General features: G+C 51.2%; 4 protein-coding genes, 1 long non-coding RNA gene, 2 other non-coding genes and 2 pseudogenes across 24 annotated transcripts; 5 read left to right on the top strand and 4 right to left on the bottom strand.

Annotated features, from left to right (window-relative positions):
- Nucleotides 1-9,948: 9,948 nt before the first annotated feature.
- Nucleotides 9,949-13,299, bottom strand: LOC140700331 (uncharacterized). Its single transcript, XR_012078751.1, has 2 exons — nucleotides 12,452-13,299; nucleotides 9,949-10,572 (listed from the first exon to the last, which is right to left on the bottom strand). It is a non-coding gene; the product is annotated as an uncharacterized lncRNA (long non-coding RNA).
- On the top strand, nucleotides 12,110-31,951 carry RABL2B (RAB, member of RAS oncogene family like 2B). 14 transcript variants are annotated; one of them, XM_031673584.2, is made up of 9 exons: nucleotides 12,110-12,210; nucleotides 15,177-15,339; nucleotides 25,308-25,349; nucleotides 26,488-26,567; nucleotides 27,234-27,313; nucleotides 28,538-28,649; nucleotides 28,994-29,091; nucleotides 29,486-29,569; nucleotides 29,729-31,951. In XM_031673584.2, the coding sequence occupies exons 2-9, from the start codon at nucleotides 15,233-15,235 to the stop codon at nucleotides 29,819-29,821; spliced, it is 696 nt and encodes a 231-aa protein (XP_031529444.1). In that variant the 5' UTR covers nucleotides 12,110-12,210; nucleotides 15,177-15,232; the 3' UTR covers nucleotides 29,822-31,951. The 14 variants fall into 14 exon arrangements, with proteins under 14 accessions (XP_031529444.1, XP_072829921.1, XP_072829919.1 ...); XM_072973820.1 differs by having other exon boundaries at nucleotides 12,124-12,210; nucleotides 15,181-15,339; XM_072973818.1 differs by lacking the exon at nucleotides 12,110-12,210 and adding an exon at nucleotides 12,289-12,425.
- TRNAA-UGC (transfer RNA alanine (anticodon UGC)) lies at nucleotides 23,180-23,252 on the top strand. The gene has a single exon. It is a non-coding gene; the product is annotated as a tRNA-Ala (tRNA).
- Nucleotides 31,952-33,449: 1,498 nt separating the features above from the next.
- On the top strand, nucleotides 33,450-33,524 carry TRNAP-AGG (transfer RNA proline (anticodon AGG)). The gene has a single exon. It is a non-coding gene; the product is annotated as a tRNA-Pro (tRNA).
- Nucleotides 33,525-38,274: 4,750 nt separating this feature from the next.
- LOC140699998 (riboflavin kinase pseudogene) lies at nucleotides 38,275-38,720 on the bottom strand (annotated as a pseudogene).
- A 4,141-nt stretch (nucleotides 38,721-42,861) lies between these two features.
- Nucleotides 42,862-45,479, top strand: LOC102529878 (glucose 1,6-bisphosphate synthase-like; annotated as a pseudogene).
- A 5,864-nt stretch (nucleotides 45,480-51,343) lies between these two features.
- On the bottom strand, nucleotides 51,344-54,918 carry ACR (acrosin). The gene is made up of 5 exons (XM_006212553.3): nucleotides 54,809-54,918; nucleotides 53,635-53,841; nucleotides 53,118-53,401; nucleotides 52,480-52,625; nucleotides 51,344-51,947 (listed from the first exon to the last, which is right to left on the bottom strand). The coding sequence occupies exons 1-5, from the start codon at nucleotides 54,874-54,876 to the stop codon at nucleotides 51,426-51,428; spliced, it is 1,227 nt and encodes a 408-aa protein (XP_006212615.2). The 5' UTR covers nucleotides 54,877-54,918; the 3' UTR covers nucleotides 51,344-51,425.
- Nucleotides 54,919-59,971: 5,053 nt separating this feature from the next.
- On the bottom strand, nucleotides 59,972-108,965 carry SHANK3 (SH3 and multiple ankyrin repeat domains 3). Its single transcript, XM_072973814.1, has 21 exons — nucleotides 108,678-108,965; nucleotides 108,130-108,333; nucleotides 107,204-107,275; nucleotides 105,171-105,279; nucleotides 104,944-105,095; nucleotides 104,682-104,849; nucleotides 104,467-104,583; nucleotides 104,012-104,089; nucleotides 103,005-103,071; nucleotides 97,313-97,586; nucleotides 94,099-94,301; nucleotides 92,882-92,995; nucleotides 87,760-87,835; nucleotides 87,417-87,499; nucleotides 86,825-86,949; nucleotides 86,593-86,725; nucleotides 85,574-85,654; nucleotides 78,025-78,155; nucleotides 77,273-77,357; nucleotides 70,644-72,903; nucleotides 59,972-62,505 (listed from the first exon to the last, which is right to left on the bottom strand). The coding sequence occupies exons 1-21, from the start codon at nucleotides 108,963-108,965 to the stop codon at nucleotides 61,914-61,916; spliced, it is 5,412 nt and encodes a 1,803-aa protein (XP_072829915.1). The 3' UTR covers nucleotides 59,972-61,913.
- A 15,359-nt stretch (nucleotides 108,966-124,324) lies between these two features.
- ARSA (arylsulfatase A) lies at nucleotides 124,325-127,518 on the top strand. Of its 5 annotated transcripts, none has more exons than XM_072973809.1 (9): nucleotides 124,325-124,471; nucleotides 124,771-125,008; nucleotides 125,215-125,455; nucleotides 125,535-125,753; nucleotides 125,825-125,994; nucleotides 126,312-126,436; nucleotides 126,529-126,656; nucleotides 126,901-127,003; nucleotides 127,081-127,518. In XM_072973809.1, exons 2-9 carry the CDS (start codon nucleotides 124,791-124,793, stop codon nucleotides 127,398-127,400), a joined length of 1,524 nt encoding a protein of 507 aa, XP_072829910.1. In that variant the 5' UTR covers nucleotides 124,325-124,471; nucleotides 124,771-124,790; the 3' UTR covers nucleotides 127,401-127,518. The 5 variants fall into 5 exon arrangements, with proteins under 5 accessions (XP_072829910.1, XP_072829913.1, XP_072829914.1 ...); XM_072973810.1 differs by having other exon boundaries at nucleotides 124,344-124,579; XM_072973811.1 differs by having other exon boundaries at nucleotides 124,344-124,628.
- The last annotated feature ends 7,172 nt before the right edge of the window (nucleotides 127,519-134,690 follow it).

Genomic DNA, 134,690 nt, shown 5'->3' with positions numbered 1-134,690 from the left:
TAAAATGATTATGAATCAATAAAAAATGTAAAAAAATAAATTAATTCATTAAATTAAATTTAAAAAAAAGACCTTTATCTCCAAAAAATTAAAAATTAAAAAATAAAGAAGTTTGGCAAAGTTTAAAAAAGAAAAAAGAAAGATAAATGTACCTGTTGAAAGGAAGTTGTGTAAATGTCACATGTATCTGTGCATGAGTGTGTGCGTACATTCATGTGTCTGCCAGCTGTGTCTGTAACTCCGCCTCTGAGTCTGTCTGTGTCTACCCACCCGTCCGTCTGTCCCTCCATCTCATCCCTAGCACCCCCAGAGTCCTCCACTTTCAAATCAGGGACATGTGCTTCCCGATTACACCTCTTCCACTCTGTTCAAATCTCTGAGTATAGTGTTGCTACCACACAGCACTCAGGGGTGCAGAGAGAATAAAACCACCGGAGGTGACGTGACCTTCCACTCCTCTGCCCTCATGTCTGCTGCCCCGCTAAGTCCCTGGGCCCCCTGAGGCCAGTGTGTCTTCCTCTGGGCGGTGCCGCCTGCTTCCTCCCAGTGACCAGACGCTGCCCCGGGTCTGTGCTGGCTAAATGAAGGTTCCTCTCCTCTCAGGGGCACCTGGTGAGAATCCGCAGTGAAGCTCCCCGGCCCCCCTCTTACCCTGGAGGGAAGGCAGGAGCAGCCTGAGGCTCTGGGGCCAGCCCTCCCTGACGCAGTCACTGGGGACCCCTGACAGGTTGCTCTGTTGCTGGTGGACGGTCTGGGCTGATCTAACCCTCTGAGAGTGAGCAGGACGTGTGGTTAGAGTCGACGCCCAGGCTTTTCCACACAGCCGCCAATGAGGAAGGCGGATCCTGACCTTTGGTGGAACTCCCGCGTTGACCTTTGTGAAAATACCACTAACGAGGCCAGAGTCCATGGAGCCCACGTCACAGTCCTGCTGATTTTGAAGACGTCGGATCTCAGTAGACAGCTGGCCGTTTCCTGGACGGGTGTGGGGTGGGTCTCGTCACCCACCTCGGGGGACTCATCCTTCCCAAGGTCTGCACCTCACTCACTTATCTAAGCTCAGTTCCCCCCGACCTCCCTGCAGGCGCGTTTCTCTGGAAAACAGCTGAGGGTGAATTAGTAAGTAAGACTCCCAGTGTCAGGACTCAGGGTGTCCTGCCTGCGAAAGGGCTGTGAGGACGAGGGTGCCGTTTTTCTCACACGGACTCTTCCAGTCTTGCTGCGGGGCTTGAGGCACGGGCTCATCAGTTTTAAATGAATGAACTTGGATGACGTAGTTGGATGAAGTTAATGGGGCTGGTGTGGGCCCAGGACATCACGTACTTGTAACCAGAGGCTGGGATTAACCCAGCTCCATGTCCCCAAGACCCTCAAAGCCAAGAGGAGCCCAGGCTGAGGGAGGTGCACCTTCGCCCACCGGGCCTGAGGCTCACTGTGCAGCACAGGGCGGGGCCGAGCCACGTCCCCATCCACCAGACACGTTCCCCAGCTCCCCCTCACCCCGGTTCACATGCACTTCAGCTACAGCAGGTGGCCCTGTGGTCTCTGCTGACCCACAATCTCCCCGTTCACTGAACCACGTGCCACCCAGCGGGGAGGGGCTCCGAGACCCCTCAGCCTCCTTAGCCCTCAGGCAGCCCAGAGTCTTGCTGGGAGTTGGCCTTATTTGCCTTAATTTAAACTAATAGATTTTTTAAATTCAGCTTTAGATTTATAGAAAAACTGAGTGAAAACAGAGATCCCACATACCCCTGACCCCTCCCCAACTTCCCTGATTACTAACATCTTTGTGCTGGATGTTTGTTGTAGCCAAAGCCTCAGGGTTCAGTCCTGGGGTTGTACATCCTGTGGGTTTGGACAAATGTAGGATGACATGTGTCCAGCGTGACAGTGTCTCACAGAGTGGTTTCGCTGCCCTGAAATCCTCTGAGCTCCCCTCCTCACCCGTCCCCCAACCCCGGGCCACCCCTGATCTTCTACTGTCTCCGTCGTTCTGCCTTTTCCAGAATGTCGTGGAGCTGGAGTCATACAGTGTGTAGCCTTTTCAGATCGGCTTCTGCCACTTAGTGTCATGCAGTTAAGGCTCCCCAGGTCTTTTCATGGCTGGATGGCTCACTTTTTCTGGCACTGAGTAACGTTCCACTGGATGCACCACAGTTAATTTATCCACCACCTACTGAAGGGCGTCTTGGTTGCTTCCAAGTTCTGACAGTTATGAACGAGGCTGCTGTAAACTTCCATGTGCAGCTTTTGTGTGGACATGAGTTTTCGGCTCCTTTGGGTAGCTACTAAGGAGCACCGCTGCTGGGCCATGTGGCAGGAGCACGTTTAGTTTTGTGGAAAACCATCAAGCTGTCTCCAAAGCGGCCAGGGCCTCCTGCACTCCCACCAGCAATGATGAGAGCTCCTGCTGCTCGCATCCTCACCAGAATCCAGTGTTGTCCATGTTCTGGGTTTTGGCCCTCCTTGTTGTCCTGATTCGCATTTCCCTGACAACCTAGGTGTGGAGCGGCTTTTCCTGTGCTCAGTTACCAGATAAATATCTTCTCTGCTGAGGTGTCTGCTTAGATCTTTTGCCCACTTTTAATCAGGCTGTTCTCTCGGTGTTGAACTGAGAGCACTCGCCTTTCAGTATTCAGTTTCTTGTGTATTTTGGATTCCATCCCTTTACCAGGTGCGTGTTTTGCACAGATCTGCTCCTAGTCTGTGGTTGTCTCTTTCTTCTCCTTCTGTTTAGTACTATTTTGAAAGCTGAGCAAATTTAAAGGTCAGATAGGAAAGGTTCCAAGTCCAGATTCCACAGTAAGGATGGCAAGCCCAGAGGAGTCATTCCTTGTGTCCTGCAGACAGAGGGGAAGGAGTGAAAGAGCTTTGTCCTGTGCCCTGCTTTGGGGGAGGTCCTCTGTATCTGAAGGATGTTTTGTGCTGAAGTCCTGATGATACAGCCAACTTCAGAGTTAATCGTGGTGGTGGCCACGGAAATGTCTGGGGCTGGAGCCACCTTCTCCCTGTTCAACCCAGAAGTGAGTGAGCTTTGGGCTTGACCTCCAGCTCCAGGGCCAAGACACACAAACCTCTCCATCTCTGTCACTCCCCGAGCCCCCGTGCCAACTGCACCATTGTGCTGTGATGCTCCCCTGCTCCTCCCCATGTGGCCTCATGGTTGTGACACCTTCTACTTCACCTGTGATGGTTTCACACATGTTCAACAGCGCCCCCAATAGGGCACGCCGCAGGGTTTACAGGTCCATCCCGTGGTTTCCCGCCACCTGGGCCGCAGTAGCAGGATTTGGGGAGTAACTCTGGATGGATGTTGGAGGCGGTGCTGCTCAGAGAGAGGCCACAGATGCACGCTTCCCATGCTGCGTTGAATAGCTCCCAGAAGCTCCCTCTAATTGCCAGTCTTTAATTTGTGGACAACTCGGGTAGCACTTGGAGAATAAACTGATGGGAACCTTGGGCCAACAGTCCCTCCGGTCACCTCTGCTCACCCACAGATGCACCAGAGGGGCAGCTTCGTGTCCCTTTCAGGGGCCGTCCCCAGAACGCTCCTTGCTTCATGGATGGAGCAAACCAAGCAGGTTGGAGTGGGGTGTGGGCACGCTAATTATGCACCACTGTCTTACTAAACACTTCACAATTTTTTTTAATGTAAATGACCCTAAACAGCTGAGAGCAATGAAGGAAGTAGCTGAGGCTGGAGGGCGCCATGGATGCTGTGGGCTCAGCTCCCCGTAGGTCACACCTCCTGTGGTGCCCAGTCCTGCAGCCTCGTGGAAGGACCCTGACGAGGAAGCAGGGCTGCAGAGAAGAGAATTCTAAGGCTGGGAGTGAGCAGCATTGAGAACGTTCCTGGCATTAAGGAAACCCACAGAAAAACTCCAGAGAACTTACAAAGGGCACTGGATGCCGCCTCGGTGAGAGGCCAGTTCCTCAGGCAAGGGCTGCAGGACCTGGAGCTCAGGAGACCCCAGGCCTCGAGAGGGCAGGGCTCCCCCTGCCAGGTTTACAAGGCAAGTGGTCGGAGGGCTCCTGGGTTAGCAGCGCCTCTCAGAGTTTGCTCTTCTGGGTGGAGAGACTACTTACTAGTGCTGTTTACACACGAGATCCAACAAAAAATGAGGAGACGCAGGAGTGTGAGCGAGAGGGGAAGGCGGGAAAGTCAGGAAAGTTTCTAAAATGAGTTGTGGGTGGAGGGGCACGTACCCCAGCGTGGGCTGGGGGCTGAGACCCCCCCTCCCCCACAGAACTAGGGTGGGTGGAGGCCTGAGAGGCTCAGGGCTGTGGTCCTGACGTGTTCTCAAGTTGCTGTCCACTTGTTATCACAGGCATTCCCCCTCCTTTGCAACTCAAATTCACCTCAAAAAATATTTTTTAAAATGCTTCTCCACAAACACCAGAAGTTGCTTTTAAACATTGTACGCATCTCACCCACTCAGGAAATAATTCACTGGCATTTATATAAAAATGATAAACTAAAATTTAAAATATTTGCTGGTATGATCCTGTTCCTTTAGTAACTATCTGAATTATGTAACAAGTAGCCAAAATAAAATAAAAATATTGCTTGTTTCTGTTAACTAGGTAAGCAAAAACTTTAGAGTTTTTGACAGTTTTAAGAGAAAAGAAGGAAAAAGTAAAATTACAACAGACAACTATTTTTATGTGCTGTAATTATTATCTTTTCAGCAAACACAAATGTTCAGACACACAAGCCGCCTACAATGTGCACTCAGTTTTGTGAGTTAGATCAAAGTTGTATAATAGTTTAGGCTGATAAAACACTAATGATGTGCATTTCTGGAACTTTAAATTCCAAAAGTGATCATTTCAGAACCTGCTATTAGCGAAGTAACCAACTTTGCTAGCTTAGATTAAAGCATTTGCAGCTTAGATTAAAACAATTTGCAGCAATCATAACACACCATTCACGTGCAGGCTTTCACTCATTTTAAAGGGTGTTGAGTTCCTCAACCAGAAGGTGGAACTAAACACTCAGTACACAAATTTCAAAGGCAGCAACTCTGCCCCTTAACCTTGGTTTCCAGGGCACCGCGAGGCCGGCAGTGGTCGGAGCCAGGAGGGCCCTCCCCTCTCTGGGCAGATGCCGCACTGAATCTCCCGGACTCTGCTCACAGCACAGCTGGGAAAATGTGTGTGTCTGAGAATAGATTTCAACTATTGAAATAAGAAAGTGCTTACTTTCAACTCAATTTTCTATGATAAAAAAAATTTCCCCTGAAATGACCTCTATTTTAATTGCTTGATGAGATAAAAATGTAAATATCACAAATGTCTACTGGAGACTCTTCGTAGCTCTGCAGCATTAAGCCTAACAATTTCAACAGCAAAGTTCTTAATTTTAACAACCCTTTATAGTGCCTGACTGCACTTGACATAATCCCAGATTTTCTTTTGCACAATATCCTAAATTTAAAAGCTTCCCGTGGTCTGTGTCACCCCCTTTTCAGGTGGCTAGGGCACCAGGAGGAACCCCTTTTTCTTCCCATACAAAATGAGCGCTGAGCCGATTGCTACTCCACACTGTATTTAGTGGGGCAATAAGGATTTCAGTTAAGTCCACTAAAATCCACTTTACATTGGCATTATATTTTAAATTATTTGTGATAAGAAAAGATGGGTTATATAAACCCATCTTCCCTCCCCCCAAAGAGATGAGGTAACTTCTCTTCGAGATGTCCTTCACTGTATCAGGAAAACATCTTTTCTGAAAACTCCTGTGGTTGATTCAAATGGACTTGTCCATCTCTGATTTGCGCTGGAAATAGAGGAAAACAGCTTCTTCCTTCTCCCTGAGCGCGCTGTAAGCACTTGATAAATGTCAGCAGGTGTCCATGGCTGGGCGTCTGGAGCACTGGTCCCCGGGATGCTTTTGTGCAGACTCCTATCAGACTGGTTGACTCCAGGACCCACGTCACTATCCAGAGAGTATGAGTCTATTCAAGGCAGAAGGTCAGCAAAGTTCAGGGCTGAGTGTACACCTGGGAGATGCCTTCTCACACCTGAGGAGCCAGAGGGCTCACGCCCACATCCTGCCTTCTTGTCTTGACATGACGTGTGTCCCAGTCCTGTTGGTAACAGTGGGTGGTGTTTCACAAAATGCATGCAGGAGGTGGGTTACTTCCCTCTTGGGTGTGAAAATCCAGCTCGGCAGCCCAAGGGCTTGCTGGACAGATGGTCCTGCCTGGACTTTCCTCCGTAACTGTTCCCAAGGGTTTCCCACCTGGGGGCTCAGGGGAGAAAGCGAATCCTTCTACAGCTGTGCAGGCCAGATTATCTCCCTCATTAGAGGACCCAGCAACAGAGCCATTGTGGTTTGGAAGCAAGAATTGGTGCAATCCAAATTTTAAATAGGAAATGCTGAAATAAAAATTGAGAGGGACAAACTGCTGAGTAGAAATCTAAGCAGTTGTGTCCTGATGTCAGGGGGACATCCAGTCACATGATTTTCACCAGAGCATACACAGGGCAGGCGCTTCTGGGCAGACTACCTCCTGTATATTGTACCTGCCTGTCTGGGTGTGTATGAATTTCTCACATTGAGAATAGTAATTTGTGGCATCCAGGACAGCAGAACATGCACTGTTCATATTGTCAGAATTTCCAGCTCTTCACCAGGCCCCTCACTAGTCAGGGCCTCTGAGGCCTCAGCCCTCACCTGTTTGTTGGCTGTGGGAACCTCAGCACCTCAGACCCTGGGACGGCCTCCTGGTGGGTCCTGCTGGGGAGGCAGGACCCTGTGTCTCCCAGCGGTGCCCTAGGACCAGGGTCCTTCCCTCTGTGTCTCAGACGAGAACCATGAACTGCCGTGGATACCCCACAGCATCCACATGGCCCCCCAGCCGCTGGCCCTGCCACTGCACGTGGCAGCCAATGCGGTAGATGGAAATGCTTTGGTCCCCAGAGGACTGACCCTGACCCTGACCCTGATCCTTAACCCTTACCCTAACCCTAACGCTGATGGGATTCGTTCTCCGTGGGGACATGGGCAGGGCCTGCAGTGGTTCTGTTTTCCACTTGAGCCCCTTGGACAAAGCCAGGGCAGAACTGGGCTCAGGGTCTCCTGGTGGTGTTTCAAACTCTGACACAGCAGCTTTACCAAGGAATAGAATTAAGTTGACTACCTGCCGGCCACTCCTCTCCAGCTCTGAGTTGCTTCCATCAGGACTGCAGTCCCCTGCATGGAATCTGCTGTAACCCACCTGCCCCCACCCAGTCTCTCCCCTTCCTCTCTGGACCCCTCTCCCAGGCCAGATTCATCTCTCCAACCGCTGCATCCTTGCGTCCCCTTTCACCTTGGCTAACAGGCCCCTCACAGGACTGTGATCCTGCCGCTCCCCACACCCCAGGAGGCAGCCCCACCTTCCCTGGTTGCTGAGCTCAAACACCTGGGGCCTCCCAGTGCCCACCCATGTGAACCCCATGGGCTGCTGGGTTCCTGGCCAGGTGAGCACCATATCCTGGGAGGGGCCTGAGAACACACATCCTCACTTTGCTGCTGGCAGAGTTGTTTAGCTACTCGCCCCGGGCAGTGCTGGAATGAGATGAGAACCAAGAGATGTTCCATGTTTCTGAGCCCCACCCAGGCCTATCAAGACTTACCAGGTCAGTAGGTGGGTGCTGGCTTCTGTGCTGTGTGAGGATGGCCCCACAGGTACCTCCTGTTTCTTCTACCTGACACAGCAGAGGCCTCCCCAAAGCAGAGCAGGCAGCCTGCCTTGGGCAGGTGGGAGCTCCTGGTGACTCTGCAGGGGACACGGGAGGGAGGGACCAGGCAGGAGGGGAGCAGGGACACAGGCAGAGCCATGAGGCTCGGGGCACGAGGGGGTCTTTCTGGGCCTGAGTTGGGAGTTCACAAGAAGGCGGTGAGTGTGACTCCAGAAAGCTGCCCTCGTAAACAAGGCTGAACCCACTTCAGGGTGACAAGCCTCCTGGGTGACCCTAAAAACAGGATTGTAAGATGAATCTTGTTAAAGGAAGGTTTTGTAATGAGTTCCACTGAAGAGAAGGTTTTGCAAGGCGAGTCCTCCTAAGAGGAGGCTCTGTGAGCTGGTCCCTCAGAGGGGGGATGTGGAACCTGCTGGGGGCCACCATGGGCAGGTGGTGAGCACAGACTCCACTCTGTGGATCCACATCTGTGCTTCTGGGCAGTCACTTGGCTCCTCGGAGCCTCAGCTTCCCGGTCTGCTCATGGGGGGACGGCAGTGTGGATTGACTAGCACTTTGCTCAGAACAGGGTAGAAAGGGATCTGGTAGAAACTTTGCAGAACGAGCTTTAGGGGAATCACAGGCTCTGTTTTCCGCAGGTCTTAGTTTAGGGTCAGGAGGGCAAATCCAAGTGGACTTGATCCTCGGGATGGGCTCATTTTAATGGGTCCTCCTATTTCCTGGATCTCAGAGGAGGAGGCTCCAATGAGCAGTGGCAGGTTCATCCCACACCTGGAAGCATCCAGACCTCAAGGCTCAGTGGCCCCCAGGAGGTGGGCAGGACAGACCAGCCTCTTCCTCGGTTTCCTCCTTCTCAGGACGTGCAGGGTCCAGGTTGTTGTCAGGGAGAATGACAGCTGGAGGGAGGTGGATATCCTCTGTGGGAAGCAGCTTGTGTACATGGACATTCACACCAGGAATGTGGGTCAGTGGGACATGGATACTGGGGGGGTGCAGACGGTGGGCCTGAGTAAGCAGGATGGGGCCGGAGGGGTCCCTGTGGTGGGGTGGGGTGAGCTTCACCTATGTTGGGCCTTGGGCTCCTCTAGCCTTCCCTCTCCTGGTCACTGAGAGGAGGAGCTGAGTGATGCTGGAGTGACCACTCTCATCCCCAGTCCCTACCATTGCTGGCATGGAAAGTGTCATGTCCTGGGACCTGCAGGGGTCCTCAGGACAGACCACTTAGTGACGGTTCTTGGCTTCGCACAGGAAAGAATTCAAGAGCGAGCCTTAGTAGAGGGAAAGCAAGCTTATTTAGAGAGTCAGGCATAAGCAGAAAGTGGACTACTCAGGAAGTGAGAGCAGCCCCAGGGCACGGGGTTCATAAGTTTTTAATGGGTTAAGTAATTTCCCAGGCTAACAAGTGGGAGGAATAGTCTTGCTATTTGGGGGATGGGTGGGGATTTCCCAGGTATTGGGCCACTGCCCACTTTCTGGCCTTTTATGGTCCACCTCAGAATTGTCACGGTGTAAGTGGAGCGATTTTTAGTATTACAATGAAGGTGTAATGAGATAAATGTCACTGTGACACCCCCGATTCCTGGCAGGAACCAAGGACGGAAGGGACAAAGGTTATGTCCAAAGTCAAGAGGCAGGGATGGGGCTGACCCAGGTGAGCCATTCCAGAGTTTGGACCAACACTTCTGGGACCCACAGGCAGGCTGATCAGAGACAAGAGAAGGAGGATGAGAATAAGGCTAGGGGCTGCCACGGGGCTGCAGGAACCACATGGGAAGGATGTCCACCATGAGGTCAGGGCTCAGATGCGGGGACATCCACTGTGGGGTCAGGGCTCAGATGGAGGGGGCCAGGGCTTAGATGTGGGGACGTCCACAGTAGGGTAGGGGCCCAGATAGGGTCAGTGGGTCAGCGAGGAGTGATGCAGGTTTCCCTGAGTCTCCACCTCTGGGCCCTCTGCCTCACGTGTACCCCCTACCTTTACCTGGGTCCCCTGTGCTCAGTGTGATGGTTTGTTAGGAGGGGGGCAGGTTGTGTGTTTGTCCAGATCCCCAAAAAGAACATCTAATGTAATGAGGTTACACTGTTCCCCTGGGGTTGCTCTGTCAGAATGGGGTGTACAGGTTGTCACTTCTGTTTGAAGTGACAGTTACTCTCATTCCCTAGTGGAAAATGGCTCGGCAGGAACAAAGCCCTGACACCTGCTGCAACGTGGAGGAACCCTGAGGATATGATGCTCAGGAGAGAAGACAGACACCAATGTCACATTTCCTTGGTTCCATTTACATGAAATGTACACAGCAGGCAAATCTATGGGGACAAAAGTAATCTGGTGTTTTCAGGGGAAAGGGAGGGGATATGGGGAGTGAGTGGTTAGTGGGATGGGGTCTCCTTTAGGGGATGAGGATGTGCTGGAACCAGAGAGAGGTGGTGCTTGCAGGCACTGTGAGTATGATAAACACTACTGAATTGTTCCCTTGAAAACAAAACAATATTTAACAATAAAAAAATCTATGCCAAGATTTTTTAGAAAAGCCTCCCACTCTCCATGCTTAGGAAATTGATGTGGTTGTTGCATTGGATGATGTCGGGGTCTTTATCTCTGAGACAGATCAGCTGCTCTGTAGGAGGTATTGCTCCGACTGTCTGGGCCACAAGCATATGTGGGACCTGGTCCCTGTGCCCTTATAGCAGGAATGACACAGAGGTAGCTTTCATCCCCATGTGTGAGGGTGTGAGGGGCAGCAGGATAAGGGCCTGGATGCTGGGAACAGGGAGAGAAAGAACTTCTGGCCTCGGTACAGCTGGGCGGGCTGCATGGAGGAGGCAGCCTCTGAGCTGGACTGGAGGAAGGAGGTGGAGGGCAGAATCAGGCAGGGGAAGCAGCTGCAGGAAAGAGACACTGCATTAGTCCCCCGCAGCTGCTGTTACAGCTTCCACAAAAGTCTGGTAGGTCACAAGTCCCACGTAGTCTCTCTGGACTGGTGCAGGTGTGGGCAGGGTGGTTCCTTCCGGGGGCTCCAGGGGAGGGTCCCTGTCCTGTCTTTCCAGTTACTGGAGCCCTGCATCCTTGGCTCGGGACTCTTCCTCCCAGCAATGGTGAGGGAGTCCTTCCCACAGAGTCACTGACACCCATCCTGCCCCTCATCCACATTTACAGCCCTGTGATTGCACCACCACCTGGGTGATGAGGAAACTTCCCCTGCTCCACACTCAGCTGCTCTGCAACCTAATTCCCCTCTTTCAGGGAGCCTGATGAAGTCCCAGGCTCCAGGATTTGACAACTTTGGGCCATGATTCTGCCCCCTGAAGGCAGGCGGGTGAAGGACAGGAGGAAACCTCACCTGGGGGAAGGTGAGCATTGGCCAGGAGTGAGGGTTTAGCCTTCAGGCAGTGTGGGGAGCAGGGGAGGAGGAAGTCAAGGCCCCCTTTTACAGGCTCCACCTGGGGCCCTGGGCTGTGGAGGGTGCAGAGAGGAGAGCTTGGGGCCAGGGGAGGGAGAGCAGGGGCGGGGCAGGAAATATGAAGGGTAGGAGGTGGAGGGAGGGAGGGAAAGAGGAGTCAGATGGATGCTGTTGGGCAGCTGAGTGGACATCCCCATAAGAGGACAGCAGCCCAAAGTCCATGTGCAGCGGTGACTGAGGGACAAGGGTACAGTCAAGAGTGAGAGGCCCCCGAGAGAATTCACCCCAGTCAGCCCTCTGAGCCACCCCAGCGTTTGTCCACTCTGTTCCATTGGCCTCCAGCCAGCATGAGGGGTGCAGATGTGCAAGACACTCCCTGAGAGGATGACAGATGTGAGGAACCCACCCTCCTGGGCTGTGGTCACCTCAGGGTCCAGGTGTGGATTTGCCCTGGGGATCCACTTGTAGCCCCTGAGACCACACACTCTGGTTGGCGCCTGGCAAGGGCCACTCAGGGTAGAAGGGCCAGCACTTCAATGGAGGACCTGGTCGTTTGTTGACCAACATGCTCAGAAATCACAGGCATGGACATCTCAGGGATGATGCTCTGGCACTGGGGTCCAGTGACTGCAGTGATGGACAGTGACCAGAGCCCAGTCAGGCAGTCTGGTCATCCTCACACCGCTGTCCTCCGATCCTTGGCCCTGTGGTCACATCCAGGATGTCCTCATCCTCTGACCCCTGGGCCCCGTGGTGACACCCAGGACAACCTGTGTCCTCACCTCTGACCACTAGATGCCATGGTCACAGTCTGGATACTCTCACGTTCTCTGTGAGGGTCAGGTCCCTTCAGACTGTTGGCTGTGAGGCTGCGTGGCCCCCAACGGGGCAGTGCTGTCCCCACAGTGGGGTCCCCTCTGGAGCTAGAGGGTTGCAGCCATTTCTGGGGTTGGGGCAGGTCAGCTCTGGGAGGCGCTCCTCCCACTCCCTTCCCCTCCCCCGGCCCCACAGGAGTGGGCGTGGCCTCCGATCCCCGAGAAGCCCCAGCCGCTCCCGCGGGAGAGGCGGGAGAGGCTGCGGGAGCTGCTGCTGGAAACTCTGCCGAACTCCGCTGTCCGCGGTGAGTGCGTGTCTGTGTGAACTCACAGTCGCGTGGGCAGACGCGACAGGCGTGTTCCCGAGGTGGGGTGGGGGTCGAGCGTGGTCCGCGCCCTCTTCCCTCAGGCGCCGGCCCCTCCTTCCTCCCCGGGACCCGGGGGCTGGGGGGCCGGCGAGAGGGCCCGGCGCTGCCCCGGAGAAGCGTCCGCTCACAGGCTCCGGTGTCCCCGCGCAGAGGTGGGAGCCCTGCCAGGTCAGCTTACGGGGCAGTGACACGTCCGCTGTCGCCTGTGCCCCTTCCCACGAAGCCCGTGGGAGTCGGGGAGGAAGGTGCTGCCCGAGGCCTCCTGTCCTGTTCTGACGCTGCGGCCGGGTCTTTGGGGCGGGTTTGGGCGGGGTGGAGCCTGGCTGTCCTCTGGCCCTCGCTGCGCGTTCCGGGCGCCGCGGGAGCGTTAGGAGGCCCTCGCGAAGCGGGGCGCGGGAGTGCCGCGGCGTTGCCTTGGTTAGCGCCGCTCACGGGAGCTCAGCCCTCTTTCCGTCACACGCTTTCCCTGCTCCTTGCGCGTTTTCTTCGGAGGACATGCTTGTAATTGTGTTGGTACAACTATTTGATTTACACGTGTCTGTCCCACCGGAAGGTCAGCTCCAAGAAGGCAGCTCTGTTTTGCTCTCCACAGCCCACGGCTGCCCTCTCAATTCCTTCCTGAATAAGTCACTGAATGCCCCGGAGCCAGCGTTCCCCTGCTGGCCTGCGTGGAAGGGAGACTAAGTTCGCTGACAAATCTGGCCCACTCCCGGCTGGCTCCATCCTTGGATAACAACAAACGAGTTATTCAAAAAAAAAATGTTCAAATCGCCCACTGCAGAATTACAAAACTTTAGCAGTCGCCGGGTCATATGCCTCCCACACGCGAGGCCCCGCCCCTCCATCACCCCCAAGAAGCCCCCGCACGTGGGCACCGACACGTGCGGACTCCTCACTCCTGAGGCTCAGCCCCACGCCTGCCCCCCAGCACCCGCGCATGGGAGGCCCCAGGCCGCTTCCCCAGACCCCCGCTGCCCAGCCACGCCCGGGGCCGACGGCCGCTTGAACCCCGGCTGAGTCCCCGGGCCCAAGGCCACCGCAGACTCCCGGCTGTTGGCAGCCCCAGGCCAGCCGGATCCCGATGCTCACTCGCAGGCGCCACTCTCGCCCGGCACTGCACTAGCCAGCCAGCGCCCGGCGGGGTCCTTCAGGCCTTGGGCCGGGCAGCCCTTCCGGGGTCCTTGCGCGGTTGCGTAGCAGCTGCGAGGACGCTGGCAGAGCCGGAACCGATTGAGGCGCGGCGGTACCCCGCTTCATTCGCGGGGTCCTCGCGGGGCGCGGGATCCGGGGTTGGCTGGCCGTGGGCAGGCCGACCTGCGGCTCCCGTGGTCTCCAGCCTCCTTCCCGGGAGCGCCCGAGAAGGCGTGTGGGAGACGTCAGTCTCGCATGTGGGACCCGCCCTCCAAAGCCTCGGGGGGCGGAGAACGGGACGGTAGGCTCGCGCGGCGGTGCGGGGGCGAGGGCAGCCTAGGCTGGCTGCGGAGGTGAGGTGTTCCCAGACCTGTTCGGTGCCCCAAACTACTTAAGTGGGAAAGAGCTTACCCACTGGGTCGCGAGGACCTCGACAGCCATTGGAGGTCTTCGAGAATGGATTTGGCTGCGTTTGGCTTTCGAACGATCGCTCCAGCCGCAGGGTGGAGGTGGAAGGGGCAGCCCCTCACTATGCTAACCAAGCATCTGCCACTTCCCAGTCACTGCTCCGCAGTCACTGGTTTTGAAGCTGAGGGTATCTCGGTAAAGGAGGCTGAGTCCCTACCTGAGCAGAGGCAATAGCATTGCAGTCAGGGAAATTCGGGGGTCCTGTTGGTATTTTCCACCCTTGTGGACACATCAGTCATAGCTCTTGCCACAGTAGACTCTGCCGTCGTGTTTGGGATCCTATGAGCCAGGTGCAAGCTCTGCCTGTGGTGGGTGCTCAGTAAGTGCGGTACTGCTGCTGCCTTGTCATTGCATCGGTTCCGTGCCTAGTTAGCTTGGAGTGTGGACTGTGGCACATTCTCAGTAGTGTTTGTAAAGTTACATTTGTGCCTGAGGATAGTGGAATACAGCTAGAGATTATGTTACGCCTAGATGTTGGCATTGGGTGGCTAATGATGTCTTGTACAGGCGAGGAATGTGAGGAATGACTTTGGGGTAGGCAGGGCTTCAGTTTTGTGTTTTCACATGTTATTTAGGCCTGTGTAGAATAGTGTGCTAGTCAGAATCTGCTAGGCAGTTGCATACCTGAGTCTGGCACTGAGGAAGGCGATCTAGGTGGAGATACAGATTTGGCATCATCAGCATTTAGGAGATTATTGACACTAGTAGAGGTTGAAATAACCCCAGAGAAGAGGGTCTGGGGAATGCCTGGGTTTAGAGAGAAAAAGGCAGCTACTGATTGAAGTAGGATGGAAAATGAAGTGGAGATTAGAGGCATGAGGTAGAAGATCAGGAACACAGGTTAGGCATCTTTGGCTGTGTGATCTGTCATTCAGTAATGAGAATTCAGGCTTACAGAGCCCTGTCTGTTTGTCAGACAATGTCTCACATCAGTCATGTGATGGGCACTGGTTTTTGTCCCTGTTTCACAAATGAGAAAACGTATGTGTATAAAACTTGTAAAGCTTCAACATGGCTTTAGAATACTGTGTCTCCAGGTGGGGCTGGGAGTTGTGGTCCTGAGCATAGCTGCAGTAAAGAGATGACATGGTGTAAAGCATCCTATGAAGATCTTGGTGGAGACAAGATCACAGCCCCATGGTTCAGCAAGTGCTAGCCAGCTTGGTGGTGAATAGTGAAGGATATAAGTGTGTCCTTGGGCCCCTCTCATGAGCTCATTGTCTCCTCTGTCCAGGAAAAGGAAGTAGATTCAGTTGAGGAGACTTCTCATCTCTTTAACAACAGCCTCTTCTTGATCTTCCCAGACAGTGACGAGACCCCCCCTCCCGTGAGCTGATCCCCTTTCTACAGCCAGGACCCAATGGCCGGGGACAAAGCCAAACCCTATGAGCTGGACCAGGAGAAATACGATGCTGATGACAATGTGAAAATCATCTGCCTGGGGGACAGCGCTGTGGGCAAGTCCAAGTATGTTGGGAGATCAGGAAGAAAAGCCAGGCTCAGAGTGGGTCTGGATTATTAGAAAAATCCTCCAGAGGCACAGAGGCACAGAGGAGCATGGCTTCTATGGGAGTGGTGAAAGAGTAGTCTTGGCTGGAGCCCAGGTCTGCATGGGGGAAACAAGGGGGCATCACACAGCAGCTCTGTGTGTGTGAGTGGCAGGGGTGGGGGTAGGGGGAGACAAGTGATAGGACTGAGGAAATTGAGCTTTTTCTATGAGTCCTGGCAGAAGGTGTGGGACAGGTCACTTTAGAGACTACTGAAGCAGTCCTGGTGAGGAGGTGAGACCTGGGGTATTCCTGTGTGTGGTGTGTGGTGTGTGGGCTAAGAGATTGCAAAGTGGGAACAGTGGGAATGCAGAGAAACAAGTGAGAAGTATGACCAGCACAGGCAGTAACAGGTTGAAGAAAGTGCTGAAGATGCTTTGTTGGCAGAACTCACTGAACTGGGAAGACTGGATAGAAATGACGGCTAATTAGCTTAAAGCATGGCTCATTCTTTTAATTGACATCAGTGCCTATGTGCACAGGTGTGGAACTCCCCCCTAGAGACTTGAAGGGAGGTTCTGCAGTGCTGGCTGCTGGTCTCCACAAGTTGTGATCCTGTTTCTCACTGTGTTGGACTACTGGGGGCACACATCCATTTCTGCCTTTACAGGATGGGGTTATACTGACCTGATGCCTGGTTTAGTCTTATCTCCCAGGTGCCCCAGTTCCACCTTGTTTTCTACTTTTTTCTTTTATTAACATATCCTTAGACTCAGGTAGCTGTGAAAATTCTCTAGGGGCTTTGTTAGTTTTTATGCCATCTTCATGAACTCACCTTCACTCTCTCTGCCGTACCCTGTGTGCACACACTGCAGCTCTAGTTGAGTATTTTATAGTTGCTTTGTCCATCCTCAACAACATGCCTACACAGTACACGTGAGGTCGAGTGTTTTCCTCTGGGGAGATTATACAGTAAATAACACGCTTTGTCCCCACCCAAGTTTAGAACCAACAGAGAAGGGACTGGCAGGCAGGCGGAGAGCAATAAAGGTGCTGCAGAATGTGGCTGGCCTGCTGCCCCAGAGCCACCCAGCCCCCAAATTCAACGCCAGTCTCTTATAAGCCTCACTTAAAACAGCAACAAAAAGTAAGAATCCAAGTAGTCAACAGGACCTCAAAAATTACCACAGCATTGGCCTCTACAACCACAACATTTAGAAAAGAAGCCAGTCCCTGGCACCTAACAGTGTCTCAGGCAAGGACCTGTCCCAGAAGCAAAGACCATAATGAAAACACAGTGTATCTGAGGGAAGGTGGGCAAGTGAGAAAATCTTGGTTCAGTTTCACTGGAACTTAAGAATCCTGTGCCAGTTTTCAGTATCTCCAACTTGTGAATCCAAACTCATTTGGGAGAAAACTATTGAGAAGGTACCAACACCTGTATTCATCACACCTGGAGGGCATCTGCCCAGCCTCAGCTCTGGATAGTGGTTTGGAGGCAATGCTGCTGCCTTGCACAATTTAGAAATTTGTAGTAGTGGCAGCCCCAATCACCAGGCCTTCTTAGAATAGGTGGGGGGTGCCTTTCATTCTCAAGCAGCACATTCATGCTTCCTGTGTCCGTTTCTTCTTTGGGCCTGTGTTTCTGGCTCCTCAAGCCTCCATCGACAATGGGCTTTAGTGATGCAGCCGCTCCGTGCTTGCGAGCAGTGCCCTCAGACCTCCTGAGGGGGCTTTTCCTCCATTCCTGCATGTGCCACCTCTACAGCTGCCAGATGTCCTCCCCCCCAACACGTGGCCTGTTGAGCTTATGATCCGGTCGTCCTGCCTGGATCCCTTTAACGGACGTTCACTCAACAAGCACGAGCGCTCCCAGGGTCAGACCCTGTTCTAGGTGATAGTTGAGGGCCCCTCACTCTGTTCCCACTTACAGCCAGGCCACCTGGAGACGTAGCCAGTATGCCATGCTTCTTCTTCCCGTTTTCTGTACCACTGAGTATTGCTGGCCCAATTCTGAGAGGTAACCGTGCTCTTACTGTGGCTTCTCTCTGCAGCTCCAGAAGCCATCTTCCCCCTGGGGAGCCGCTCCGGGCTCTTCCAGGCTTTACCTTCCTCCTTCTTACAGATTTCTTTGGATCCCAGGTGTTCTTTCTGCTTGATAACAAGATAAGGCCTTCTCTAGTCCCTTTTAAGAGTAATTGGATTCAGATGCTTTGCCCTTTTTCTTTGATAGCTGTCTATCTTGGCCTTTACGATGTCATTTTCCCCTTCATAACTGTCCATCATTGTACAAAGAGGGCAAAGGCACACACCCTGCTAAGCCCACGTAGTGTAAGTAAAAACAAGTCAACTAGGGGAAGTTTTATGAGCAGAAAATACACAGCACTCCCCGTGTCCCAGGTTCTTGCTGTCCCCTAGGGCAGGAGCAGGTGCTCTGGACGCCTCACAGGAGGGGCCTCCAGAGAGGGATGTGGTGCCGTAATCCTCTAAATACTTGGGGAAGGAAGGGTAGGGACCCTTCTTTGTGACCCTGTAGCAGCTGGAGCTTTCTGGGGCTTCCAGGGGGTACACCTGCTCTTCTTTTGAATTCAGGCCTGCAAAGCTGGCTTTTGCTCACCTCCTGAAAGTTGAGAGAGAATGAGCCTCCGGGGTTCGTTTGTCTCTCTTCAGGCCTGTCTTCCAGAGGCCAGCCTTTCCTTAAGAAAACCCCTCTCTGCCTTTGTTTTCACTCGCTTGCTGCTCCTGCTCTGATGAGACATGTTTCTCAATCTCTGCTCTTCCTTTTTCTGAGCATATGATTTCTTAAGACAGTGTTGCAAGCACAGGTCTTTTTCATTGCCCTCTTAACCTCTGTGGCTATAGTAGTTTCATTGTGTGATTTTCTACTTCCATCTAAAAAGGTGGTCTATTTTCTTTTTATAATATGGATGGTATTTCTTTTCAGTTTTTAGTTATGAATGAATTCTACCGCCCTTTACAAGAGAAGCTGCAGTTTAAATCTCAGACATGTAAAATCATGGCTAGAGTGTATTAAGTTGTCAGACAGACAGATAAGACGTGACCCTTAAAAATATATGGGGGAAAAGTGCAGTTGTACTGTAGAGTGGTTAGCGCAGGCCTATTTGTAAAGGTGATATTTAAGCAAAGACTTGAAGAAGGCAAGGGAGGAGGCCTTACAGTTATCCTGGGAAGGAGCATTTCAAGAAGAGTAAATGGCTAGTGGCTGAGACAGAGGGAGCAACAGAAAGAGAATAGGAGAGAAGAGAAGAGGGGAAGCAGCAGAGTCAGTGGTAGGGCTAGAGGGCTCAGGAGGCTTTGATCTGAAGGAAATGGGAAACCATTGGAAGGTTCGAAGGAGTGACCAAGTCTGACTAATATCTTTTTTTTTCCCCTAAGCATTTTATTTGTTTGTTTTTTTGCTGGGGAGGGGTGATAATTAGGTTTACTTATTTAGTTAGTTTTTAGAGGAGGTACTAGTGATTGAACCTAGGACCTTGTGCATGCTAAGCATGCCACTCTACCACTTGAGCTATATCCTCTCCCCTGACTGATATCTTAACTGAATCAGAATAGACACTCCTCTCAGTAATCAATGGATCAAGCAGGGAAGAAAGTAGTAAAGTAATAAAACATTGAACCAACACAATCATCAATTTAATCATTCATATAGATAGATAAATATTATGTTTAAGAGTTTCTGTAGCGACTTTTAATTTTACGTTTCACTGGTGGCTAATTATGTTGAGTACCTTTTCACTTATTGGTGCTTATTGGCTATTTGGATTCCCTCTTGTAAAATGCCTTTTTAGGTCTGTTGCCCATTTTTATTGGATTGTTTGTCTTTTTATTATTGACTCGAAGGAGTGTCTTCATACATTCTGGACCTTTATTTGGCTTTTCACTCTATTGATGTATTTTGATGAGCAGAAGCACTTAATGTTAATCAAATCAATGTTTCAAATTTTTTTAAATAGAAAATTGTGTCAAGCTTTCTTGAGATGTAATATATAACATTGTTAAGGTGCACAACATGGTGATGTGATATATGTATATATTGTGAAATGATTACCACTATAAGTTTAGTTAACACATTTATCACTTCACACAGTTACCCTTTTAGGTGTGTGGTGAGAACATTGAAAATTTAATCGTTTAGCAACTTTCAAGTATATAATATAATATTGTTAACTATAGTCACCATGCTGTGCATTGCATTTTCAGAACTTACTCATAACTGGAAGTTTGTACCTTTTGACTCCCTTCTTTATTGGGTTTTTGTTTTTGTGTTATAGGAGTTCTTTATATTTAATGCATATTAAACTTTTATCAGATATATGATTTGTAAATATTTTATTCTATTCTGTGGGTTATCTTTGTGCTCTCTTGGTAGTGTCCTTTCTTGTACAAGTTGTTGATTTGGGTGAAGTCCAGTTTATCTGTTTTTCCCCTTTATTGCCTATGCTTTTGGTGTTATTTAAGAAAACGCTGCCAAATCTAAGGCCGTGAACATTTGCACATATGTTTTCTTCTAACAGTTTTATAGTTTTAGCTCTTAAGTTTAGGCCTTGGATCCATTTTGAATTAACTTTTCTCTATGATGTGAGGTAGGGTTCATCTTTATTCTTTGGCATATGGATATCCAGTTTTCCCAGCAACATTTGTTTAAGAGACTATTCTTTTCCCACTGAATGGTCTTGGCACCAGTTCAAAAATCAATTGACCGACCATATATGTGAGAGTTTATTTATGGGTTCTCAGTTCGTCTATATGTCCATATTTATGCCAATACTGCACAGTTCTCGTTATTGTAGCTTTGTATTAAGTTTTGTACTTGAGAAATTATGAATCTCTCAACTTTGCTATTCCTTCACAGTATTGTTTTGGCTACTTGTGATACCTTTAAATTCCACATGAATTTGGGGGTGTATTTTTTTAGTTCTGCAAATACTGTCATTGGGATTTTGACAGGGAGTGCATTGAATCAGTAGTTTGCTTTGGGTAGTGTTATCTACTGAACAACATTAAGTCTTCAAGTCCGTGAACACTGATGTCTTTCCATTTATTTATGTCTTCCTTTAATTTCTTTCAGCAGTGTTTTGTGGTTTCAGTATGTAAGTCTTACGTCTCCTTGACTAGATTTCCTTTTCATATTGTTCACTGCTAGTGTATAGAAATACAGTTGATTTGTTTGTGTATCTTTTATATCCCGCAACTCTGCTGAATTTGTTTATTGCACTAATAGTTTTTTGTGGATTCTTTAGAGTCTTCTACATATAAGACCCTGCTATCTTGGAACAGATGTAAGTTTACTTTCACCTTTCCAATTTGGATGCCTTTTATTTCCTTTTCTTGTCTAGGTGCTTGTGTTGGGAGCCTCCAATAGGTGGTGTATTCAGTTAAGAATATGCAGATTATGACTACTGAATGAGGAGGCACAAGCCACCCACACAGGGATAACAGATAGCTCCCTCAGCATCTGAGCTCCCACCTTGGGAAAACCCTGGGATTGTTTCAATTGAAGGCACAGTTTCAGTACATCCATGCAAAGGAAGTAAAGTCACAAGATTTATTACTTACAGATCCCATAGACAGGTGGGCAGTGAGTCAGGAGAAGGGCAGTCTTCTGTCCCAGGTCACGAATGAGCAAGAGATTTGAGAGCAGGGTAGTAAGCACCTGTTACTTACAAGGTGGTTGGGGCAGAGGTCGCTAACTTTTCTTGGCCTCAACTCTACATGTTTATTTTTAAAGGTGCCCTGGGAAAAGCAAGGCAGGAACTTGTGGGAATCCTAAACTTAGGTCCTTATCTAAAGATCCAGACTCTAGGTGTGAGCAGGGTTGTCAAACTGTAAAATGCCTAGGCAGCAACTCAGAATAACTATGTCATCATCACAGTGCTCTGGCTAGAACTTCCAGTACAGTGTTGAGTGGAAGTGGTGAAAGCAGGCAGCCTTCTTGTATTTCTGTGAAAGCGTTCATTCTTTCACAATTGAGTATGATGTTAACTGGGTTTTTCATATATGGCCTTTATCTTATTGAAGTAATTACCTTCTGTTCCTAATTTATTGAGTGTTTTTGTCATGCAGTGGTGTTGGTTTTTGTGAAATGCTTTTTCTGCCTTTACTGAGACGAATATGTAGGATTTTTCCTTCATTCTGTTCATATGATATGTTTGATTAGTGTTCTGAAGTTGAACCACTCATATTCTGAGAATAGATCTCCCTTGGTCATGTATAATAATCCTCTTAATATGATTTAGTTTGCTAGTGGGTTTTTTGAGGATTTTTACAACTAAATCCATAAGGGATAAGGGATATTGGCCTGTAGTTTTCTTTTCTAGCACTGTCATTGTCTGGCTTTGGAATCAGGGTAATGCTGCCCTCGTAAAAAGAATTATGAAGTGTTCCCTCCTCTTCAGTTTTTGGAAGAGTTTAAGAAGGATTGGTGTTCATTAAATGGTTGATAGAATTCACCAGTGAAAATATCCAGTCCCAGGCTTTTCCTTATTGGAGGTTTTTGAATACTGATATAATCTCCTTACTTGGTATAGGTCTACTCAGATTTTCTGTTTTGTCTTAAATTTGCTTGGTAGTTTTATGTTTCTAGGAATTTGTGCATTTCACCTAAAATTTATAACAACCTATTTGGATACAGATACAGTTATTGTAGTATACAAACACTCTGCTCCCGTGTCCCTGTGTCCCTCCCCTTTATATTATCTTGTCACAAGTTACATCTTTATACATTCAGTGCTCATTAACATAGATTAATCATTATAGTCTTACATAATTGTCTTTTAAGTCATATAGCAAAAAAGAGGAGTTACAAACCAAAAGTACAAGAATACTGGTTTTTTATGTTTACCTGTGTACCTACCTTTGCTGAAGATCTTTATGTCTTCATCCGGCTTCAAGTTACTGTCTCGTGTCCTTTCATTTCAACCTAAAGGACTCGCATTACCATTTCTTACAGGACAGATCTACTGGTAGGTCTACATCAGCTTGTGCGTATCTGGGAATGTCTTACTTTCTCCTTCATTCTTGAAGGATAGTTTGCTGAACATAGAATTCTTTGTTGACAGGTTTTATTTCCAGGTCTTTATATATGTCATTCCACTGCCTTCTGATCTCAGTGATGTCTGATGAGATTTATGTTGTCTCACAGGCTCCTTAGGCACTGGTCATTCTTACTCATTTTTCTCTCCTTCTCAGACCGGATAATTTCTGCTGCCTTCAAGTTTGCTGATCCTTTCCTCTTCCTGCTCAAATATTTTGTTGACTCTCTAGTGAGTTTTTTATTTAAAGTATTGTACTTTTCAGCTCTAGAATATCTGTTTGGTTTCTTTTCATAATTTCTATCTTTTATTAACACTCTCATTCTGTTTACATATTGTTTTCTGAATTCCTTTAGGTCTTTGTCCATGATTTCCTTTAGCTTTTTGAGCATATTTAAGATAATTAATTTGACGTCTGTGACTAGTAATTCCAAGATCTGGGTTTCTTCATTGATTGTTTCTGTCAGCTTCTTTTTATCACGTGAATGGGCTATACCTTCCTGTTTCTTCATATGCTTTGTAATTTTCTGGTTGAGAATTAGAATTCTGAGTATTTTAACGTGATCACTTTGGAATTCAGACATTCCCACTCCTCCAGGGTGGCTAATTTCAGCTTGTCCAGTGCTGGAGTGTCCATTTGTAACTCTTTCTAACTATTTTTGCAAAGCGTGTATTCCTTGTTGTGTGTGGTCACTGACATTTCTGTTCCATTATCTGTGGTCAGACAGTGATCTGACAAAGGTTTCCTTTAATATTCAGCTCCAGGGGGGAGGGTATAGCTCAGTGGTAGAGCACGTGCTTTGCATGCACAAGGTCCTGGGTTCAACCCCCAGTACCTCTATTATAAATAAATAAATAAAAATCTAATCCCCCCTCCAATTTTTTTAAGTGTTCGGCTCCAAAAAAAGGGAAAGAAAAAAAAGAGGTATTCCTATCCCTTTAAATTCCCAATAGATGCCATCAGGGGAAGCCTCTGAAGCCTGAGAGAGCTGAGGCCTGTTCCTCGGGGATCTACCCAACTGATCAAAACATGCAGGCCTGACTTTCCAAGGACAGTATCTCTGCTGCTCAGCCAGACGCTTGGAAACAGGGCACCATACAGCTGCCGTGGGCTGAGGAGCAGGCGGTGGCGCACGTTGTTCTGCACTGGGTCAGCCCTCCCCTTTCATCCAGCACTCTCCTGGTTGTGTGCGGTCAGGTTCTAGAGGCCTGAAATAGTTGATTCTGATAGTTTTTTCTAGTTTACTCATTGTTTCAGTTAAGGGAGTGATCCTTAGAACTTCCTACTCCACCGTTTTGTGTAATGTCCTCAAGGTTCATTTTTCCCTACACAGATATCCAGTTGTTTCCACAACATTAATTTATAAAACAATCCTTTACCTCGCTGAATTGCAGTAATGCTCTTGTTTCAAATCCAGTGACCATACATGTGGCGGTGTATATTTTAAGAGCGTGTTTGTCTATCTTCACTCACTAGAGTGGAAACTGAATGAAGACACGGATTTTCAATCTGTTTTGTTCAGTGTTATCTCATGGTGCTTAGCACAGTATCTGGCAAATAACAATCACTCAGTAAATTAAAAAAAAATTGTACTAAATGTATTTGTCCATTCTTCTATTGAAGAACATTTATGAAATTATCATTTTTATATTAGACACAATACTGCGGTGAATATTTTTGTTCTTCTTATCCTGGGCACACATCCTGTTAGATTTGGGGTGAAATTGCCAAGTTTTAGGATTAACTCAAAGTCTGAGATAATCCAATTGCTCTTCAAAATAGTTATATCACATTTGCACTCCTACCAGGACACTACAAGAGTTTCTGTCACTCCACAAAATCTCCAACATCTGGTGTCATATGACTTTTTCAATTTTGCTAATCTAAAGGGTGTGTGTGCTACTTCATTTTATTTTAATTCGCATTAAAATAATTAATTTACATTGAAATCATTAAGTGAACGTATTAAGCATCTTTTCATATGTTTGTTAGCCATTCATCCGTGGATTGCCTGTTCATATTCTTAGTACACAGGTTGTTATTCATGTATCAGAGCTGTTCATAATTTCTGTGTGTTAACTCTTTGTCCATAACTGGTATTGCACATATCTTCTCCTAGTATGTGTTTTTTTTTTCTTCTCATTTTGAAATAACGTATTTACAGGAAGTTGAAAAGAGAGCACAGAGAGTACCTGTGTGCCCTTCACCTAGTTTCCCCAAAGGTTACACCTCACATAACTGCAGTACAATGTCAAAGTCAGGAAACTGACATTAGTTCAATGCATGTCTATGATGCTGTGTCATTTTGTCATGCGTGTAGGTTGTATAAGCATCACTGGAAGCAAGATACACAACTGTTCCATCACTGCAGAGGTCTTGGTCATGCCACCCATTTAGAGTCACACCCACTCCACTTCACCCCTACCATGCCTGACCCCTGTCACCGCTCATACGCTCCATCTCCATAATTGTGTCATCTTGGCGGTGTTCTACAGCATGTGACCTTTTTCACTGAGCGTTAACACCCTTAAGATCCATGCAAATTGTTGGGTATATCATAGTTTGTTCCTTTTGATTGCTGAGTGGTTCATGGTATAGAGGTACCGTAGTTTGTTTACTCCCTAAAAGGAGCAAGCTGAGGCCCCTACCTGCAGGGAAAGTGTCTGTAGGTGCTGGGTCGGTGTTGCAGCTGAAGGGTGTCAGGAACCTAAGGAGAGTCAGGAAGAGGGTGGGTGGCGGTCCTTGGGCATTGTCCTTGAAAGGGAGCTGTGTAGCTGTGACAGGAGTGGGAGGGACGAAGCCACAGCTGGCTTTCAAGTTTCATCTGTTGGGTGGTGCAGAGGGACAAGGAGCGTTGGGGGATGCACCTGACCACCTTGCACGTTCTCCTTACAGACTTATGGAGAGATTTCTCATGGATGGATTGTATCCTTCAAGGTTTGAAGTGCTCCTTGTTCCTGTGGCCCTTCCCACCCTCATGTCAGCTCACCCTCACTGCTCACCTCTTTGCTCCAGGGGACCAGGGAGGAGGGATAAGTGAGTGAATGCATTCATTCATACTGGTTTCTCACCAGCTGACCCACATGGCATCACATGTAATTGATGCTGAATATTTTGAAACTTACATTTGGATTTGCTTTACATTATTAGGAAGGCAGGAGAGTGGCTGATAGCACCTAGTCAAACGCCTCAACTCAAACCCCACCACTTCCTTCTTAGCAGCTCTGGCTTTGGACAAGTCCCTAACCCTAACATCTCTGATTTCAAAGCTTGGGCTCTGTAATATTTAGAAATTCTCTGGTGTGAATCAACTTTGTAAAATAGGAACTGCCAGCCCCACCCTCTTTCCATGAATTGTCACGTGTGCAGGTTTGGAATGAGACCTTCCCTGGCAACTGGGGTGGTTTTTAAAAGCTTCCCAAGTGAACCCACCGAGAACCATGGGGGAGAAGAGCCCTGGAGCCTTCTGCTCCATGCCCTGAGCCCCAAACCCCCAAAGCAGAGTCTAAATATATCTTCCTTCACCTTCTGCCAGGCTCTCCTTTGCACCCACCCACCTGCGTCATCCCAGCTCTGATGATTAAACCATGCGGCATCTTGCAGCTTCAGAAAGTGTTGTTGTTAGCGTTTCATACGCAGGCAAACTCCAGTGTGTAAACGCTTGTCAGCTGTCTGGCTTATGGAGGCTTTCCTCCCTGGAACTGTCATGTTGCTTCCTGTGGCTGGGTTTCCTCTCTGGCCTGCACGGGCCCCATCGTAAGGAGCTGGGGCATCCGCAGTTGCGTTTGCCAACTACGTGATGCTTGTAAAATTCCATCCCATGTTTTCCCTCGGACTTGAATGGCCAGGACGCAATCCCAGCCTCTCCCACCCCTCACCTTTCCATGGTGCTTGTATTGGGTGTGTTTGAAGCTGATCCTTTGTCTGCCATATTTATTCGGTTTAAAGTGTAAATAACCCTTTATAAAAAAGAAGAAAGAGGGCCTGTTCCATCACACCAACAACTCGCTCCCCCCAACTCAGCACCTTTCTTACCTCTCTTTTTATTCATCTTTGCTTCTTAACCTAAGTGCAGTCAGCCACAGCAGCTGTCCACATACGCTCTAACCCTGTACAAGCACACGGCCACAGTAGACGGCAAGACTATCCTTGTGGGTGAGCAGCCCAATGCTGAGCCGCACCGACGCTCAAGAGGGAGGAGAAGGGGGTGGGGAGAGAGTCAAGCAGGGGGAAATGAGGCCTCAGACGTGGACGAGGGGTGGTAGGCGCAGCGTGGAAAGCCAGGGGAGGGTGGGGAACAGGACACAGGGGCTCAGCTTCTGTGTTCTGACCTGGCGCTCTAATTCAGCCAGCGTGAAAGCATAGCAGATGCAGTCTGAATATTGTCTTCCACAAGGGGTTTGACCTTCAGTTGGGTCACAACCTTCCCCTTGGCCAGGCCACACATCCAGCCTGACTGCATCCACCATCTGTGATCATCACACATGGGAATTTGGCCTGGTTTTGACTTTGGAGGGTCCTGCATCTTGTGGGTGGGGGGAAGGAGGGCACTTACCTTCTCCCTCTTAGGACTTTCTGTCTGTATTCCTCTTCCTCACAGCCCAGGCCCTGTGCCTCCTTCTCACCCATCTCCATGGACACAGGCATACACACACCTCTCGTGGCATGACACGTATGCGAGCTGTGTGGTCTCCATTCCTCCCTGTGCTCCCCACGTGGGCCTGTGTTTCTGAACACAGGGCTACACAGAGATGTTCAGAGTGTTGGGGCTCTCTGCCCACCTGCCCTCATCATGCAGTCAGAGCTGTGTTCATATTGCAGACTTTTGGGACACAGCAGGCCAAGAGCGGTTCCAGAGCATGCACGCTTCCTACTACCACAAGGCCCACGCCTGCATCATGGTATGAAACCACCTGGGAGGCAGAGGCTCTGGGCAAGTCTGGCCTGAGGGGCAAAGGGACAGAGGGCCAAGCAGGACTGAGCCCTTCTCACTGGGGTGGGTGCTGAAGTGAAGGGTTGGGGTAGGCTTTGGGCTGCATGAACTCCCCAGAGGTTCCAAGTGAGAACATGCCAGGGTGAGCTGCTCTTCTGGGGGAGGTGGGGAGGTGGGGAGTTGTATGGAGCCACCATTCCAGTGGGGAGGAGCAAGTTCAGGGCTTCAACATTGGGGATAACATCTCAGAACCTAGTGGAGCCTGCCTGCTCAGATAAGCTCCTGAGGCCTCCCTTGGCCACTGTTCTCTAGGGCAGATGCTGGGGCTGAATGGCCCTGTGGTTCCCAGGGAACAGCTGCTGCCGGGGCCCACTGACATGCAGGGCAAACCCCTGGCTCTGGGCGTGGCTGCTCCCAGGAAAGACTGGGTTGTTCAGAAGTAAGATCTGCCACTCCAGCAGGTTACAAGGTTGTCTGTCTCAGTCCACTGTTGTACTGGGGCAGTTTGGGCCTGTGAGTCTATTCTGGAGGATGGCTTGGAAGCAGGAAGCTGGCCTGTGAGGGGCTCCTGTGAGGGGCTTGAGGATCCCTGGAGCAGCTTGAAGCATCTTAGTTAGGCTTTCTGGCTTCCCTGCCCTTAGAGCTAGTTGTAGGGCTCCTGCTTCTTACTGATATTTTTAAATAGGCAAAAACTATAAATTATAAAAAGTTAATAAAACTGTGGTAAGCTACAAAATAGTAAAATACAAAAGTTACTTTTAAAAAAGTTTAAAATATGAAATTAAAGATTAAAACTAAAAGTAAACCAAAATAAGAGGAAATTCTAGAAACATTTAAAATTATTATGAAGGAGTTTTTAAACAAAGTTTAAGCAATAATAAGATTAGACTAAGAGAAAAACAAAAAGCTTACAATTTGTAACAGATTTACTGGTGAATAAAATGATACAATTTGGTTAAAATAGGTAAGTAAGATTAGGTGATAATGTAAACATCCTAGAGCAGTTCCCTGAGAAGGGTGGGCAAGGCACAGCCTTTGTGGTCAGAGGGGCTGCAGCCCAGAGCAGGTGCGCGTTCCGAGTTCCCAAGCCTGTGGCACACACCCACGCTCACAGCTTGTGTGTCTATCACCTGGGGGTGGTATGCAGAGACCTCGATGCACCTGAGCTATCTTCTTCCTCTGCTCATTGCAGGTGTTTGATGTGCAGAGGAAAATCACCTACAAGAACCTGAGCACCTGGTATACAGAGCTTCGAGAGTTCAGGCCAGAGATCCCGTGCATTGTGGTGGCAAATAAAATCGATGGTGAGGCCATCCCTGCATCTGGGTGCCAGCAGTTCATGAGGGGACCCACCATCACATGTTTCCTCTTCATTTCCTGGGGCAATGAACCTTCAGTGATCCATTCTCCTTCCCAAGATAAAGCCCTTGGTTGCTTGCCATCACTCCCTTCCCAGGAAAGATCCAACTGAGCTAACCTGCCCTTTGATCAAGACACAGATCCCTGCTGAATGACCTCTTTCTAAGATATGTCCCTTGATTGTCCCTGCTCATCCCACTTCCTAGATAGGGACCTCCAGTGACCCACCCTGCAAAATTCTCTCCCTTTCCCTTGGTAGACAGGCCAATGTGCTCCCTTCTCTCTGCAGCAGACATAAAGGTGACCCAAAAAAGCTTCAATTTTGCCAAGAAGTTCTCCCTGCCCCTGTACTTCGTCTCAGCTGCTGATGGTACCAACGTTGTAAAGGTAATGGTAGACTGCAAGGACAGGCTGGTAAGGCTGGGGAAGTGCTGGTACTGAAGTTTCAGGGAAGGAATAAAAAGGTCTGGCCACAGGGATGGTGACAGGCCGGGCATGTTGCGCGGGTCACGGTGACCATGTGGCAGCAGGAAGGGGCATTGTGAGCATTGCCAGTAGAGGAGGTGGTGGGTTGGGCTTGGTGAAGAAATTGTGCATTGACCGTGCATGCGGTAGGGATGATGGGGGAAGGTGAGTTGAGGGGTGACCTTGCTGATTTTAGGGTGGACTATCCTGTGGACTTAATGACGGGGATAGGGGCAGTGGATACAGGGCAGGCAGAGTCCAGGCACTGGCATCCACACCCCTATTTTCCTTCCCACCACCTCCACCTTACCTCCAGCTCTTCAATGATGCAATTCGACTAGCTGTGTCTTACAAACAGAACTCCCGGGACTTCATGGACGAGGTCTTGCAGGAACTTGAGGTAGGTCAGGCCCAAATAGAGAAAACGGCTCCTCTTCAGAGGGGTGCAGAACATAACCCAACAGAGTGGCTTTGCAGACAACACATGCTCATGTGGGTGCTGCCCCTAGAGGTGTCAGAGCTGCAGATGGGCAGATGCAAGGGCAGGCCTCACCTGCAGCCTTGTTCACAGAACTTTGACTTGGAGCAGAAGGAGGAAGATGTGCCGGACCAAGAGCAGCATGGCAGCAATGAGAGTCCGTCTCCCTCCTGAGTCACAGGAGGAGGGCTCTCTCCATGGCCAGGGGGTGTTTGTTCAGAATACCCCTCCCTTCAGCAGTCTTTCAGCTCTCAACTGAGAAACTCCTCCAGGCCATCCCCTGTTACACCCCCTAAAACCACCCATCCCATTTGCCTCCCCAGCTTCCATGACCCCTGGTACCTGACCCTTCCACAGTTGAACCCCACCATTGCCAAGCACAGAGATGGGGTCAGCTTGGGTAAGAGACCCACAGCACAGCATGAGGCAGAATTAGGACGGACCAGTATCATAACCTCCCCCCAGGTTCTGTGGGACAGTGCGGAGAGTCAGGAACGTTCTGTGCGTGTATCTTAAATGAAGGGGCACTGTCGGTAGTGCTTTCCCTCCCAGAACTGACCGTGGCCCTGTTCATTGCATTTCCCCAAGGGAACGGTTTCTGATTCCTGACTACTGTTTTCCTCTTTAATCTTCCAAATAAACCAACCAGTGTAAGGAAATAGTTTTGTCCAGAAACCTGTTCATTCCACACGTTTTTCAGCAGCTCTTCTAGGTATGGCTGGGACATTGGTGAACAGCAAGGCCAAGATCACAGGCCCAAGTTTGCTGTGAAAATCAGGTGACAGCAGGTGACAGGTCTGGCCACACTTAGTGACACACCAGTGTCACTATTGTAAACCTCAAGGGTCAATGCAGCCGCACCTCAGGCCATACCCATTTGCATCGTAAGAGATTGACTTTAAGAAAGCTTCCTTTAATACCCCAATTTCAGCATATGAGGCTTTTTTTTTTTTTTTTTTTTGAGGACTAGTGTGACACTGTACTCCTTGGGTGGCAACGGCTGCCAGGAACTGCCTGCTGCCTTTTCCGTTTTCTACAGGACTTGTGGTTCACTAGGGTGTTTTTATGATCATCTTGTGTATCATTTTCCTTACCTTTATTTATTTTTTATTTTTACTTTTTATTTACAGTAAAGGTTGAATTACATAAACATTGAGTAGTGTACATGCTCTGTGGGTGTGGATTTTTTAGCACAAAGTCACAAGAGGACTTTGCAGATCATCAGCCACATTCATGAAGGGAGACTGCCTTGATCTGTCACGCGAGGGTGACCAGATTGACTCTCGACTGACTGTGACAGAGACCATTTCAGTGGAATTTAGTGTTTTTAAAAGAATGGGTGTTTGTTTAGGAGTCAAGAAGACATATTTTTACCCTTGAAATTACTGATGCTTACAATTTTAACTTCAGAGGTTTAACCTGACCAGGAAATTTCAGGAATGTGTTGCCCTGATTAGGTGGGCTTTTAAATACAACAACCACAACAGCTACAAAAACCTTCAGTTATTATAAATGCCTAATAAGCATTTTTTAAATATAATGACTTTATTGAGATACAATTCAAATACCATAAAATTCACGATCAGTATTGCTTTTATGTAATCATTTTGCATCAGGTTCCCTAGAAGCAGACCCTGAGAAGGCAGTTCTTACTCACATGACTTACTGGGGCAGTTCTGTCACTGCTGGGGGCCAGCGTCACTCTCTCTTCCCACTTCCTGGGGAAGCTCGGGAAGACAGACTGCCCCACAGAATTGGTCCCACTTTGAGACCAAGGAGGCTTTCATGCCAGTTAGCCAAGTGTGAGGAGGAGGAGGTGGAAGGGATGGGCAAAGTGGCTCCCGTTTTCGCAAGGGCAGTTCTCTGAGGAAAGGGCACCTATGAGTTTTATCCATCGACACTTAAAGCAGCTAGGGGGTGAGTTCTCAGGCAGGGTGCCAGCCCAACAGCCACGGCCTCCACCTTTTCATGCTCAGATCCACCTGCTTCTTAAAGTTCATTTCATCCTGACATACAGGAACACCACCCAAATCTTGTTTAATAATGTATTGAGGTGAAACTTACATAACATAAAATTAACCGTTTTACAGTTCACAATGCAGTGCCATTTAGTACAGTTACGCGGTTGTGCAGCAGTCACCTCTGAAACATGTCCGTCACTCTTAAGTAAAACCCCTCATGAAGCAGTTTCTCTCCAACACCTGCTCCCCTTGCCCCTTGTAAACAATAATCTATAATCCGTCTCTATGGATTTATCTATTCTGGACGCTTCATATCAATGGAATAAAACAATATGCGACCTTTTGTGTCTGCCTTTCATTTAGCACATTTTCAAGATTCATCCCTATGTCATGCACTTCATTCTTTCTGTGCTGAGTAGCGTTCCATTGTGTGTGTACACTGTGTTTGTTTATCCCTGCATCCATGGATGAATATTTGTCTCCACCTTTTAGCTGCTGGGAATAGTGGTGCTGTGACGTGCTTGTAGATGTGCTTTTATGAGCACCTGTTTTCAGCTCTCTGGGGTGTCTTGTTCTGCTCAGCCTGCTGTAACGAAATAGCACTGACTGGGTAGCTTACAACAGATACTGATTTCTCACAGTCTTGGAGGCTGGGAAATCTCAGATCAAGGTGCTGGCAAGGTAGGTTTCATTCTGAAGCCTCTTCTCTTTGCCTGTAGGCAGCTGCCCTTCCTGTGCTCATATAACCGCTTCTTTGTATTTATTGGAGCAGAGAGACCAAGATTGCTTTCTCTTTGTCTTAAAAGATCACACGTCTTATGACCCCCATCTTGACATCATAATTAGAGCCTGACCCTGATGACCTCTTTTAACCTATTTAATTACTTCCTAAAACCCTGTCTCCAAATGCAATCACATGAGGGTTAGGGCTTCAACAGGAGTTTGGGGGCAACATAGGTAAGTCTATAGCACAGTGTGTCTCTAGGAGTGGGATTACAAGATCATTTTATGTTTAAACTTTTGAGGAATTGCCAATCGGTTTTCCAAAGTGGAACCACCATTCTACAGTCCTGCAAGTAATGTACAAATGTTCTAATTTCCCCACATCCTTGCTTTAACTTGTTATTTTCTATTTTTAGAGACAAATTTAGCCACCCTAGTGGTTATAAAGTGCTACCTCACTGTGGTTTTGAGATACATTTCCCTGATGATTAATGCTGAGCACCTCTTCACTTGTATATTTATTTGGAGAAATAACTATGCAAGTACTTTGCATATTTTTTAATTGAGTTATCTTTTTGTTGTTGAGTTATGAGTTATATATTCTGGATATTAAATCCTCATTTATGATTTACAAATATTTTTCCCATTCTAGGTTGTATTTACACTTACTTGATGTCTTTAATGCAAATTTTGATAAAATCCAGTTTATCTTTTTTTCTTTTGTTACTTGTGCTCTTGTGTCATATCTAGGAATCCATTGCCAAATCCAAGATCATGAAGATTTATCCTTACGACTTTTCTAAGACTTTTGTGGTTTTAGCTCTTATATGTAAGTCACTGGTCCATTTTGAGTTAATTTTTGTATATGGTGTAAGGTTGGGGTCCAGCTTCATACACCTGCATATAGATACCCAGTCGTCCCAGCACTACTTGTCAAAGAGACTATTCTTTTTTTTTTTTTGGACAGAGGTACTGTGGATTGAACCTAGGACTTCATGGATGCGAAGCATGTGCTCTACCACTGAGCTGTACCCTTCCCCACCCCCCACCACCCCAAAGAGACTATTTTCTCTTTGAATAGTCTTGCTGCTCTTGTCAAAAATCAGTTGATCATGAGTGGAGGGTATATAGCTCAGTGGCAGAACATGTGCTTAGGATGCATGAGGTCCTGGGTTCAATCCCCAGTATCTCCATTAAAATAAATAAATAACCTAATCCCCCCCCTCAAAAAAATTTTTTTTTAAATTTATAATCAGTTGGTCAAAAATTCTATGAGTTTATTTCTGGACACTTAGTTCTACTCCTTTGGTCTAGATGGCCATCCTTATGCCAGTACCACACTGTTTTAATTATTGTAGCTTGGTAATACAGTTTTAAACTTGGTTTGTGTGAGTCCTTCAACTTTGTTCTTTTTAAAGACTGTTTTGACATCTTAATATTGTTTTCCGTACATGAACACTGGATGTCTTTTCATTCATTTATATCTTTATCTTCTTTTTCTATCTTATGTTTGTAATTTTCATGTACAAATCTTTCACTTCTTGGTTAAGTTTATTTCTAAATATTTTTGGACACTATTCACTTTTTTATTTGTCCATTGCTGATTATAGAAACTGCTGATTTTTGCCTGTTGGTCTTGTACTCTGAAACTTTCCTGAATTCATTTATTAACTCCCTAGCAGTTTTTCTGTGGATACTTTGGGGTTTTCTGTAAATAGAATCACGTCACATGCATATTGAAAAAGTTTTACTTCTTCCTTTCCAATTTGGATGCCTTTTATTTCCTTCTCTTGACTAGAAATCCTGGTACTATGTTGAACTAAGTAGTAAAAGCAGGCATCGTTGTCTTTTTCCTGATCTTAGTGAGAAAGTTTTCACTTTTTCACCATTGATTATGACGTTAACTATGGATATTTTGTATGGCCTTTACCATGCTGTAGAAGTTCCCTTCTATCCCTAACTTTCTGAGTGCTTTCATTATGAAAGCCTGCTGGATTTTACCAAATGCTTTTGCTGCATTAATTGAGATGACTGTGTGGTTTTTCCTCTTCATTCTATCAGTGTAGTGAGTTGCACTGATGGATTTTCATATTGATCCACCCTTGCATTCTTGTGATAAATCCCAGTTGTTTATGGTGTATAATCTTTTTTAATATGCTGTGATTTTGTTAAGGGTTTTTGTATCTATAGCCATAAGGGGTATTGTGTGTATTTGTGGTAATTTTCTTTATTTGTGATGTAGCTTTGGTATCAAGGTAATGCTGCCCTCAGAATGACTTAAGAAGTATTCTCTCCTCTTCCATTTTTCAGAATAGTTTGGGAAGGAGTGTTAATTCTTATTTAAATGTTTGGTAGAATTTACCAGTGAAATCATCTGGCACCACACTTTTCTTTTTTTGGTGGGGGGAGGTAATTAGGTTTATTATTTTATTTGTAGAGGAGGTACTGGGGATTGAACCCAGGACCTCAGGCATGCTAAGCATGCGCTCTACACCTTGAGCTATACCCTCCCCCTACACTTTTCTTTCTTAGAGGACTTTTTTTTTTTTAACTGATTTGATCTCTTTGCTTTTTATAGATCTGTTCAAACTTTCAGTTTCTTCTATTTCTTCTTGAATCCATTTTGGTAATTTGTGCTTTTCTAGGGATTTGTCCATTTTATCTAGGTTATATAATCTAAGGGGGCATGTGTTTGTTTATAGTGTTTTCTTATTTGTATATAATCAGTAGTAACGTCCCAACTCTCATTTTTTATTTTGCTATTTGCATCTTCTCCCTTTTTCCTTTCCCATTATAGCTAAAGTTTGTCAATTTTGTTGACCTATTCAAAGAACCAATCTTTGTTTTTATTAATTCTCTCTATTGTGCTTCTATTCTCTATTTCATTTATCTCTCATTTTCAGTACTTTCCCTTTTTCTGCTAGCTTTGGTTTACTTTGCTCTTTTTATAATTTCTTAAAGTGTTAAGTTAGATTACTGGTTTGAGATCTTTTTTTCTTTTTTAATATAGACATCTATTGCTATAAATTTCCCTCCAAGAACTGCCTTTGGTGCATCCTGTAAGTTTTGATATGTTGGGTTCTCATTTTTATTCATCTCTTAGTATTTTCTATTTCCCTTGTGATTTATTCTTTGATTAATTTATTTAACAGCATTTGTTTAATTTCCACATGTTGGCAAATTTTCCAGTTTTCTTTTTGCTATTGATTTCTGGCTTTACCCATTGTGGTCAGAGAAGATTATGTTGTGTGATTTCAGTGTTTTTAAATTTATTGAGAATTGTTTGTAGTTTAACATATGGTCTGTCCTAGACAGTGTTCTCTGTGTGTCTGAGAGGAATGTGTATTCTGCTGTTGTTGGGTAGAGTGTTGTGTGTATGTCTGTTACATCTAGTTGACTAACTATATTGTTGAAGTCCTGTATGTCCTTATTGATCTTCTGTCTAGATGTGATCGCCATTATTGAAAGTGCAATATTGACATCTCCAAATAATACTGTTGCACTGTTTCTCCCTTCAATTGGGTTAATGTTTGCTTCAAATATCTTGGGGTTTCATTGTCTGGTGTGTATATATATGAATATATACACATATATACATGTTTTGGGAGCATATATGTTTATAACTACGTTTATATTTATTGTTTATGGTTATGACTTTATCCTGATGAATTGACTCTTTTTTCCAGTGTCTAATGTCCTTGTCTCTAATGACAGTTTTGATTTACAGTCTATTTTGTCTGATATTAGTATAGTCACTGCCTCTCTGTTGGTTACTATTTATATGGAATATCTTTTTCCATCCTTTCACTTTAAACCTATTTGTGTCATGAATCTAAATTGAATCTCTTGTAGGTAGCATATAGTTGGATCATGTCTTTTAATCCATTCAGCCAATCTCTGCCTTTTAATTCGTGAGATTAATCCATTTACATATATAAAGTAATTACTAATAAGGAAAGCCTTACTTCAGCCATTTAGTATTTGTTTTCTGTATGTCAGTTTTTTTCACTAAGCCAAGATTTATTTCAAACACTAAAAATATTTAGGCTAAATCAAAATGGTCCTACTTTAACTAACTTCTTAGAATAGTTTAACACTTAACATTTTTAAAAATATAAACATAATTACCAAACCCCTAACAGCAAGCTATAAGATTTACAAAAGCATTGGCTATTTCAGAAAGTAAGGTGACAATAAAATATCAAAGAACTTTCTTATACTTACTGAGAACATAATCAGCAGCAAGCTATTCAAACAAAACAAAACACAAATTTGTTTTTACACTTTGCATGTGTATTTTAAACTTTGCTTCATAAAGTCACTGATAATTGAGGCATCTTTCTTTCAAGTATAGGGATTTCTAAATATTTTTATAAAGAAGTGAAAACCAGAAACTGGTTTGTTTGCTACAAATTCATACAGCAAAAAGCAAAACACAGTCCAAATGAGTTTATGTTCCCCTGCTTCTCCAACGTCAGCTTTAGATTTTTTCCTATATACTTCGTAAATACTTTTTTATAATCATCCCATTATGTAAATTAGGGAAAGTGGTTTATAATGTTGTCATCTTTAAAATTATCTTTTATATACTTCTCTCCCCCAAGACCCCCACCAAATAGTTTGCTAAGGCACACAGTGATGCAAAGTACCATTTCGAGAGCCCAAAGCAAAAAGACGCAAGTAGTCAAAAGTCGTATAGCTAGTTAGAGGAAAACTGTGTACGTATGAGTATCATTTAGCTAAGACTTTATGCCTCTCCCCCAAGGTACAAGCATTCTGTGAGCTATTATTACATTACAGTGCATACACAACTACAACAGTTTATATTTGCTCTGAAACATATAATCACATTAAAATAAATAGCTTTCTAAGTATTTTATAGTTTAATTGGCTCTTAAATACTTTCTTAGGGGAAACTATTTTGTGTTCTTTAAGAAACTGGATAGATAAATGAACTGCTATGTGTCCATTTAAATCTTGAGGGAACCAAAAGATGAAGATTTTTCTGTCAAAAAATGCAATACAGTTATGCATGCTAATCACTGTTCATATAGTGAAAGGATGGAATGATATAAACAGATTCAATCTGTTGTAAGGTATCCTAAGTGGAAAAAAACTGACACAGTTTAAAGAAAACATAAGCAAAGTCAAGAAAAGTGTTGAAGAACAAGAATATCTACTCTTAAAAAAGGAGTGAGAAATGTTACCCAACACGAAAATGAGACCTATAGATATGAAAAACATTCATTTTACTTTGTCTCAAAGTCAAACCAAAAATGGTTGGAGGGGGAGAATCTAGACTATTTAGAATTGAGGCAAATCTATCCAGAAATGGAACATGATGCAATAATTTGACCTCATGAAGGAAATGACTAATTAAAATGAAAATTTCACAAGTCTTTATGTCAATAATAAAATATGTTTAAGGCAAAATGTATCAAAAATACAAAGTCTGGATTTTTCCCCTTGGGTTTATAATAAACTTCAAACCTTTATTCAATGATTTTACTTTTATAAGCCTTTCTGTCTAGCAGCGCAGTCTGTACAAGTGCATACATACTGGCTTCTTTACCATGAGAATTATAATTCTCATCTCAGATTAGTGCCTTGCCTTCTCACCCATACTTACATTTTATTTCTCTCATAAGACCCATTTAAGACCTTTCTAGTGGTATATTTTAGAAAGCTTTGAAAGAGATATTAATTAACATAATACCTAAACAATTTGGATTTTTCACGATGGAGTCTTTTTAGTACTGTCGCATGATGTATTTAGCTTAACAGTTGAAGGATGATATATGGTAACTACATTATACTGTTTAAACTAAGTCACAGCTTTAGGAAAATGTTTGCTTTTAAAAATATAACCAAGGTGAGATTGCATAATTTTGAGCAGTAAAATACTAGCAAACAATGAATGAATAAATAAGGTGATTTTTTTCATCAGGTGCCATTCATTAGTTTGCTTTAAGGAGACTGGAAGACATTATCTTCATTGAGTTTCAAATCTAGTTGTCTCTTAACTTACTCAGTATCTCCCTGAATTGCTGAAATAAGTGAATCTAAAGAAGCAAATTTCTTTTCCCATCTGAGATAGCCAGAGCTGAACACGTTGAGGATTTCCCCACACAAGTCTACTCTGAAGGTATGCCTAATGTCAGTTTCCATGGGCGTTTCCACATTCTTGTAGTATGGGTTCTATCCCACACTCACCACCATCTAATGGACATCTGCACTTCCAACACTGGTCCAATCATAAATGTCAGAAGACACATAAACTGGAAGGTTACTGCTTGTGCAGAGTTAACTGTGGAGATGCCTATCTACTTGGAGCTGCCACCGAAGCCCCACACAACTTGAACACGGCAGAAATGTGCCAAGCACCTCATGACGCCTCCCACTCAAGGCTTGGGCTGTGGTCCAGTCCCAATTCAGAATAACTTGTGGGTGACCAGCCACATGTGTGGGCACACAACTGAGCCAGCAGTGCCAATAACAAGCCAGTCTTATACTTTTCTGTCCCTCTTTTTCACCATTCCTGCATTCTTTTGGATTTAGTTGATTTTTTAATAGAGTAACTTTTTTCACTTTTGTTTAAGCATAAACAACGTAGCTTATCATTTTAACCACTTTTTAAGTGTACAATTCAGTGGCATTAAGAGCACGCATATGTAACCATCGCCACTGTCAATTCCAGAACATCTTCGTGATCCCAAACAGAAACTCCAACCATGAAGCAGTAGCTCCCCATTCTGCCCTCCCCTGGGCACTAGTAACCTTTATTCTACATTTGGTCTCTATGAAGTTCCTATTCCAGATAACTCATATAAGTGGAATAATATAGTATTTGTAACTAACAATATGCTTCTAAATAATCCATGGGTCAAATATGATATCAAAAGGGAAATTAGGATTTTGAACCAAATAGAAATGAAAATGCAACATATAAAAATGTGTGGGATGTCACTAAAGAAATATTTAGGGAGAAATTTAGTGTTAAATATCTATAATAGAACAGAAGAAAGATTTCAAATCAATGACCTCAGCTTCCACCTTAAGAAATTAGAAAAAGAAAAATAAATTAAACCCAAGTAAGTAGAAGAAAGGAACAAATAAAGATCAGAGAAGAAATCAATGAAATTAAAAAAAAAAGACTGAAATCAAAAGCTTCTTTGAGAAGATAAATAAAGCCGGGTTATTCTCTAAACAGACTAATCAAGGATTAAAAAAAAAGATTAAAATTACCAATATCAGGAATTAGGAAAATGTTAGAAGTATTTGCTGTGCTTGTGATAACATCATTACAAACACAGCAGATAGGCAATCATTAGGATAACAAAGGAATACTATGAACAACTTTATGCCTGTAAATTTGACTAATTAGATGAAATGGATAAATTCTTTGAAAGGTAAAGCTTCCCAAAGCTCATTCAAGAAGACAGATGACCTATTAAAGACATTGAATTCTCAATTACCTACCTCTCACAAAATGAACTCCAGGCCCAGTTAGCTTCACTGGTAAATTCTATCAAACATTCAAGGAAAAAATAATACCAATTTTACACAAACTCTTCTAGAAAACTGGAGCATAGGACATACTCCACAAATTATTTTATGTGGCCAGAATTCTCTTGATAGCAAGATTAACACAACGATATTACATGGAAAGGAAACTGTGCTTCATGAACACAAATGCACTTCCTAAAGATGTTAGCAAAATAAATCCAGCATATGTGAAAAATATAAAACTTTATAATCATAGTGGAATTTATTCCATGAAAGCAATGTCAGTTAAACATTCAAAAATTATTCTTATTCAATATAAACAAAAAGGGGAAGAATCAAATGAACTCTGATACCAAATTAAAGTTGGAGGGAGTGGGGGATAGTTCAGTTGTTAGACTGCATGCTGAGCTTGCATGAAGTTCTTGGTTCAGTTTCCAGCACCTCCATTTGTGAAAAAAGGGAAGGGAAGGGAAGGAAGGAAGAAAGAAAGAAATGCAAATGGATAGGTACAGAAACAATAATAGATATGCATGTATACATAGGTTAAGATATATACCTGGCTTCATCTTACCTCACTTAGAGGGCCTAAAGACAGTGACATCCCAGTAGCAATGAGCAAGCCCAGGGTCCAGATTTTGGTTTCTAAATACCCTATTCTCCAATAAAAGGAATTAGGTCACCTTGAAGAAATGGCCAATTCCAGGACTGAGGCAAGGAAAATACAAATGAGCCTGGAGCACCTTGTAGTATTAGAAAGTAAGATGTATTCAAAACATTAACTGATGGGGCCGCACGAAAGGGTGCGAACATTAAAGGGCTCCGGATGACTAAAGAGAGAATAATATGAGCAACAAATTAAATAATGTGATACTGGATTGTAATCCAGATTATGAACTAAATAAATGTGGGCTACACTACTAGAATAAGTAAAGAGGGGAGAAGAGATGAATCTCCCCTACAGAAGAATTCCTGATAATATAGTTAGGTACTGCACCCTGTGGGAGCTGACACTTCACCACCACAACCACAGAGGGTGGGCTAGACTGAGCATTTCACTTCCGAAGAATAGAGTATGAAAAGGAAATAGTGAAGAAACCAGGAACATAATACCAAGCGATCAAGGTTCATATCACTGTTGTCCTGTAATGTCGTGGACCCCCTAATAGGATGTGATGAGGACACTTCATCTCTGTGTGATTCTTTCCAAAAACTCATAATCCAACAAAATCATGAGGAAAATTAACAGACAATTCAAATCGAAGGACATTCTACAAAATATCTGACCCACATTCCTCAAAACTGTCAAGGTCAGAAAAAAGCAAAAAAGCATTAAGTAACTGTCACCAAACAGAAGAGACAAAAATCTGACAAATAGAAGCAATGAGGTTCTGGGTTAGATTTTGCAACAGAAAAAGAAAAGTAATGGGAAACTGGTGAAATCCAAATAAAGTCTGAAGTTTGGCTAATAGCAACGTGCCAACGTTGACACCTTGATTTTGATATACGTACCATAGTAATGCACAATGTTAACAATGCAGGAAACTGAAACTGGGTGAGGGGCATGTGGGTCCCTTATACTACTCTGCAACTTTTCTGTAAATCTAAAATTACTCTGAAATAAAAGGGTTGTTTTTCTTTTTTAAGAGAAAGGAGTATAATTCACCAGATTAACGAAGACAGAAAAACTATAGGACCATCTCAATAGACACAGAAAAAGCTTCTGCCAAAATACGACATTTTCTCTTTATATTAAAAATAAATAAGTAAAAACCTCTTAACAAAGTAGATATGAAAGGGAACATCTTCAGCCTAATAAAGAATATCTGTGAAAAACATTATACTTAACAGTTAACTTCACTGTTCACATCATGCTTAATGGTGAAAGGCTTAATTGTTTAATTATATGCCCCTAAGATCAGGGCCAGGACAAGAAAGTCCTCTCTCACTACCTGCATTCACTGTGCTGAAGGTTCTGGCCAGTGAAGTAAGACAAAGAAATAAACGCATTTGGACTGGAAAAATAGATAAAACTTTTTATTCACAGATGATTTGCTTTTCTGTGTAGAAACCCAATAGAAGCTACAACAAGACTGCTAGAATTAATAAGTGAGTTCCACAAGGTTTCAGGATACATAATTAACACAGAGAAAATTATATTTCTATATGCTAACAATGAACAATTGAATTTTTTTTTTAATTTTAAATAAAAGTACCATTTACAATAGTATCAAAACATGCAAAAGACCTACACACTCAAAACTATAAAACGTTGTTGGAAATTAAACAAGTTCTAAGTTTTATTGGAGAGGTATACTGTGTTTATAGTTCAGAGGAATCAGTATTGTTAGGATGTCATATCTCCTCAGAGTAATCTACAGATTCAACATAGTCACAATAAAAACTCTAGCAGGAATTTTTTTAAAAGAAATTAACAAGCTGATTCTAAAATTCATACGGAAATGCTAAGAACCTAGAAAAGCCAAAACAGCTTTGAAAAAGAAAAATGAAGTTGGAAGATGTACATTACCTAGTTTCAAGACTTATTGTAAAGCTACATATAGTAAGACAATGTGGTATCTATGCCAATATAGACAAATAGATCAAAAGAACAACACAGAGCTCAAAGGTAGAGCCATACGTATATGAACAACTGATTTGCTTCAGCAGCACAAAGACAATTTAGTGGAGAAGGAAGAGTCTTTTCAACATACGGTGCTAAAACAATCGACTATCCATATACAAAAAATGAACTTCAATCCATAGCTCATACCATATACAAAAATGAGCTCAAGATTGATCATAGACCTAAATGTAAAACTTAAAACTCTACAACTTCTCCAGGAAAACATACAAGAAAACACTTGCGGCCTTGGGTTAAGGATTTCTTAATTGGTGTCATTTCTTAGCTATGACACTAAAAGCATGATGTATAATAGAACACACTGATTAACTTTACTTCAAAATTGAAAGCTTCTGTACTTCAAAAGACACTACAGAATTAAAAGACAAGTCTCTGACTGGTAGAAAATGTTTACAGAGCATATACCTGATGAAGGACTTATGTTTAACAAACAAAAAGAACTCTCAAAACTCTATAAAAGAAACAAACAAACAAAAATTTAAGAGGCAAAAGATTTGAACAGACCACCAAAGAAGATGTATGGATGATAATCAGCACATGGCAGGGTGATTAACATCATAGCCACTAGGGAAATGTAAACTAAAACCACTCCATTTCCAGCTGGTAAACGTGTCCTGGAGAGTGGTGGGCCCAGAGAGGGCAGGGAAGCTCCATGACCCACTCCCCGGCACACCTTGCCCTGTTCATCAATTCCCTTTGGCTGTTCTTTAGTTGTATCCTTTCTAATAAGCCGGTAAGCAATCCCAAAATGAAAGAGCAATGTGAAAATCTGTTACTGAATGGGACAATGGAAGAGTTTCTTTGTTGCTGAATGACTTTTAGAACTGCAGGACTTGGTTCTGCCCTGGTGGAGGGATTTTGCTTTATTACCTTGCTTATTACACAATCAACACAGAGGATCCACAGATACCTAGAGAGATGTTTCTCAGACTTCACACAGAGAAACTTTATCTTGAGTGCGATGGCTCAGGTCAAGTAACTAGCAGCCGCAGCAGCCAGAGACTTGTTGGCTAAAGATGTTCTTGTGCACATTTTTTCAAGATAAGTTCCTACACCTTTTCTGTCATATGCAGTCCAGGAACTCAAAATAGTTGCAGGGGTGATAATTACTGCCTCTCACAACTGCAAGGAAGACACCAGACACGGTTTGGGAAACTGGTGTTTAGGCCACATCTCCTCATGACAAAGAAAGTCTGAAACGTATAGAAGACTGTGTGGAACCCTGGCATGGTTCCTGGAATGATAATTTGGTGGATGCTGACCTACTGGAGGAGAAACGTGGAAGAACTGGGAAAGACCTGTTTTCACGGGGAATCAAACCCCAAGACCACCTTGAAATTTGTGTATATTTCTTTTCACGGGGTCATGACTGTGTGAGATTGGCTTTTCAGGTGTTTGGGTTTTAAGCCTCCAATTCCATTACCAGAACAGAAAGATCTTGATCCAGACTTTTCTGCCAATACATGCCCAAATATGAAGAAGGACCTTTCTTCTTCTGAAAAGTGCTGGAACTTTCTCTGAGACTGGCCGAGAAAGAAAATGTTCAGGTTGTGCAAGTCACAGATCCTGGTGCAGACCAATGGCAATGGCAGGACTGCAGGAGGATGGTCAACGCAAAGTTTCCACTGGGAATGAACTGGCAGCTTTGTTTGGTAGGGTGGATATTTAATTGTTGGAAGAAAAAATAAATCAAGAAATGCTGATGTGAGTAATGTTTATATGTTAGCCCTCACAGTCTCTTCCAAAATGTTGAGTCCAACTGCATGTAAAGAAGGATTTTAGTTTGAAGAAACATTACCAGATTTTAAATGGATTGGAGTAGAATAAAAGACCTGGAAAATGTAGAAGAAGTCATCTTTGCACTTAAAGAGTCCCTTGGTTTTCTGTGTGGAACTTCGCCTTTGAATAAAGATGGGGTGAGCACAGCCACTGTTGTTGCTGAGATGATGTCTTAACTAGAAACCATGGACAGAGCACTGGGCCAGCAACTGATTGAGGCTGGATTATCATCTTTCAAAAGCTTCATATTTCTTGTGTTATGATCCAACTACCAACAAAAATATATTTGAAAGGCTTCACAACTTTGATTCTCCTAAAGAATACCCAAATTTTTGTGAGATCACTGTTACATTGCATACACGGGACATTATCTCTGAAGAGGACAGCAGACAATCGAATGAGGCATCAGTGCGGCCTGTGAGCTAAAGATAACCCAAAGATTATATTTACTTTTTAAAACTGGCTGTGTTGCTGCTCCTCAGACAAGTGGGACAGAACCAAAGATAGAGCTCTGTACAGAGATGTGCACATCACCTGACCAGAGTGACACTGCCTTACAGGAAGAATCGAAAGGCACTCACCAAAGCACTTGCTGATGAAAAAGTCATCATAGTTTGCCCAAGAAAGAAATGGGAAACTCTGTTCAAGCCAACCTGAGGATTATAGCCTGGGAGATAGACCTTCAGAAAGCTCTGAGGACTGTTGCACCTGTTAGAGTTCAAAGAACAGTTATATATACTCTTTTGAGACAAAGGGTGATATATCAAATAATATATTGACAGCTTACACAGCCCAGTTCTGTGTATATAAAGCCAGTAGTGGGCCGTCAAGACTCCTTACAAGGCTAAGAAGGAAGGTTCTCTCCTAAGGAGGTCTGGTTAACACAGATGCACGGTGCACGCAAAAGGAGAAGGACGAGGCCCAAACAGGCAGAGAAAAATTGTATGTTTAATTTTTTCCTGTCTTGCCATGAAATACGAATTTTACGTCATCACTCTGATTAAAAATTTTCTTAAGTCAAGTAGGAGTGGACTGACCCGGTGCCTATGAAGGCGTTCGTTCACCTGACCTCCTTGCTCTCACGGGCACAGGGAACAGAGCCACCAAGAAAGCGACCAGTGGACTTGCGGTGGCGCTGTCTCCACCTCATCTGCCAAGTGTCTTTAGTCCCTTCCTTGTCTTGTATTTTGGTTAGCTGACTAAGCAAACTGTATAAATTTGAAATGAAATGGTCTGGGGGAAATTATTCAAAATTTTCGTAATCTCAAACAAAAGTCATTACACTCAAAGTATCATAGCAACATGTTATTCTTCCTTTAACAAAAACATAGCAATACAAAAGTGAGTTTTCTAATTAAAATATGATTAAGCTTAGTTCCAGAGTCTTGTAGTTGTGTATAGCACATTTTTTAAAGGCATGTGTCATGTATTTAATTGTAGAGTTAGTTAAGGGAATTAACCCGTTAAATTGGCAAGAACACGACACTATTCCCAGATCACAGTGGAAGCATGTTGTTATGTCACCAGTATTTACTTCCAAATTAGAAAATTTGAAATAGGGCATTTAGCATTTCAATGTGTAGTTTCAGCACCTCTCTTAAAGATGCTCTTAGTGCAGCATACATTTATGGTATGCATGAAAAATCCTAGCATGTACTGAACATTAAACAGTAGGCAACACTCCCAGTGGCTTTGTTCTTGTCGAATTTCTGGATACCTTCTCAGTGTCTGGTGCTCCTGCACTGGGTGGGATTTAATCAGCTGATGTTTAGACTGGAGAAGATTTTCCTGCTGTGTAGGTACTTCCCTCTACATCAAATGGGTTTGCTGGTTTACGGGGAAAAAAATCTGAACTGAAAAAGGCGCTCTGAATTATATTTTTGTAAGTAGATTTATTATGCTGTTATTAAGATATAAAACAAACAGATTTGGGGTGTTATGAAACACTAAAATTCCAGTTTATTCTAACATCTTGCTGACCTCTACAGAATTTCTGATCGTATGAGAACCGTATATTAGTTTTAATGTGGAAAAAAATCTTGGAAGGTCATTTTTGCTAGACTCTGTGGTCTTCCGAATAATAACTTAGTAGAGAAGTGCTGTTTAATCTTTTTAAAGTGTATTCTGCCCTGTGTTTCACAAAGCACTGAAACGCACGTGGTGTAGTGAAGAGGCAGCGATCTCAAGGCCTTGAATGTGACCACCCCAAGCAGACTGCCTGTGGGGGAGGGCAGCGGCACTAGAGAGCTTATTTTCTACAATAATAATGATAATAACACAAAGTTTGAACTGATTAGAATGCTCATAAATCATGGTTCTGTTTGTTGCAGGTAACATTTGGCTGAATGCGTATAATCTAAATATAACTTTCTAGTCATTGTGTCTCCACTATCGCCAATTTGTTCCTCCCTTACTTTCCGACAGCTGGGTCTTGTGTGACTTAGACAGTGGACAGCCAGCTAAATGCAGAGCACCACTGTTTGGAATGCATTTGTTTTCAAAGGCTTTGCACTGGAGAAATATGTAGGGGTTTTTTTTGTTTGTTTGTTTTACTTGTTTTTAAGGATGTAGATCGTCATTTAGGAAATAGCCTTTATTTTTCCAAATGGTATGATCAATACTCTACATATGAAAAGTATGTGTATTTGGCTTGAGTATCTGTGTTCTGGTGCCTGAAGAACAAAGGGGAGCTGAATGGTGTGACAGCCCATTCATGGTCACTAATCCATGTCCTCAGTGTCATTCTACATGAAGAAAACAGTTTTATCTGAGTGCTTTAATATAATGCAATATTTACTATTTAACATCTTAATGAAGGTAAAAAGTTATTGAAGCTTGGATTCTTATCTCAAAAATTTAAAAATCAAAAAATCAAAAACAGAATCTCACAAACATTCCCGAAGTATGTAGACTGAGGAATCACTTGGTTCCAGCCAAGCTCTGAGCCTGAGTGATGCTTAGCAAGAGCTTGGCGGAGCCCCACACCTGGCTGACAAGAAAGCGCGGCGATCACCCGAACCAGCCAGAAGAGACTCCAGTGCTACTAGCCAGTAAGTTTCAGCCTTGGACTCCATGTTGTTTATCTTTTCCACGAGGAATGATATCATGGAAATGAATGAATGCTTCTTGAGCATGCAGATCAAAACTCAAATTTTCTAGAGTTTGGGGAAAAGGGAAAAACAAGTGGGGCAAGGCCAAAGCACACACTGGAAACTAAAAGTACAGACAAGCAACAGAAGGTCAGTGAGGCCTCACAGGAAACGCTTCCTGCGAAGGACAAACCTACCTGCCCTCCAAAAGTAGGGAGTAAACTGACTGTGGCCAAGTTGCTGACTTGTGTTTATTTGTTATTATGATGAGCAGGAAGTGAGTCAGCTGTTTTTCTTTATTAGCAATAATTTAACAGAAGCCTAGTTCTGTGAGAACTAGGAGGTGGGAAAAAGCATCCCTTTTACTAACTCAGCTCCTGCTAGTGTGCTGTCTTAGGGCCCCGTGGGCACGCAGGAGCTGCAGCAGCAGAAATAAGAAGGAATAAAATACAGATTGTAAAATAAGACCTCTGAGAAAAAGTTTAAAAAATTGACATCCTTTTACTCTGAGGAGGAAAAAGCTGTTGACGTGGTTTATTAAGTTTTAAGTTATTGGGACTTTGATTAAAGGATTCAAAGTAAGAAGTAATGTGATTAGTTGTTCTCCATCTCCTGTGAGGACAGAACAAGAGGGAATAAGGATCTGTTTAGTCATTGTTTTAAAAGGCAGTGTGAAACGTTTGAGATTAAGAACTTCTTAGGCAAGAATTGTCATGAAGTCTTCTATTTGAAATCTTTTTTCTTAAGAAAATAAAGAATTTAAATATTAAGGGAAACACTAAATGGCTTTTTAAGGTTCCATGCAACACTTTAAAGACTCATGTTAAGAAAGATATCATAAAGAGTACTGAGTGTAACATTTGAGTTTTGCTCCGTATCTAGAAGAATTTAGTTCACAAAATAGCTTTTGTCTATTTTGTGTAATAGATGCATGAGTGTGATGATCAAAGACCTGCTTGGATGTTATTTCTAATTTAACCTGCAAATTAATTGAGACCTGAACACAATTTTGTTCACCTTGAAGAATGTATAGCATTATAAAACATCTGAGAATTTTGTTTTAAAGTACTGTTATTTGGATGTAGTGGCATTGTTATGGAAATGACAGGCCAGCCAAGAAACAAGCACCACTGGGTGGGGGGGAGGCGGTTGGAGTACTCAGATTTATTAGGCGGGCTCAGAGGGGCTTCTGCTCCAAGGCTCTGAGCACCTCCAAAATGTGTGCATGAGGTTTTATAGGGTTAATTGCAAGCTTGGGGTATTCAGCCAATAGGCACGGAACAGCTTTAGCAGCATCATTATCACAAAAGCAGAGGCAGGGAGGTAGCAAACTGACATTCCAAGGCCAGATATGTCTCTCTGAAAATCCAGCTGGCTAACAAAAAAAAAAAAAAAAAATGAGCAGAGAATCAGCAAACCAGCACTTATTAACTTAGGTTTACGAGTTAGCCCAGCAGAACTCAGATCAGTGATCTGACTGACACTTGTTACACTTGGATTTACCAGTAGGCCCAGCCTGGCTTTTCCTTCACAACATCAGCAAACAGGTTCCAAGAGACTGAAAATTGTGGAGTATTTTATATAGGAAATAGCCCTCCTTTTTCTTAAGCAGGTTGCTTCTGGAATTAGTGCAGCAGAGGCATGAGCTGCAGTTCAGTGGAGAAGTTGTTCTATGAACTGCTGTTGGTATTTCTTTCTGCTTTCCACTGATGTCTGTGATGCTTGAAAAATCCAAAGTCTGCTCAGATACATTTATTTCATGCTTCTTTCTTTCTGCCTACCTCTTTTCCCCTAGGTGTCCTTCCGCATTTTGTTACTATCAAGTTACTGCCCTGTTACACCGCCGATAAGAAATCTGAAATGTGTTCTTTCAGAATGCTGTAAACTTAGTCATAACTACATTTGTTTATGGAAAAAACTCCACAAGTGAAATATTACCACACACCTACCAGAATGACTAAAAGTAGACTGACCATGCCAGGTGCTGGTGAGGGACTAGAGGCCTGGAACTCTCATACACTGTGGGTGGGAGTGTGAAAAGTTTCAACCATTTTGAAAAACACTTTGGCAGCTTTTAAAAATACTAAACGTACACCTATCATATGACCCAGCCATTCCACAATAGTTATTCGGCTAAGAGATATGAATGCATATATCCATACAAAGCCTTGTATATGAATGCTCATAGCTGCTTTATTTGTAACATAACCAAACATCAACAGTGAATAGAAAAATAGTGGTATAGCCGTATGATGAAATACTCAGCAATAAAAATAAACTAACTGCTGAACACACTTCCATATAGATGAATCTCAAAATGATTATGCTCAGTGAAGGAAGCTAGACTTAAAAAAAAAAGTACTTGATGTGTGATTCCTTTAATTTAAAATTTTTAAAAATGCAAACTTCATGGTGAGAGAAAGCAGATCAGAGGTTGCCTTGGGCGGAGGGGCGGGGACTACAAAGTGCCACAAGGAGCTTTTGGGAGTGGTGGGTATGTTCACCATGTTGATTGCACTGAGGGTTTGGGGATGTGCCCTCCTATACAAGCCAGCCATTCTGCTTCTGCAGTCCAATGCTCTACCACTGAGCTATACCCCCTCTTCCACTTCTGAATACTTACCCCATAAGAACATGTCCCTACAAAGGCTCATCTGTAGTGACCAGAGCAGGTTACTGATGATTCTTTGCCAGGAATGCAGTTTCTGCAGAAAACCCCAACAAGCTAACTTCTATTTCTTGATGAGTTTTCTACACAGTGAAAATTAACTACCTGTATCTTTTTCCACTTCCATTTAAAATTTACAGCGATATTCATTGGAATCAGTTTTTCCTTGCAAATATGATAAGATTTTGCACAATTAAACCTCCACCCCGTAAGTCTCATTACTGTGTATCTGATATTCCTGACACCATGCTCTTGTCAGAGTTTTACCGTGTGCAGGTTTAGCCTCTGTTAAATGATTTTCTGTTATCTTTCCTAGCAATATGATTCATATGAATTCTTTTCTTGAATATTTAACATTTGCCTACTGATCCCACAAGGAAAGAGTGAGCCTGTCCCTCAGATGCCTGGAGGCACTCTGGCCTTAGTCCGACCTACAGCTTTTCCCTTCCCGCCCTGTGCCTCCTGCCCCAGTGTGACAGGACCTGTGAGCCATCTTCAGGGTTAGAGCATCCACGCGACATGAAGGCAGACCAGAGCGTCTCGCTTCACTTGTAAACTGCTGCATGCGTAATTTTTCAGTGAAAACTAGAACACTTGTGAGATTGGTAAGGCCCGAAGAGTCTGATTAGAACCAGTCGGCTTAGACTTGGGGAAATGGACACATCCAGGGAAAGCAGCTTTGGGAAACTAGACATCCCCTCCTGGGAAGGAAATGGGACCCACGGCTCATAACTGTCCCTGCTGTCTGTGTGTGCTAATACGGAGACATCTGTGTGCTAAATGAAAAAATGCCGTCACAGAGCAACACGAGTCGTGAAGAAATGAGGGGCTAGATTTTGAACCTGCTTGTGCGTGGGAAGCTTGCAGAAGGCGCACAAGAGCCCACCGCTGCCTCTGCAGGCTCCACATAGTCTATGGCCTCCCAGTGGACCAGTCCTTGAGCAGAGGCCCTGTCTCTCCAGGAAGGAGACCCAAGTGTCAGCCCCAGACTACAGGCCCAGAGCAAAATGTTCCACCTCAAGGAGAAAAGAAACACACTAAGGACAGATCCCGCTCGTGGGCCTGTCTCTTCCTGCTACCAGGAGAATGTGGCCTCCAGGAGACTTGGACTTACGCCCCTTCATTTCCAGGCAGCTCCCCTCACAGGAGCTGTGAGGCCCATTGGTTTAGTGCAGAGACACTAATTATGACACAGCCCCAGATCACCACAAAAACCACAACTGACATTAATTCCAACTTGTTGGAGGGTGCATGGAGGGAGGGCAGACTGTGGGGGAAGGTTTGGATTGAGCTGGGGAGGGTAGACAGGGAGAAGTCAGAAAGCATCTCTTTACGTGTATATACTCATTTATTGCATCTTTTCTTCCCCAGGCTTGAGGGGTCCGCTAGGTCCATTGGGAATGGTGTCAGATCAGGAGGAGGCAGGCAGTTCTGGGAGGTCTGTGATCTCCATTTCAGAATAACCCTTTTCATTAAGAAAAGTCTTCTCCTTCAAGACTTCTATGAGTTGCTGTAGTCGCTTGGCAAAAGAAAGTGCTTGGGGAGGTTTAGTGGGAGGCTGGGGTCGGGGTGGGGGTGGCAGTGAGGGTGGCCGTGGGGGTCGGTACACGGCTGGAGGTTGGGGCTGGGGTTGCTTGAAGGGAGGTGGTCGAGGAAGCTGTTGGAAGTACCAGGGTGGGTGACCAGAAACCTGAGCAGAAGCAGGTCTAGCTGGAGGTGCCTGGGAAGTAGGAGGGGGCGGAGTGCCTGGCTGAACCATGTACAAGGCGCTGGAACCAATCTTGGACGCGATCCAGTTCAGGTAGGCCCAGGTGGACGTGTAGACTCCAGGGCGCTTGGCTCGAGCGCAGCCTACCCCCCAGCTTGTGACTCCCACGACCACATAGGCGCCTCCCGTGTTGTCTCTGCACAAGAGAGGCCCGCCGCTGTCCCCCTGCCCAGAAGGAAACAGAAGTCACTCTCGGCCCAAGCCACTTCCCCTGCCCAGAAGGGCCACAGAGTCTAGGAGGACACTTGCTGGAGCCGTGTGGCTTCCTGCTGCCATGAACACAGTGGTGGTGCTGAAGTCTTAGCTGGTACCAGCAGCTTCAGTTGGGATGTGAGGAGTGTGTGGCCTGTCATGGGTTTCCTTGCAGTGAGGAAGGGAGATGAGCAAACCTGTGTGTCCATACGTGGGGCTTTACATGCTTACATGAGTGTGTGTGTGCAGTGGACCTGGCTGTTTTGCTTTCCGGTGAAGAGAGACAAACATTCTCTTCAGGGGCAGTGTTTGCGGCATGTGATCTCTGTGTTAGGGTGCGATACAGTTCTGAGTGTGGTGCCTGATTCTTCGTCGGGGCAGCTGGTGGGTGTCACTTCCCATCCTCAGTGTGACTGTAGATGCTGGAAGGTGGGACCAGGGAAATTTGCTCAGGGATCCAAAAAAGAGTCGTCCGCAGTGGCCTGGGCACACGGAGGAAAGTTACCTGGCAGGTGTCAATCTTGCCTTCAGGGTACCCCGCGCACACATTGGTCGAATGAACGCGCCCATTGTACCACTGGGTCGAGTTACACAAGTCAAGGTCGATGAGGTTCACACGGGCCTCCTGCAGTATAGGTGATGTCCTGGCGGCTACAGCCAGGCGATTGAGAGGTCAGTGATCATGGAAGACGTGTTCTGGTAAAGCCCTGCCTTCCTCTCTCCACTGAACCCCTACCATCCACTAACGCTCTGCTTAAACATGAGATCCATGAAAGTCAACGCCCCCGGCCTCTCCTTAGAATGCTCCTGGAGGGAAGGACATGCACGGCTGGAAGAGCAGAGGGGGGAGATGGGAGTTGGAGTGGAGGAGTGCTAGCAGGTGCATGGGGAGAGGAAACAGGAGAAGGAAGAGTGGAAGGATGCGCACGGTGAACAGAGGGCAGACGGAGGCTGGGTGGGTGCGGCTGAAGAGTCACGTTAACGTGGATGGGGGCTTTAGAAGACCAGCTGCGATGTGAGGAAACTCCAGTCAGCACTGTGATGGGGACTGAGAGGGGCTGGGCCAGGAGTGACCCCTTCGCCTCAGAGACCACCAAGCGGAGGATCAGCAGTTCTCCCCCGGGAGCCCTGGCCCCTACTCACCGTTCTCTTTTAGGTATCCCCAGCCAGTCACCCAGCACATCTGGGGAACTCTGGGTGGGCCTGCCCTAAACTGGGGCAGGCAGCCTGGTCCGATGAACGGTCCACATGGAACAGGGGGGGTGATCTTTATGAGAGCGATGTCATTTTCCTCTGAGCCAGGGGAGTATTTCTCATGAATGATGATCCTCTCAGCAGATCTCTCCTGCAGGGGCGGCTTCACGGGCTTGTTGTTTCCCCACACAATTTCCTTTGCTCCAAAGATCAGTCTCCAGTCAGCAACTTTCCTGTGAGCGCAGAGGCCAGCCAGGTCACTCTCACTGTGGCCTGGCTGGACAGGAACCTCTGATGAATGGGACCCGCAGACCCCCCCCACCGGTCCCACCCCAGCAAGGTCTGGCTCAACCACTCGGTCTTCTTGTCCACAGCCCCAGGGACACTCTGCACAGAGACCTCTGGAGAACGTCCCTTTCTGAGAAGAGCCTTTCTGAAGACTCCCCTCCGCGTGTCCCCCACGTACCTTTTGTTCCTGAAGCAGTGCGCCGCAGTAAGCACCCAGTGGGAGCTCAGCAAGGTGCCCCCGCACCTGTGGTACCTTCGGCTGTCGACATATGAGAAGGCCTGGAGGCTGACCATCCAGGGCCAGGACCCGAGTGCCGCAGGACGCCCTCCGATGATGCGCATGCCCCCTTGCGGGCTCTGCCTGAATCGTAACCCACAGGGGCCGCTGAGGGGAGACCAGGGGCACAGCTCAAGCCAAGAAAGGCACAGCTTGTCCTGGCACCTCCACAGCAGGGCCACAGTGGGGATGGGGCTGGCAGAGGTAGGGAAGAGCTGGGGGGCCTTGGGTCAGCCTCATGGGGTGGTGCCATGCGGGTTTGATGAGACAAGAAGCCACAGCCTCCAGGGAATGATTCTGAGGGGTGAGATTTCTGGGGTCTCGTGAGTGTGATTACAAGGTGGGCAGAGCTGGGGCCATAGGCAGCTAGTACAGGTAAGGGCCTAGACGTATGGGAGATCCTTGGGCAGAGGGGAGGCCAAAGGTGGGAGTGGACGGAGGTTATCTTGGGTGGGACACTCAGGGACAAGCCCCGGGGTCTTGGGGCTGCAGGGCTGGGGTGGACAGTGATGGAAGGAGAGCAGCCATAGGCAGATAAAGCGACCCCAGGGGAGGGGGCACACTGGGAGCAGTGGTGATCCAGAGGAGGGCGGTCTGGGTGCTGTGCTGCTGGTGAGAGACCACAGTCGTCTGGGAGTCATGGGGTACCTGGGGGCTCTGGGAGTCTACACCTGGCGTGGAGGTCCTGGAGGTATCGCATGACGACACCTGGGGCATTCTGGGTCAGCTGCAGGGTGGGGCACCTTATTATCTGCCGGAGGGCCGGGGCTCCTGAGAATCGAGACTTGATACCATGAGGCCATGCAGGCAGTCACTGGGCGGGGAAGAGGTGCGGGTCTCTGTGCTGCGGGAGCCCGGGGTCTGCCTCAGGAGGAAACGGGGCGTCTGGGGCCCGGGGGGCTCTGGGCTGATGATGTTGGAAGCAGGGAGGGTCTGACTTGGGGGTGTGGGTCACAGGCGCTGTGAAATGTGAGGGAACGCTTAGGCCCCACTGTGGCTTCCACCCTGGCCCTGCGCTGAGGGAGTCTGCTACTCAGAAGACACCCCACCCCACAGAGGTGTCCCTGATACTTACTCACAGGTGTTGTTGTCTGTGGCGACCACAGACGCAGCCAAGACCAGCAGAACGGCAGTTGGCAGCATCTCTACCAGACTCCTGCCCCAGCCTGGCCTAGAAGCCCAGTGACCTCACAGAGCCCCATGGCCTCCTGACCAATCAGCAAAGTGACCTCCCAACCCCCACCTTCCAGCAATCACATCAGTTAGGGCCCCGTTAGTTCAACCAGTTCACGCTGAAGTGACTTCTCAACTTCCTGCATAGGCGCCCACAACCCGTGCGGCCAGACGGGCTCTCCTGCAGTCCCCTCCCTCTGTCCCAAGGCCAGGACCTTCAATGCCAGCTACCTTCCAAGGTCCCACATCATCTGAGGTTCCAGCTTTGTGCAGGTCAGGGTCTGGCCCTCACACAAGCTGTAACTACAGTCTCATTCCAGTTTACAGACTGAGGGGCAGCTCAGCCCCTCGGCAGCAAGATGGTGCAATAAGTCAGCAGTTAAAGGGAGTCAAGCTATCCAAGTGGATAGACCCTTAACACTGTGAGGGACAAACTGTCCTTCCTTCTTCCAAGTGTGTGCTGTCTGCATCCTTTCCAAGGAGCCATTTTGAACCTCCCTAACTTAGGACTACGAAGTCCACCCTCTGTCCACTGCTGAGTATCACGAGGTCTCACATCTTCCACCAGAAGGTCCCGGGTCTCCTCTCTGGGACCTACGTGCAGCAGGGTGGTGTCTCCTGTACCTGAGTGTCGGGAATTCTCGGCACAGTTCTGTGAGTATCATAAAGTACTGTTTCTTCTGACTGGCAGGAGACAGCATCTCACCGCCCAGAGTAGATAAATGCTCACCGCACATACCTGGACGTTAAAACGCTGGACCTCCCCTGCAAGAGTGTGAGGAGGTCGCACCCCCACCTGCTGGGGGCTCATCTTAGCTCCTGTACATGAGGGGGAGGTCTCGGCTTACCCATGGGGGTGTCCTGAGCCCACCTACAGGAGTGTCACGGGTCCCCCTCCCACCAGAGTGTTAGGACACCTCCTGTCCTCCCTCCGGGTGTCACGAGTTTTCAGGTTGCCACATGGCCTTGCTCCCTCTCCCTGAGCATCTTCTCTAAGTGTCTGTCCTGTTCTCTCAGCCCATGTAACTTTCAGGAGGTCCCTTCCCCCTCAGCTGAATATCCAGTAGGTCTCGTACACCTCACCTGGTTATCAGGGAGCTAGCATCTCCTCTCCCTGAATGTGAGCGATGTCTCTTTCCTTCTGTCTCAGGGCCAAAGGCCTCATCTCCACCACCTGAGTGTCACTTTGTCCCATCTTTTCTACCTGAGAACCAAGAGGTTTCATATCCTTCACCTGAGTGCCAAGAGGTTGCACCTTGCCTGTGTGAGCACTCTGAGGTTTCAACCACCGCGCTGGAGTGTCAGGAATTCTTATATCCCCCACCCACTGCCATGGAGTCTCCCATCCCCTGCTTGAGCGTACCCTGGTCTCCCTACCTGCACGCCATGTACGTCCATCTTCTCTACCTGAGTGTCGTGAGGTGTCCTCTACTCTACATAAGTGTCCCAGCTCCTTGACTGTTGAAGGTTTTCTCCTTCCTGGGTGTCTTGAGGTCTCACCGTCCCCAGCTGAGAGTTGTGAAATCTCATCTCTTCCTCTGACTGCAAGGCAGTCTTACATGTCCTGAGTGTCTCCACGGTATCCCTCCCACCAGCGTGTCAGGAGGTCTTGTCTCTACCTGACGGGCCTCACATCTCCTGCTCTGTGTCTGGAGGCTCCACCTCTTCTCTCCAAGTGACTGGGGGCCTCCTCTCCCCGACATCAGTGAAGGCGTGCCTCCTCTCCCGCAGCTGAGCGTCATGAGGCCGCATCTTCCCCGAGTGTCTGAAGTTTCCGTCTCCTCCACCTGTTGGTCAGGACGTCTCATTTCCTCTCCAGTGTCCAGAGACCTCCTCTCGTAACTGACTGTCAGGAAGCTCTCTTTTTCTCTGCATGACGGCCCCCAAGTCTACTCTCAGCGCAGGTCTGAAGGGCCTTCCCTATTACTGAGCCAGGACATCTCGCCTTTATTCACCAGGGAGTGACAAGGCCTCACGCCCCCAGGGAGCGGCAGGATGATCTCACCTCCTTACTTGAGTCCAGTGCTCATTAGTGCCCTTCCTGCCAAACAGGAGGGCTTGTTTCCCTTGTGTTATTGCAGTCAGACCTCAAGAATATCAACTATTTGAGTGTCACGAGAGTCTTACCTCTGCTACTGCGTGTTAGGAGGCCCCTCTCTCCTCCACCTGACAGCAAGGAGGACCCGCCCCCCCATGTCAGTTTCAGGGCTCTGGGGTACTTTTATCTGCTAGGGTCTCTCATTTCCCACACCTCAGTGTCACAGGGCTTGTTTCTTCTATTTGAGTTTCTGGAGGATTCTTCCCCCCACTTAAACGTCCAAGGTGTGTGTACGTGTCCCTCTCTCTCTTTTACTTTCATCTCAGGTGGCCTCACCTCCTCTGAGGGTCACAGGGTCCTATTTCACCAACCTGAGGCCTTGTTTATTTCAACTGAGTGTCAGATTGTGCCTGATAAAGTAACCAAAAAAGACTCTGGAGATATAGTTCGAGAAATGACAGCAAGAATTCCAGAAGTGATATTAAAGTTTTGTTAAAGGAAAGATTATTCAAGTGTTTTTATGGGACTTCGATGGGCATAAAGTTGATATGGTATTTAGGTCCTTGAGAACCGTGTAATAGAATGATGTAACCATTTATTTTAAATATTTATATGTTTAGTTTTCTGGAAATCACAACCTTCGTAAGTAATTAAACATAGGATGAAGACGTTAGACATAAACTTCAAAATGAAAAGTGGTACCTAGCTTTTCAAAACACTTATGGGTTCTGCAAGAGCAAAGGTCAAAGACTCACGGTGCCTAGATTGTAGAAGACAATTACTGTTTGACTCTGCACAGTAGCACCCACTTCTGACTGTAGAAGGGATGACAGTACCTGCTCCCAGACACAGTCACGGGTTGAAGCTTAGGCACAAGACCAGCAGGTTCAATTTTGTCACCAAACCTAGTGGAAGCAACAAACACCTCAACTAAGAGTGACTTTGTTTGCCTTCTCCATGCTGTTCCCAAGCGCAAAGGAGGGAGTTGGGAAGGTACAGGACAGTTAGGGTTCCAGGGCCAGAGGAGGGGGTCTCAGTGGCTGCTGGGGGCTTGGCTCAGGCCAAGGTGGGGCTCCCAGTATAGGGAGCAGGACCGTGGGCCCCTCTCCTTCTCCAAATGAGACTCCTCCTCCCTGTTCTCTAGTCCACTCCTTCCCTCCCCCTGCTCCTGCTGACTTCTGGATCCCCCACCTATTCACCTGAGCAGGCCAACCCCAACTCCATCCCTAAGCCCTGCCCGCTCCCACCTGTCTGTCTCTCACTTCTCCCCTTCCTGCTCATTCCCACCCGGCCCTGCTGTTCTCGGGCATAGCTCTCTGCAGGGCAGAAACCTCGTTGTCCATCCAGCCTTAATGACCAGGCCCCACCCCAGAGTCTCCCACAAGACCGTGGGCACAGCTGGTGGTAAGGGAGAGCTGGAGCCACAGCCTTTGCTCCAGGTTCCAGAGAGAGGATTGTTGAGTTGCTTAGGGCCCCCTAGAGGGTAAAGCTGGAACACTGTGTGGTCATGGTGAGGCCAGAACGGGGAAGGGAGTCCCTAGCCGCATGTGAGGAAGTGTCTGCCCTGGGGTATCTGGAGGCTCATCCCACTCAGTCCCTCAGCCATCTCTCCACTGTCTCTGGTGGGCATCTCTGGCCCACCTTGAGTGTTCCAGTCATCTTCTGAGACATGGGGGTGGCTTCTGACTTGGGGTGGGGATATGGTCTTCTTCCCCAGATCCCTGGGGGCCGAGATGGCACTTCCACGGACAGCTGGCCCCCTGCCCGTGCTCTTCCTCTCCTCCGTTGAAAAGCTGGACTTGCCCCAAGCTCCAGACCCAGTCCCAGGGAGACCCAGGATTCCACGTGCAGCTCAGAGGGGCCAACCCCCAAGTTGCCACCATGCTCCACCTTTGCCCCCACACTTGGATCCTCCTCATTCCTCGACTTCCTTCTTGGTCTCTCCTGTATGACGACCACAGATTCTAACTTGAAAATACAACAACAAAAAAAATATATGTTGAAAATTTGAAATTGTGGGCTTTCTGCACAGGCGGCAAGCCTCTCTGAAGGTCCCACTGCCAGGCACTCACCATCCCAGCCTCACAAGGGCCTTTGCCTTCCTTAGCAGGCCATCCAAGCCTTCATCTGCTCCTCAGAGCTCCTCTGGGCAAAGACACCTGAATCCATCCCTCTTCTGCCCACAAGGCTTCATTCCATCAACGATTCTTACTCTCTTACACTTTCCTGGAGGCATTGCCCAGCCCCACCCTGACCCGGTGATGACCTGAATCGAGGTCTACATCTGTCATGTGTCACATCACACTCCACCCTGGCCCAGCATGGCAGGCTCTGCACCCACTGCCCCTCCCCAAGCCCCACTGGTCTGAGGTCACATCCCTGCAGCCCTGGCCCTCTCTCAGTCCTGGGCCCTGCAGTCTCCACACTCCCATGGCTCCCTCTGGGTCTCCTTTGCTCGTTCATGGGAAAGTGTCCATCCACTCGCCTCACTGTTCCTCCTCCTTTCACTCACTGAGGTGCTCTGCCTTTCCTATGAGCCAGCCACCCTCTACCAGGTACCACACAGGACTTGCCACATCATTGCTGGTGGAAGCTGGCTCGGAGGGAGAAGGCCTAAACATGGGCAGACACTGTGGGGGCAGAACAGCAGGGACAGACGTGAAAGGGTTCAAAGACAGGAGCAGCAGAATTTAGAAGTATCTGGACACTGGTGGAGAAGGTGACGGGGCCATGGAGGACAGCCGGACTTCTAGCTCAGGAAGGGTCACTCACTGAGCTGTTGAGTAGAGAGAAAAGCTTCCAGCTCAGGAAGTACAGACTCAAGTGCAGCAGGACTCGGAGATGCAGAAAGAAGTCAGACACACGGGCGTGGAGGTCAGCAAAGAGACTGAGTCGGAGACGGGGCACTGAGGTCAGCACCGCACCGCTGAGGGCTCACTCAAGGCTGGGGAGGCTCGTGAGACCTGGCCAAGGGGCGGCAGAGTTTGTGCTCCCGGTACCTCCCCGAGCAGGCAACTGAGACGTGACTTCATTTCTTATAAATTTATTACATAATAATATTATAATAATTATCAATAATAATAATATAAGAAACATAGATCTCTGTGGGGTGTATCACAACGTCAGGGTCAGGAGGCCTCAGGACTGGAGCAGGGGTGAAATCCCCCAGATGGAACTCCATACAAAAGGAGGGGTGAAGCGGAACTGACCCTGTAAAGTTAAAAACCCAAATTGAACGGAACCAAAAACCCACAGGTGAGTGTGAGACAAGTGTGTATGTAGCAGTCTGTTACAGTGACTGCTGCTGTGTGTGACCTGGTCTGTTGGTGGAAGGGTTACTGGGTGTGACTCTGCCCAGGGAATGGGGCCGGTGGGCTGGGGTGGGGCAGGTGGGCACAGACCGGTGTGCCAGGCCCCTGGGCTGTGAAAACTTCTGTTTTCTGGATTTTTTTTCTTTTTATTAAAAAAAGCTAGAAATATAAACAGAAACTTGTGAGTGATGTGGATGGAGCTTAGTCCAGACTCCAAAACCTAGGTTTAAAAACGTCCCAGGGCCCCCTACCCCACAGGTCATTGCTGAGTGTGAGGAGTCACAGTAAAGGGGGCTAGGGTGCCCTCTGGGGTCTTTGCCTCTCCCCCAGGGCTTGCGGTGGCCTGACTCTAGGGGGCCCCTATGATCCCCTCAGAAGCCCGATGGGGGGGCACTACCTCCAAGGGCCCTTGGTGGCCTCCCCAAGCAGCAGGGCTTCACCAAGAAGGCCTGCTCAGGTTAGGCGAGGCTCCGGAAGGACAGGCTGGGCAAACAGCAGGTCCCAGAGTACGAGACGACCTCTGACTTTCTTTGGAAGTGGAAACGGGGCGCTTTCACAGGCACACACCCATGCACGCACCCTGTGCACGCTTCTGAAGCCCCTACACTAGTCCAGAGCGGCCCCTTGGGACCACTCTCTAGTCAGGCACACACGGGGCTCCGACACACTCAGTCGCACCCCGAGTTTCACACACTCGCACATGTGCGCACACACGCAGGGTGGAACTGGAGACTTCAGGGTCTGAGACGGGGAGGCCCCTCTGCTGTAGTTGCCCAACAGAGTGGGGAGGAGGCGAGACACCTTCTGGGGAGGGACCCTGTGAGGGAGATAGCTGGAGGCGGGTGCTAGGGTCCTGCCCCCCCACCCCACCCCCCACAGCCCAGGGCAATGGTCTCCCAGGCCATCTGACCTTGCTAGGGCCCAACAGGACTGGCTGCCCGCCGCCCCTCCTCCGTGCAGCACCTGAAGGGTCGGTGGGGCACGCTGTACCTCAGCGAGGGGAGGGTGCCCAGCTGGGGCCCCAGGGCGGGTTACTAGGACCCTGGCCAACCCCAGACCAGCTGGAGCGTCCCCCGCCCCACGTGGGGTGGCAGTGGCAGTTGAGGGGCCAGAGATGGAAGACTGGGCAGCCGCAGCGGAACCAGTGGGGGCTGGAGGGGAGGGAAAGGGAAGCTATTAAGGACAGAGATATTTGTTCCTTTTCTCGTTCCAAATATAGAGTGGATTAAAATATGCAAAACAGAGGGGCTCCTTGGCCCCTAACCGAGAACCCCAATGTCTCCCCCCTCCCCCCGAGTCACCAAGGTGTATCCTGACCTCGCATGCTGGACTAGGTTCCCCCCTCTGGGAAAGTAGCCACCAGGAGCTGTGCGGGAGATGATCAGGCCGGAGCACCCTGCCCCCAACCCCCTCCCGCTCCAGCCTCCCTGGCCCACGCCCTTCCTGACCGAGTGCTGGGTGGGGCTCGCCGGCCTAGGAGGGCACTAAGCAATGTACAGGGCAAGTCTCCGAGCAACAGCAAACAGGACGATTCATGCAACATTCCTGGCCCGGGCGCCTTTGGGGTAGGTAGGGGGCGAGCCGAGCCCGCGGCCCGGGGGTAGAAGTGGGGGGCCCTGCCCGCAGGGCGCGGCCGGGAAGTGGGTGAGGGTGGGGCGTCAGCTGCCGTCCAGCTGCCTGAGCGCGCGCTCGATGTTCATGCGGTGGCCCACGCGCGTGACGCCCAGCTCCACGAAGTCGTCCTTGGTGAGCGCCGGCAGATGCGCGCCCTCAATCTCGTGGTCCTCGAATCGGTCGCGGTGCTCGCCCAAGTGGATGCTCTCCAGCCAGTCGCCCACGTCGAACTTGCTCCAGAGTTGCAGGGGCTTTTGCTGGAAGGGCCGGCGCGGGCCGGGGGCCCCGGGGCCGGGGCCAGGCGCTGGCGAGGGCAGCGGCGAAGGCGAGGGCGAGCGGCTGCGCGCGCTCACGCTGCGCACCACAAAGCGCACCTCCTTCGGCTCGTGCGGGATGGAGAGGCTGGACGACTTGAGGATGGTGGGAGGCGTGAGGCCGAAGGGCCGCCCCGCGCCCCCCGCGCCCGCCCCCAGCCCCTCCACCCGCTCCAGCGACGCGGGCTTCACTGGGCTCGGGGCGCGCCGCGCCACCGGGTAGCGGCCGCCGGGCCTCACCGGGTAGGAGGCCCCGCCGCCCGGGCCCCCTGGGCTGCGCTGCGCTGAGATGGAGCTCAGCTCACCGAGGCTGCTGAAGAGCCTGCGGAGGGAGAGGGGGTCAAGGCCAGGTGAGGGGCATCAGGCGAGGTGGGGGCAGGCAGAGGGGAGCAGGGCCAGTGGCCAGGAGGACGCTGGGACGGTGAGGGTAGCCTTTGGACTAGAGGAAGAAAGAAGGGTAGGATCCTATGGCTACCCCGGCCTGGCCCCTAGACTCAGAGCCAGTGCCTTGCTGGGGGAGGGGGCCCCCTAGACTGAATGGAATGTAAGTAGGAAAACGGGTGGCCCCCTCCACCCCATGGGGGCTCCAAGAGGGAAGGCAGCCTCTGGGGCAAAGGGTCGGCTGCCTCATCTCTGACAGCCTCGGACACCGGCTCTGGGCACTGTTCCATCCACCTGTACCCTGGAGGGTACAACTCCTGCGATGCCCTCACAACTCCCCACATAAAGCTCTGTTCTCATGAGAGGACCCAGAGAGACCTGGGCTGGTGCAGGACTGGCTGAGTCGTGATAAAGACTGGCAGCAGCACAAGACTGAACAAGTTGTGAGGTCTGGGACAGACACCAGGCAGTGTTCACACCCACACAGAGCAGTGGCACGTGCAGGACAGGCGTGAGGCAGCAGCACACCCATGACACTAGGCCTCCCTACACAGGACAGCACACAACTGCAGTAGCACCCACACATGTTACATGCATGCAGCAGCTGTGGCAAGAGTGGCAGTGGCCTGCTGATGACAGTGATACAGCAGCACATGTGCGCACACGCACACACACCCACGGGCGGTTCCTCACTTCCCAACATCACCTGATAGGACCCCAGGCCTTCAGCCCCTCCCCAGCACAGCCACAGTTGGGAGGCCTACCTGGGGACCTCCTTCGGAGAAAACCCACTCCCATGTGGCACCCCACCCCCACCCCATTTCTTTCCCTATCCCCTGTTGTGGTCAAAGGGAGCCTCAGGAGGCTGTCAGTGGCGCCAAAGCCCCACGAAGCCAGGCAGAGCAGAGATCCAGGCGGGCAGGTGCAGCACATGGACAGTGAGAGGCATGGGATGGGCATGCTCACTTACACAGCCGGCGCTCGGGACCACCGCGCAGCTAGACAGAGCAGCCACATGCAGATGGGCAGGAGAGAGCAATGAGAGAGAGTGTTAGCGGCCCAGGCCCTCAAAGCAGGCACATGGCCCACAGTCACGGCCACAGTAAGGGCAGCCAGGTGCAGGGATCCCCTTGCCAGATACCCAGGAAGGGAAGAACTCAGAGGCAGTGGGCCCAGTTGCAATGGGAGGGAACAAATCTGGAGCTGCTGGGGGAGGGGCAGTGCAGGCCAGACCTGGGCAGGCCCGGTGGGCTCCCGGTGTGCCTGTGATCTGTTCTCTGGTTTGTGAAGCGCAGACCCCGGTGGACCCCATTCACAAGCTTTACTCGGAACACTGTGTGGCAAGTGCACAGCAGACACCTGGCACCTGGTGATGCTTTGTGTCCCCTTATGTTACTGCTGTCTGATGGGCCTCTCTCTGGCTGTCATCTCACCTCCCTCTCCCTGCCCCTGCCTCATCTGGGCTCAGGACCCCTCCCCTGGGTTCCCCCACCCACCTCTGTGCTATCCTGACTGGTGCCTGTCCCACATGGCACGGGGCATCCTGAGCCTCCTTCCTCCCCTGAAAGTAGGTTTTGTTTTTTTCCTCTCTCACCTGTGCAAGGTCGGCCTCTCCCCGGAGATCCAGCTCTGTCCCTCCTACACGACCTGGTTTCCATTGCCTTCCACTGGCTCCCTATCCTCAGCCTCTGTCCCTACTGCCAATCCCAACTGCTCCCAAGGCTGTGTCTGCCCTGGCCTCTTGAACAGGCCAGACCATGTTTCTCCCACCCCTGCAGAAAGGGGCATCAGGACACCTGGGTTGGTGGGCTCAAGGAACAGGCACCAATCATCAGAAGAAACCCTCCCTGCTCCCACCACATCTGGCGTCCATTGTACCACCGGGGCTTCAGGGCAAAATGGGGCAGCAGCAGAGGGGTGGGAGAGGATGCCAAAGGGGTGGTGGGTGCCCAGGTGGTAGTGACTGCTAGGAAGAGGGAGAGGGGGCAATGCTGGGGAAGTCGCCAAGGGAATGGTGCTTGTGGGACTAGGCCCAGTATAGCGCTCCCCCTGCAGGGCCCTCATGCAATGACCCTGGCCTGGGGACCTGCATCACAGGACGGAGTCTTGCTTGGCCCTGCCCCAAGGGTCTCCTGGAGCAGGGACTGGAGCCCCCCTGCCCAGCCCAGGGTGAACTGGAAACCCAGAAATGAGGGCAGGCTGGCTCCAGAAGCACCCAGGGAGACCCTTCCAAGGGGTAATGCTGGGTGTGGGGAGGTGGGCACCCGCCAGAGGCAAGGGCTGGTGCCAGGAGAGGCTGAGTGAGGGACTGAAGGGCCATGGTCCACTGGGCTGGGAGTGCAGGAGAAGGGGCCAGTCACACTCCCAGCACTGCCCAAAGCACACTGGAGATGGCAGGCAGCCTCGAAGACCTAATGATGGCTGTGCCCTACCACGGCCCCAGGGCACAGCAGGGAGTGGCCAGGGGTGCCCATGGCCCAGGTATCTGCTCCTCCTCCCCTTCCTCTTGGGGAACAGGGAACTATCCACATCGTACCCAGGCCAGGAACCCCAGCAGTGTCCATGGTCAAGATCCACGTTTCCACACCACCTCTGCACACCCATCACTGTCCGTCACTGTTCTCAGCTGTCTGACTACCTCCCCAGCCAGGCTCCAACCATGGTGTGGCCACGTCACAACAACTGGCAGCCTCCCAAAGGGCCTCTGGGCCACCCACCCTCTAACACATGGTACCTCACCAGGCACCATCACCCTTGAACGCCTTTGCAGCCTTTTTCCAGATGGCTCAGCAAGGCTCCACGGCCCCCGGCACCTTTTCCACCAATGTCTGAATCTTGCTTCCTCGTGGGCCCTCAGCCAGCAAGGTTAGGAGCCCCTCGCCCCACCCACTGTGGTTGCCAAGGCCGCCAGCAGGACCCCCTTTTTGGCCTGTCCATCTGCTTCCCTTCCTTCCTGGATGGGGTCCCCTTAGTTTGCACTTTCTCCCAGGCCATGTCCCTTTGTTGTGATAGATGTGCCCACAAATGCCCTCTGTGAGGCCCAGCCAGTCTCTCCTGAGCTCCAGACTTCTATTGGGGTCTCCAAACATGTTCTCCCTCCCTGAGTCCTTCCCACACTGGGGCCTGGGAGCCACCATCAGCTGCTCCATCTTTTCATCCCCACAGCTGACAAGTCACCCCCTCGCAGCACTAATCCAGGCCCCCTCCTCATCCCCTGGCTTTCTCTAGATGTAGACCTTTCATGTCACTTCCTAATTGTTCTCCTAGACTCTTGGGACCGAGCTCAAAGCCAGGAACACAACAGGCACTGAAAAAATGTCATGAAACAAAAGTAAGGTGACGTGTCTCTCTCAGACTTCACTGCCTGTCAGCTCATTGGTACCAAGAGGCAAGAAAAAGCCCACTCCGGCCCCAGCCGCTGCCTTGAACCTCCTGCCGCTGTGCTCACATGGGGCAGGTCAAGGCCTGTGGCCTTTTGCGATTTGGGAGCCTGACTACGGAAACAGTCGCCAACCAGAGCACAAACTGACGTGGGCTTGTCTGTGTCCTGGTGCCTTCTCTTTGGTCTTGGTGTCCTATTCCAGCCCTCCAACTTCTCACTGCCCACACCAGCTCATGGCTCCGATCTTGATGCACTCCAAGTGCCTCCATGTCGTCCCTCCTCTGGGACCCCTTCCTGCTTCCCCAGCAGAGTTCAGAGCTCCTGAAGCTCTGACCACATCTCCTGTGAACACACCTCACATGTCCTCAACCCTGAGTGACCTGTAAGGACAGAGCACACCCTGGCCCCTGCGCCCCTGCACTGGCCGGCACACAACAGGCGTCAGTCCGGTCTCAGAAGAACAAGCCTAGCTGGCCTGAAGCACCTGCAGTCACGCAGGGCTCCTTCCAGATCCGTCAGACATACCAGCAGCAAGAGGCTCACAGGAGGACCCCAGGGCAGGGTTTCTCCACCATCAGAAGAAAGTGTGTCTTCTGTGAGACTCTCATTAGTGATCTACTAAAGAAGCCGTCTGAGACCACGGCACACTGGCCATCAAAGGTTTTGAGAAGTACTGCAGGGGTGGAACCTCTTTAACTTTGTGTTTCCAAAGCTATTTCACCAGGAAATATTTTCCGTAAGATCAGATGTGAGGGTCAGATAGGTATAAAACCGGGAGCCACAGCAAAACTGAGTATTGCCATGGGGCTCACAGAGCCGCGGTCCTCGGACCACATGTGGGACTCAGATCCAACCATGGAGTCTGGAAGACAAAGGGAGCTCAGAGACAGTGGTGGGGCTCTGTTGACCAGGCTAGACTCAAAGCTAAAGGGATAGAGTAGATGGATGGTCTGAGATCAATGTTCCAAAAAGCCAAAGGCCACGGGCCTTCCAGAGACACACGCTGGGGTGCTTCCACCCAGAAATCAAAGATGGCCCTGGGGCATTTCTGCAAGTTACCAAGCTTCAAGCCCACGACATTAAGGGGTAAGCTCCCCCAGAAAGATCTCAGGCCACAGAGTGTCTTGTGGCTAAAGGGCCCCGGAGCCTAGACTGAGCCGTCAGTGGGGAAGGTGGGTAGAGAGGGCCCTTCCTTTCTTGTGGTGTCCATCGGGTAAAGAGACGGGTGGGCCTGGGAGGGAACACATGAGGGGCCAGGGGGCAAGGATCAGGGATGTGACCTACTGGATGGCTGTGGCAATTGTCCTGGGGCTTCTGCTAGAACTGGTCTTGGAAAGGAAATAGCCCCCACCTGGACATCAGAACTTCCCACACTTTGGCCATTTCTCTAAAAGACAGTTTCACAAGCAGTTTTATCCCTACGAGAGACATGAATGCCAGACTCTAGCCACCAGTGGTGGCTCGGATGGGTAGCACAGACACTGCCGGCCACATGGGCGAACCACTGGGTGTGGCCATTGCATCTCCTGCTCAGCTGCCTGCCAGTGGTCAGAAGTAAAGGGTCCAGTGCAGGCAGGCGGCCCAGCTCCAGAGGTCTGAGGGCAAGAAGGTGAGCGTAAGAGGGAGGGAGGAAGGAGCTGTGACCAGGAGCAGAAGGGCACGCGGAGGGAAGTGGGAAAGGAAGGGCAGGGCAGGCGGGTGAATTCACGTGGCCGGGCCTGTCAGGCGGCACTGGCCGGGCTCAAGTGCAAGTGACTCCAGAACACGTGCTGTTTGTTACACATCTGACTGATAAATACAGAGGTCGGTCGGCAGGACGAAAACGTGCATTTCTGTGTGAGGAGAATTCCTGCACGTAAATCCAGTGTCTGTCACCAGAAGGGGTTTCACGACTCCGGGTTACAGTGGTCAGAGAGTGGGGCTTGAGGTTAGAGGCCACCACTTACTGGACACACGGCATCTCTTCAGAGCCTCAAGTTTATTGTCTGGATAATGGAGATTATATTATTGTCCATCTAACAGAATGGTTGTGAGGATGAAATCATATGACTTGACGCCCTCTAGTGCACAGCACTCATCTTCTTGTGAGGACTCTGAGTGTTCACCTACCTGCCTGGCTCAGTGCCTGGTGCTTCCCAGGTGGTGCTGTGTGTCACCCTCGCCATTTCACAGGGGAGGGAGTGACGTTCACAGAGGTTAAGTGGTTTATCCACTGCTGGAGGTTGAAATCCAGGGCCATCTGACCCCAAGCCGATGCCAGGAAACAAAGCAAGTTGTGACACAGTGAGTACCATGTCACAAGGGTTGTCTCTTGCTTTAGGCTCTCTGGCACCTGCTCCCTCTGGTGACAACATCTGATCTTCCTGTGGAAGACTCCCCTCACTCTCAGCACCTGTCTAGTAGCGGAGCTGACCCCATGCCCCGGCTCCTAGGAGAGCACATGACTCAGGCCTGGCCAGTGGCAGCCCTACATCTCCTTGACCCCAGTGGCTGTTGCAGGGGAAGCAGGGATCCACATGAAGCCAGCTGGAAATTTGCAGGGGCTCCTCAATGAAAGAGGCTCACTCTCTGGTGGGCCCACAGAACAGATGGACGGAAAGGCTGGAACTGCTGGACTTGCCCCTCCCCCACAACACATCCAGGAAAGGAAACAAACGCAGGTCCTGGCACAACCCAGAGCCACTGGACAAGAGAGCCTTGCCGTGACAAAGGGGAAACGCTGAGGATGACCATGGGGGGGTGTGGTGAAAGGTCCAGCTGAGTGGCCCCCATCTCTTGACCTGTGACTGCCCAGCTGCCCCGTGGGAGCCAGCAGAGCCAAGGACAAGACCTGGGTTCCCCTGAGCTCCACAGTGAGGCTTGAAAACCAGCAAAACTCAGCCAAGTGTCTGTCCCTCTGTGGTGTTTTTTCTAAGCCACCTCCCTAGACCTCACATCACAAAAGACAGCACTTGCATTTAGCTTCATCCTTCACGCGTTTAGTGAATGTTTTATTGAGCGCCTGCGCTGTGCCAGGCACTGTGCTACCCACTTTAAATTGCTTTAATTTTCATCAGGACCAAGGGGCACAGAAGAATGGAAGGGCTGGCAGAGGGAGGAGAAGCAGAGAGCAAAGATGGGGGCTGGTCCAGGCCACGTCAGGGACCCTCACCATCAGGGGTCTATTCCTCAGAGGCCTAGGACCGGGCTGCTCATCCCAACGGGACTCCCTGGCCTCACCCCTAACACCCACTCTAAGGTCACCTTAAACATTGCCCTGCTGGGAAGAGGGCTTTCACATTCAGCTGTCAGTTGGAAGAGGCAAAAAGGGGGGAAAGGCCCAGAGCAAGCCTGGGAAGACAGGAGCTGGAGGGCGGCACTCCTGGGCCGCTGAGGAGAGGCACCGTTAGCTTCCCAAGCCCCCACTTATCATTTGAGTTCTTAGCTGCAACAAAGTAGATCAGATAAGCCCTGTGAGTAAGACCTGAATCCCTCCCTGCTTTGAGAACTCTGCCTTCCAAGGTTGACAGGAAAGGCTCACTAGGCTGGTCTTCAAGGTAGCCAGAAGGAGGAGCCAGGAAGTGGCTACCACATGCTACCCAAAAAGCTCGAAGTGGAGAAGGGCCTTCAGGGCACAGAAGGCAAGGTGGACAAGGACCGGCCTGGGGACGACCAGCTCTGCCTCAGACAGCACTTGTGGGCAGGAACCACTCTCCCACCTGCGTCCACAGAGCCCACAGGCCCAAGGGGGTCCACTTTGGGGGTGAGGCCATGGGAATGGGTCTTTAAGGGGTGAGCCCTGAGGCTCTGGGAGCTTCTGCCTAGCCAGAGCAGCACCTCAGCCCCTGCTGTCCCCTGCCCCAAGCCAGTGTTTCCCCCATTTCCAGGCACAATGTGGCCTCTTCAAGTCCCCACCTTGGGTAGGAGGTAGGAGGGGAGGACAGAGGAATGGATGAGGTAGGAAGAAGAGAGAGCAGATGGAGGTGCAGAGAAATGGTCTGATTTCCCTCTAAGAATGGCTTCTTAATGCACTCTGAAAATCATACACAGGAGTCCGTGTTTGAAGGACCCTGAGGTGGTGCTGAGAGACAGAAATGTTTCTGGGGCAGAAAATAGGAAATTGGTGCTGGGTCCTAAAAGGAGAAGGATCCAGTGTACTCTCAGTCTCAAAAGGAAGTGAGGCAGCTACAGGAAAGACGGCACCAGCCACATGTGACAGCCACATGGTCACAGGGAGGATGTATGGGGGGGATGCACAGAGCCACAGAGAAGTCAAATAGCTGGGACGTAGGTGGCCTGCAACTTCAGAGTGGACCACAGAACAACCCTTAATGGTAGAGGCAGCTATGGTCAGGAGTGAGGGTGAGAGTCTGCAGGGACCCCAGGGGCAGGACACCTCCCGGAGGGCTGTGGGGGTGCTCAGGCCCAGCCTGGGTCTCTGATGGGTGCCCAGCTCTCACTCCCAGCACCAATAGGAATGAGAGAACAGCATCCCTGAAATTTCAGATCCCTGAAAGAGCCTTCTGTCTCAGACAAAGCAAGGCTGGATAAAGAACAGAGAGGCGGACAGGAGCACAGGGAGGGTGCCACAAACAGGTGAGGGATGGGAGAGAATGGGCCATGGAGGGGGAACGGAGGAAGAGGTAGATGGACAGGAGGAAGAACGGGGGGGCAGGCGTGGACATGGGACAGAACCCTCCCCACACTGCCATGCTCACCGAGCTGCCGCGATGGGCGACTTCTTGGCAGGGTCCAGCAGGCCGCCCAGGCCGCCAACTGGCTCCTCCCCCAGGGAGCGGGTATCTTTGTTCAGCTGCTGCAGGCGGGAGCTGAGCTCACTGATCACAGTTGGTTTGTCGTCTTCGGTCCCAGGGAGCCCCCGGCTCTCCACAGGGTCCCCCCACAGCTTGGACCTTCTCTGGAAGAGGTAGCGAGGGCGAGCAGGCCCGGCAGCAGAGGCCAACCCAGCAGAGGCGGCATGGTGCTGCTGGGCCATGAGCTCACTGTCGGAGGACTGCTTCAGCAGCGGGTCCCTGAAGGTCACCGGCCCCTTCCCCAGCGGGGACTTGAGCTTGGGCTTGGGAGGCACTGGTGGCTTCTCGAGTAGAAAAGTATGTCCGTCGGCGAAGGAGGTGTGGGTGTCGGTGAGTTCCCCGCTCTCCGAGCTTAGGGTAGACATGCTGGACACCGTGGAGATAGTGCTCGTGGTCTCCAGGTGGGGGTCGCTGGAGCTGCGAGTGTCAGCCTCCTCCACCCCCGAGTCTGCTGCAGACTCCGGGGCAGGGGGCGGCTCGCTGCTGGGCTTCCCTGAGGCCGGGCCTGGCATCGTGGTGGGCGAGGGACCTGGGCCGGGGAGTGGGGTGGCCAGCAGGACCCCATTGGCAAACTCTTCAGGGGGTGGCACAAGTCCAATGCGGGCCAGCTCTTCTCTGGTCTCCTCATCACTGGAGGACAGCTGGGCCGGCGGAAGATTCACAGCGAATACCAGCTCTGGCTCCTCCTCTGAGCTGCCCTGGCCTGGCCCGGGATCAGACGGGGTGCTGCCAGGGGGCTGGGCCCGGGGACTAGGCAGAGGCTCTGCCACCACTGCTGACTGCGTGGGGGCTGGGGCCAGCTCTGGGGTGCCTGGGCGCTCCTCTTCGGCCCCCAGCCCGCTGGGCTCCTGCCCATTGCTGGTGGCATGCACGACAATGAGGCCGGCTGGCCGCTGCAGGGACGTGTCCAGGACGCTGAGGATCATGGACTTCTTGTCCTCTGGTGACTTCCGCTCCTCCCGGGGAGCTTTCTCCGGCTCCCTGCGAGCGGGCACAGGAACCCAGGCTGGGCTCCTCGGGGAGAAGGCTGGGGAGGCCAGAGGCCCTCGCTCAGAGTCACGGGCCTGCACATCCACGAACAAGGGCCCAGGGCGGTCAGCGTCAGGGCTGTGCACAGGTGTTGGGGACCGGGAGGGTGCCTGGGAGGCCAGAGCCCGCTCGCGGGCAGCCAGGGCAAGGGCCAGGGGTGAGCTGGGATCCAAGGGTTTACCAGTGAGTGGGTGGATGAAGGTGGAGCCCGAAGGCCCAAGGCTCGGGCCACTGACCAATGGCTTCAGAGCAGAGACAGGGGAGGGCAGCAGCAGGTCGCGGCCAGTGGTGGTGGTGGCGGCGCCGGGCCCCAGAAGGCGCTCGTCGATGGAGCGGGACGGCTGCAGGGAGGGCAGGTCCGCGCTAGGAGGGCTACCCTCAATGGCTCCCACGGACAGGAACACGGTGGAGCGCCGCCGCTCCTCCAGCCGGCGGTCCTTGCCCGGGCCTGGGCCGCCGAACGCGATCCCGGGGCTGTCCCCGGGGCCGTAGTCGAGGCCGCTGGGCCGAGGCCCACGGTGCGTCGGGGAGGGCTCGCGGGCGAAGCTGCCGCCTACCGGGCCAGGGCTGCCCACCGCCAGGGCCGCGCGCTCCTGTGCATCCTCCACCTGCAGCTGCTTCACCAGCGGGCTTTTGCGGCGCTGAGGTTTGGATGGCGCGAAGAGGCTAGCGCTGAAGGCGCCCAGGTTGGCGTAGGGGCTGTCGGGGCCCGTCGGCCGCGGCCGGCGCTTGGGGCGCTCTGGCGGGGTGGCTGCTGGCGGGGGCCGGGGTACGTCGCCGGCCTCGGGCGCCGAGTCCTGCAGGATGATCATGGAACGCGCGCGCTTCTGCCGCTCGGGGTAGGGCAGCGGACCCAGGGGCACGCCGGAATCGTACAGGCCTGTGGGTCCCGCACCCAGGCGCGCCTCCAGGCCGGGTTTGAAGCTGGAGCGCACGGTGTCGTAGGCGCGGCCAGGCGGAGGCGGTGGTGAGAAGGCGGGAGGCGGCCCGGAGTCGAAGTAGTAGGGAGTGGGCGGGGGCGGCGGCGCGGTCTGGGGCGGCGGCGGGATGCCGCGGCCCTCGCGGACCGTATCCTGCATCGACGTACTCCTCGGGAAGCGCCCCTCCAGCAGGGATGCCAGCTTCTCATCCTCTCCTGCGGACAGAGGGACCCCGGTGAGCCTGGCCAGGTGGCTGGGGGCCAGGGCCTTTGAGGAGGTCCCTCTGGACTCCGGTGCCTGCCCTCCACAGAGGCCGGCCCTGTCCCGGCTCCACCCCAGAGCAGCCAAGGTCCCAGACACAAAGGCTTATTAGAAATTCGCAGTATTAGAAATCTGTGAGAGGACAGGGTCAGGGTGGATGTGGGCACTGGGGTTGGAGAGCAAGAAGTGACACGTGGAGCTCAGAGCAGGGGATCTGAGAAAGGCTCCCAGTCTGGGCTCATCCCTGGAAGGCCAGCCCTGTGCTGCACGGGAGGGGTCCTATGGAGATTGGGGAGAGGTATCCTTTCCCATATCGGGGAGGGGAGAGCCCCACCAGTGGGGGCTCTGTAAAAAGACCCAAATTCTGACTACCTGGGTTGGGGCCAACATCTGTGCAAGCCCTGGGACATGGAGAGGGCCCAGCACAGCAGGGGCTGTCCCCACTCCCCTACCCTAGTAGTGGAGACAGAACTGCTAGGGGTGGCTGGAGTAGGCCTTTCCACCCAAGACTGAGCAAGGGCTCAACTCAGAACCACCAGCAGTGGAAAAAGCAGGTACCACTGGGAGGCCCTGGTGGTGAGCAGAGGTGGGAGTAAGGGAGATAGAAGTGAGAGAACTCTCCTAAGCAGGAGTGATACAGTGACTACAGACAGAGGGGCAGCAGGACTGTGGCCAGTGGAGCCACGCCTCTGACAGAGAGAGAGCTGATGCTCAGGAGAGGGACTGCTTTGTGAAAGAGAAGCCTTGAGAGGCTCTATCTGAGAGACCCACGGGCACTGGACTGGGAGAAGCTGCCAGGAGGTCACTGCTGTAACCCTAGTGGCTGCAATTCAGTAAGAGAGAGAGAAGGAAGATTAAAATGGAATTGCAGGCTGGGCACCTGATACTTGTTTCAGTTTTACTCCTTATTGGCTGTGTGATCCCAGGCCAGGCCCTGAGCCCCTCTGAGCCTCAGTTCTCTCATGGACAACAGACTTAAGTGATCCCCACCTGCCTGCCTCACTCAGCTGTCATTAGGATCCGTGCAAGAGTGGGGCTGGAGTACTCAGGGCGCACCACCATCATGCCTCCTGGCTGGAACCTGGCAGGACCTCCCCAGTGTCCTTGTGCACAGTGCAGACACCTGTGCTGCAGGTGTGTTCAGTTAGGCTGCAGGTGTAAGAGGGCCCAATCCAAGGTGAGTAGATGAATGGCTGCTCCCTACTGACACATGGGTCTCTGGTAAAGTACCTTGGGAAACTATGCCTGGCCTCCTTCTGGGCTTGGTCACATTTTTAGGAACTCACGAGGATGCAGACTGTCTGTTCCCAACCACCTCCTCCTTCAGCCACCACAGTGCTTTCACCGGGCCTCCCACACTGTCCTGCATAACAGCTCTGGTATCCCTGGGCACAGCAAGGGGAGGGGGGCTTTATGTGAAAGACTAGGCTTGAATTCCAGCTCTGCCAGTTACTGTCTGACATTCCTTAACCTCTTGGCACTTCAATTTCCTCATCTCAGGAGAACTGCGCCCTCCTGCTGTGGGGCTGTGTGAACTAGAGTCATTTAAAGCACACAGCACAGGGCTAAGCACCTAGAAGCGTCCCAGGAAGGCAGCAGAGGTCATCATCATCATTTTTAGGTCTGCCTTCCACCCCCACCACTGGACACAGAATCTGTGCCAGGTTCAGCCTGGGTCTCTGCCCTGCTGCGTTTCTTGTGTGGCATGTAAACACGGCTCAACATCCACAAGCCTGTGCACGAGGTGGCGCCGTGAGGGAAAAGCCAGTGCTCCTGAAGGGTGCAGGTGTGGCATGCCACAGCCTAACCTAGGGTGAACGCTTGCCTTGGGATGAAAATGAGAACTTGCTCTGACATGGAGCACGTGGGGCCATCTGCCCAAATAATAGCCATGAGCATTTCTCCAGCACTTTCTGTGCACCAGCCTCAAGATGCAGGACCGAAATTTAACATTAGCCGTCGCTGGGCACTTAGCCTGCGAGAGCAGCCCCTGAGCGAGCCTCAGAGTGGCCTTGGAGGCAGGTATGAGATGGTCCCCACACTTACGGATCAGGACCTTGAGGTTTCAAGGATTGAGACCAGGGCCACACAGGAAGGACCAGGGGTGGGAACCCCCGAGTCTGACACTTCAGCCAGTGTTCCTGTGGGCAACGGGTGACACACTAGAGCGAGGGTGATTAAAGGTGACCCCTCTTAGCTCACTCATGCACTGAGCACAGGAGGGTCCAGGAGGGATGAGTGCAGGAGAGCTGGCAATCTTCACTGAGAGGCCCACAGCCTGCAGGACAGGCACTTAACTCTGGACCTGTGATGGTCAGTACTAGGACTGGGTCTTGCTGAGGGATAGGCCATCCAAGCAGAGTGAGGGCAGGTGGGGGACAGCAAGTCCTGGCAAACATAGGTCAGAGGGAGGCCAAGGCAAATGTCCCTAGATGAAGCAGGAGAGGGCTTGGGCTGGGCCCCAGGAACCCCAACGCAATGAGGAGCCCACGGGTGCCAGCTGTAGGGACATGAGGTGATTCTACTCTTCACAAAGCCTCCCTTGGCTAGAGCTGGGCTAGACAGTGAAGCTGGGGCAGGAGACCAAGAGGAGACCCAAGGTGTGGTCGAGGCACAAGACAATGAGGCCTGGGGCCAGGCAGGGCTGCAAGGATAGTGAGGAGTTGGCTGCAAGTTGTGGGAAGCAGACCATCCATAATTTGTTGGGGGAGGCAGAGAATAAGGAGGAAGCCAAGGAGGAAACCACAGAAGACACCAAGGACTTAGGCCAGGGAGGTTAGGGAGGAGCACTTCTCGGCTCCAAAGTAGCTGCCATCTCATCTGCCCTCTTCTTCATTCTCCCACCTACAGAAATGACCCACAGCAGGCCCTGAAGGAACACTCTGCATATGATGGCCTGTCAGCAATTCACACCATTATCTTCCAGAAACCCCTGCTCATCCTGCATGTCTAAGCCCAAACACCCCCACCTCAGCCTTCCTTGGTGCCCAGGTATGGTTGGTGCTCCCTCGTCAGCTCCACCTGTAAATGTGCCTTCACACTCACCACATAACTGCTGAGCTGAGCTGTCTGCAGACATGTCACCTCTCCCCAGCTGAGCCCCTAGACCTTGCCTGGGATCAGCCTAGAGTGTACACAAATCAGCAGGGGTCCTGCGGTGAATGAGGGGTTGGGTTCTGGGCAGCTGATCAGCCAGATGGGTGAGCAGAAGACAAGTGAGGCAGCTGTGTGACCTTGGGCAAGTAATTTTACCTCTGCCTCAGTTTCCTCCTCTGTAACAAAGAGGTGCTAATAGTGTTAGCAGGGTTACTGTACATATTAAACAAACCAGTGTGTATAAAACAGAATGTAGTAACTGCTGAATAGGCATTTACTCTGATAGTTAGCAGATGATGGGACAAACAGGTGGACAAGTGGACAGGTCAGTGGGTAGACAGATGGAGAGAAACTGGACAGGTCTATAGGTGGATGGATGGACAGGTGGGCAGATAAGGGGGACTGGATGCCTAGAGGGATGGGCAGTGGGCAGGGCTTACGAGATGACCCAGTCTAGGGTCAAGAGAGGAGATGGCCAAGTGCGAGGTGTGACTGATGAGGCCCCAAGAAGACAGGTGCAGAAGGCAAAGAAGCTAAGGAGAAGGACCTTGAGAAGGACCCACATCTTGGCTGGGATGGGAGGGTACTGAACAGGTCCAGCCTGAGAACTGAGAGGAAAACCAAGAAGTGTTGTCCTAAAAGCACCAGGGAAGAAAGTTTCCTGGAGGAGGGAGCAGGAAATCAAATGTGTCCACTGGGAGCAGTGGTGACCCTGGTGGGAGCAATTTCAGTTTTAGGTTTGGACAAAGCTGGCCTGCCCCAAGATGAGAGGCAGGTGGGGAATGGTAGACAGTAAGTATAGATGACCTTTGGAGAAAGCTGGCTGTGAAGGAGAGGAGAGATACAGAGCAATTCCTGGTGTGTCCCGGGGAAGGGAAGAGGCAGGTACAGGGGAGGGTCACTTTAGCATCAGACAGGTGACACGAACTCAGGCTGCAAGGGAGCAGCCAGGTAGGGTATAGAAGACCCAGGGACAGGGATGCTGGTGGCTGTGGGAGAAGCCTCAGCATATCTTTCAGCAAAGCATCTCTGGGTTGGGGGAAGGACTGACCCCTGCATGTGTCCACAAACATGAGATTCATGGGCTGGGGCCAGGGAGAGGTAGGACTCAGAGAGAAACTGGAAACCTCAGTTGAAGGATGGGGAGAGAGGGGGTCCTCCACCCAACACCCACCCCAGCCCCAGCCCCAGTCTTCCAGCCCCATGCAGCCCCCAGCCCAGCCATACCTACAGACTTGGTCCGTGGAATCCCCTTCCGCAGGGAGCCTGGCAGCTTCTCTGGGCCTGGGAGGCCCTGGCGCTCAAACAATGACTGTGAGAGTTGGGAGGGGGGTAACCGGAGGTTCTAGAGCACTGGGGTCCCCGGTTATCCAACCAGCACCTCCCATCCTCCTCCTGCGTTTGAGATCAGACACCCCATGCACTAATTCCAACAGTGTTGGCGCCCACGGTGCCTGACCGAGGAATCAGACTCAGGCCCTGCCTCCAGGGAGCAAGGCCATAGCCAGTGGGAGCCCAGGCAGAGACAGCACTGAGCAGGCTTGATGCAGACGGGGTCAGAGCAGGCAGTGGCCCTGGGTATGGCCAGGTGAGACTGAGGTGGGGGGGGTGGGCAGCACAGAAGGTGCCAAGTAAGGTGGGGCAGGGGGTGGGGGGTCAGAGACACAACGTGCTGTGGCCTCAGCATGGTGGGGGTGCTTGTTCTGGGTGGTCCTGAGTGTGGACTAAGGCAGGAGGCACCAAAAGCCACAGCCTGGAGAACTCAGCATGTATTGAACTGCAGCCACTCTGGGGCTGGGATGGCCCCCAGTATCTCGAGAGAGGCTGTGGGGTCCTTCACTCCCACCCCTGGAGAGTGGGATCCAAACGCCAGACCCTCACCCCGCAAAATGCCCAAATGCCCAGTAGCTACAGAACATGGCACCCAGACCCCACACCCCACCCATCCCTCAGCGGCCCCAGTGGCCAGGCTGGCTTACGCTGATCTCCGCAGGGGTGATCCTCCGACTAGTGGGCCGTTGCTTGACAGTGGCAGCTCTTGAGTCAGCGTCCGCGATGTCTGGCCTCAGCGTTGGCTCCGTGGCCGCCGCCAGGATCTCGTCCAACTTCTCTGCACAGCCAAGGAGGTGCTATCTCAGCCACAGGGACCTGGAGTCCGCTAAAGCCCTCTGTAGCCCCACTGCCCCATCCTCCCCCAGGCTAGTCCTCCTGGTGCTGCTGACAGAGGCCACACGGGTCCCTTCCCACCTCAGGCCCCTAACTCCCCAAATGGAAGACAAGAGGCCCCATAACTTGCACCCCATCTGAGCCCCTCATGCAGCAGAACCCAGACCCTGGCCTCTCCATCCTCAGGGAGGCTTTAGGTGACACCACAGACCCCATCCCAGGAGAAGCCTGAGTGACCATTAGGGAGAGGACCAGGGTTGGGGCAGCACTGTTTAGAGCCCAGAGTCTTCCTGAATTTCCCTGCTTCCCTCTGCCCTTCACTCTTCTCCTCAGCACAAGGCAGCACCCCAACCCTTCTGTACCCCACTGCACTGAAAGATAAGCTGCAGCCCCAGGGCAGACCCTGAAGTGCCCGGAAGATGTGCGTGTGTTAAGTCGAGAACCACTGTGGGGGGCGGGGTGCCTTCTGAACAGAGGACTCACCGCCCCAGGCTAGCGACCTACCAGATAGGTCTCCTGGGAAGAACCTGCAACCCTGGGAAAGAAGCCCCACCCAGGGTGCGGGGAGGGGTGACGCTGGAGGTCCTTCCATCAGCCCCCAGGAAGGAGCTGGGAGGGGAGGGACAAGGCCATGAACCAGGGCCTGGAAGGGAGCATGGCACCAGGCGCCCTCGGGCAGCATTCTTTTCATATCCGTTATAAAAGAAAAGCTTTGTTTGCTTGTTTCTATTAAAGCTATTCCATGTTTTTAAAAGTGGTGTTTCTGATTAACAACAGGACTTGGAGATTTTGTTCAACAAACACCCGCGTCTGAGAGCTATCAGCTGTGGCTGGATGCCTAGAGTGGGTGCACTTAGGGCCGGCACTGAGGGGCTGTGCCAGCACCAGAGGACCATGCCTCTGGTGACGGGGGTCCTTTACCCCACGAGTGCCCTGCGCTGGAGAACGGCAGTCAGCCCCCTACCAGCACCTGCTAGATCTACCTGTGCAACTGCTCGGCAGTTGCTGTGGGGAAGGAGACGAGCTCCCCTGAGACAGACGTCCGGCCCCAACCAGCCCAGACCCATCCTGTACACCGACTGTCCTGACCAAAGCTTTCGGTGATTTGGCTTCCCTACCTGATAAAACAGGCATTAAAAAGGCACCAGCTTCAGTGCCTGTTGTGAGAATCAGCACATGTGTCAGAAGTGCCACCACTGTACTTGGCTCAGGGCAAGCACGGAGGACACACTTGCTACAATTCTTCATGTCTGGGTGCCTCATCCCCCCAGTCAGCCCACAGGCTCTCAGAGGAAGAGCAAATACCATAGCCTGCATTCCCTGAACATCCAGTGTGGGCCCAAGTACACAGGAGCTCAACAGATGCCATAACTAACCAGCAAAACACACTCATCCACAGACTAGCTTGCTGGGCCTGCGCACAGCTCCCAGAAGCACCAGGTGTGGACTCGGGACAGCTGTTAGAGGGATCTTCCTGTTTGCTTTTGTAACAAAGTGAGTAATTTCCCTTTGGAAGCTGAAATCACCATCCCTGCCATTTGTTAAGTCCTTGGTGATTTCCAGAGTTAGAGGAGATGGGCGTTCGCCCTCTCATCGCACAACAACCACGTGCGGAAGACACTGTTACCGACTTCATTTTACCCAAGAAGAACCTGAAGTTCTGACAGATAAAATGCCCCAGATCACAGATCCGATAAGTAACAGATCACAGACTTAACTACCAAATTATCTAGAAACCACAGACATAAAGACATGAGTGGAGAGAAGATATTTCCGTGGGACACACGGGGCACATGCTCACCTGAGCTATGGCCTTGGAGGCTGCATCTGTGGGTCCAGGAGAACTGAACCCCAAGACCCAAAGCAGTGTGCACATGAAGTCAGCACAGCAAGTATTACTGTCCATGGGGGATGGTGCTGAGGCCAAACAAGAATTACTTTCAAAAGGGAAAGAATCAAGAACTCTGCAAACCATCAGCTGGTGAAGTTGACATCAATCCCCAACAAAATTAGAAAATACATTCTTAAGTAAATTACTTTAAATACTTAAAAAAAAAAAAAAGAAATGAAGCTCATTAGGAACCAGGCCTGGGGCACCGGGCACTGCGCACGCCCATCACCTCACACGCACTGGCTGTTGGAGTCCATGTGCGGCAGGGACACAGATGCTGGAACCAGGACCCCAGCAGGGATGAGGGGCCCGCGGGGGCACCAAGCTGCCAGCAGCCCCCCACAACTGGAAGAAGCGCACAGGCCACAGCACAGCACCCTGGGAGCCCCGCTAGTGAGCTGAGGACAGAGCAAAACAGTCCAGAAATGGCTTGTGTGTCCACTCAAGGGTGTGAAGACAAGTGTCCCTAGAGGGGCCCCAGTCACCCATCTTACACCTGAAAAGGCTCTGGGGAAAGCCCTTCCGCTGGGACCGGGGCGAGGGCGAAAGGAGGATCCAGAGGGCAGGGCCGCAGGTCACGTAGGAGGGCCTGGGCTGAGACGGGCGGGCAAGCGTGTCCTCAGCACAGGGACGGCCCAGAGGATCCTGGAGTGAGGGGCGGGTGGGCACCAGCCCACAAACGAGTGAATGAACACACGCCAGGGACTACAGAGCCACCTCAGGCTTCTGTCTGGCACTGACTCCTGCACAGCAGGAAGGGGCTCCTGTCTACCTGACAGGTGGGGCAGGCTGGCCGAGGCAAGGCCCTAGGTGTCACTAGACGCTGTCCACTTGCAGTCAGGCTGGACACACAGGACACACAGGAAGGAGCCTCAAAGGATACGGGAGGGGAAGCCTGAAGGCAGGAGCAGGGCATGGTGAAGTCAACAGCCGGGGTGACACTGGGCCCAGATCCCTGCTCTGAAAGGACCATCAGCACTGGGCTTGACCCCACAACAGATCAGCACAAAAATGGAGCCCCCACGCCAGGAACAGGACAGGCAGGAAGAAGGAACACGGTCTGGGGCTGAGCACCCAACAAAACTGCCTGTGCCGGCCCAGCCACCTTGTTCCCCAGGCGAGCTCCACAGCGGGGCCCTTTGAACCCTCCCTCCTCCACTCCGGCCACGGCACCCTGCGGCCTCCACCGGGAGGCTCCTCCAGTGCTGTGTCAGCTGCTCCATGGCTCTCACGCCCCAGCCTCCAGCTTAGCTGAGCCCTCAAGGCCTGTGGCCACGCTCACCATCCCAGACCCAGAGAGCCTTTCTGGGTCCGTCTACTGTGACCCCACCAGATCCCCAGGGAGGAGGCCAACAGGGGGCACAGCCCAGGCTTCCAGACCCCCTGACTTGAGCTAGACCCTCCTCACACAGCAGCACGGCCTCGCCCAGGGACCAGGCAAAGCAGGGCCTGAGGCATAGCAGATGACTCACCCCCTTTCCTTCTCCGAATTGAGGCTTGGAATCAAGAAACAGAGTAAATGGGGTAAGTGGCAGGCTTTGTCCCTTGGCACCAGGCCCCCGCTCCCCACTCCCACCCCTCCTTTCCCATCCTCAGCCTCCCAACAACCAGGATCTCCCAGACCCCCACCACCCCTGGCCGACACCCCATCAGACTGTGAGTGGCAAATGTGCCCAAAGGCCGAGTCAATAAACACAAGTCAAGGTGGGAACAACCACAAGTACAGACAGTGCTTGTGTGCATGCACACACCCACACACCCAGGCATGCTTGTATGCAGCCACACGCACACGTGCACGCACACGTGCACACACGTGGACACACAGCTAAATCACACTTGGTTCAATCAAATGTTTGTTCAGAAAAAAAGGCAAAATCCCATAAAAACCAAGTTCAGAGGCCACCGATGGTTGTGGTGGTCACCAGTGAGCATTCCTGCGGTGTGTTTCCAAAAAAGGGGGTAGGTCAATGTGTTTGCCAGGCCAAGGCTGGTTAGGGACCACACACTGGCGTGACACCTGCCCTGACATTCTCATCACAAAAGAAAAAGGGACCAGAAGTTCCAGATTTCTTATGGGAAAGAGGATGAACAGGAGGGTCTCAGGCCCACCAAGGTGCTCTCTGGCCTGACCCCTGCTGTCCGAGTACGTCCTTGGTTCAAACCATCACAGGAGCACCTGGTGGCTGTGACAGGCCCCTCGGGCCTCAGGGCACCGGCGCTGTCCCCCCTTCCTCCTCCTCTTCCCTGCTGTCTCAGGAGGAGGGTCCTCACCCAACCCCTTCCTCTCAATCTCATTTCTGCCAGCCCCCTCAACCTTTCGTTTTCTGGGACACCATCCCCCCCACCAAGATACATTTTTCTTCCTCTTCCTCTGAGCAGCCAGCAGTCAACCTGGGCGTTGACCCCCATCCCCGGCCCCTACACCCTGCTTTTTCTGTTGCCTCACATTTTCCTTTTTTTCCAGGTGTTCAGGTCATCTTTTCAATAGACTACAAGATCCTAAGGGGGTTCTATCAGCCCTCGACAACGTGGCACAAACCTGGCAAGTTTATGCTGGCAATGAACCGTCTTTTTTTCAAAGCAGAAACACGGGGTCTCCCGTGTTGCTTAGATACCTGGGAAACCCTGATGCTGGCCTGGCTCCCTTCAACCAGGTGTCTCTAGAGAAGCTGGGCCAGTGGGGCAGGCCTCCTGTGCTCCCGGCTGCCCAGGCCCTTCTCTGAACAGAGTAACAGAAAGAGCCTGGGTCCAGTTCAACAAAAGCTGTGACCCTCGCTCAGCAGTGTGGACAGAGGCTCGTACTAAGCTGTCCCCTCATCCTCCCCCAGACTCTGCTGGGGGAAACGCTGGTGAACAGGATGCTGGCCTGAGGCTACAAGGGTGAGCCCCTCTGGAAGACAAGGGTCTGCAGAGCAACCCTGTCACACGGCAGCAGAGGGAAGGCCCAGAGCAGAGAGGAAGGAGGCTCTTCTTCCATTCACCGGTCTCTTCAGACAGAAGCATCCCAGAGAGCAGAGGGCAATTCTCCTGTTTCCACAGGGCAGAGTCCCTGGATCTCTGGCTTACAGGTATCAGGCTGCCCAAGCACCTCTTTGTGTAGAACAGGGAGGGTCCCTTCAGAACAAACAGCTGAACGTGGCAATGTGACAGCCTCTGAAAGGGCTTCCTGGAAACCACCCACCAGAGCCTGAGGTGTTGTCTAGCCAGACCCAGCTGCCTACTGGGACTGGTCTGCTGGCCAGTCAGGATCCTCAGTCAGTGTGATGGATCAGCTCCCCGACTAACCTTGGACCCTGTGACCCCGGGGCCAGAAGTCTGCCAGCTTCTCTGCCTCACTCTTGAATGAGCAGGCTCACTGGGTATAAAATTCCAGGTGGAAAGGCATTTGGACTCAAGACTTTAAAGCTACTCTTCCACTGCCTTCTAGCATCTGCTACTGCTGATGAGAAGTCTGCTGTCAGCCTGACCTTTGATCCTTTCTGAATCATCTGTCTCCAGCAGTCAAGATTTTCCTTTTTGACTATGGTGGTGTGAAATATTACGATGACAGGTCTAGAGGTGGATTTCTTTTTATTTCCTTGATTCAGACTTAGACTCCTGCAAACTGGAATCTCATGCCCTTGTTCAATTCTAGAAAATTCTTAGCCATTTACTCTTCAAATATAGCCTCTTTCCCAATCTTTTTATTCTTTCCCTCTGGGACTCTATTTAGGTTGATTTTCTCACTGGTTCTCCATATCTCTTACCTGCTCTTTGATACTTCGCTTCTCCTTATCTTTCTGAGCTGCATTTGGGGTAATTTCCTCAGATCTGTCTTTTAGAAACAGCTTCTTCCTTCAGGTGGGTCTAGTATACTGTTTCCCATGCATAGATTTTAAAAATCCCAGTGACTGCAGTTTTTGTTTCAATAACATTTCTTTAGGGATCCTTTTTAAATCTGCTTATCCTTTTTATTTTTATTTTGCTCTTTCATTATGAATTCTGTTAGTCCTCTTAAACTTCATGTTTAAACACCTTTTCTTGTCTCTTTCATGTAATTCTATAATTTCCAGTTCTTCTGATGCTAATTCCAGTTCTTGGGTTTGTTCTAGCCTTCCTACTTCTCATGGGTCCACAGCCACAGCTCTTGGCTTTGTGGGGACATCAGAGCCCTGACCCCTTGCCCTCTGCATGGATACCCTGTCCCAAGCCCCCCGGACTACGGAAGCATCAGCTTCCTCGCACTCTCCTGGGTCTCATTTCTCTCTTCATTTTTGAGAACTGGGAAATTCCTCTTCCTTTGTTTTGAATGGGCAGTGTATTTTTAAAGTTTTATTTTGTTCAGAATATTTATAGGGATGAAGATCCTGACCATGTCTGCTCAGTCTGTCTTGGTGGCTGTCCTCCACACCAAACCAAACTGCAGTCAGGAGGACCTGCTTAGAAGGGGATGGCTCAGCAAAGGACCAGGGTCTGGGATTAGTCCATGAGTGAGGTCAGGAATAACTTTACGGGACAGGTAAGGGTTCTTTCCATGGTCAGGGCAGAATCAAGCCTGAAATCAAGCTTGTGGCTTTGGAACCAGGATTAGAGCCCTTCCTGTGGCCAGGACTGGGTCAGAACTCAGCCTAGGACCAGAGTCAGGGGTCCTCCCATGGCTGGAACCAGAGCAAAATTTAGAACTAGGGTTGGACTCAGATTATAGAAGGGTAGAGCATGCTAACAGTCCATGTGTGTTCGGACATGCCATGAAGAAGACGCTGATGGTCACTCTAAGTCACGGCATGACCATTATTAACTGTCACAAATGTCAGGACACATTCATGTATAGCTGAACATGCCAACGATGAGGCTATTAACAGTCACATATGTAGACACATGCCCACAATGAGGCTTTGGTGGTCATCCTGGGATCGTGTCCACCAAATGCCCCATCAAAGCCCCAGCAGACTCCTGTTTGCCTCCTGTAACTCAAGAGGGCCTATTCCATTACTGTACCAGCAATGTTCACACAGCCCTGGGAAGTCAGCCCCTCACTGTAATTACCCCTGCTTAACTGATGCATAAACAGTTGCTGAGAGGGTAGAATAAATGCAGAGATCATATAGCTGGTGCCTGCAGAGCCAGCCAGGAGCAAAGCCCAGGCCCCTTTCCTCACTTGGATGAAACGAAGGAGCACAGTCACACTGGCGACGTGGAGAGCCAGAGGCAGCACGTGCACGCGCATGCAAGCACACCGGGGGCCCTGCTCCCTGACCATCAGTCCTGGTTGCCCCACTGTCCATCTCCTTCCTTCAGCCCTCAGCCCTCATCCATCCACATGTCATCTCCCTCTTCGCCCCACATTCACCCAACCCCTCCACCACTCTAGCACCCACTCACCTCCGACCTGTTCATACGGTCATCTGTCCGTCTTCCTCCCCTCTGGCCCAGCCCCCCTTCGCCTGGCCCCCACCTTAGGTCATCTGCCCGCTGTCTGCCCTGCCGCTCACCAAGCTCCTCGAGCTCTGCCGTCATGGACTTGGAGCGCAGGGTCAGCGTGGTGCTGGGGGCCCTCTTGGGGGGCGGCGGGGCTGCAAAGAAGAGGGAGGCCTTGGACCTCCTGTCCAGCAGCAGGCAGCGCGGCGTGGCCAGGTGCAGGTGCCACCTGCGCTCCACCGCCTGGATCTCCTCGTACTCCCGGGAGGACGAGTCGCACTGTGCCAGGATCTTGTTCAGGCTGCGGCTAGATGCAAACTTCTTCATGGCGCTGGGAGCTCAGGGGTGCTGAGGGCCGGGCTGGGCCGGGGTGGTCGGGGCCTCAGGACGTGGTCAAGGGCCCCAGGCGGGTCACGGTGCTGGCCAGCCCCGGTCTGAGTGCCTGCGCCGTAGGCTTCGAGGGCTGAGCAAGGGGGCACCAGAGCCATGGGGTGGGGGCTGGGAGGGGTCTCCCGGCAGGCCGGTCCCCTGCTGCTCCAGGGCCCCCTCAGGCCTCGGAGGCCACTGCACCTCAGGGGACCAGGGTGTGGTCAGCCAAGCCAGGGCCTGGGCTGGGCTGGGCCAGGCCGGCAGAGCGCCTGGGCCCAGGCTGTGCCGCGACGTCGGCGCGGGGAGAAGACGCTCTTCCTCTTCCCTCAGGTGCCGCCTCCCCCTCCCTCCACAATAAGCGGCAGCAGCGTCAACCTCACAGTTGCTATGGCAACCCCGGCCTCCAGGCAGCTGCCGGCAGTGGAAGGAGGGCTCTTCCATGCCAGGGGCCGGGATGCCGACGGGAAGGAGGGGGCAGGGACTTTAGGAAGGGCAACCTGGGGTCAGGGGTCAGAGGCTGGGACCAGGGTTGGCCAGGACCAGGGTTAGCATCAGGGACTGGCGCTCAGGCCACAGATGTGGGCATGTAGGCTCAGGCACCTGACGTCGGCAGTCTGGGGCCATGGCAGGGGTGAGGCGAGGATTGTGGGCCTGGGGTCAAGGTCTAAGGTCAGGGGCCAGAGGGGAGAGACGGGGCACAGAGGACCAAAGCCTGAGACCTCACCTCTGCGCCGAGCCCCATCTTCTTCTGGCTTCCTTGTCACTGACACCACCTTCATGACGAGGCGGTTCCCGCCCTGGCGGATCAGAGCCACCACCTGCTTGTGTCCAACCTTCACCACATTCACCCCATTCACCTGGGACAGACAGGGGGTGGGTGGGGAAGTCAGGTGTGCTCTCCTGGGGGCCCAGAGGTCAGCACCCCCTGGGGCTGCACAGATAAGGATGAGCCTCACCTCGATAAGGAAGTCTCCAGTGCGCAGCCCAGCCCTCCAGGCCACGCCCTCCACATCCACCGACTCCAGATACTGCAGCGCGGGGAAGGCTGGCGTGGGCGTGAACTCCTCGATAGGGGTCTCTGCTGTGGGAGTTGGGGTGAGGGAAGTTAGGACGGCACCTCACCAGCGTGGCCCAGGTGGGGGCAGCTGCCACACAGCAACCCCGTGAGTGACCCAGCCCAGGATTCCAGAACACGCCCCTCTGAGAAATACCCCCCCCAGCTCACTCCTACCAGAAAGGCCTCCCACACCATTCGACACACAGCAGAGATCCCGTAAATCAATGAGGGAAGAGACTGCTGCCTCCCATCAACACTCCAGACTAAGAACACAGAGTCACAGAAAGGGGAGAAAGAGAGGGAGAGAAGAAAGCGGGGGGAGGGCGAGGCCAGGAGTGAGGGAGGCAGGGGCAAAGGGCAGGGGGCAGGGGTGAACATGGTGGGCAGGGGATAGGCAGGAGGAGAGAAGAGGGGAGGGTCAGCCGCAAGACACAGAAGACACCCCGACTTGTGCACCACCCCTGCCAGCCCGGTGCCCTACCCTTCATTACCTTTGGCCCCTCGGAGCACGAAACCAAAGCCCTCATGGTCCCGTTTCTGCAGAACAGCCACCTTGTCATCAATGACATAATCGCTGATGGAGGGAAACAGGGAGGGGGTAAGGAGAAACCTGCCAGAAAGCACGGCTGGCCAGGCTGACCCCCACATGTGCCTAAGAATTGTCCTCAGACTTATCTGGGAAGGTAGAAGACAGGTGGGCTGGGCACCACCTCTGCCGGCTTTGACCTCTTCACCCCAGGCCTTCCAGACTAGCTCTCGGCCTCCCTCCACATCTGACACCCCATCTGCATGCATGCCCATCCTCGCCCCCCTGCCCACCTGCCCCACCTGTACCTATGTGCAGTGAGGCTGTCATAGGAGCCCACGGTGTAGTGGCGGAAAAGTCGCTTCGTCCGGTCCTCCCGGGTTTCTGAGGGGAGGTTCAGGAGCTGGTGGAGGGTTTTACCTTCCAAATGGCCCGAACCGCCCCTCGACCATGCTGGTCATCAGCCTCTGTCTACACACACACACACCCCTGGCCTGGCTGTGCCCACATGGAAGGAAGGGGTCCAAATCCTGGGGTCCTGGGCCCAACGGTCCTAAGGTAAGAAGGCTAAGGGGGCCTTGCTGGAAATCTTGGCCTCTGGGGGTCAGGGTCCAGATCAGGGCAGGACCCTCATGTGAGTGGCTGCACACAGCCGACCAGACAGGCCAGGGCAACAGGAGAGTCAGCAAGCCTCCAAACTAAGGGCAGAGGAGGTGTGCACACAAGTGTGTGGCCCATAGCCCGCAGCCTGAGTGTGTGTTGTGTGCATACAGCCATATGTCCGCGTGCCCTGCACCCACGTGCCAGTGCTGTGCTCACACATGCTTGTACACGTGCATGTCTGTGTGTGCACGACCCACAGTCGCTGCAAGTTTCACGCTGCACACCTCGGTGCACTGGTGTGGAAGCGGCCCTGTGACTTTGCTGAATCCCTCACCACAGCCCACTGATGCTCGACCTCATGGGGTCCTTTGCTCCAGACCCCGCCCCTGGGTGGGCAGGGAGGGGCTCAGGCTGAGGGCTGGGTCCCCTTCCCTGATGTCACTGCATCGCAGAGCTTTCTCAGTCCCCACCTGTACTCAAGCTCCTCATAACCACCAGAGCTGGCCAGCTATCTGCCCGCTGCTCCACCCTCGGCCTCGCTGATTTCCTGCATACCTGCAGGTTCCAATCCACACCTGCCGTCCCAACCTCCCTGCTCCAGGCTCACTTCTCCAGCTCCACGTACATCAGATGCTCCTGTATCCTTGCACCCACTCCTGCCCCCCAGCTTCCCAGCACGTCTGTCTCCAGCTCTCCAGCTCCACCACCACCACAAATTTCATCCCTCAGCTCCTCCCTCATTATCCGTCAGTTCAGCATTTCTCAAGATCACTTTCTTCATTCAACAAGCTCCTACTATGTACCAGGCTCTGAGAATACAGCAGAGAACAAAACCACTACCCTGTGGAGTTTACGATCTATTCAAAGATAGAAGAGAGACAAGAAACAGGTACAAACATAACATGTCAAATGCTGGTAAGCGTTAAGAAAAAGGTAAGCAGGTGGGAGTACAGAGAAAGTCTGCAGCTCTAGGTGGTCACACAAAGTCCTCATCGGGAAGCAAGAGTTAATGCAGGCACAAGGATGTGAGGGAGCAGCCGTCAGATTATGTGGGTAAAGGACTTCCTGGGAGTGGGGCCACTCAGGGCAAAGTCACACGGCAGGTGCCAGCTGGGGTGTTCCAGGGACAGTCAGCAGCCTGTGCAGGGAGGCCTGTCTCCTCCACTGATTGTGAGCTCCTTGCGGGGAAGGACTATGTCTTGTTTATTTCTGTGATCCTAGTACCAAGTACAGCACTTGGCACATAACAGGCACTCCAAATGCTAACTAGAGGGAAAGACAGGTAGACAACTGGCTGGGTGGGTGGGTGGATGGAAAGATGCAAGGATGGATGGAACAAGAGACAGATAGAAGAATGGACCAAAGGTAAATGGAGATGTAAGTGGATGGAGGAAAAGAGCGAGGCGTGGGGGGTGGACGGACAGATGGAAGGAGGGGATGAGGGGATGGGGTTTGCTAGGTGGGCTGATGGGTGAGTAGATGGATGGGTGGGTAAGTTAAAGGACAGATGGATGTTAACAGTAGACAGGGCAGTGGCTGGATGAACAAAAGAGCTCCTGCAAACATCAGAAGACACAGATGTCAAGAAAACCTCAGATCCAGATTGCGGGACCCTGATACTAACTTTTGTGGTTCTTAGCATGTTGACAGTCCTGTCGGCCTTTTCCTTACAGAGCAGGAAAAGTCACCTTGGAGGGTCCCCTAGGTTCCGATGACCTGTCACTTTATCACTCTGTCACCTCCCAGGCACTCACGTGCCCTCTAGAGCACCTGCACCCACCGTCCTGTCTTTCCCAAAGCCAGAGCAGGCCGCGTCACTGCTCAGGGAGGCCACAGACCCCTCCCTGCCCCATCACATGCTTCTCCACACTGACCCAACTTTGGAAATGTTCCTAGTGCCTGCCTGCAGAAGGACCCCACACACACACTCCACAGATCACTGGCCTCCTGTTTTTATATCCTGTTGACTAAACAAAATATATTTATTATATAACACAAATTCATTTTCCAGTTTTTTAAATCAGATACATAAAAGTCAGCTAAAACAATAACACACAGCTTGACCCCCAAGTCCTGGAAAGAGAAGGGGAGGCGAGAGAGGATGCCAGCCAGGGCCATAGCGTGGGGGGTCCTATACCAGCCCCCAGCATGCACAGGGCCGATCTCCCCGCTTCCTCCCCTCACGGCTCAACCCTCCCCGCCTGCAACAGCTCCTTTCACCCTAGACAGGTGCCGTGGGAGCCACACTCTCTGCTGACCCTGGGCATCAGCCTGGTCCACACGTGTTGGCAGTGTCCCCTCCTTGGCCTCTAAGTCCCTCTCTGTCCCTGCTCCAGTCTCACAAACAGATCTTTCTTTGGATCTGGGCCTGTTGGAAGCAGGTTCCCATTCCTGGGCTGCCCTCTCTCTTCTGGCAGAACTCAGCCCCTGGGTCCCAAACCAGAGACTCTGCCCAGAGCAGCTGGCGGCCGGGCCTGCAGGTGAGGGCAGAGGTGGTTCCCACCCCCTCCCAGAGGGCAGGCCCACAGGCCTGTCTCCCTTTTCCCGTCCATGAACTGCTCCCATCCACCCAGGTACCTTCTGACACTTTCAGATGACAAACCCCAGAGCCACCCCTGTCTCAGAGCCCCACAACTGCCCAAAGGCCTACAGCTCCTTCACCAGGTTACACTGTGTCCTCTCCCTTCTCCTGACTCCGTCCCAGCCCTGCCGACCCCGTCTCCATCTCCCCACTCTGGCCTACCTGGGCCGTCGCCCTAACCCAAAACAACCGGCACAACCAGGACAACCTCCCTCGGACTCCTCCTGTGACACTGCCACAGACTTCAAGCCCACCGTCCTTCCCCTTGGTCCACAGCCACCTGACCAGCCGCACGCTCCCCACTCCAGCTCTGCCACCCCCCCCCACACACACACAGGTTTACTCAGCCAGAGCCCGCGATGCATGGCGGCTGTGGCACAGACCCTGAAGCTGCTGCTGACGTTGCAAACAAGACTCTGCTCCTTGGGCCGGGGAACCCGCCCTCCTGGAAATGGACTGACAACTGTCCCCATCTCCCAGACCTGCTGGGACGAGTCAGTGAATCCTCAGATGTAAAAGTGCTTAAAACCAAGCCAGGTATCCTGACGCTGGTTGGAGCCCGCTGGGTGCCTGCACATGCAGGTCTAGAATCCAGTGCCATGCTATGGCCGACAGGCTCTCCCCACCCCTTCAGCCAACCACCTAGATGATCCTAGCCATCCTGGAAGGCTCAGTTCAAACAACACCTCTGCTTTAAAGCCCTCCGTGACTCCTTCAACCCAGGAGCTCCCCGTTGCTCACGCCTACCACAGCCCTGTGCACGCCTGCTCCTCACTGGGCTGACAGCCAGCCTCTGTGATTCTGGCTCCCAGCACAGGGTCCAGCACCCGTCAAGCACCTAATAGACGATTGCTGTTCTCAAATCCCAACTCTAGTCCAGACCTCCCCTCCTTCCTCTGCAGCTTCAGGCTCAGGGCCAACTGCCCCTGGATCCCTCAAAACAGAACCTTCATTGCCCTCTTTGTGGGGGAGCACAGGACCCACTCCTGACTCAGGTCTGGAGGCCCCCTCTTCTCCTCCCCTCCTCTGTTCAGCTGGCACCAGAGCCCAAGCTTCTGAAACCATTCCGCACCTGAACACATCACCCCACCCACCCACCATAGGCACACCACAGGGGTCGTGTCCGTCCCACGCTCCCAGCCACCAGGAGAGCTGCCCTGGTAGGGCGGTGAACGGCCAGGTAAGGGAGTAAAGGCTCCTGCTCACGAATGGATCAGCTGCCACAGGCCTGCCTCCCTGGGCCTCTGCCCTGCTCCACACCAGACAGGAGTCCAGGCCACACATGGGTGGGCTCCCTGGGGAAACTCTCCACCCGGGATAAAGGAGCACAGCAACCCCGAGCTCTTCCTGAGCAGGACTGATGCATGCACCCTGGGCCCAGACACACCACTGGTGACCACCACTAGCCACCACTCGGGAGGGCTCCCTTGTCCTACCAGCTCTCCAGGCCAGAAGAAATACCTGCCGGTCTAGGGGCCTCCAGAGACCCCCAAGTGCTCATTGCAAGGGCACACAGTCAGCCCTGGCCTAGGGTCTTGGAAGCACCAGCCTCTCCTCTCCACTGGCAGGACCACCTCAGATCCCAACTCCCAGAGGGGTCCCTCCTGGAGGCACAGGTGCTCAGCAGGGTCAGACTGAGGTTGCTCACCCCAGGAGCACTAGCCTTTGTCCTTGTGTCCTGCCTGCAGGCTAAGGATGGAATCATCCCTCACCTGCTGCCATCGGCCCATCCTCACCCCAGGGCACCCATGACAGCCCCTCTGGGCCCAACTGGCCTCATTTCCTCTTGGCTGGTCCAGTCCTCCCTGCACTGCCCACTTGGACAATCTGTCCACTTTGGAAAGACTCCTCTTTTCTCATACTGACCTCTTTACTTGTCTGCCAGCCACGCAGGAGTCTCGCACTCCAAGTACCCAGTATTTCTGTGAGACCCATTTGTGAGCGGGTTATGGTCACTAGGAGCCACGTGTACGATCACAGATTGGTGCACATTCATACGTGTGCATCCTGTGGGCACATCACACGTGTCTCCATAGCTGGCAAGGGTCTCGATGCACACACGTGTCGGTGAGTATGAGGTGTGTACGTGCCATGTCTATCATGTACTCATGTTTGTACCCAACTCAAATGTGTTTCAATTTATTCCAGTCTTTTCCCTGGGAGTGTCAATGTGGATTTGCCTCTAAGGAAAGCTGGAAGGGGCAGCACCTCTTGGGAGCCACCCAGGGGATGCAGGGGTCACTCACCGTGCCGTGTGTCATACTGTCTCATCTGCACCTCCTCCACGCAGTCAGCCGGGAACCAGCCTGTGCGGCCTTTCACGGTTCCCTCCCAAAAACCGCCCTCCCCAATGCTGAGCACTGGAGGGACAAAAGCCAGACAGGCTGTCAGGGTAGACCAGGGCAGCCAGAGCCCACTTCTCCCGCCACCACCACCAGCACCAGCACCTCAGACTCAGGTTCTGCCCACCACCCTTCGCCCTTTCTCTCTTTCTCTTTCCCTCCCTTCATCTTCCTGGCTTTTTCCTAAGAAGATTTTGGGATCCACACAGAAAAGAGAAAAGAACAGATGGGCACAGCACAGGATGGGCATGTGGGGGACAGAAAGACTGACAGATGGACACACTCGAGGGGGGACAGGAGGCAGAGGCAGGGGCCACAACCCTGCTCCTGCTCACCCAGCTGACCCCTCTCCTCCCACCTCTTGAACCAACCCCCATCCTTGCTCTGTCGCCCACCCCAGGGGTCTCTGCCAAGAGGTCAGGGTCATTATGCTGTGGCCAGGGGATTAGGTCACATGATGGACCATGGAAGGTTGATGTCTGCAACTGTTTCTTCCTCAGGCTCCCATGGACAGAGGGCACTCACGAGATCAGGATCCCAATGATGACAGAGACCCCCCCAAATGGGAGGAGCCTGTTATGGCACAGGCGCCCCTCATCACAGACACCCATATAACTGTCACAGATACGCCTTACAACGGCACAGAAACCCCACGTATCAGAAGGGTTTCCAATGAAGAAGTCTCAGAAGTGACACAGGAACCCCACAATTCAGGGAAGGGACAGGGCCCTACAAACACAGAGAACCCCAATGACACCAGCCCCCATCATGACACAGAAACACCCCCATGACGAGAAGAGCCTCTATGGTGACACAGGGAACCCATAACGACAGAGGATGGAGAGGGACCCACATGACAGGAACCCCACACAGACACCCCTCCCTGACTGAGCCCTTCACAGCGACACAAGGAATCCCCAGTGGCAGACGCATCCCATAATGACCACAGAGGCTCAGAGTTTCCACGGACACCCCTAATGAGAGACACCCCAAAATGGCATCAGCCCTTCCTCGATCGCCAAGAAGCCCGGCCATCCACCCCCGAGTGGCGCCTTCAAAGCCCAGGAGGCCCCTCGCCCCACGCCGCACCCCCCGCGACCCCGCCCCCCGCACCCCCTCACCCTTCACGGCCTCGCCGCGGTGCAGCGGGATCTCGCCCTCGCCCTGCGGGCTGTGCGCCTTCACGGCGATGAACTTGCGGCCGGGGACGGCGCTGTAAAGTTTCCGCTTCGGGCCCCGGGGCGGCGGTGCAGGGGGCGCGGGGGGCGCCGGGCCGGGGCCGGGCGCGGGGCCCGGGCCGCCGGGGCCGCCGGGCCCGCTTGGGCTGTAGACGAACACGTAGGTGACGGACGCGATGCCGGGGGGCAGCGGGCACGCGAAGCCGGCGCCCGGGGCCTCCATGGCGCGCGGCCCGGCCCCGCCGCCGGCCTCACCGCAGCCGCCGCCGCAGCGCCCGCCGCCCGCCGCCCGCCGCCGCCCGCCCGCCCGCCGGGGGCCCGGCCCGGGGCCGCTCCATGGGCCGCGCCGCCGCGCCCGGCCAGCTCCCGCCAGCGCACGAGCCGCGCCCGCTCAGGGCTCCGGGGCCGCGGGGCTGCGCTCCCGGGCGCGCCGGGCTCGCTCCATGCCGCGGCCGCTCCGCGCGCCCCGCCTCCTCCGCGGCCCGGCTCCTCCCTCTGCAGGCGGCGGGCCGGGCTCCCTCCTCTCCCCCTGCGGCCCGGTCGCCGCGGCCCCGACGCGGGAGAGGCCACAGGGGCGAAGAGGACTACTGTGCGCAGAGGGAGGAGGAGGGGTCGAACAGAGAAGCCCAGGGAAGGGGGAGGCGGGAACGGTGGTCAGAGCGGCCAGGTGGGAGCTGGAGAGGGGACTGGGGGCTTAAGACATCAGAAAAGCCGCCTCAGTGAAGGTTCGCCTCACCGCCAGGAGGGGCTCCCCCAGTGAGTCCGCACCCCACCCTCCAGCTCGGGCCTTGGCCTCTTCACACCCTGACCGCTGAATGTGCTGGGCGCCCAAATCCCCCGCCAGACCTGTGTCCTTTCCTCCTGGACACCTGTCCCTGATGTTCATGCCCACTCCACGCTGACCACCTTCCCTGGACCACTCCCCCGACCTGGGCACCGAGCCTGACCCTGCTCAAGAGCCTGCACTGGCTCCCCGGTATCTAGGCTGACCAGGTTCACATTCTCAGCCAACAGCCAGGCTCTCTGGGCTGCGAATTAGCTACACTCCAGTCACATGGTACCTTCCTACTCCTCCCCAGGCTGTTCATGATGCTGTTCCCAACACCTCAACTATTCAAATCCTGCTCATCCAGCCAGTTGTTAAGTTACTGTCTCTCAGCTCCAAATCCACCTTTCTCTGCCCTGCCCTGTGATGCTGGTGGACCTCTGTGACCACATTTCATGCCAGGCTCTGCCAATGGCCAACAGGGGGCGCTAGGGGAACTGCCCCCACCTCCTCAAAAGCAGCTCAAATGCCACTTTCTCTCCTTCCACCAAAGGTGACCTCTCCCTCTGCCCCCATCCCCCAGACCCTATCCCTCCAGGTTGCGCCAGACTTCCTCAGCCCACTCCTGGCCACTCACCGGTAGGCTCCCTTACCTGGATCACTCCCCACCTAACTGCTTCTTAGCCCTGGGCCCCAGCTGTCAATGTCCTTCTCAGACTTTTAGGACCCCTGCTATTAGCTCCCACCACATCTGGCACTCTGGATACTACTAAATGTCAGAAAAAACCATAATAATTCTGCTGTCCCCACAGGACAGTGAGCTGGAGCCCTGCACAGAACAGGTCTTAGTTTGTGTTTGCTGAAAAAATTAATGAATATACAAAATATGAATGAAACCAGGGCATTCACACACCACCAGCTCAGAAGCAGCTCATCTGCAAAACTGAAACATCCCAAAGTTTGTTCTTTTAGTCACTGAGCCATCCCACCATTAGAAAATCCATGGGCCATGCAAAAGTTTTGGGGGAGAATTGAAGTGATCTGGGGCAGGAAGACAGCCTTGGAGTCTGGGTAAGGACACTGAGAGACAGAGAAGACATCACAAGTCAAGGCTGTATGAGCAGGGACAAGAGCAGAGGAAAAAGTGGCTTCTATAAGCTCCCCTGTGCCCCAAGCCCACTGCAAGACACTCAGGCTTAGTACATTTGGGAATCAGGTCTCCTTGGGGTCTACCTAAGCTGCTTCCTAGCTCTGTGACCTTGGACAAGTCACTCACCCCACCTGAGCATTGGGACCCTCATCTGTAAAATACAGCACAGCCTCATATAAGTTCAAGGTTAAGTGAGATGATACACACTAGGCTGCTCAGCTCAGCTGTTGTTGTGAGAACAAAGTGTTATTTAAGTCACTTTCATTCAACATGTCTCCTGAGCACCTTCTATGGGGAAATCATAGGAAACAAGAATGACAGCTCCCGCCCTCAAGATTCAGGGAGGAGAGATGACTTAATCAGCAATGGCTGGCCTGTGCTGCAGGTCAGGGGATCCCAATAGGGAGCCTTCACTGCCCAGGTTCCAGAAGGCTTCCTGAAGGAAACATCTTGGGTAGGGCCAGTCCTACCTTACTGCTGGGAAACCCAGGCATAGAGTGGTTGGCTGGTCTGCCCCAGGCCACACGGGCAGCAGATGCCATGGCTGCCCTGGACCCCGACCGTCTATCTGCAGAGCCAGCATCTATGTTCCACTCCCCATGCTCAGCTCAGTAGGGCTCCAGCCTAGGCTGTTTGCTCTAAGTTCTGGGAATGCCAAGCCATTCACATGTCCTTGGTTCTCAGAGTCCCAGCATTTGTGGTGAGGGGTAAAGAGAAGAACCATGGAGTCCTATGGTTATACAGGGCTGGAGGGGTGGGGGTAAGACCAAAACTCCACCTTGGGGACTGGGCTAGGGATCACATACAGATTTGGAGCCCGTATGTAGAGGAGGCTCTGTTCCCTAACCTCTTACCACATGTCACACAGCCCTGCCCCATCCCAGCACTCACCCTCCTCCTTAGGACTACAGGAGACTTTCTAAGCCACAGGTCCAGCCAGACCCTCTCCTCCCAGCATGCTCCACCAGATGCCCACTGTCCTCGGGGCAAGTCCAGCTCCAACCAGAGATCAGCATGGGGGAGACTGCCCCAGGCCATAGGACCTCACCTTCTTCCCTTCCCCATCCAGCGAGGCCCATCTGGGGGTCTGGGAGCCCCCTGACTCAAAGCCTCAGCTCATCACTGCAGAAGCGCCAAGCACCACTAGGCCTCTCCCTGCCTCCCCATGCTGGCTCCTCCTGGCTCCAGTTCCAGCATCCCACCTACCCAGACCCTGCCAGGGCCTCCCAGCCACCTCCTACCTGATCTTGCTCTGGCTGCCACTGACTGCTGCAGGGCCACCAACATCATTTTCTTGGTCACCATCCCGGTCCCGGTCTTTCTCCTCCTGCAGCCGCTGGAGCAGCAGCTGGTGGGGAAGGCTTCGCAGTGAAGGTCCTGGAGAAGCTGCTGGCTGTACCTCACCCTTCAGGTTGATGTCACTGGCTGAGCGCTGCAGGGGCCGAGGAGAGGCCAGGCCGCTAGGGCCAGCCAGCCGCCGCCGCTTCGCGTAGCTGGGGGTTTCCCTGAATGGTACTGGGGGGGAGGGGCACAGGTGAGACTCTGAGCAGCTAGATAGGGTGACCACCTTATCTTGGTTTGCCTAGTCTTTCCGGATTTTAAAAGTAAAATTCTGTGTCCCATGAACTGCCTCAGTCCCAGGCAAACCAGGACAGCTGGCCACCCTATGACTAAAACTGTATTTGGGGGTCACATACCAAACTGCTTCAGGGGTAGAAGCTATCCTGTCAGCGAAATGAATGTCTTGGGAATGCTCAGATCAAATCTTGGAACTGCCCATTCCACAGGCTTCCGGGGAGACAGAACAGACCACATGTGACAAATCTCACCATACTACTACTATATGGGGCCATCTGCAATTGACCATAACCAGAGAAACTGTAAAAGATTTTCTAGACCAGGGATTGGCAAACTTCTGTAAAGAATCAGATAGTAACCATTTCAGGCTTTGCAAGCCATACAGTCCCTGTTGCAAGAACTCAGCACTCTACTGCAGCAAGAAAACAGCCTCAAACAATATTTAAGCAGATGATGTGGCTGAGCTCCAATAAAACTTTATTTAAATAGCAGATGGTGATTTAAAAAACATGATCCAACTATATGTTGTTTACAAAAGCATCCAAAGACACAAGTAGGCTTAAAATAAGAGAATAAATGAAGATTTTTTTTCATGTAAATAGTAACCAAAAGAGAGCTAAGTAGCTATATTAATGTCAGACAAAATAGACTTAAAAGTGTTACAAGAGACAGAGAAAGACATTATATATTGATAAAAGTGTCAATTAGTCAAATAGATTAACAATTATTAATATATATGCACCAAACAACAGAGTATCAAAATATGTGAAACATTGACATATTTGGAGAAAGAGACAGTTCTACAATAATGTTTATGGTTTCAACACCCAACTTTCAATAATGCATAGAATATCTAGAGAGAAGATCAATAAGAATATAAAAGACTTGAACTAATTAGACCTGCAGATATATACAGGACACTCCACAAAACAAGAGCAGAGTACACAGTATTCTCAAGTGCACATGGAACACAAAGAACATTCTTCAGGATAGATCATATGCGAAGTCACACAAAAAAAATCTCAATAAATTTTAAAAGATTGAAATCATACAAAGTATCTTCTTCAATCACAATGTAATGAAGCTAGAAATTAAGAACAGAAAAACACTGGAAAATTCACAAATATGTGAAACATTAAACAACACACTCTTAAACAACCAATGTGTCAAAGTAGAAATCATAAGGAAAACTGAAAACACTTTGAGAAAATAAAAACAAAATTACAACATACCAAAACTTATGGGATACAGCAAAAGCAATACTGAGACAAATTTATAGCTGTAAACACCTACACTAAAAAGGAATAAAGGTCTCAAATCAATAACCTAATTGCATATCTTATGGAACTAGGAAAAGAAAGTCAAACCAAACCCAAAGCTAGCAGAGGAAGGAAATAACACAGATTATATGAGCAAAATGAAAGACAGAATAGAAACACGGACAGAACCAATGAGATCAAAAGTTGTTTCTTTGAAAACATCAACAAAATTGGCAAACATTTAGCTAGACTGAGAGAAAAATAGAAGAGAGACACAAATAACTAAAATCAGAAATGAAAATGGGGTATTACTATTGGTCCTATAGAATTAAAAAGAATTTAAGAGAATACTATGAACCACTGTACGCCAGCAAATTAGATAAGCTGGAGGAGATGGAAAATTTTCTACAAAAACACAAATTACCAAAACTGACTCAAGAAGAAATAGAAAATCTAAACAGCCTTATGGAAAGCGAGGACGTTGGATCAGTAATCACAAATCTCCCAACAAAGAAAAGTCCAGCATCAGAGGGCACCACTAACGAATTCTATCCAATATGGAAAGCAACTAGCACCAATGCTTCTAAAATTCTTCCAGAAAATAGAAGAGGAAGGAACATTTCCTAACTTATTCTATGAACAATTTAAAAATGAGCAAAGAACTTGACATGTCTCCAAAGAAGATACACAAATGGCCAATAAGCACATGGAAAGATGCATTATTAGCTATTAGGGGTATGCAAATCAAAACCACAATGAGATAACACATCAATTAGAATGTGTATAATTTTTTAAAAATGGACAATAACAAGTGTCAGTGAGATTTTGAAGAATTTGAAACCCTCACACATTGCTGGTGGGGGTGTAAACTGGTTCAAAACAATTTGGTGGTTCCTCAAAAAAACAAATATAAAATTATCATATGATCCAGCAACTCCACTCCTAAGTGCCCAAAGTAACTGAAAACAGTTATTCAAACAAATACATTTCACACATGATCATAGCAGCAATATTCACAATAGCCAAAAGGTCGAAACAATCCAAGTGTCCATCAAAGGATGAATGGATAAACAAAGTGTCACATACACAAACAATGGAATATCATTCAGCCATAAAAAGGAATGAAGTAGTGATACATCCTACAGTAAACTTCAGCTTGTTGAAAGAAGCCAAACACCAAGGGTCATTCCACTTATGTGAAATATCCAGAATAGGTAAATCTCTATAGACAGAAAGTATATTAACGGTTGGCAGGGACTGAGGGAGAGGGGAATGTGGAATTATCGCTTAATATATACAGGGTTTCCGTTTGGGGTGATGAAAATGTTTTGGAATTCAATAAAGCTGGTTGCACAACACTGTGAATATACTAAATATCACTGAATTATTCAATTTAAAATAGTTAATTTCATGTTACATGAATTTAGTTTTAACTGGAATTTAAATCCTCAATTTTATTTTATTTTTTAGACCTTTCTATTAAATCCTCAATTTTAAAGCCTCAACTGAAAAAAAAAAAAAAACCCCACAGACCATGGACTGGATTTGGCCTAGGGGCATTGTTTGCCAAGCCCTAGTCTAGACTCCTGTTATGTAAAGTGTGGGCCTCCCCTCAACCTCAGAAATGCAAAATCTCAGGCTCCACCCAGACCCTCTGCGTCAGAATCTACACTTAACTAGATCCCTGGTTGACTCAAATGTACCTTACCAGGTGAGAAGCACTTCCCAAGGGCACTCTTCAAAAGCACTGGGGACAGCAAGTCAGCGAGAAGCCTGTTTGAGGAGCAGCTCAAGGCAACAAGCGAGAGAGCAGAGCTACTGCCCCAGGCCAGGGCCCCTGCTCCTGGCCGGCCAGTCTGGAGGCGTGATGGGGCTGCCGAGAGACTTCACAGTGACCTGTCCCCTGGAGAGTGACAGGTCACAGCCTACCAGACCCTCCAGGTGGGATTCCTCTTTACGGAAAAGGAAGATGGAAGGCTGGGCAGAGCCTCCCTCTGGCTCCTCCTCTGTGGGCAGGCCCCACCCAGGTCCCCAAGCTGGGGTAGGACACATGACTCATGGAGGGAGTGTCCTTGAAGTGAATGTGTGCAGAGGGAGCGAGAGAAACAAGGATGGGCCCCTGGATTGCCCGGGTCTGAAGACAGGCTCTACCACTAACCCCTCTGTACCTCAGTTTCCTCCTCTGTAAAAATGGACTAATAATGATCGCTCACTGGGGGGTGTTGAGAGAGTGAATTAAGATTACAGAGTTTATCATAAATACTCATGAATACATTACCCACTAGCTCTGGCTGTGTCATCTGAGTGTGTGAGAGAGACACTTGAGCAGGAGAGGGTGCGCGGCCACCAGAGCTGATGCTTGCAATGGAACTAACTGATACGGACTTTGGCTCAGGAATGAAATGCCTAACCCCAGCCAGGTGAGTGTACTCTGGGTCAGCCAGATGGAGAGTTGCGATAATGGTGACCCCAGGGGCCACAGCATCCCTGTCCAAAGACGAGGTGGGGCTGAGGCCTTCCTGACCCTCAGCCTGAGCACGGACAAGCCCCCACCCTCTAACCAGCTGGACCAAGGCTACCCACCAGAGTCCAGACCCACAGAATCGAATCCCACATGAGGCCGGCGGGGGGAGGGTTGCAAACAACCATAAAAGACCATATTTTACTTACAAGAAACTGAGGTACAGAGGTCCCAAGCAGCTTTCCCAAAGTGACATCACAAGCAGAAGACAGGACCCCATGAATCCACAAACCAGGCTTCTCCCAGGCTAACAACCACCTTCAAAACCCCTACCAGCCCCCACCAGAGCGTAACTGGAGCCCTTGCTCAGCCTCTCACCCCTAATGCAAACCTCAGGCCTCATCACAGTTCTCCCTGAAGCCTACACCACTTCATTAGCTCAGTCATGTGCTCCACAGGCACCTACTGGAGCTGCGGCTTGAGGGTCTGCCGGCAGCCTTGGACAGTCCACCCACTGTCACAGCCCCCTGACCCTGTGTGGGGCACCAGGGGCTCATAACCAAGCCTCACTGCAGGGAGGTCTGTTCAAGGAAGACTATACAGGAAAACTCCTTAAACATCAACTGGACCTTAGTCTTAACCCTAACCTAGCCACAGCCTCACATTAGAACCAACCAGGATTCAAACCCTGAGATCAGCCCTTGCCCTTTGCTGTCCACTGTCACTGCAAAGGTTTTTAAAATGGGGACACATCACTCATGGCAGAAAGGGGAGCCTGGGAGTCTGTGTTCCAGAGAGCCGTGGGTAGAAAAAGCCTGGCCCGCCCAGTGCAGAGGGAGCTGAGATGGGAACCCCTCTGTGGTCAGGTGGCTGGAGAGGGCAGCCTCTGGCAGAAAATATTCTTTCCATGAGAAAAGGCCCACCCAGAGGGACAGCAGAGCTCAGGTTCAGGCCAGCCCCCTACCCATGGTTGATGTTGGAAGGGGTGGGGCCCTCCCTGCACCCTTCCTCTTGCCAGACTGGGCAGCACCCCTGGCTTTCCTGCTGGGCACATACTGGGCTCCCAGGACGCACTGGGCGCCAAGAGCTCAGAGCCCTCGCTTGAGACAGCTGCTGCCCTTCCCTGCATGTGGCCCCACCACCACGTTCTGATTTCATCACACGAGGACTCACACCATCGTGTCACACTGAGGCTTGCTACTTGCTGCAGCCACATAAACTGGCCCATGTTCCAGGCTGAAGGTCAGTGGTTGAGCTCCACTGCCACATGTCCCCTGCTGGTCCTGCATATGCCCTAACAACAAGACAAGCCTTGACCCTAACTTCAACTCTACTTTCAACCTAAATCGACCCCTAAACCCAGCGCTGGCCCCAACCCACAGCCCTAACCTAACCGTGCCCTTTACCCTGACCCTTTGCCCACTCTACAGAGGCCTGCCCTCAGCACATTCCCCATACCTGCAGGAGCAACTAACGGACCACTGAGACTACTCCCAGCTGTACTGGGAGAGCTGGAGGAGGAGGCTCAGGGAATGGGGGGTTCCCCTGCAACATCTCCACTGCCCATCGGACTGTTGGGCCCCGACAACCCCCAGAAACCCACATCCAGCTGGCACCTGGGCGGGCAGAACTCACCAACGTCCGAGTCTCTGTGGGTCTTGATGACTTCTGCCAGCTCAAAGTTCCCTGCTATGATGGCCACCTGCGGGAGGCGGGGGCAGAAGGGAGGAGGCTCAGTGGCACCGACCTCACCGCCCCCTTGGCCCTGAGGGCCCTTTCTTGGACTCCATGTGGGCCTTGCTCAGTTGGGGGCCCCAGGCTCGGACCCTAGCCCCTGTCTAACTCACTCCCCAGTTTGCCTGGGACTGAGGGGTCTCCTGGGACATGAGACCTTCAGAGCTAAAGCTGAGGTGCACTGTTCACCCTGCCTATGCTCTTAGTGGCCCTGCACACACCATCTTCCCTGTCTCAGCCTCACCCCACACTGCCCTACTCCTGTCACCCTCCCTCTTCCCTTCTCTCTTTCCTGCGTCTCATCACCCGGCAGGCCTGCTGCTGCAGCCTCCACCCCCTTGACTGGACAACCACAGTGGCCTGATCTGCTCTTCCCGCATCTCCTCAGAGACCCATGATGACCCTTGCTTCCACTGAGAGCACAGTCCCAGCTCCCTCCATGATCCAGAGTCCCCAGTACCCAGTCCCAGACTCCCCCCACAAACTCCAGGCCACACAGAAACCCATCCACCAGGTCATCCGGTGCTCAGAACCTGGCCAGAGAGAGAGGGCTCAGAAACATCGCCAGAGCTCAGTCGGGGCTGGGACCACCTGTCTTGCCCCCAGCGTAGCTCCTACACCTGCCGCCTGTCTCTGGCAGGCCAGCCCACACCTGTTCTCCCCGGGCCCCAGAGCCCTCTGTCCCTCCTCTCCTTTCCCTGGGACGGGGACCAAGGGCACTGTTCACAGTGAATGCTCCCCGCGAACTGGGCACGGCGCTGGCTCATGCTCTTCCTCCACCTCACCCTGGGCAATCCTTAGCTCAGAGCTCCCTTCCTGCCTCACAAGTAAGAAAGCAAGGCTCAGAAAGACCAAGGACAGACTGGCATGCCCGAGGCAGCCTCACGCTCCTGTAAACACTTGTGTACCTGGAAGGCTGTCTGGCTGTTGTAATTGCGGACATCCTTGTTGGCTCCACGGAAAAGCAGGACACGAGCACAGCTCTCCTATGGGAGGGTCAGAGTGGGGGGCTCACAGCTGAGCAACAGCACTTGGGCACACAGGTGTGCAGGGTGCATGAACCACACCTATGTGTTCAGCACACACATGTGTAGCATAGAGACAAGCAGGTCAGGTATACGCATGCCAGTCCCACCCAGCCCAGAGGACCCAGATGCGTACAATTCACACCTGGTTGTTCAGAACACACACGTGTAACACGTGCATACAGGGAACAGATGTGCACACCTAGGCCTTCAAGGCCACAGCCCTCTGCAGGACATACACTTGTGGAATGACACACAGGGTCAGATGTGCACACACATGTAGTTATTCCATAGTGTCACCTCTGTGTACACACACACGTGCACACGTGCAGGCACACCTGGTTGTAGAGGGCACAGATGTGCAGGGCTGTGTTCCCTGAGGCGTTCTGAGCTCCCATGTCAGCTCCATAGAAGAGTAGGTGCTCCAGGTGCTGCACGTGCCCAAAGCGGCAGGCCTGGGGGACGAGGGAGGTGCTGCTGGGTCCCCAGACAGAACCCACACCCCAAGCCCACAGATCAAGCCTGGGACCCAGCCCTCATGCTCCCTGCCCACCTGGTGGACCTCCTGCCAGCCATTCTCGTCTGTGGTCCCCAGCTGAGCATGGTCGTGCAGGAGCAGTTCACAGCAGAGGGCGTCTCCCCCACCCAGGGCGCTGTGGTACAGGGGCGTCAGGCCGCGGCTGTCCTTGTAGTCCGGTGAAGCGCCCAGGTCCAGCAGGGTCTGACGGTGAGGAACCTCAGTATCCATGCCAGGCCAGCCTCCTCACCCTCCTGGCCCACGTGCCCCTCCAGGCCAGGGCCCCGTCCACACTGACCGTCAAAGCCGCCGCGTTCCGCTGGCGTGTGGCACAGTGCACAGCAGTGAGCCCATCACGAGTGCGGAAGTCCAGGTGAGCACCACCATTCCTCAGCACCTTTAGTAGGTCCGTGGCATTGTCTAGCTGGGCCGCGAGGCTCAGAGGACACTCTGGGTTCAGGGGACAGATGAAGATTATAGTCCTGGCCATTCCAAGGCCACACCCTTTCCTGCTCTGCTTCTTACCTCCCGAGTCAGGATCATGGAAATTGGGGTCCAGCCCCTTGTCCAGCAGGCGGGCCACCTTGTCCGTGCTGTGTAGCTGGATGTAGTCCATGAACTTCTTCAGGTTTGCCTGGAAAACCCAGGCATCCCGGTCAGCCCAGCACCACAGCCACCATTATCTGACCATCACCCACCTTCCACCAGTGAGCCTCAGGCCACCTGCTCAGTCTGGCCTATCACCCTACATCATGACCTTGTCACTCCACTCATGTCACCCTAAGCCCTGCCCTCCCACTGCAGTCCTACACCCAGCTCAGCTGGACCCACGTGCCACTTGAAATCCTTCCCTGCATCCCAAGCCCAGCACAGCTGTTCGCCTGAGCCCAGCCAGCCCCTAAACAAGGCCAGGTTGCCCTGTCACGCCCTCCGAGTGAATTCCCTACGCCAGCCTCCGCCGCTGCCCTGGCCCCTCTCCCTGGCCCTGGTGCCCCCACCTGTCCAGCCTGGAAGAGCCCAAGGCCACCTAGACAGAAGCCAGCCTAGGGCAACCCCCATCCCCATCGCTCCCGAGGTGGCCTGTTCCTTCTCTAGACCACTATCCTCACTATCTCACCCCATGGCAGGACCCTGCCTCCAGGTCCTCCCCCACTGCTGGTGTCCCCTCCTGTGGCATGCCTTTGACTGCCTTTCATTCCTTCACCCAGTCATGCACCAATTCACTAAGCAAAGCTTTACTGAGCTTTACTGCTGGTGCTACAATGCTGCACGCACAAGGCAAGGTGCCTTGGCCAGAGGCCCCAAGCCCCCTAGAAACAAAGTGCATCAAAAATAGGAACCAGTGGCCCCCTCACGTGGGTCAGGACAGCGGAGCAGGAGGAAGAGTGCTCACAACTGAGGGAAGAAACGAGGCAGGGCCATGTGATGGTGGGGTCAGTCGGGGCCCCGGCAAGCAGAGACACAGGGCTGTGATAAGAATTGAAACTCATCCTAAAAACAAGTGGGACTCACTGAAGGTTAAGAGTCACCGGTGTCCTGTGAGTCACTGAGGACAGTTTTGAAGAAGTAACTACAGGAGGAACCCATGGTGGCAGAGCCCACCACAAGCCTCAGGGAAGAGAAGTCTGGCACAGATCCTCCAGGGTCATGACGGGGTCACTGGGGCACAGGGGTGAGTGCTCAGATCCCTCCCTTAGGCTCCAGAGACTGTCAGTGAAGTATCCAGTAAGCCAATGTCCACTGGCCCTCGGGAGCCTGGGGTAGGAGCTTAAGGAGTCTGCTTGTGGGAAGGGCTGTGGCCCCACTCTGCCCCTCCTACATTCACAGAAGGTGCCCCGCAAAGAGTATTTGGATTCAGGCCCTCCTTCCAACGGTGCCCAGGAGTAAAGACCCCATAGGCAAGCCTAGGCACAGGACCCCAGAGTCAGACAAATCTGGTTCCAGGCCCAGAATCAATGGATGCAGAGCTATGAGCAAGTCACTAGTTTCCCTGGGACTCAGAGTCTTCATCAGCAGAATGGGATAATAATAGCCCCTCTCAAGAGAAAACTAATGAGACACCTAATTACACATGCCCAGCCCTGGATGACCACTGACTGCTGGACTCCCTGTTCTCCCCACCCCCGACAGCTCCAGCAACATCAGGTGCTGGTTCGCTTCTCTCCCAGCAGGTGCTCACCAAGACACTGCCCTGTCGCACTCTACCTCTTAACCAGGGGCCCACCAGAAGGGTCTGCAAGAGTCTGATGTGACTGGAACCCATCACTGGACCACCCATCCTAAAGCCGTGGTGCCCAGAGTCTGCATCCAGCCCTCCAGCCACCCTCAACACTTACTCTGGGCCCCTGATGACAGGACAAAGCTGGAGGGACTGACCAGTCAGCCCCAAGCTGAGGGAGGGCCTCAAGAAGGAAACTAAATTTTAAAGGACATTTTTGACATCACAAAACCCAGTCAAGGCTGGGGTGGGGGAACATTTGTCATGGCCGGTGGCGTCGAGGGGAGGGGGTAGTGCAGGAGGTAACCTTGGAGTCCCCTCCCCATGGCTGCCTCCTTACCTTCGTGTGAAGCTTTGCAAACTGCTTATCATCGATGAGGTTCTGGGCATAAACTCGCCTCTTGTATCGAAACTGCTCAGGTAAGAACAAGGTAGAAAAAGGCACCCACCTGGGCTGAGTGGGTGAAAGCAGGCACAGAACCCAGTCCTGCCCACTCCTGTGCAGCTGAGGCCCCACACCACCTCCCACCCACCCTCAACAACAGAACCCCTGCCTGCCAGCCTCACAAATCCATACACACCACCACAGACACCGCCGACACAGAGGTCAGGTGTGATGCATGCCCAGCTGTCCCCTCGCCTGCAGTGCCCTTTCTTCCTCATTCCCATCCCCAGGATCCCCTGGAAACCTTAGTCCCCTTCCAAGACCAGGTTCCAGGCTTAGCTTCCTAGACACCCCCTCTCTTAGTAGAACTGTCCACGGAGGCCAAGCCAGCTTTGAGCTCAGCTACCATAATGTCTGTTTCAATGCTCATTGCACTTGCCACGACCCCACCCGCAACTCTGAGTCTGGGTCCCCTTGCTCACAGGGCACTCAACAGCCTTTACATCATGAACGGCTGAGCAAAAGTGGAAGACAGATTGCCCTTTGAAGAATTTCAAGCGAGACAAGGGGCGGGGGACGGGGAGGACGACTGCACGGATGTGCACACAGCCGACGGCTGCCTTACTCAACACCGCGCTCTGGGCACTCACTCCCGCTTACACCCCACCGCACAAGCCGCTGATCGCAGGCACTGCCCGCTGCTCACATTTCACACGCTACACAGCGCACGCTACGCACAGCGCCCCACCGCTTCCACACTAACTCCACACGGCCGTCGCTCCTCGCTGCCGCGCCCCCCACAGCTCACGTCCCAGAGCTCGGTGGGGCGTCCTGAACGCTCTCCTGCCGCCCCCAGTTTCGCGCCCCTGCCCGCCGCTCACCTCCAGGTAGGGCAGGGGCGTGTCCAGGTTGGGCGGGTATTCCTGCAGAAGCCGCTCCTCGTCCAGGAACTTGCCGGCGCGGCCCCGGGAGGGCGGCTGAAAGAGCCCGTAGTTGAGGGCATCCTGGAGGCTGTGGTTGAGGGCGCAGAGCACGCGCTGCTTGGCGGCCCACACTGGCGCGGCTGGGTCCAGGCGCAGGCACTTCTGCGGCGGAGCGGGCTCATTAGAGCGGACCGGATGAGCGAGGACTCGCCCCGCCTGCCTGGCGCAGGGCACCAAGTCCCCCGGCCCCCGCGAGTCCAGAGCTCGGGAGCCCACGAGGCGGACCCAGCGCCTCCGCATCCAGAGGGCAAGGCCTCGCCCCAAGGGCGGTGCTTCCCTGGGCCCCGCCCCTGCCCGGGCGGTGGGGAGGGTCCCGGCGGAGGCGGCGGGGGAGGGGTGAGTAGCCGCGGGCCTGGGGTCTCCTGCTCCCAGCTCAGAGCGCGCCGGTGGGGGGGTTGGGCGAGGAGGGCGGGGGATGCTGTCGGGACCCGGGCGGCGAGCCTCACCGTCTGCTGCAGGTCCGGGATGCCGACGCGCACGACCACGGCACTGGCCCCGGGGCCGTCCATCCCCGCGCCGGGGCCGGGGCCGGGAGCGGCCAGGAGCGGGGCGCACCGGGACTCCGCGCGGCCCCCCGGCCCCCCCTGTCCCCCCGCCGGAGCCCCGTCGGCCGCGCTGTGCGGGATGGGGCCGGGGGGGGCCGGGGCCGGGGCCGGCGCGGAGGACAGCGGCGCCGAGGGCTCCGCAGAGGCGGCGGCGGCGGCGGCGGCGGCGGCGGCGCGGCTCAGCTGCATCGGCCCCGGCTCAGCTCGGCGCCTGCCTTCCCCGGGGGCGGGGGCGGCGGGGGGAGGGGGCCTGAGCCGGGAGAGAAGCGGGGGTGGCAAGGGGGCTGCGCTGGAGGCGGGGGCCGAGAGGGCTCAGGGCCAGCCGAGGGCGGGGGAATCTCTGTGGGGTCCTGGGGTGAGGAAGGGGTTTCGTTCGAAGGGTGAGGGCCGCGCAGCAGGGTGGGGGCCCTAAGGGGCTGCGCCGGGGGTGTGGGGAGTCCTAGGCCTCGGTGTGGGGGTAGTGGCTGAGCAGCGAGGGCCGCACCGCCCTTTGGCTGAGGAAGAGCATCCGTGGACCACCGGGGAAGAAGCGGCGAGGAGGGGGTCCTGGAGCGGGGGTGGGGGCCGTGTTGGGCACAGGGACCAGGGGCAGGGCAGGAAAGGGAGAGAAAAACAGGAGAATTAATTTCCGGGGGTGGTAGCTTCTCCTCACTCTACCGACCTCCCCTCCCCACCCCATTCAAGGCCCCCGGAGATGACAGGGACCACCCTGACCCAGTCCTGGGAGTGGGGCGGTGGGGAACTCGGAAACCTGGAGAAGCCAGGGGCTCTCCCACAGCCAGAGCCGATTAACCCTTCGACTTAACCCTTAGGACCACACAGTGTTTAGCGCGGCTCACCCACCCCTAGCCGAGTTTGGGGAGTTCGCTCCGGACTCTGAAGCCCGCCTCTCCATCTCCCCCCTCTTCGGGTCCTCTGGTCCACCTAGATGCAGCGTCTGTCACCCCCTCCCAGTCACCTTAGCGACGACAGTGTGAGGGCGCGACCCATGAGGAAGGGCTTAGGGGAGGGGGCGCTACTAGTCTCCACCTGCGACTGGGAAGTGAATTTTAGTTTTACGCGTTGTCGTGGCAACGCGGGAGGGGGTGATGAGTGGGCGGAGGAGAGGGGAGCGCAGTAAAGAGACCAGCTTAGGCACCGCCGCCCCGTTGGAGCGCGCCAGGCCCCACGACACTGATCAACCTCACAGAACTACCCCTGTGCTGCGAAACCCTGTGCCCCGAGGTCCCCGAAAGCAAATAGCAGCCCGTAAACGTCGAAATATCCCTGGTTTCCTAAGAAGCAGCTTCTGACTCCCACAAAACCCCCCCAACATGCCTGACTCCTTCCCAAAGAACAGGCCCTGACCCCCAGCGCAGAGCCGCTCACCCTCTCACAAGACACCCTTGATAACCTTCACAGAACAACCCAGCATTGGGACACCTTCTGGTCCCTGATAGAAAAGGCCCCAGCTTCACCCAGTTTCTCCAAGAGCATCCCTGGGTCCCGTGAGCCTCCCAGGAATAAACTTGAATGAACACACACACAGAAAATCTCCCTACCCCTTCCCATGACAACCTGGAAATATCCTGACCTGTCACTGAGCAACGCTTGACATCCCTTCCAAGAACAGCCCCCTCCCCACAGAGCCCCACATAGACCCCACCACCACAGGGCCACCTTGACCACCACAAAGCCCACAATACCACCCCTCTGCCCCCAGAACAGCCTCTAGTCGACCCCAGAGCTGAGTCCTCTTCCCCAGGACCAGTCCTGACCCCTGAGGGAGCCTGGGCTCTCTCCTCCACTACCCACCACTCCTTCAGGAAAAAAATCTCTGCTTCCCAAGACTTTACTGACCCCGAAGAGCCGAATCTCCAGCGCTGTCTGTGGTCTGGTCTGCTTTCTCCCCGAGCCTGGGCGGACCCTTCCTGCCTAGAAGTGTGGCCCCAGGATGCCCAGACCTCCCCACCACCACCCTGCCCCAGGCTCTTCCCAAGGCCACTGGCCTGGACTGAGTGGGAGAGCTCAGGGTCCCCTGGGGCTGGAGCAGGATGGGAGGTGTAGGGAAAGGGGGGAGCAGGAAAGGGCGGTCGGAAGCCCCCTTATCTGCAGGAAGCACCTTGGGAAGCATGAGGGTTGGATTTCCTGTGGCCCAGCCCTGGAGAGAGGAAACTGGTGCTTCCAGGCCCCATCCTGTCTCCACCATCTTCCTGCCCCTGTTCTCCCCTCCTGGAATCACTCAAAGCTGCCCCTCCCTGCCATCCCTCACCCCTCCTACTGTGGCTGCAAGGCCATGGACATGCTCACCAGAGTCCCTGATTCATAGTGGGGCTGAGCAGGAGGCTGCACCTCTCCCCACAACCAGGCTCAGAGCAGCCCAGGCCTCTGCTCTCTCTGCAAACCTGCCCTTGGCCTGGATAGCCAGGTGCCCAACTGTCCACCCAGTCTGAACCTCATAGGGGCCCCTTCAGCCTCCCCAGGCCTCCTCACCAGCCCACTGTCCTTAGTGAGACCAGTACTGTGACTGCCAAGCTTTCAGGACAAAGCCTCACATCTTTGCAATCAGTGACCAACACACTCCTGGTCTCCAAGCTTAGTCAGCCAACACTGGAGCCCTTGCTCAGCACTGGTTCTACAGAATGCCTGGCGCAAAGAATGGGTTTGTATGAATGAATTCCAAGCCCGCTCCACTCCCCTGGCCCCACCACCACCCTGGCAATACCCAGAAGCACCTAACCCACATGATGTCCTCCTGTCCCTGCAGTGTGGTGGGTTTACAGAGCAGGAAGCCCAGGGACAGGGGTGTCTTTGCCCCTTCTTTTGTTGAGAATAAAAGACCCTCAGGCTTCTTATCATCTCCAGCCCAGCCCGTCTGCTCTCCTGTCCCTGTCCTTGAAGGTGAGGACTGCCCAGGCGCCATGGTCCTTCTGCCTCCCATTTCCTTCCATTAGACCCGTGGTTCTCGCCTCCCCACAGTTCAGACACATGGGGGCGCTCACGTGGGCAAAGCACCTAAACAGCACCTGGCAGAGTCAAACTCATAATGGATGGACCCCTGCTTACCACCCCACAGCAGCCCTAGGCCCACCGGCCACTACAAAGTCCCTCTGACACCCTTGGTGCCCCACACCCACAAGGTCTGAAGCTCCCTTGAGTGTGCATTGTCTGCCTCACCTCCTGGCCCTCCTGGGGGCCCTCCTGCACCACACCATCCCTCCCTGCCTCCGTTTACACTCTGGGGCGGGGCCCACTTCCTCACCCAAATCCCAGTCCTCCCCCTCCTCATGCCTCAGCCCGCAGTGGCCTGGCCCCACAGCACTTCCTTCTGAAAACCATGCAGGCCTGCCTTCTCTGCTGTCTCACCTCACTCACCCTGAATCCTCCCCTACTTGGTTTCTTTGACAATGTAGGAGGGTGGGCTGCCCCATCTTCTCTCCCAGTCTAGATTCTTCCCCAGGTGCCCCTCCCCCTTCCACAGTGGCTGTTGTCTTCCCACACACCCTGTAATCTACTTCCCTGCTGCTTACTGTTTAAGATCTGTCTTTCCCAGCCGGAATGTAGACACCCTGTGGGGAGGGAGCTTTGCCAGTTTGGTGTCACTGGTGTGTCCAAGGCCCTGGAGTGGTAGTACCTGGAGCTAAGGAGATGTTCAGGGCATAGCTGCCAAACCTCTATCTACAGACTGCTTACCCCCAATGTCCTCTCTTCAGGTCAGACCCTCTCCAAGCTCCAGAGCAGTTTCCATGGATTAGAATCCTTGAATGTTCAGTTGACTGTAAAGCCGTCTGGACCTCATATAATTTTTGTGGATAGTTTTTTTTTTTTATGGCTTCTAGTTATTTTAACATCTATCAGTATATTTAGGTTCTATTTCAACCTGAGTCTGATGTGTTTTATATTTCTAGGAACACAAATATATTTCTAAAGAATCAACTTTTCATTTTGTTCATCATTTCTATTTCTATTTTGTTTTATTCTGTTTATTTCTCTCTACTGTTTTGGTTGTTGTTAAGATTCTTTTTCTTATTTCTTCAACTGGATACTTAACTCAATTTTCAGTCTTTCTCTTTTCCAACAATGAGCATTTCAGGCTGTAAATTTCCAAGTGCCATTTTAGTTATGTCCAGTAAGTCTTGATAAGTAGTATTTTTAATTTCATCTCTTGAATTTTCTAATATCAATTATATTGTTTGCTTTAGGAATTGCTGAAAAGCATGCTTATTTAAAATTTCAAGTGTATACTAGGTTTTGGGGGAGGGAGGACTAACCTTTGGCTACTGATTTATTATTTCATTGCACTGTGGTCAAGGAAGATGGTCTGCATAATACTGATCTGTGGGATCTTATGAAGACTTTCTTTATAGCCATATGTATAGTCCAATAGGAATTACTGGATGCAAGGAGATGTGTAATCTCCATTGTATCGACCTTATTACTTGTATTATTCAAATATTCTACACCCTTTCTAATGTTCCATCTGCTTGATTTATAAATTACTAACAGGAGTGAGATAAAATCCCATTTTAGCCATTTCTCCATGAAATTTGCCAATATGGGGTTTACATGTCTTTTCAGACTTTGTTTTTAATGTTGACAAGTTTGGCATCACTATAGCTTCCTGATAAAGTGTTCCTGTTATCACTATGTGGTGCCCTTCTTTATCCCTAGTGATGCCTTTGCCTTAACTTTATTTTTCAATAATTAATAGAACCACAATACTTTTTTTTGTATTAACCTCATATACCTTTTTCCATCACTTTCCTTTTATCCTTTCTTCATCCTGTATTCTTAGGTGTGCTTCTGGTAAGTAGTATTTGTAGCCAGACTTTTATAAAAACCAATCTCAGAATTTTCAACCTTTAATGATGTTTTATTGTGATTAGTGATATGTTATAATTGGTTTTTCCCACCTTATTGTGCGTTGTTGTGTCTTTCCCACTTTATTGTGTGTTTTGGGGTCTTTTCCCTCCTTGGTGCTGCTTTTCTCCCTTTGGTCCTTCCGTTTGATTATCATGTTATCTTCATTCCCTTTCCCACAACTCCCGTTGTTTTGGAAGTGACATGTTACATCATTTTCATAAATGCACTTAGATTTTTAGCATGCATGATTAACAGAGTCTGAAGTTAATTAATCTCTCTACCTTCCTTCCATGTATAGTAAGAATTTTAAATATTGTTGCTGCTCTGTAGAGCAGTGAACCATGTTTAGACTGAGTCACATGTCAACCAGCTCTTTACTCACTTTCCTTCTGGCTTGAATTTTCTTCTTCCTGCTGGTACACACTATGAAAAAAATTTTTTAATGAACGTCTGGTAGTGACAAATTCTTTGTCTTTGAAATATCTTGTGTCACCCTCATTCTTGAATGATAATTTAGCCAGTGCAGAATTCTAAATTGACAAGTTTTTTTTTCTTCAATATTTTGAAGATTTTTCTTTCCATGTGCTTCATTCTGGGTAATTTTCCCATTTCTGACTTCTGTCTCACTAATTCTGCTCGAGTTGACTCTGCTGTTAATCCCATTCATAGAGGGCTTTTTTCCTATAGATTTTAAATTTCAATGACCATAGATTTTATTTCTACAAGCCTTATTTTGTATATTATCAAATCTGCTTGCTCTTTCTTTATATTGTCTTTTTCTTTCTTATTTGATGCATTTTTAGATTTCTTCTGTCTTTAATCATTTCAAAAATATAAATTTTTTAATTCTAGTCAATAGTTTCTTTGTGTAGGAGCTTTTTGGTGGTCTAATCCTGCTCTTTGCGGTGCTCACCGACTGATCCATGGTGGATTCTTTCTGTGAGAATTTTGTGACTTGGGTTATGAATTCAGTTGGGCCTGTATTTCTGTGGAAATCCTGGGCAGCCTTAATATGTCCCTCAGAGGAGTGTGGCCTGCCCAGGACTCCTTGTATGTTATCTGTCTTGGCTTGGTGGTCCTGAGGACCACAAAGAACAGCATACTTCAGACTCCAAAATTGTGCAGGACAGGCAGTGGTTACAACTTCGTAGGGAGACTGCACCAGGGAGACCACCACAAAGCTTTATGAAAATTATTTAAATGAAAAAGAAATATATAATAAGAACTATGAAAATAGAATGCTCACCAGGTTTTTGAGCACTGCATGTCAGTCTAAGTGTATGACATGTACTAGCTCATTCAGTCATCACCAAATCCCTAAGCAAGACCATCTTTGTCCTTATTCAACCGATGAGGAAACAAAGCAAGCTAGAAGTAGCTTAACTTGCCAAAGTCACATGTCAGTGGAGGAACCAGGGTCTGACACATGGCAGTGAGCTGTGGCCCAAGCAGGGCCAGTGAGAACCCTGCTCTGGCACCTTCTCTTTCTCTGCCCCTGGCATACACAGGCGAGTGCAGCTCAGGAGCTACTGCTGACCCAGGCTCCAGCCTCGGGAAGAAAGTAGCCCAGAGAGGAGTGCAGATACCAGAGACAAGGAGGGATCTGAAGAGGCTGAGCCCCAGCTTGTCCCTGAAATCTGCCTTTCTTGCATTTGGTTTTAAGAGCCAGTAAGTTTCCCTTCTAGGTTGAAAGTCCATGTAAAAGAGAGGTGGAAGGGCTGGCCTGGATTGGACTCCCTGCTCAACTACCAGATGCCCTGGTGGCCTGGGAAAGCTGCCTAGCTTCCCTGTGTCTCCGCATGAGCTCTGGAAGTTGGGGACAATAGTAGCCCTCGTGCAGGCCCCATGCCAGGCACCTGCCTTCAGGGACTGACACGCTGACTCCTGTCCCCCTGGGCCATTGTGCAGGCTGGTTGAGATACATGGATGTGAAATGCTCACCATGTGCCTGGTACATAGTAAACACATTTTTACTATAATCATAAAGCTGGTTCAAATTTGGTTTCTGTCCTCTCAACCAAAGGAGTGAGTTCTAATGTACGTTATTCCCATTTGGTGGCAAAACTTAGAGCCGTGTTAAGGGTGGCTGAGCTTTGTTGTATGTTCTTAGATCATTAGACTTAAAGTATTATTTTCACAGTGAAATTAAAAGGGAGAAATACATGCCTGGTTAATTTCACATCTAGTCTTCCCCTTACCTTTTGGTTCAAGACTGGGAGTTTTGCCCAGGTGTTCACCTCTCCTTCTTCCCAAAGATCACTGACAGTTTAAGAACTACGTGAAGTTTTTTTTATTACGATAAAAAAAAATACATAGCATAAATTTTACCATCTTAACCATTTTTAAGTGCAGAATACATTAGTGTTAAAAAGAACAAAGTGTATTTTTTTTCTTGTTATGAAACCTTTTTTTTCAATGTGTATTTTTTTTGAGGGGGAGGAAATTAGGGTTTTATTTATTTATTTATTTTTAATGATGGTGCTGGGGATTGAACCCAGGACCTTGGTAAGCTAGGCACGCACTCTACCACTGAGCTATACCCTCCCTCCAATGTGTATTTTTAAATAATGAATCCACCCTAGTGCTGGAAGACAGACACATGGATTGTGAATGGAATCTCAGGGAGACATGATGCAGATGGATCAGAAGATGGAAAAGACAACAAAAACTGAAGAGCTGGCCGCACAGCCAGAATGGCATGAAGACTGCTGGGGCAGGGGGTAGCCGGGCAACGGGGGACCCTGCTAAGGTGAGGTGGGGTCGAAGAACTGCTCCCCTCCCCAAATGTAGTGAGGTGAGGGCCTGGAGAGACCGCTGGGCCAGAGAAGCAGTGGAGCTGTCAGTGCAGGGAGGGGCTTCACTGTTTTTAAGGTAATTCCTAGCCCCTCCTCCTCAGCTTCCTCAGTGACAGGGATCCCTGGCCTGCTTTTTGCCAGAGTCCCCTTCCACCTGCCTGCCTCCACCCACCACTCTGAAGAGAAGCCCTGCTAGGGGTAAATCCCACTCAGTTCCTTCTTTCTGTTCTCAGTAGTATTGCATTTTATGAAAACACCACATTTTTCTTACCAGTTCATCTGTTGATATGCATATTTGGGTTGTTTCTAGTTTGGGACAATATGAGTAAAACTGCTATGAGTATTTTTGTTAACTTTTTAAGACATTGGCAAGCAGTTTTCCAGAACGGTAGTACCGTTTTACATCCCATCTTTGTCTATTTCTTCCACATCCTTGCCAACACTTGGTATTTCCTGGCTTTTTAATTTTTAGCCATTTTTGTGGATGTGTAGTGGTATCTCTGTGTGTTTAAATTTGCATTTCTCTAATGACTAATATTAAGCCTCTTTTCATGTGCTTATTAGCTATTCACATGTCTTTCGTGAAGTGTGTGTTCAAGTCTATTGCCCATTTTTTTAAAATTTGCCTAATTGAAATTTAGGAGCTCTTCATATATTACGGGAACAAATTTTTTGGTAAAATGTGTGTATTGCAAAATTTCTCTAATTTTGTGGCTTGCCTTTCACCTTTGTAACAGCTTCATTCAAAAAACAAAAGCTTTTCATTATTACAGAGTCCATCGATTTTTTTTCTTTTATCATTTATATTCTTTGTCTTATCTAAGAAATCTTTGCCTACTACAAGGTCATAAAACTTTCCTTCTGTGTTTTCCACTAGAAGTTGTAGTTTTAACTTTTACATTTAGTTCTATGATTATTTTCAAGTTAATGTTTGTTTGTGGTGTCAAGAAAAAGTTGATGTCTGTATTTTCCCTTTTGGGGTGTCCTGTTGTTTCATGCCATTTTAGATTATTTAAAAAAATTTTTTTACTGTGGTACAATGTATATAACATAAAATGTACTATGTTAACCATTTTAAGTGTCTAGTTCTGTGGCATTAAGTACACTTACATCGTGCAGCCATCACCACTTCTCCAGAGCTTTCTCATCATCCTGTTTGGAAGCTCTGTGCCCATTAAACAGTAACTGTCCACCTCGCCTCCCCCAGCCCCTGGGAACTACTATCTACTGTCTGTCTCTACGTATTGGACTATTTTAGGGACCTCCCAAAACCATTTTTGGAAAGGCTTCCCTTTCCCACTGAATTGCCTTTGCACATTTGTTGAAAATCAGTTGACCACATAATATGTGGGTCTATTTCTGAATTCTCTATTCTTTTCCTTTAATCTATATTTATGTACTTTCCCCAATACCATTCAATCTTAATTTCTATAACTCTGTATTATCTTGAAATCAGATAGTGTAAGTCCTGCAACTTTGTTCTTTTTAAATTTTGTTAGCTATTCTAGGTCATTTTTATTTCTGTATGTATGTTTTAGAATCAGCTTGTCAGTTTCTACAAAAATTAAAAACCCGCTGAGAATTTGATTGGTATTACATTGAGTCTATAATATATTTAGAGAGAATGGACATCTTAACCAAACTGGATCTTCTAATGTTTGAATGTGACATTTCTCCTCATTTATTTTGGTCTTCCTTAATTATCTCAGCAAGGCTTAATGTTTCAGTGTTGTGTTCTTACACGTTTTTGTTAAATTTGTTCCTGAGGAGTTTGTTATTTCACATTATTGCAAATGAACTTTTTTTAAATTTCATGTTATAATTGTTTACTGCTAGTGTACAAAAATGCAACCAATTTTGTGTATAAATTTTGTGGCCTATAATTGTGTTAAATTCACTTAGTTCTAGCAGTATTTTTTAGGTTACTTAGGATTTTTTACTAAATAATCAGGTAATCAGTAAATAGCAAAATACTTTCTTCTTTTGAATTTTTATGCCTCTTGTTTTTCTTGCCTTGTTGCAGTGGCTAGGCCCACCAGTGCAGTGTCACATAGCAGTGGTAGGAGCAGGCATTCTTGCTTTGCTCTCAGTCATGGGGGAAATACTTGATATTTCTCTAAGTATAATGTTATCTGAAGGTTGTTTGCAGATACCCTTTATTAGATTTAGGAAGTTACCTCCTAGTCCTTGTCCGTAGAGAGTTTTTCATTATGAACAAGTGTCTAACCCTCTTTAGGAACATTTTTGATATCTTACCCAATAACTGCTTACATCCTATTGGCCAGAACTAGGTCTGGCTGCAAGTAAAGCTAGAAAGTGTTCTTCCTTGGGTGAGCACATTACTGCCCCCTAGAAAATCTGGGCTTTGTTGAGAGGAAGAAGGCATGATGGATGTCAGAATAGGCAACTAGCTCCCCTAGGAACACAGTTCTAGACTAATGATTATTTACACTCCACATGTTAAGTTGGCTGTTCTGTTGTCATCTGGGTTCTACTGTTGCCACCAAAATAAATGCTGTTTTTAATTGTTATTCTTTCTTTAGGTAATCTGCTCTCTCTGGTCACTTTTAAGACTTTGTGTTTGATAGTATCCGATTTCAACATGTTGTGCCTAGGTGTCTTTTTTTAGTTTCAATTGTCCTGTTTGGGATTTGTTGTGACTCCTGAACCTAAGGAGTTACGTCTTTCATTGAATCAGAAACTTCGCTGCTATTATCTTTTTAAATATGATATTTCCTTAGTATCTTCTGTTAAAAATATGTTGGACCTCAAGGGTGACCCTTGAAAACATGTGAAGGGAAATAAGCCATTCACAAAAGGACAAACATTATGTGACTCTACTTGTATGAGGTACCTAGAATAGGCAAATTCACAGACACAGAAAGCAGAACACAGGTTACCAAGGGCTGGGGGGAGGAGAGAACAGGTGGTGGTTGTTAATGGCTACAGGGTTGCTGTTTGGAATTACGAAAAAGTTCTAGAAATGAATAGTGCCGTTGGTTCCGCAACATTGTGAGTATATTTAATTAAAAATGTAAATTGTGAAAAATTTTTAAGATTAAACTTTTTAAAAATATATCAGACCTTCTCATTCTAACTTCTGTAAAATGTTCACACCTCCTAGTCTATCTATTTTGTATTCTGGGTAATTTCTTCAGACCCGTCTTCTAGTTTAGTAATTCTCAACTGTGTCTAGTTTGCTATTAACCTGTCCATTGGAATTTCAATTACTCTATTTTTCATTCCTTAAGTTACATTTTGTTCCTTTTAAATCTATCAGATTCTGTCCTTTTTCTTTTTTCTGATGCTTTCTAGTTGTTTCTCATTCCTTGTTCAGGTTTCCAATTGCATCTTTCATCTCTATGACCATTTTTAGCATACTTACATGTTTTGTGATTTTTAGATTATGATCACAGGTTTGGTTAATCCAGTCTATGGGAACCTGGGAGATTGAGTTGAGGCTGAACTCCTCCAGAGGTGATATGCATTTGCTTCTGCTAGGTGCCCCAATGCTGCCAACCTATAACCACTTCAACTCAATTCCAAACCACTGAGGTGGTATATATTTAAAATCCACTCCTATTTGAAGGTAAGTCTATACTTACGAATTCTGAAGGGAGGTTTGATTTCTGTCTTGTGGTAAGGTTGTTATAAAATCTCTCATTTCTCTTTCCTGGAAAGCAGTTTTTTTTTTTCCCCAGTGTTTCTAGCCTTTCATTGAAATTATGGGTCTTTTAAAATCCTGATTTTATGTGGGAATCAATTCCAACTTCTTATATTGCCTGGGCCCAAGTCCCCATCTCTGGCCTCCTAAGCATCGTTAAAACCCAAAGCTTTAAGTTCCTGGTATTCAGAATGTCCCTAAAATCACACTTGCTTACTCAGGTGCTTTTAGTTTCCACTTACTAAATTTTCGTCAGCATTTCCAAGTGTTTTGCAATAGAGGAGTTTTAGATTATATTGTTGGAAGTTTGTTTTTCTTATTCAGCTACAGCAGTCAGAGCATCGAAGTATTTAATGATTGTTTGCTGGACAGCTATTAAATGAATGCATAAACAAACAGAAGGAGATGCTGCATTTTTAAATGTTTATTACACTTACACACACACACCAGATTATGAAGGTAAGGTGCTAAGAATACAGCAGTAATCAAATGGGTCCCACATGGTCAACCACATCCTCTCACTCAGTGAGAACTTCAACAACTTGATCACAGGTTGTCTGCTCACCCCAAGTTCTGACATCATCCCTGTCTCTCCAAGTAACCCCTCACACCATGGCTTCCTTGTTCCTCCACCTCTCATCTCACTGACTGTGAAAGCTAGGGTTTGAGTGTAGATTACAGGCCCATGTATGTCTAGTTTGAGCAGAAAAGGATTTAGTATGTGGAATTAGTGCCTGCAGTCATTGGATGTACTGAAACATCCAGCCTGAGCTCCTAGAAGTACACTCTCCTCCGACAACACAGTAGAACTGGTCCCCTGGGGATTTCCTCTTTTTGCCACAGTCAGCAAACTGAGGTATCAGGAGGCTGATACCCCAGCAGACGACACCTCTGAGTCGAGGCCTGTGTTTTCCAGCCCCTTTTGCATCTAGGTAGGGCCGTGGCAGAGAATGTGGAGTTGGTTTGGGTAGAAACGATGTGCGCCACTCCTAGGCCTGACCCATAAATACTTCCTGCTCAATCCCGCATGCTGTCTCTTCACCCTTCTGCTGGCTGGAGGCAGGCATCTAGGATGACCCTAAATCCACATGTCAAAAATGGTAGGGGTCCCTAAATGATTATGTGGAACAGAGACTCCCCCCACTCCTGCCTTTGTTGCAAACTGGACTTTCTGTGAGTAAGAAATAAATGTCTTGTGTTATTAAGTCACTGAGATTTGGGGGTTGATATGTCAAAGTAGCTGGTGTTCCCTTGACCGATACAGGGGGCGAAATCCAGTAGCCTCCATCGGGCTTCCCACCTTCAGAGTCCTTGCATGGATCCACAGGTAATGTTACATTGGCCAGCTGCTCAATATATCTATTCAAATAGATATTTTGGCTTGAGAACCAGGGAAATTAATGCAAGATAAACTCACATAACCACTATATCCATTGTGAGATAACCTGAGGCCCAAAATGTATGTCTCATCTAATCTCCAAAGCCCCCCTCTGATTAGTGGACTATGGGGGCATCGGAATATCTGGGAAGTAGCGTTAGCTCAGAGCCAATGCTCAGCAGTCCCTGAGAGCCTTCCCCTAGTGCACAGCCATCCTGGCCAAAGGCCATACCCTCCTCTGCAGGGGAAGCCAGGGAGAAGGTAGTACAGCCCTGGGTGATTCCGCCAGGTCTCTTCCTCTGGCAGAGGGCTCCGGGTCTGTCAGTGACTCATGTCCAGGAATTGGAAGAGAAGCTGCATTGTGAGTCAAGTCTGGGCCATGTTGCTGAGACCCAGGGTCTTTCCACCACCACCCCCGCCTCCACTAGTGCTGTCTCCTGTTTTTGTCTGGGAGGGTGACTCCGTGGCCAATGAGCCAAAAATCCCTGAGGCCACACCATTCTTGCTGACCATGATGGCGACAATACCTGCTTGGCCACATGGCCTCTGCCATCCCAGTATCCTTTCATTCCATTTAACTTCCACCCTGCAATGCCAGCTCCCCAGAGCCTTTCAACGGTATTGCTGCTTCCTTCCTGACTCCAAAATACACCTCTTAATAGCTTGATAGGGTCCCCCAGGCCCTGGCAGAGGACAGTTAGGGGACAACTTAGCAGATCAAGCACAATACACTCCTATCTCTCTCTGTCCTGGGATGACTTTTTCTCCATTAAACCAAGGAGTTTCCAGCATCTTGTCTTCATTCACATGGGCTGTCATGAGCCCTGGTTTTAATTACCAGAGCACAGACAACACCATCCTTGCCCCTCAGATCTAGAACCTATGCTCACTGTCAGTTTTGCCTGATTTGGGATAGGTTTCCTCTAGTATCCAGCAGACAGGAGTCATGGCTGCTGAGGGAAAGGAGGGCAGAGCAGACCCAAGGGGTGGGGTGGGGCTGCACAAATGGCCTCCAGTGTCCTGGGTTCCCACATCGGCCAGCCCTAGGAAACAGTGCAGAATCCCTTCACATGGGCCAAGTGTTCACCCACCACACCCAGCCCACGCAGGCCCGGGAGAGGGAGGCCACTTCCTTGTCCTGGGTTCAGAAAGACAAGACCCGCAACGCTCGTTGCAAGGCCCCCCTCATAACTGTGGGTGTTAGTTCCAAATTAGCACTGTCCCAGGCAACCAGAGTGGCTTTTCGCACCCTGGCAGGCTGCCTCCCACCAGGGCTCTGTCCCAAGCTGACCCTCCTGCCGGCTCCCGCAGCAATGCTAAGAAAGACTCAGATCTCCGAAAGACTCAAACGCCTGCAGAGCTTGGCTTTGAACAAACATAGCTGGCAGCACACCCTCTACCCCCACCCAGAGGTCAGGGCTGGGCTGGCTCTGCTGTCCTGTGTGAACACACCTTAGCAGCCTCCAGGGACTGCAGGGGAAAGTGCCAGCCATTTGCATAACATTACAACCACAGGCAGGCTCTTCCAGAGAATAAGGGCAGGTCCTCTGCTGCCTGGGATAGCTCCCAGCTTGCGCTGAAAGGGAAGAAAGTGCTTTTGGTTGATTCCTTTTAAACTCAAATTCACAGCACCGACCAGCTGTGATAGCTCCAATTACAGGTGATTCAAAGATTTCTGGGCCACAGAAAAACTTTCTGTCCTGGCCACCCACACGCACAGGCCCAGAAACCACACTGGAACGTGACATCAAGGGATGGCTCAGCCCCTTCTATTCCCCACGAGGTCAGCAAGGAGCTGACCCAGCTCAAACCCAGCCCCATCTCTGGGAGTCCCTGCCCTTCACATTTTGCTCCCCAACACCACCCCTTGCCTCGCGCATTCATGTTTCATTGGGAAAATGCCAGCTCCCCAGCCAGGGCTGGGCTTCAGTGGAAACTGTGTCCCGGCCCCCACCCCGGACCCGAGGCCTTTCCAGGGCCCTGTTCACTCTCCCCCGGCTCCAGGGTCAGTAACCAAGGGAAGACCTCCCCAACCAGCAGCCCACATCCTGCCCTTCCTGAGGTTAGACCTTGTAGGGGAGCCTGAGGCTAGAGAGCTGCCTTGGGGAGGGTTCCCTGGGGGAGAGGTGCTCTGTGGGAGCGCTGATTTTGCGGCTCTCAGCTACACTGAGTAAAATGCCCACCTAAGCACCTTCTGGGGGGCGTTCTCTTACTTTGAAACAGGTAAGCTGGGGACCAAAAAGGTGAAGTCATCCACCCAAGGCTGCCCAGCTTCGGAGCCGGGCCGTGGTCATCTCTTTTTATGGGTTCTACCGTTGTCGTAAACGAGAGGCAGACCAGACCTCAGATGCCCCCATCCCGCAGCACACACACACCCACACCCACACCCACCACACACACACACATCCCTCATCACATCACTCACACGCACATCACGCACACACATACCCTGACACACAAACAGACACACACATGCACGGAAAGAGTTGGAAAGAATTTTCGGTGTCACGTTTCAAGAAAAGCACCAAAGGTACCCTGAAGGAAAAGCCAGTAGCCCGCGGGCTCCACAGTTTCCGTTTTGATTCGCTCGTTCAACAGTCTGCGGAACCAGGTGCCTTATGGAACACTCCGCGCGCCGAGCGCGAACGCCAGGAGCCGGCCTGCGCGCCCCTCCCACGCCGCCCGGCACCGGCGCCAACGGTCTCGGGGCGCAACCGGGGCCGAGCGCGCGCAGCACCCGGCCCCTCCTGCCCGCGGCGACCCCGCCCCCACCCCGGGCCCGGGCAGGCCTGGCCACGCCCCGCAGGCCCGGAGCCTTCCGCCAGACCTGCCCGGCCCTGCACCGCGCCCTGCCCCTGGGCGGGCCTCGCGGGGTCACGGGGTCAGGAGGCGGGGCGGGGCGGGGCGGCTCCGGTCCGAGGCGGAAGCGCTGGCGGAGGGCTCTGCTGCCGGCTCCCCGCACTCGCCCCTCCTTGGCCGTGAACTGCCCTTCGTCCTGCCTCGCGGGCCCCCGCGGGTCAGTGTCCTGGGACTTCTGCCCCTGACCACGGGCTTGGGCCCAGACTTTTAGGTGAAGAGGATCAGATCTCCGCTCGAGATTCTGAAGATGTCGTGGTCCTTGAAGGTCTCCAGGGAGTTGGATCTCAGGCTGTGGGCTCCTGGATTCTGTTGAGGTCAAGGGTCCCCGAGTGCCGAGTTAGCTGAGACTTCAGGATAAGGAGTTGCCTCGGTCGGGGAAATATTTTGGTCTGGGGTCTCCGGGGTAGAGCTTGCCGGACCCAGTTTGCACTCCCTCCCGAGGGTCTCTTGTTACAGGGCTGTCTGTGCCGTGGGCCATGGTGACTCTGTGGACCCTCATTCTGGCCTCCGTCGCGGGCCTGGCTGCTACCAGCCCACCTAACATCGTGCTGATCTTTGCTGATGACCTGGGCTATGGGGACTTGGGCTCCTATGGGCACCCCAGTTCCACTACCCCCAATCTGGACCAGCTGGCTGCAGGGGGTCTGCGGTTCACGGACTTCTACGTGCCTGTGTCTCTGTGCACACCCTCCCGGTGAGCAAGGGCCGGGAGCCCTCACCCCCGTCGCCCACCCCTGCCCACCTGGTTCTTCCCAGATTCACTCCCCGTTACAGTGGGGAAGGCAGAGTCTGCCTCTCTCTAAGGAGTTCACCTTTCTCTGTCTGTCCTCTCTCCTCCTCCTCCTTGTGTCTCTCAGTCAGTTTTGCTCTGTCTCACACATTCTGTGTCTTCTCCTGTAGGGCTGCCCTCCTGACCGGCCGACTCCCAGTTCGGATGGGCCTGTACCCTGGAGTTCTGGAGCCTGGCTCCCGAGGGGGCCTGCCTTTGGAGGAGGTGACCCTGGCTGAGGTCCTGGCTGCCCGGGGCTACCTCACAGGGATGGTCGGCAAGTGGCACCTTGGGGTGGGGCCTGAGGGGGCCTTTCTGCCCCCCCATCAGGGCTTCCATCGATTCCTGGGCATCCCATACTCCCATGACCAGGTAGGAACCACTAGGGCCCTTCCCTTGACCCCACAGCCCCACCCCACAGCCCTGACCCCTGAAGGAGCTGCTCCCCCAGGGCCCTTGCCAGAACCTGACCTGCTTCCCGCCGGCTACCCCCTGCGATGGCAGCTGTGACCAGGGCCTGGTCCCTGTCCCGCTGTTGGCCAACCTTTCGGTGGAGGCACAGCCGCCTTGGTTGCCAGGACTGGAGGCCCACTACGTGGCCTTCGCCCGTGGCCTCATGGCCGATGCCCAGCACCAGGGACGCCCGTTCTTCCTGTACTACGCCTCCCACGTGAGTGACCCTGGCCCCGCCCTGGGCTGCCTGGGACCCTACCCGATGCTAACTCTAGTCTCCATCCCCAGCACACCCACTACCCCCAGTTCAGTGGGCAGAGCTTTTCTGGGCACTCAGGCCGAGGGCCATTTGGGGACTCCCTGATGGAGCTGGATGCTGCTGTGGGGGCCCTGATGACGGCTGTGGGGGACCTGGGACTGCTCGGAGAAACGCTGGTCTTCTTCACTGCAGACAATGGGTACTCCAGAGGGGGCAGAGGAAGGCTGGCTGATCCCGCCCTGGGCCCCAGGGTCTTCCTATCCTGACTGCTAGCCAAGGACGTAGAGGGAGAAGGGGGTTTCAAGAGATGCTGGCCACGTTATGGTAATGCACAGATGCGTGCATGTGGGAGGCTGGGGGCCACGAGTACATGGAGGTGTCCTACCAGGTGTCCTGGTAGGACAGAGAGGAGACAGACACATGCTGGCCATTTCTGGGCAAACTGTGTAACTTTGAAGCCTGAGGCTGGGGTCACCCTGGGCTGCTCACTGCTGACAATCCCCTTGTGTGTCCCAGACCTGAGACCATGCGGATGTCCCATGGTGGCTGCTCTGGCCTCCTCCGATGCGGAAAGGGAACCACTTTTGAGGGGGGTGTCCGAGAGCCTGCCTTGGCATTCTGGCCAGGCCACATCGCTCCTGGTCAGTCTTCAGGCCTTCTCATCCTGGACTCCTGGCCCCACCTCCCCTTCCCTGATGGAAACTGGAGTGACTTTACAGCCCTCTACCCCCAGGAGTGACCCACGAGCTGGCCAGCTCCCTGGACTTACTGCCCACCCTGGCAGCCCTGGCTGGGGCCCCACTGCCCAACGTCACCTTGGATGGCGTTGACCTCAGCCCCCTGCTGCTGGGCACAGGCAAGGTAGGGCCAGCAACCACAGGACCCCAGTCCCCTACCCTGCCCCCTGCCCACTTACCCTTCCCAGGAGTGAGTATGGGCAGCACTGAAGTCCCTGGGGCCAGGATGGACCCTCTGTTGAGCAACATCCAAGTGCCACCGCCCCTGCGGTTCCTGCGGGGATGCGGGGCAGACAGCCACCACACATCCAGAGCCCGCGCAGAGCTGGTGGCCTTGGGCATGGGCAGACCCCCAACTTTGCACCTAGAGCCCTCGGCAGACCGTCTTCTTCTACCCGGCCTACCCAGATGAGGTCCGCGGGGTCTTCGCTGTGCGGAGCGGGAAGTACAAGGCACACTTCTTCACCCAGGGTAACTTCCTCTCCCTGAGCCCTGCTGGTGGCCCTCCTCTCCCCGAGCCCTGTGCACAGACGAGCCTCCCTCCCCAGGCTCTGTCCACAGCGACACCACTGCGGACCCTGCCTGCCATGCCTCTAGCCCTCTGACTGCTCATGAGCCCCCACTGCTCTTTGACCTGTCTGAGGACCCTGGTGAGAACTACAACCTTCTCGGGGGTGTGGCTGAGGTTGCCCCAGAGACCCTGCAGGCACTGAAGCAACTTCAGCTGCTCAAGGCCCAGTTTGATGCTGCTGTGACCTTCAGCCCCAGCCAGATAGCCCGGGGTGAGGACCCTGCCCTGCAGATCTGCTGTCAGCCCAGCTGCACCCCTAGGCCAACTTGCTGCCACTGCCCTGAGCCCCCACCCTGAGAGCCCTGGTAGAGGCCAGCCCAGGGCCCCTCGCCCTGCCCAGGAATTGGTTCATTGGTGTGCTGTGGATGTGTGCAGGTGGTTTCTACCTGAGAGCTAATAACACCAGCTGACACTGGTCTGTGTGACAATTCACGTGATCCTTGTGCTAGCCCTGAGATAGGTGCGGCTCTGCCTGTTACACGCGGGGAACCTGAGGCATGGAGAGGTCATGCGACCTATCTGGGGTCGCCCAGCAGTGAGAGTTTGGGCTGGAATTCTAACCCCATCCCCCTGCTGATTGTTCGTGTCAGTGCAGACAAGTGTGGTGGCAAGTGTGGGTATGTCCATTCCTGGGAGCAGTGCTAGGTGCTAACCCTAACCAGGAACAGGGGTTGGGGGTGGTGAGGGCAAGGTGGACAGCAGACCCCAAAGACACAAAGTGCCCATAAGAACCAGGTTTTGCTCGGGAAGAAGCGCAGGAACTGGACCACACTGGTTCGTATCAGAAACCTGTCTGAAGGCGGGTGAGGAGATGCATGTTGTTTTGGGGGAGGGGGCAGATAATTAGGTTTTATTTACTTATTTTTAGAGGAGGTACTAGGGATTGAATTCAGAACCTTGTATATGCTAAGCATGCACTCTACCACGTGAGCTATACCCTCCCGCCACCTGAGATGCACATTCTGTGTGGTGAAGTGGGCTGGGGGCCCTGCCAGCTCTGAGGAAGGCACGTCAGCAGCTCCTAAGGCCCCCTCCCGGCACCCCTGCGCCCCCTCCAAAGCTCTGTGTTTCCCAGTACACACACATTTCCAGTCTCCTGGCTTCACCCACAGAAGCCAGCCTACACCCAGCAAAGTAATCTCTTGAAAACACATCAGGTTTGGCTCCATTCCTGCTCAAAACTGCAGACTTACCATCATGCTCAGACTAGACCCCAGACTCCTTGGAGCAGCTACCATGCCCACCCCACACCCCTTCCCTCCTAGCCCTGGCAGCTGGCCTGGCTGCCGATTGTCAGGCCAAGGTGCTCATTGGCTCTGCCTAGGGCCTCCTGACTGCCCACCCACCTGCGTCTGCATGGCAAACATAGCCCTTGTGGGGTTACCCTGTGTGTGTGCCGATGTCAGATCACCTGCTCCCAGAGCGGCCGTCACACCCCACGTGCTCCCTCAGCATGGGTTGAATGAGAAGAGTGCTGTCTGGTTGCTCAAGACCCCGAAATGGGTATCTTTTTCTCGTGGTTGACCAAACAGCTGTCCCCTTCCTACTAATGGACCCCTGCTTTTTCACTGGTGTGCAGAGGCCCCTTGACCTCCAAGGTACAGCCTCTCCTAGTCCTAGGAGGGTGGTAGCCAGTCTGAGCCACAGTCCAGTGATTGGTCCAGGAGCAGCACGTGACCAAGGGTCCTGGTCAGTGAAAGGTCGGGGCAACCCACTGGATCCCTGGGTCCTCTTCAGCATTCATCCTCTGGTTGGTGAGGACGGTGCTGTGGCATCACTGGCCCTGACCAGACATCATGCAGCCAGAGTCTCCAGTCATGTACCCCCAGAGCTCACAATGTAAGGAAATAAACCAGCCTGTTTAAGCCACTGCCATTGCATTGTCTTATTACTTGCAGCCGAAAGCATTCTTCCTGGAATGACTTGCAAAGGGCATGAGTTTGTGTGCTTGGGCTTCCTGAGTGAGCCTATGTGTGAGATACAGGGTGCTGAGGCCTCTTCTGTGACTCTCCCATTACTTCTAGTCTGGTTTGGAGACTAACCATACCCCAAATCCTGCTGTGTCTTGGAGCTGCCCCATAGGGCAGTGGTTTCCTTGGGGGCCTCTTCAGCCACTGACACTGGCATAAGGGGGGACCGCCCCTTGCGGCCTGCAGCTGGTAGCTGCATCAAGGTGCCTTGGTTTCAGGATGAGGACAGAGAAGAACAGAAGCAGGCGCCTGATCTCTGCATCACATCCGACGATCATACGCTCCAGCAAGAATGAAATGGTTGCCCACGCTTAGGCACAACCTGCAGGCACCTTGTCCAGGTCTGTTGCGGATGGTGAGCATCACTGTATTCGTTCCACGGGCCTTTATTTACCACCGAAGGCTGTGCTTAGTGCTGGGGCACAGGTCAGCAGAGGGGCCGCTTCCCTGCTCTCATGATGCTGAGTGTCTAGCACAGGAGGTTAGCATCAGCCCTGACCTCTCAGACCGCATTGAGTTCAGTGTGCTCATGACCTCTGCCTCTTGGGTTTGGCTAAGAGGGTATTGCCTGGGAAAGACAATAGGGAACTGCCAGGTCCTACAGAAGTTCTCTGGCTTGAAAGAGAGGTGGAAACATGGTGCACACGTATGTATAAAGCTGTCAAGCTACATACTAAAGATTTGTGCACTTTTTGATGCCATGTTTTTTTATACTTCAATAGAAATTAAAATTTAATCATGATTGTGTCAATTATATCTCAGTAAAACTGGAAGAAAAAAATTTAACCCTGATAAATGCCACAGAGGAAGAGTCCTTGGTCCTACAAAAGCATAATCATGGGGTGAGTGGGGGAGAGATCATTGAACCAGTCAATGCTGCTTCCCTTCTGCTGAGACCTGAGGAGGGGCAATCATACCACCCTCTGCATGCAAGGTTCTCCTCTCCCCTTCCACTTCTGGCTTGGTTATGATGCTTTGAGAGCAGAAAAGCTTGTTCTCGTTTTAGTGCTTTAGTGTGATACACCCTCCTCATGCGGGCCCTGGTGTGTATACACACTCCCACATTCGTGCACACGTGCCCGCAAACAGGCGTATACCCCTGACAGGCACACACGCGTATTCACACACACTTGCGGCTCCAAATGCTGTCTGCAGTGTCCCTTCTCTGCTGCTGTTGATTTAAAAAGCAGCCCTTCTGTGAGCCTAAGAACATCCACTCCCACCAAGCAGCTTCCTCAAGGAGCCCCGTCTCCTCTGGAAGGAGCTACATGTGTTTGGAATGAATGGAACAGCACACTTGTCGGGGCAGTGGTTTCCCCTCAGGTGTGTAGGGAGGAAGAGGAGACATCCTGAGCCCCCCACCCCCACCCCCACCCCCAGTGCCACAGGGAGACGGTCCTCCCTCCCCTGCCTTCCCCTCCCCTCCCCTCCCCTCCCTCCCCTCCCGACTCTCCTCCCTGCTCAGGTGCTTGCGTCTCCCCTGAGTGACCAGAAGGGGGAGCAAAAGGAGCTGTTTCCATGGAATAAAATTCTCTTCTCCGAATATTTTTCATCACGAAAGTAACACGTCCTTGTTAGGGTGCCCTAGACAGGGCCTGCAGCTCATTCTGAGATGGGCCTCGCTACCAGGTGGGTGTGTGCTCACGAGAATCATACATTTTAACTCTGAGCGTTTAACTCAACCCTGGCCCTCATGGCACCTGGACAGTGCCTGTCCAGCGTCTGGAGAGTCCTGACCCCATCTTGGCCCCAGGCCTGGTGTTGGGGACGGAGGGGAGCAGTAACAGAGGGGGAAGTGCATTTATTTGTGCCCCCAGCCTCCTCGGCTCCTTCATGGGAAGGCCCTTCGTCAGGTGGCTGCAGCCCTGGGGGCGGAAGCGTGGCCTCCTGCAGCACAAGCTGCGTTCTCCTTGGCAGCCTGGCTCCCCCCACAGCGAGCAGGAAGAGCCCCATAGGGGAGCACTCGGGGAGGGTGTGGTCAGAGCTGACTAGTGACGGGCCTGAAGGGAGGGAGCAGTTTGGGTGTGGCGGGCCCAGGATTCCACCCAAGAGTGGAAGCCTTTCCTCATCATTTTGCAAACACGACAGCAATGTGGAGTGAACGGCCACTTTGATGTGGGGTCCAGGGCCTGCCCTCCCCAAGGGCACCCGCTTCCCTGTTGGGGATCATAGCCCCCCTCCAGCCTGGAGGGTCTGTTCCTATGCCTGTTCCTGCCCAGAGGTGGATCTTCAGGGGGTGGGGGCCCAGAGAGTGGGGGAGGGGCCAGCTCCACCACGAGGGAGTTGCTGCCACCCCCACCCACACCGTGCCCGAGCAGCCATGTGCCCCTTTGTGCCTTCTTTTCCACCCGGGAGTCCCCAGCACCCTCCCAATACATTTCCTTTTAGCTAAGTTTCCCAGAGTTGGTTTCTATAGCTTGGTTGCGACCACAGAATGCTCACTGATACAGAAGGAGATTAAAAACTAACCCCACTCTCCTGATCCCAGCAAATGTGGACTGGGGCTAGGAGGGATGGGACATCCCTGCCCTCCAGGGGACGGTGCTGCCACAGACAGGTTCAGTGTAATATATTGTGTGTTTGGGGTGGAGGATGGGGGACTGGTCCCTGGAGACCCCGAGGCGCCGCCCTTAGGGGTCCACCTGTGCCCATCCTGCTGCCCACTCTGGGCATGTACCCTCCTGAACAAGACCCTCCTTTCCTTCGCCATCCCTGCCTAGGACACGTCACCTGCCCTGAGACACCTGCCATGTGAGCAGGATGGGGGTCACTGAGGAAGGACAGGGTGAGGTCCTAGTGGCTGGTGGGGCTGAGGCTGCTGGCTCCACTCCCCTCCCAGGAGCTGACCACAAGGGCAAGGCTGAGACACCTCGGGGCGGTCAGTGTCCTCTCGGTGTGAGCTCATGCAGGACCCCCAGGGGAGCACAGGGGCTCCTGCTCTCCAGGGCTAGGGTTCTGTCTGTCTCCAGGGTTAGGGCCGCCCCGTGCGATGAGCCAGTTCTGCAGAAGCAGGAGCCAGGCTACCTCCTGCAGGTTATGTGCCTCGGCTGGCTACTCTTATCTGCTCCCAATTTGCACAAAAGAAATAAGAAATAAAATCAAAGTTGTTCTTCTGTCATCAACCCAAATGATGGCTGAGGCAGTTTTTAGGCTAAATTGTTTTATCCTCCTCCATACAAAGCTCTATGTATAAGAAGATTCCACTCACCGGTGTGAGGCGGAGGCACCCGGTGCAGCTGACAGGATTCTGTCAGTGCTGACACCGGACAGAAACCAGGACTCGAGAAAAGGCCTGCCTGTATGCTGGGTTTTTTGACTATCCCATAAAACCTAACCCAGGCAGGAGATGGGGGGCACACCTGGGGAGAGACTCCATGCTATGCATCAACTCCTGTCCCACACACACCTCACACCTGCACACATCCTGCCACACCTGTGTTCACACCTGCAAACCAGGTGAGGTCAGCTCACAGTGGCTGTCTTGAGGGTAGGAGGCCTGGTACCGTTGCTCTGCTTAGCACCAAGGCAATGTTCCTTCACGTCCCCTCTTTGGGGTTACCATGTACTTCCCCATCACCCTCACCCAGGGGGGCCCGGAACCCTGTTGGTGGGTTTGCTCACTGTGCCTCTTGCGAGGATGTCAGGATGGCTGCTCAGCTTTAAAGGGTCAGAAGCCTGGGTGGGTCCTCTGACCTTAGCTGCAGCTGACGGGGTGGTCCTTAGGGGACCTGCTTCTTCACTTTGCACTCAGCCCACACCTGAGCTGCTCTGAAGGGCAGGGGATGAACGCTCCTGGGGTGGCCCTTAGCCAGTGGGGGCCAGGAGCCAGCGGTAAATGTTTCTGCTCCTCAGCCTCTGGGAGGAATTCGCACCCTAGCTTCTCAGAAAAGCTCCCAGCCTCTGGGATGAGCCTCAGGCTGGCTTTTGCTCCCTCCCTGCTGCACTCCTGCCCACTCCTCACTCCAGCACACAGTGAAGCTTTTGCAAAACCAGCCGCCTGCCCCTCTGCTCTTGCACATCCTCCTGCCTGGAACTGAGCACAATGCTTGGAGTTACAGCAGCCCTCTGGCCATCATGAAGACAAAGGCCACACACTCAGGATGCAGGATGCAGGGAGGAGCCTGTGGTCCTTGATGTCACCTTCTAGCAGCCACACCAGCCTCCAGACCTCCTGCCACACAAGAAGCGCCCTGACTGATTAGACTGGTCTTAGAGCGGAATGCTTTGCACCACACCCATCGCAAGACTTACCGAACTGGCTGAAATGTTCCTACTGACGACCAGAAAGAAGGGCACGCTACACATGCAGAATGTAAGCTCCGGGGTACATGTGTTTGTCTTACCTTATGGTTATATTTTTTTTATCGGTGATTATGTTTTTCCCCTTTTCTTGCCACTCAAACATTTTGCATCATGAATTTCTTGGTCTGTTTTCTCATAACTAGACACCGTGCTGAGACCACCATTCTTTATTTTGTGATGATTTTGGCCACTTTGCCTTTATCTTTTTGCTTTAAATTCTTCCTTGATTCTCCCAATCTTTTTTCTGGCCTCAAACATAATAAAATCTAACCCACATATAGAAAGGAGACTGGAAAAAATACACCAAAATATTAGCAATAGTTGTCTTTAAGTTAAAAAAAAGGAAGGCTTTTTTACCTTTCTTTCTTTTTCCTGTAGTTTCCAAATTTTCTATAATGATCATGTCTACTCTTTATAGTGGAAAAATAATACTTAAAAAATAAAATAGAGAAATTCTACTTCACATGGTGTTTATAAAAGTAAGGAGCGTTTACTCACTGGAGTGCTGCCCTCAGCGTGACAGGTGAGCTCAGTGAAGTTTCTAGTAACCCTATGAGACAGGTATTTTTATAGTGGCCAAAATAACTTTTTTTGTTTGTGCTTAATTAATGTATCTTTACTTTTTTATTTTTAGGTTTTCTGTGGCTGTTTCTGTTTGCATTTGGAGGTCCCTAGTAAGCAACATATAATGCTTGAAACAATTAAGACCTGTTCATTGCAGAGAAAAAGGAAGAGAAACCCTCAGCCCCACCTCCAGCATCAATGGCTGAGCCTGTGTGTTCCCTTTCAGTCTTTCGTTTTATTTTGTTTTTTGACCTTTTTTTTTATTGAAGTATAGTCAGTTCACAATGTTGTGTCAACCTTTCAGTCTTTTTCAACATAGTTTCTAGCACAGATTCTGCATATTTTTTTCCTTAACAGCATGACAAATATTTTCTGTATTATTGCTAAATATTTGTAAGCACAGTTTTTCATATCTGCCCAGTATTACAACTAGGTAAATATACCTTAATTTAGTTAACCCTAGTGGTCAATATTTAGATTGTATTTATGCTTTCAACACCTTAAACAAGAACGTGTACAGAGCTTTTCATTTAGGGTACTATCCTTGGCTGGATTTCCAGAAGTCAGAGTCCTGGCATGGGGGGCTCACCAGGTTCTGCACCAGGCTCTGGGAGTATGAGGTCATTAGCCACGTCTTGCGCTCGGACTCACGGTCGGCAGCCTCTGCAGGGGGGCAGGCAGGGCCAGGGCCCCTGGCATCCAGAAGGACAGGAGTTCACACAGCAACATGCAGAGAAGGGTAGTGGATGCC

This window comes from Vicugna pacos, chromosome 12 (assembly GCF_048564905.1).
Source record: "Vicugna pacos chromosome 12, VicPac4, whole genome shotgun sequence".
NCBI classification, from domain to species: domain Eukaryota; kingdom Metazoa; phylum Chordata; class Mammalia; order Artiodactyla; family Camelidae; genus Vicugna; species Vicugna pacos.
The sequence above is the reverse complement of the archived record's forward strand: the minus strand, read 5'-3'. Positions and strand labels throughout refer to the sequence as shown.

Coding starts and splice junctions, on each gene's coding strand:
- SHANK3 (XM_072973814.1), bottom strand. CDS start 108,965: ATGCAGCTGAGCCGCGCCGCCGCCGCCGCCGCCGCCGCCGCCGCCTCT. Junction 92,996..94,098: donor CCGCGGCGAGGCCGTGAAGG/GTGAGGGGGTGC, acceptor TTGTCCCTCCAG/TGCTCAGCATTGGGGAGGGC. Junction 72,904..77,272: donor TCCACGGACCAAGTCTGTAG/GTATGGCTGGGC, acceptor CTCTGTCCGCAG/GAGAGGATGAGAAGCTGGCA.
- RABL2B (XM_031673584.2), top strand. CDS start 15,233: ATGGCCGGGGACAAAGCCAAACCCTATGAGCTGGACCAGGAGAAATAC. Junction 15,340..25,307: donor AGCGCTGTGGGCAAGTCCAA/GTATGTTGGGAG, acceptor TTCTCCTTACAG/ACTTATGGAGAGATTTCTCA. Junction 29,570..29,728: donor AGGTCTTGCAGGAACTTGAG/GTAGGTCAGGCC, acceptor CCTCACCTGCAG/CCTTGTTCACAGAACTTTGA.
- ARSA (XM_072973809.1), top strand. CDS start 124,791: ATGGTGACTCTGTGGACCCTCATTCTGGCCTCCGTCGCGGGCCTGGCT. Junction 125,009..125,214: donor TCTCTGTGCACACCCTCCCG/GTGAGCAAGGGC, acceptor CTTCTCCTGTAG/GGCTGCCCTCCTGACCGGCC. Junction 126,437..126,528: donor GCCAGGCCACATCGCTCCTG/GTCAGTCTTCAG, acceptor CTCTACCCCCAG/GAGTGACCCACGAGCTGGCC.
- ACR (XM_006212553.3), bottom strand. CDS start 54,876: ATGCTGCCAACTGCCGTTCTGCTGGTCTTGGCTGCGTCTGTGGTCGCC. Junction 53,842..54,808: donor ACAGACAACAACACCTGTGA/GTAAGTATCAGG, acceptor GTCTCCCCTCAG/CGGCCCCTGTGGGTTACGAT. Junction 51,948..52,479: donor GCAAGATTGACACCTGCCAG/GTAACTTTCCTC, acceptor CCTTCTGGGCAG/GGGGACAGCGGCGGGCCTCT.